At 48.0% G+C, this 143,863-nt stretch overlaps 2 protein-coding genes across 8 annotated transcripts; both read right to left on the bottom strand.

Moving 5' to 3' along the window:
* Nucleotides 1-28,785: 28,785 nt before the first annotated feature.
* On the bottom strand, nucleotides 28,786-125,575 carry SPSB1 (splA/ryanodine receptor domain and SOCS box containing 1). Of its 5 annotated transcripts, none has more exons than XM_032775489.2 (3): nucleotides 125,501-125,575; nucleotides 35,125-35,946; nucleotides 28,786-28,992 (listed from the first exon to the last, which is right to left on the bottom strand). In XM_032775489.2, exons 2-3 carry the CDS (start codon nucleotides 35,816-35,818, stop codon nucleotides 28,865-28,867), a joined length of 822 nt encoding a protein of 273 aa, XP_032631380.1. In that variant the 5' UTR covers nucleotides 35,819-35,946; nucleotides 125,501-125,575; the 3' UTR covers nucleotides 28,786-28,864. The 5 variants fall into 5 exon arrangements, with proteins under 5 accessions (XP_032631380.1, XP_032631378.1, XP_032631381.1 ...); XM_032775487.2 differs by lacking the exon at nucleotides 125,501-125,575 and adding an exon at nucleotides 98,890-98,981; XM_032775490.2 differs by lacking the exon at nucleotides 125,501-125,575 and adding an exon at nucleotides 84,417-84,788.
* H6PD (hexose-6-phosphate dehydrogenase/glucose 1-dehydrogenase) lies at nucleotides 112,195-135,663 on the bottom strand. Of its 3 annotated transcripts, XM_075060366.1 has the most exons (6): nucleotides 135,606-135,657; nucleotides 133,833-133,895; nucleotides 125,501-126,157; nucleotides 121,659-121,776; nucleotides 119,501-119,770; nucleotides 112,195-118,772 (listed from the first exon to the last, which is right to left on the bottom strand). In XM_075060366.1, the coding sequence occupies exons 3-6, from the start codon at nucleotides 126,125-126,127 to the stop codon at nucleotides 117,415-117,417; spliced, it is 2,373 nt and encodes a 790-aa protein (XP_074916467.1). In that variant the 5' UTR covers nucleotides 126,128-126,157; nucleotides 133,833-133,895; nucleotides 135,606-135,657; the 3' UTR covers nucleotides 112,195-117,414. The 3 variants fall into 3 exon arrangements, with proteins under 3 accessions (XP_074916467.1, XP_032631375.1, XP_032631376.1); XM_032775484.2 differs by lacking the exon at nucleotides 133,833-133,895 and having other exon boundaries at nucleotides 135,606-135,663; XM_032775485.2 differs by lacking the exons at nucleotides 133,833-133,895; nucleotides 135,606-135,657 and adding an exon at nucleotides 129,371-129,468.
* Nucleotides 135,664-143,863: the final 8,200 nt, after the last annotated feature.

The following is a 143,863-nucleotide window of genomic DNA, read 5'->3' as shown; positions in this document are numbered from 1 at the left end:
GCCCTTGAGGAAAGATATTAATTCTGATACTCTCCACCGGGCTGTATATCTCAGTGTTGCTGTGGGGAGCTGACCCAAAGTGGCAGCAGTGGTCTAATGGTTCAAATCTAGGATTGGGAGTCAGGGGACCTGTGTCCCCTTCCCAGTTTCACCACTGACTTGGTATGTGATCCTGGGAAAGTCATTTCTCTGCCCCATGCCTCAGTTTCTCTACCTGTAAGATTTATATTTATTTGTTGTCAGGTTCAGTCTACTCATGTTTGTAAAGTGCTTGGGGATGCTTGGGCAAAAGGCACTAGAACAGGGTGGAGTGGGGTTATTATTTAGCACATATTAGCCCCTCGAGGACCAGGTGGATTCCCCCTCCCTTCCCCAGGGCAGCCTCTCCGCCTCTCTGTCTTTTATTTAATCGTGGTGTAATCCTGATTAGTTACAGCCTGCTCTTGTTTCTCCACAAAGCCATGTGGGCAGCACCACTCGCGCGCCACTGTCTGCCTTAGCCCTCTGATGGTGAGCCAGAGCAGGAGGAATTAACCACTGAGCTGTCTGGCTGCATCTCCAACAGGAAGCTGTTCCGCTTACGGCCCAGACAGCAGGCTTCAAGGTGCCTGCAGGAGGATGTCATTGTCTCGACATGTGGGGTGGAGGAGGGGAGGCAGCTGCGCAGGGAAGAAGGGTGGGAGAAAGAAAGAGCACATAGCAAAAAAAAGGAGGGGAGGGGGAGAAGAAAGAACAGAGAATCCAGCCGTTGGCACTAGCAACTTCAGAAATGCTGAAATTAACCAGCCGAAAGGAGCAGGCAGGCTCAACCACCCCATTGACTGTAGTGGAGTCACCCCAGGGTTGTCCCATCAATGATCCACATTTTGTGACCCTCTGAAAACCAATGCCAGCTGCAGCAGAAGAGGTGTTGCTACATTCCCTGGGCTCAGGCTGGGGGACTGAGTGATAGATGTGTGGCAGGCAGGGGTAGGCTTGTCGGGGTGCCGTAACACATGCATCCACGTCTCCTGCTTCGCATCCAAGCTAGAAGCGTGATTCTCCACAGCCATGTGCTGGTACTTGCACAGGGTGAAGTGGGTGTAAAATGCCACTGTTGCTGTTAGGGGCTTGAGCCAAAGCCCAGTGAAGTCAATGGAGTCATGCCACTGACTTCAGGAAGTGTCAGCTGAGTTGGGAACTCTGATGTAGTCGCCTCTTTTGTAGTCATCTCTGCCCGAGAGCAAACAGCCACACAAGGTGCAAGGCAGGGGAGAATCAGGCCCACAGCTGTACGCTGAGCGTGTGCTCCCCTGCACACGTCCATGAGCAAGCGCAAGGGAGGGCTTTGGTTTGCCTTGTGCTTGCGAGCGACACGTATGGATGTGAGTGTGCATTACACGTGCCACACGTGGAAATCAAAGAGGGGGCTTCAAGGGAGGTAAGACTTGAGCGTGGACATACAGGGTACCTTCTGCTAGCCTGTCTAGGTGATGGTGAAGAAACGATTTGCTAATGAAACATGACATTTTCAACTTCTGAAGCCTGCTTAATCAGAATGAACTATTCCACTTTCAAGTGGTTTGCGCTGCAATGAGCAGTAATTAAGGGGATTTTCCAGGCCTGTTCCTCTGCTTTTCAAGCCAGGCTGACTTCTCTCCCTCTGATGTTTAGCTTGGGTGGCATTTGGCCACCAGCTGTGGGCAGGTAGCGCCTGTGTAGCCAGCAGCACATGGGCCTTTGCTATGCTGACTGAGATGAAGGGGGAGCTGCAGGAGGCTTTAATCTTTATGGTTCTCCCCCACACCTGTGTGATTTTCCCGGTGATTTATCCAAACCTACAGAAAAGCTCCTGGAGCAGATCCTGCTTTCAGTAACATCAGTATAAATACAGAGCGACTCTCTTGCAGCATTACAACACTGTGCCTGAGAGCAGAACTGGACTCTGGAGGTCTCTGGGGACTCTTGAGGTCCAAAATCCTCGTCAGCTGGATATACTGTGCTGAATCATGCGTGCGAGCACATTGTTTTGGGCATGGGGTTGACATTGTCCTTTCCTCCAGACAAGGGGCTGGGCTAGGCATGGTTTTCAAGGACCTTGTGACAAGCCAGTCTCACCTGTAGACCTCACATGGCCATCAAATCAAACCCAAATTGGAATCCAGGACTTGGCGGCCCAGCTAGGGTGCCACAGAGAGGTGTCATGTAGAAAACCTGCCATCTGGAGCAACCCTGGGATGCTTGGGAGAGAGGTGTATCTAAGCCTACCTCTATGACTCATTAGGATGCATTTGATTTCTGAACTGGAGGGTGCCAGGCTGGGGACAGAGAATGGTGCTCAATGAAAAGATGATGTGGGGAGAGGATTGGAACAAAGGAGAGGGGCCTACACGGCTGCTTCTGGCCATGAACAAGGCGAGTAGCCTACTGGGGTCTGAACTTCCCTACATACCAACCATTGGCCAGTCCTTTTCCCAATGAGGGCCCACAGCCAGAACTCTGGTGCCAAATCCATGCCCATACTCTGTGTCCCGGGCTGAGCTTTATGCCGCTGGTCCACAAAGAGAGAGCCAGACATGGCAGCATGGCCGATGGTTCACTCATGAAGGGGCACAGGTGCCACTGCACTCAAGTCCTGCCCCCGTGGCGCCTGTGCCTTGTGAATAATATCCCCACCCACAACGCCTACGAGCTCGGCACCAGCCCTGGACAAAGAGAAACAAGAGCTCAGCAGGTTTCTGAGAACGACTGGTGAAAGCCCCAGATCTGAGCTGGCTTTGACGGAGCTGAGCCCAACTGTTTTACATCGAAATAGAGATTTCTTCCACGCTCGACCTGTTTCCACTTACTGCAGGGCTGGGGCAGTCTGCAATTTCCCCATTGCAGCATGAAGGGAGAAGGGAGGGTCTGATTTGTGCTTTCACCTAGATCTGGGACTCTAACTATCTTCAGTCCCCCAACACCACAGACTTGGGCCTGCCACCTCCCACAGCCTTCTGACTTCACCTGGTACTGTGCGACTGTCAGGCAGTCATTCGAATAGGAGCCTGGGACTCAGACTTTCTGGGGGATACATCCCAGCCACTGACTCTGTGTGATTGTGGGGAGGTCACGGCCCCGCTCTGGGCCTCGTTTCCTCACCTGTGAAATGAGTATAGTGATTCTTTTGCACTTTCGTGACGTGCTTTGAGATGCTACATGTGCAAGAGATGAGATTAAGGCAGTGCTAATGGGATTTTCAGAAGGGCAAAGCACCCACAGCTCCCACTGGTGTGCAATGGGAGCTGGGCGTTCTCCGCACCTCCGAGAATCAGGCCATAAACTCACTGCAGGACTCCTCATCCACTGGATGGAAGTGGATACCAAGAAGAGCCCAAACCCAGCTGATCTGCATGAATTTATGTGAAGGCGACTGTATCCTGGCTGTACCTGTAACAGAGCAGCAGCCAGTCTCTTGGGTTTACAGAGACTGCCAGCAAAACATGCGACATTAAAGACTCAGTAAATGATGGAAGTAAAGGCCCCTGCAGCTGCTCCTCATTTCTGGAAGCAAAATCCATCACTGAACTTCTGGGCCACATGGACTCTTCACGGTTACCTTCACCAAACAACCCATGTCATCGGCTCTTCCTACATGGCCAGGATCTGCGTTCTCATCTGCAGCCCTCATCTGTTAGCGCAGCCTCCCTGGATCTCTGTCTCATCTGTCCTCATGACTTGACCATGCTCTTACATTATTCTCTGTCCTCACTCTGCCGTGACCCATTATTTCATTCCTGCTCAGCACCTTGGGGGGAAGCTGATGTGACAGGCTGGAGGACTCCAGGCAAAAAGGAAGTCACACCATAGTGCCCCTCTGCTGGGTTTTCTCCTTTCCATGTTACAAGCCAGCAATGATGCTGGGAATTTTCCAAGCCATGAAACACAAGGAGGGACAGCAATGACTGCGGTGGTGGGGAGCAGGGCAGGTCTTAATTGCAAACGAGGAGTAAAGCTTCTTACAGTGGTATCTTGGACCCTGATCCAAAGCCCACTGCAGCCAACAGAAAGTCTCCCAATTACTTCAGCAGGCTTTGGATCAGGCCCCCGATAAGCGGGAAAGGCTGTGTGGGGAGTATTTCTGCAGCCACACAGGACCGTTCAGTACCAGTCTGGTTCTGAATGATGCTACCCGCCCCCCAGTATGAGGTGCAGGAGCACCCATGTTTATGGAGTCCTCCTGTTTGGCCCAAGGCTCCCTCTGAACACACAGAAAATGAGAGAAGAAAAGCTTGAGAGAAAATACAGTGTAAATAGCAATGAAATGAAACGATGTGAAGCAAATCGAAATGGGCCAAAGCGATGATGTTCCAATGCAGATTTGAACTTCCTTGTATCTGAAAGCAGGGTCCATTCCAGCAAGCAAAAAGTCACACAGTTCTCACCCACAGCCGAAACGCCTCCAAGTCTGGGGACAATTCCGCGGAGCGCCCCAGCTCCAGCTGTAGGAAAATACACTTTTGTTTTGATGATCACAACTTGCAAAGCAGCTCGACTGAGCCACAGGAGTGAGACTCCCCAGTTTCCCCTAGACAGCAGACTGCGCTCGTGTGAACCCTCTCACTCTCTTGGGAGCGAGCGCAACAGCACGAAAGCAGCAGAGGAACAAAAGGAGCAAGGACAAGGCACCAGACTGGGAGTCAAGCAGTGCGGCCCTGCAGCTGACTTACTGGGTTACCGTGGGCACGTCACTTAGCAGCTCCGTGCCTCAGTTTCCCCTCTGAAAAATAGGTTTACTGGCATTTGTCTCCCACACAGGAGTGGAACTTGTTACTATTTGCCAAGTGTCTAGAAATCCTCCAAGGGATCTTGCTGAGTGGCATGAGTGCAAAGTATTCTGACCGAAACACTGACAAGCTGAGGAAATGAAAGAGTCACCCGCCGAGCTCAGCATCTCTCTAGAATCCCATCTGGCGAGGGCGAAGGCTTTGAAAGGGAGTTGAGAAGTGGGCCTATGCCAAACTGGCAGAGGGAGGGCTGAAGGAATCCAGCCTCTCCCCCGCTCGCCTGGTGCCTCACAAACGCAAGCGAGGCAGCAGCAGCAGCAGCGATCCTGCATGGTTGAATAACGTGGCTCCCTGTAGCCGATCCAACAAGAGCCCAGGCAGATCATAAAACAGCCTCTCACGTCCATGTGGTTTGCGCTGCTAGGAGACAAGGCACCAAACACAACCTCACGTGGGTCCAGTAAAACCTTATATCCCCTCAGACCCGGAGTTCAGCTGAAGAATTTGAATCACCTAATTAAAACCAAGCCAAGTTTGCAAAAAAAAACTCCTAACCCCAAAAGCCCCTCCCCACCCCTCTCGATGATTTCAATTACATTACAACTTGAAAGCTGCCTTCCTGGCTTCTCCCTGGGGGTTTCCTTGCAGAAGCTTTGCTGGCAGGGCTCAGCTGCTAAGAACATTTGAAGGCTAAAGTCACTTCCTTTGCCTGGTGCCCAAAAGGCAGGTGTAGCCCTTTCTCTGGCCTTCCCAGGGAGAAGAGTGAACAGAGAGCTCCTGGGAAATGCAAGGAGGCCTTGAAACAGTTGCTCTGGGTTTGACTGCCATGGGCTGTCATGGGGTTGTTGTTCTGCAAGGAGGAGGAGACATTGATCTCTCCTTTACAACCAGAGATGAGGTTGTTCATTTTATTTTGGTTCACTCTTTTTTTTTTTTTTTATGCAGCTAGACTAAGGGACACTGTGGCCAGGTGCTATGCCAGCTCCTCCTCCCCGTCACCTCTGGCTCACTCCCAGCCAGCAGCCCCCTGCTCTCCCAGTCCTGCATTCCCCCCCCACCCCAGCTCTGCCGATGCACCTCACTCCTCGCTAGCAGCACCCCAAGCTGCTTGGGCACAACATGCGAACTTGTCACCTGCAGCAGCCCTTCCTCTCCCAGGCATGCTACACTGCTCTGCTGACCCCCCCGCACCTCCCTTGGAATGCCCCCCCACTAACCCACGAGGCTCTCGTGAGCCAGACCACAAGACGTGTCAAGTGTCACGGTAGTTTTATGGTAGCCGGAGAAAACCGAGGCCAGATGAAAGCAGAACAACCCCAGCCAGAGTTCACTTCAGAGTCCCTGTGTCCAGCAGCAACTTCTCCATTTTCCAGCTTCCTAGGATTGTGTGTGTCTTGGGAAGTTCAGCGGATTAGACTCTCATCTGTTCATTTTCCCTTTGCAGCAGTCATTCAGACTGTTGGGCTGGGAGGTCACGGCCCAGCAAACCTGCCTGCTGCTCTGGCTCCCACACCCACTCTGCTGCAGGGTCAGAGTGAGGAGGTGCGAGGGGGTGAGGATGATTCGTGCAGCTTGTGTCTCCTTTTCAGCAAATCCAGATCCTGCCCATTCACTCCTTTCCCAGAAGCTGGCTAAGACAGGGACTGGCACAAAAGCAAACTGTCTGTGACTCAGCTCAGAGGTGCTGCCCTTCACCTCAGGATCTGATCTCAGAGCATGCTGCAAACATTCATTAAGCTTCAAGGCCACTCTCAGGTAGCTGAACATCCTCCTTCCCATTTCACAGAGGGGTAAACTGAGGCACAGAGCTTCTCCCAAGCTGCCAAAGCGAGTCAGTGGCAGAGCTGAGAACAGAAGGCAAGAATCCTGCATCCTCGTGTTCTCCCCCATCCCCCGCCGCCCTGTCCTAACCACCAGGCAATGCTGCCTGTCAAACCACCTATCTGAGATCAGTGTCTAGCCATCTGGTTTTGCAAAGTGCGTCACTGGATGTTTCCCATCGATCATGTTAGTCAGTGACCCAGCTCCCTGGTGAGAGTTCCTCACCTTGCCAGGCCTCCTCCATCCATCACACAGCAGGACCTCCCCATCTGGTGCTGAAGAACAGAACGGCCTGTAGCTAGGTAGCATGGAGTTGGTCCGGCCTGGCCTGCCTTGAGGGCAGTTAAGTACCAGGGAAGCATTAGAAGGGCCTTTCTTCAACTGCCTGACACCTCCTGGCTTCAGGTTTCTGGCCTGTGTGGGGCTGGCAGTGTGTGGGCCGAAGGGGCAGCGCTCTTGTGAGGTTTGGACACAATTTTGGTAGCTCACACCCTGTGATTTCTCCTGGCTGCTGTCCCACCTCTGTTTGATGTGCCAGTCAGAGTAGAAAAATATGAAGTGGCCCAGAACACTTCCTTGAGGAAGGCCTATTTTTACTGGGGAAGAGGGGGCAGTGCAAGGATTATTCACCCGTTTTGAGCTGCTTTGTTGTTTGAGCCGTCAGATGGATGCAGCCTGCTGGTTAATTGTGGTCCAGGCTCCCCTTGCGAGCCGCCTTAGAGTCCTCGCTTTGCCCTGTGCTAAATGGCTGATGCAATGGAAAGCAGCTGTAGGAGGGGAGTGTGCTGCCAGGACAGGCAGCTGGCAAAATAACTCGTCCTTCCCTCCCCTTTTTGCCCCTTACTCACATCAGGGGAGAGAGAAAGGAAAGTGTCCCTCTACCTCAAACGGCCGGGAGAAGCGAGCTGAGCCGCGGCTGGGTTTCCAGGAGGAGCTGCCAACCCACTTGTCCTCTTCAGGTCATGGAAGATGTGAGGGGGTGGGTGCTGCTTTAGCAGCTGCAGAGCTACTCTTGGATTGCTATAGCATAGCCAGGTGGAGCCTCCGTGACCCCTGGCACTGGTGTCCTGCCCCAAGAACAGTCGGTGCCAGCCGTCTGAAATGGTGACCCAACTCCCTGCCTGCGGCACTAGGGATGGCCAGCTGGGTGACATACCTCCCCGCTCACAACCCATGCCTATATTCAAAGCCATTGGTACAGTGGTACGATGCTGGTTACATCTCCCTGTGGCATGTCTAACACAGTCTATGATGCTGATGGTGCAGTGGCTACCCTACAGTACAGTATACCAGCGGGGTGCTTTGGCAGTATGTATGTCAGGGGAAGGTCAATACAGTACATCCCATGAACTGCTACGGCACCAATAAAGTGCATCAGTGTAGGGCTCTTATGACCCCAGGATAACACCACTACAGCTCCAAGATGGCATGCTGGCACGGTGCCCTGCCTGGGCCTCAGGCTGGCACATCAGTATAGCACTGCTGCAATACAGGCTGATACAACACAGACACTACAGTGATGTGCACAGGAGAAATACCTGGAGGGCAGGAGGCCAGCATAGTTCTGTGCCCTCCTAACATACTCCTTGCTCTGCATGAGCAGTGGAGCCTGAGTCAAATCCAAGGGCTGGAGAGGGGATCTTAGTCAGGGGCATATGCTGGAAGTGTGGTTCGGGGTTACAGTTTGTCTAAGTAGGCTGTGACGAATGTTCATTCCTAGTTGGTGTGTCACAGCCAAGCTTCCGGAGAAAGCAGCCAGTGGAACACAGAGACAGGTCCATGAAAGGGAGGGCCGTATCCGCTGCAGTCTGTACACTCGAGAGGATGCAGCTGTATCCTCCATGCCAGACCTGTGCCTGCATTTTCCTTCGTCAGTGCTAGAGTGAGCCCCCCACTCCCTTCCCCTCCCAGTGCAAGCTGAAGACTGACCTTTGCTAGCTGCCCCTGTGCCTGCCCTCTAGAAGGCACCAAGAAGGAGCAGGAAAGGGAATTAGACCTGTCCAGATTCGTGCAGCAGCCTTGCCTGCCAAGATCCTTCTGTCACCTCCAGTGGGATGCTGGGGCCTCCAGGTTTAAAGGGAGAGTTGTCACAGCCTCGCCTCCACCATCAGACCCAGGTAGAGTCTACCCATCCAGTCTTTTAGCACGATGAAAAGATCTCAGTAGGGCGCCAGTGTCATGGGGGGTCCCGCGGATACCAAGTGTGTCACTGAGCAGAGTGAGAGGAAAGAATAATCTCAGGGAGGGAGAAAAAAAAACAAACAAACCCAAGGACTTTCCCTGCCATGTGCTCAGAGGATGAAAGGGGAGGAAAGTCAATCGCTGAAGCTGTGGCTTTGCTCCAACCCATTGTTCTGAGGGAGACTCAGTCGCTGGGCTTTCAGCAGGTGCTACCCGGAAAGTCCCTCACTTCTCCCATTTCTCAGCTCTGGCTGCTAGTAGGAGTGGAGATATTCCAGACAGCTGTAACAGCGCCAGCTTCCTGGCTAGTTTTGCCTCACCTTCATAGAGGAAAATCAGCCAAGCCTTCCCGTTACCAGGAGAAGGACCATGCCTAGGACTGCATGGTGCTGATGGCGGAGCTCATGCAAAAGCCTGCCGAGGGGAATTCAGACTGTCTCTGATTTTTCTGGACATTCCATACCTGCTGTGGAACCCACCTACTGCATTGATGGACGCTGTCTTGGCCCACAGAAAGCTGCTGGGTGTTGGGCTATCAGCAAAGCCGGGCAGCCACCCTGACCCCCACAGTAAAAAATATCACCCATTAGAAACACAGCTCTCTTCCTCTCCTCCATTTCTGTCTACCACTGCCCACCATGGCACCTCCCGGAGAGGGGGCAGACAACTTCCTAATCTCAAGTGAGAAAACACTGTGGAACGGAGACTTTCTCCCCTGGCTTCTGGGTCAGCTCCCTGTGCATTGCTAAGGTAGGCAGGACAGAGTCCAAAGCTTCTCCTAAGAAACTAGGAGCCTTCATAGGTTCCCCTAAGTGATTGCAACAATAAACTATCCTTCAAGGTCTTACTGATGCCAGGGGCTATACTCAGAATCCATTCCAGCCCAACCCAGAGCTCTAGTTCAGGACTTCTACCTTCCCACTTGGACTGTAACCCAGGGGGAAGGAAGGTGAGAGACAGAGAGGCTGCTGAAAAAGGAGCATGACTCAGAGGTTACAGTGCTAGCCTAAGACTTGCCAGACCTGGGTTCACTGCCACAGACTTGATTTCAATGGAAATTAGGAGCCTGGGCCTCTTTGTGACTCAGTTTCCTATCTGTACAATGAGGTTAATAGCATTTCCCTCCCTCACAGGGGTGCTGCGAGATAAATGCATTACTGATTGTGAAGTGCTCAGATGCTATGGGCCGTATAAGTGTCTAAGAGACTGATGGGTGATTCTCTATCACATCCATTACTGCCCTACTGGTACAGCAGTTCTTGAAGGAGGAAATTTATGCTGAATAGGCTCCGTTGAGTGCAGATGGAATTTACCAGCCTTTTCCATAGAATGCATAATTCCAAATCCTTGAGACTCATGGAAGGGGCTCAGTGGGGGATCATATTAAATGGCTTAATGTGCAAGTGTTGTCCTATGGCTTAAAGTGCTCTCACTCAGGGGAGCGACATCAGGAAACCTCCCCCACACCCCACCCCGGTTGATTCAAGAGACCTTTTTGGCTCTCATTTGCCTTAGAACACCCAGAACCTACGGAGAATTCTGAAGGGAGAAGCAGACAACCGCAGGATAATTAAACTATTACGACAGTCTTGATCCTCTCAAGTAGACAGTTTTAAATACATTACCAATTCTCTCAACATGGCACATGCACAGTGCTGGGCTGCCACAGCAGTCTGGGTCTGGCTCTGGCTCATGTTGCTGTCTGCCTGTGCGTCACACCAGTATTCAGGGACACTGGTCAACAATGGGAAGGGGGCATTTTTCCATTGAAACTTTTTTTTTTTAAATGGAAAATTGGGTTTTTGACTAAAACATTTCAAGGAAAGTGCTTGGCTTTTTTGAAATGTGTTGCTAATTTTGACAAAATGTAACAAAAAATCGTGTTCTGCCCACAGGCTGAGAGCTGATGAAGAATGAGCGCCCCCATCTGCTTGAGAGCACAGCATTTTTAACTGGATGCCGTTCTGGCTCCAAGCGTGGTCTTTCAGCAAACTCCATCCACTGGAGTACGCAACAAATTCCATTACTTCAGTGCAAATTAACAAAGATGAGGGAGGTGTTCCCTCAGAACAGTCAGCTGGCTGTTGTATTTTCTCTTTAAAGAACCTCCTGGGTTTGAGGGCCTTGAGCTCTCTAGAAGAAATTGATGCTCCAGGGAAGAAATCTTTAGGAGACTAAGAATGAGGAATACGAAGAACCAAAACACATAAGCAAAATAAATAAGGTTGGACACAGCCTTTGTGCGCAGGGCTAGAAGAGACCAATAAAAGATGAATGGGATATTATAAAGCATAGGGTTCTTGGATGGGAACTTTGGCTATGAAATTTTACTTGAGTTATTACAGTCATGACTCAAGTTTTAGCTCCAAGTGAACTCCCAGTGCTTCCTCATGAAGGAGATCACAGACTGTACCCTGCTCTACTGCAGCCTATAACTCAAGAGACATCTGCTCCACCACACCTGCCTTCTACATGGCAAAGACTTTGGCACAAAACTCAGACCATTACATCATTAGCCATCTACAGCCTTGTTTTCTGACCCTATGACTCCAGACTAAGTCAACTGGAGCTTCAGCTGCTCAGCTCCTCTGGAAGTCAGACCCTCTTGTCTAATTAAGGTATTTCTAAGTGACCATCATCCTAGTATCTAACAGCTATGGAAGGAATGAGTTCTTGCCCAGTGAATCACTAACAGTAGACCATTGATAGCTCGAAGAGCTGGCTGGTCACATGGTGCTGGTTTCTCCTTTTGGTTTCCAGCAGCTAAGTCACTTAAGAGGCTACCAAGAATACATTAGATTCATAAACAGTTGCTGTATGTGACACAGGGAGGCAGGCCATGAGCAATCCACCTAATCATGAATGGGAGAGGAGGCACTCAAAAGACAACCTTGCTAAGATGCCATGGTCCACAGCATGAGAAAGTCTGAGAACCCCACATCTAATATTTGCAGTTGAGCTGTAGGAGTATGCATTGAATATTCCCTGTCAATGCTTGGGTTACCACCTGAGGTCATGTCTAGGTGCCTGGACTCCCCTCTAATGTTTCCTAACACATTCTCAGAAGCTGAGAAAGAAATTGCCTATTGCACTCTGAAAGTCACTATGCAGCGTTCCCCACCTTGCACTGGGCACTTGTGTTCTCTCTTGATTGTGTGTGTATGGGGTGGGAAGGGTTCCTCTAGGAATGCATCCTTTGATTTTCCCCAGGGAGTATTGGGGGCATGCCTCATATTCTGATTGGGTTTTGTGGGAGTCTGCTGATCCTTCATTGGTTCTTTGAGGTTCCTTCTAATTTTCTGACAGGATTCTAAGGACTCCTTTCCATTATCTTGCTTTGAGTTCCCTTTGACATTCTCCACTCATCTTCCCATTTGGAAACCACCATAAAGGAAAGCCACCAGTCCACTCCTGGAGGGCACAACTGTCACTGCCTCCACCAGGGATGACCCTTTCAATGAAGGTAGGAAGTTTCTATGAAAGCCATTTGGACAATGCAAGATGTCATCGATCAGCATAAACTGACTGCTTTGTTCACATAAAGATGAGTTCAGATGCATTAGGGGAGCTCTGTCTAGCAAGAAATAGACTGGATTCTGAATATCTACACACTCAATCCCATCTTTTTTGGAAAGTGAGGTTTCATTTTTTAAGATACCCAGGACCCATAAGAATTCTGGAGGCCAGCTGATAAGGGGTAGGCCTGTGGGGAAATACCGTTTATGTATAGCTAATCTACTTAAAATATCCTCCTGTTATGGTTACCACATCCACCCTCTACCCATTTGTTCCATCCACTTATTACCGCCTGTCATTAGGGCAGGAACAATCTCTTATGATATGATTGTACAGTTCCTAGCACACTACGTCCCTACTCCCTGCCTTGGGGGGTCTAGATTCTATTGTAATATGAACAATTATAGTACTTTAATTTGATTTATCATTCCCTTATTTCTGCAAATAGAAGGGATGGTTTCCTGTTCAGAAACGGGGAAGGGGAGCCAAGAAGTGAAAGGTACATGCAACTCCCCGCCTCCTCCTGCAACCACCACTTCAGCACACAGACTCACAGGGACACATCCTCTCACCCGCAGACTTCGCTGCAGAGATTCTAACAGACTATAAATCAGCCCCACTGTGAAGTAGCTGGAGAGTAATTAAAAAAAAACAAAACACTGAACAGCTGAGAGGGGTGTGTGTGTGTGAGAGAGAGAGAAGCAGCATACATCTCAGCAGATGGGTCTGCAAATTCTTCTGGGATGCTAGAGGAAACGTAAGAAACTGCACATTGAATTTAGCACAGTGGAGACACATGCGGTCCCTGATTTTTTGGAGTGTTGTAGTTTGTTAACATGCAGGCAGCATTTGAGTGGGAGCCATTACTAGAGAGGATGGCTCTGTGATAATATTTTCATATTGTGTTCTTCTACGGGTGAAGCTCTCGCCAACTCCAGGTCTTTGTTCCAAGCAACCCTCCTGTGGACTGTCAGCACTGCACTCTCCGAATCTGGAGTCCTGAGAACATGGGTTTTAGGACATTGGCTATGATCCTTTCTTTGCAGCACGACTGCCTTGCTGCACCAAAGCCCTGCCCGATCCCTCTGGGAAACACTGACCAAAGCTTGGAACATAAATGGAATTTCAGGCACCATTGGGGATCACCGCAAGTGCTGTCTGTCCTTAAAAATACATAGTGCAATGTGTTTAAAAAGCATCGGAATTTGCTCCTGTATAATACCCTAACACGGATTGGTGGCAATATCTGCTGTACAAGCTTCCATCTCATAGCCCTGCCAAATGCACCTCAACCTTCCCAGGTAGCATCCCCAGATATTTCAGTCCTGCATTCTTTGCTGCTGCATTTCAACCCCAGAGAGGCTGAACACGTATCCCAAAGCCAGTTGAGAACATACAAGTGTCTCCCCTCACAGATCATAGACTGAATGCATACATTGCCAACAGCCCATAGGTATACCTGTGGAAAGAATGTGATTGACATGGGCAATGCATGTCTGATTGGATTTGTAATCCAGTCCTTCAGCCCACAGTGCACTTGGGCGTCTGCAAAACAATCAGAGAAAGAGGTAGATCGCTGAGCTTTACAGATGTCCAAGTAGCCAGGTGCCATTCCCATTTTAAATGGCATAGAAAAAAGGAAAATCAGCAAGAGGACCCTAGACATATGAGAGATGATCTCTGCCCATGTAGAAGGAGCCTAGCCTAGTGGAGAAGAAAGTCAGGACTCCCAGGTTTTATTCTCCCTTCTAGTACTGACACACTTTTTGAGCATAGATAAGTCACTTAACATGTATGTGCCTCGGTTTCCCCAGAATTCTAACATATTTCTTATTGGGTGTCAGGTTTGCAAGCCAAGGTATTATGTTTAATGTGTGTGCAAAGTGCTCCTAGATTTTTCACTGAAAGGAGTTGTTCACTTGCTTATTAGTAGTTATCAGCATGAATAAAAGGGATACGGTTTAAGCGAGATACATAAAGGGACTGGAGAGGAAAGGCTGTTAAAAGGGTAGGAATACAGCATCCCTCCTTCCTGACTGGAGTTACTTGTGTATATCATACACAGCGTGTCATTCCCCACAAACAGCAGGTACCTTCTTAGAACTCTGCTGGTTCGATCCCACTGTAAGGCAAGCGAGCGTCAGCCTTTATTAAAGACTGGAAAGGGAAGATGCAGCACAGACAAAGACAATCCATTATTGTCCATATCCCAGACAGGCAGACGTTCCCAGAAAAGAAAGATAACCCACTGGCAAGGCCCAGCTGTGTAATTAGCACAAGGCCAGGCGACGTCCAAGCAGAAGGAATAGCCATCTCTTATTGATTAATAAGCTTTGGCTGCTTAAGATTTCCATCAGCCAACTTGGGGCAAATGAGTTCACTCAACCCGACGTAGCCAATGTTTGTACTGGACTGTTGGCCATCTTGTGCACTCACAGTGAGAAACAGACTGGGACTCCCTTGCCCCCACTGATGAGCAGTTGCACACGCAGGATTATTTGTGAGAGTAACCGCTCACCAAGGTGAGTGAGAGGTTCACAATCTGGCTGTGAGTTTGCACAGATTCCCTAACCCAGATTTAGCTGCCTTTCTCTAGGCAATTCCCTATAGCAAATGAGTCCCCTTCATTCCTGCTGTGATTACAATGAAGGTTACAGGGGCTACCCCAGGGATAATGGGAATCATTTATCCCCGTTTACCAAGCAAACAAGTTCCCAGGAATTCTGCAACTCCCTGGTGGCCCCTGCGCTCCTGGGAAGGGAAGCGCAGAGGAGTGAATAACTAAGCCCCTTTAGTCAGAAAAGGAGGTGGCAGCTGCTGGAAAGGGTCCAAACCACACTCCTACACGCCCTCTGCCTAGGAAGTTGTTCTTGGTACCAGTAGATTTCAGCTCCAGTGAAGTGTGTGTTAGCTGCCCTGGTTTCTTAGAACAGAGCTGGGAGCCAGAGTCTGCATGCCTTACAAGGATGATTACTGGCCCCTTGTGCAATTCTGTACTCCCCTTTAACTCAACGGCAGCCAGTGGCGTCTACTCTTCAACCAGCAGAACAGAAGAGGTATAGCTGAACTATCCAGCCCCACAGCCTCCAAACGTGGCAGCAATGGGACCAGCTGCCCTGGAGGCAGCATGGCAAGTTCATCTCTCATTTGTGTGGGCAGGTAGAAGACAATTCAATTCATGTCATCCCTTTCTTGCTCAAGTAGCTTCCCTTTCGCTAATGATCAACTAGTACAGTGGTATTGTCAAGAGAAGGCTGTAAACCTTTATGCATAACAAATGGGGAAGATCATGGAAGCAGGGTCCAAGGGACCTACAAGATGCATGGAATATACAAGAGTATTCTCAGTTGGGCATGACCAGATTTATTCTTGCATTAAATCTTGAGTTGGTCCTTGCATCATCTGTGCATGATCCTTGCGCTTTTGCTGGAATAGACAGTTGGACCATAGAGACTTTAGCAACAATCATAGCAAGTGGAAAAACAGGTCCACACATAAGGAATTGTATAGTGAAGAAAACACTGGGTGGAGAAGGCCCCTGCACCTCCTTCAATGCCCCAAAGAAGTTACCACTTTCATATAGGGCCCTGTTCCAGAGCAGGCTCTTCCACCACGACTGAAGGACTGGGATGCCTGAACTCCCTCACTCCATTGTAAGCTCAGGGAAAAATGGCTCCAGCTCTCACTCGTCTGCAGAACATACTGGAGTTCCAGCTGTGAAGATCTGCACAGAACGACTAAGTGCCTCTGCTCAGCCATAATGAAGAATCGAAGTAGCTAGAACCATTGTACCTCTGAAACCGTGTTAAGAGCTGACAGGAGGAATTGCACAGAGGAAACTGTTTCCAGCACAGAAGAAGTTTCACTGGTCCTACACAAAACCCAATGATATGGCATTCGTATCTATTGGCTCCTTATCTGCTAGTTATTGGTCTATCCACAGATTCAGAGTTTGCTCATGAAACCAACCACTCAACCCAGTGCCATCCCACTCATCTTCCATCCTGGTCGAAAAATGGCAAAGGAGGTAGGACCAACGCACTCTTTGTCTTCATACAATCAGCCCCTCCTGTATCCTTTTGTTTCTGGCTGACTCTGGCAAAAGAATGAAAAAAATCCCCGAAAAACCCAAGGCTTTTTATTTATGGTTGTGTCAGTGGGCTGCACTGTCTAGACAGCTGGTATTAGCATCTCAAGCCATCCTGGAATTTGAAATACCATTTATTTACCAGGAGAAATAAAAACTCTGAGATTAAACAGTTCATAAAAATAAATTGGGAACTGACACCAGGCCGGAGGAGACAAAAGGTAACGATGTCTAGGGTAGGCGTCTTCGTTTGTCTTGGCCACAGAGATGTTTTTACAGAAAACAAAACAAAACAAAAAAAAGTCAGCTTGGCTTCAGCAAAATGTCCTCTCTCTCTCCCCTCCCCACCTTCACTCAGCTGCTCTCAACATGTCCCCACAAGAAATCCTCAGTTCGTTCAATTGAAAAGGAAGAACGGACAGAAATAAGTGTCAGCCTTCTACAGGAAGCCTGGGGACCAGCAGTCACTCCGTGTTCATGTGGAGAAAGCGACTAGGGATGGCCGGCTTATAGTTACATGCAAAAAGAGGGGAGAACTGGAAGCAGGAATCCTCAACCTTCCTTCTCTGCTGTGGAGGTTACAGGGCAATCCATGCCTGCCCCATTTTGGAGTGGCACTTTTGCAGGACACTACACCTGCCTGCCCGTTTCCACTCCAGTTCACAGATTCCAGGAGGTTTCCAGTCACATAGCTTTTAAGATTCAGCATGGACAGAGCAAAATAAATTTCTGGATCCCACCATCTCCCCCTCCTTGAATGAGCAGCACACAGTCTCCCAGGGGAATATATAAAGAGAGTTTGATGGAGCCACCCCATAATTTTAACAACAGCTGCAAAACTTTAAAGAGGAAGCACATGAAAACATGAGACCTCCCCTCTTACAAAGAGCTACAGGCTCTGTGTTGAAGCTGAAAGTTCATATTAATATAAATGAATCATTAGGCCAAACACACAGCAGCTTGGCTGGAGAATTACTCCAGTTCTCCAAAGACAGGAAGATTTTAATAAGTAAAGGAGAGGCCACAGGACAGAATCACAGCGCCAGGGCTGGAACTAGCAGGGCTTTGTGCGGGTCAGATAGAGGCAAGAGTTAGTGTTCCAAAATTGAAGAGGGGGTAAAAATCAGAAAAAACGGATTGGGAAGATAAGGTAGGGGAACTTGGTGTAATTAATAAGTACCAAAGCCTTGAAGGTCTGGAAAGAAAGGAGAAACAACAATCTGTAACGGATCGAACCATGTGCCTGCTGCAAGCCATGTTAGTGGTATCCAAGGACAGCGAGAGCAGTAATAGCCTGTAGGTATTGATAAGCCTTGATAATATATAGGTTTGGAATCTAATGTGGATATTCTTAATGCATCTATCCCTGTGGTAACTGAGCACTCTGCTTCTGCATGCAGTGCACAGTACCTGAATGCTGGGTGATGAACGACACCCTGCAAGTGAAATCTGCAGCCTTCTGTTTTGAAGTACTCATTGATGGTTCTAACCTCAAAGGAAATTTGCCATTTAAGGCCAATACAGGCAGGGAGGCAGCACGCACCAGGGCACAGTAAATAGTTTCAATACATTTCAGTTCTATTCAGCAAAGTGACTCAAAATGAGCTTTATAAAGCCAACCACTCCAGCCATAGTTCAGAGCTTGAGAGGAAGGATGGCCTTGTGGTGTACTGGGACTTGGGCAATCTGAGTTTAATTCCCAACTCTGCTATAGACTCCATGACTGGCCCTGGCCAACCCACTTATTTCTTGGGCCTCATTTTCCACCTCTACCCTCCCTGCTGTGAATTGCAGGGGAAATGTAGGTGAGGTCACTTTCCGAGACCTGAAGAAGAGCTTTGTGAGACTAGAAAGTTTGTCTCTCTCACCAAGAAAAGTGAGTCCAATCAAATCATTTACTTCACCCACCATGTCTCTCTCCCCCTTGTCTACTTAGAATGTAAAATCTAGACCAGAGCTTCTCATTGCACTTTGATCCCCTTCTGACAACAAAAATTACTGCATGACCCTGGGAGGAGGGGGACTGAAGCCCGAGCCCTGGGCAGGGGGCAAAGACAAAGCCTGAGCTGCACCGTCCCACGTGGGGGGGCCAAAGCCAAATCCCAAAGGCTTCTGCCCCAGGTGGGGAGCCTGTAACCTGAGCCCCGCTGCCCAGGGATGAAGCTGTCAGGCTTTGGCTTCGGACCCTGGGCAGTGAGGCTTGGGCTTCGACCCCAGCCCCAGCAAGTCTAAGTCAGCCCTGGCGACCCCATTAAAATGAGGGCCGCAACCCACTTTGGGGTCCGGACTCATAGTCTGAGAATCACTGCTCTAAACTCTCTCTTACAACACATACGGACAGCACCTAGCACACCAGGGTCCTGGTCTCTTTGGAGCCCCTCAGTGTTAACCACAATTTTATACAGTAAATGCTCCTTACAGTCTTCTGGCTACGGCCACATGGCCAAAGCAGCACCCAACTCTGTAGAGTTCAGGCATTTTCAGCAAAGGGTGATTGGATCCTGGCTAGTGCCAGAAGGCCAGATTTGCTGGACCGAGGTTCTGATCCAGTATGGCCAAACCTATCTTACTATGGAAACACTGGTGAGTTCAGAGTCTGAATAGCCAAATTCTGAAGCACAGAGAGGAAAGGATGTTTTCTTTTCTGCTGGACAAAACATAACATTTCTGGCAGGCGCGAGCAGGGACTGAACACCGTGTCCACTTTGGCAATATGCCCAATTCCTGGACGGACACAAGTGTGTTTTTACATGCAACACAATTGCGTAATCCATCTCCCTTCACTCCCTCTGAAGGAACTTGGCAAAAAAGCATCCACAAGGCTTTGGAAATTAAGAGTAGCCTGGAGCATGTTGCATCTCACTCCATTCCTAGTGCTCCTCGGTGTGGCTGCAGAGCAAGCATCACACAAATAAACAAAGTCACCTTCAACACTGCATAGTCTGTAGGTTTGCTGCACCCAGATTGTAAGAGGATCAATCATCAAAGCCCAGTTTCTCCCTCTCATTACATCCAATGAAGCTACATACTAAAAATCCAAGGGTCATGACCTACCTACTCCAGACAGCACCAGTGAAGAACCTGGAAAACCTTGGTCTTAGTGTTGGGGTTCCCTGGCTTGCTAGCTTGTGTCCACACACACAGCCTTCTGTTCGGTGCACAGGGAAAGGCCTCACACAAACGAGAACACAATTAACTAGCTCTTATATGTACTCAACTCACCGTGGGTCCAGGGCCAGGCCATCTGAAATATACAGATTATGTTTGGAGTAACAGCCATTACTCCTCAACCTTGTCTGGCAGAGGGAACAGACCCTTTGAGGGCTTGGGAGGAGACATCCAAAGGAAACACCCCGGGGTTATTGATTCCATAGGCAGCACTCAGCCTCCAATGAACAGTGAGCCACTGCCCAGCATGGTGCTAGAGAATCCTATTGCCAGAGGTGCTTGCTTTGGAAGAAGAAATACAGCAGGACTCAGGTGCCTCACACAATCATTAGAAACCTCCTCTTTTTTGTAGGGAGCAGAAAAGGTAACCCGTGTCCTGGTCAAATGCCAGTCTAGGCCAGCATATTTTGCCAGCCTGTACTATGAACTGGATAGACTATTTGCTTGTGCGGGTCCTGAACTGCTGAATAGTAGTTACTGCCCAGGCAAGAGATGATGGCAAGAGGTTCAGGGGCAGATGAGATTCCTGGATGAACAGGCTCTATAACGAAGCACTTTGCAACCCTTCAGGATAACAAAGCATTTACTAGGAATTTATACAGCAACGCCACCCCCACTCAAGCCTATACCCCCCAGCTATTAGATACCCCAACGAACTCCTTCCTGAGTTATCACCATCTGTTGCCTGAACAGCTTGACCAAGAGGATGCCTTAAAAATCTCAATCCACATGTACTCTGGGGGGAAAAACAGTGGTGGGTGAGTGGGGAGAAGTACTGATTCTACATATTTTTAGAGGTACAGATTAAAGTCCCTCTAGGCAAGCATCAATGGACGCTCAGAGTCAAGACCTGCTGTCCAGTTACCCATCTATACTACACAAATGGACTTTCACTTCTGTTAGTTTCGTTTTCTTTCTAAGGCACTTGCACTGTCCCCCCTCCTCATCCTGTAATATTATCCCCATTTTACAGATGAGTTCCCCGAGGACGGAAGATGTTCTAGACCTCAGGCCAAGCTCACAGCTATTCAAGCAGAGTGGCTGCTCACGGCCAATTTCTTCACAATCAAAATGTTCAGCAGGAGTATGCTGATGTCAGCAAATCTTCTGACAGAAACCAGGCAGCATTCCTGCCGCATTGCCTACCTGGCAGGCTGCTGCAGAGCTGCGACCCTGGAAGCCCCAGTCGAGTTGGGGCCATCCAGACTTTCAAGCTCCCAGCTTCTTGGTCACCCCTCCAGGCAGACCACCAGGCAGCTCAAGGAGTCTCATCAATTTTGTTTAGAAAGAGTCAAAATGAAACATTTTGAATTTTCAAACTGGAAATTTCAGGCTGTCTCTGTTCCGCAGGAAATTCTGAAACCACAGTTTTGTTCCAATGCAGAATTATTATTTTTTCAACTCTCAGAATTTCCTGCCCACTGGGGATTCCAGGTTCCGACCAACCAATATTAAGTGCTAATCTATTTAAGGAAGTGTAGGCCCAGGCCAGGCTGTTCCCACATGACCCAGTTGCCTTTACAAATGGCTGTAAGCCACCTTAATATCTATGTGATACTGTAACACGTGAATGGAGGAACGTGGCTGAACTGGGTGAGTCCCAGTACCCTTGGAAATCAGAACAGCAAGTTAGGCAGTAAACGTGCATTACCGTAGGCTTGCGTGATGAGCTCTAGCTGGTATCTCTTCAATGGTATGTGCGTCTGTGGTTTGGGTGGGAAACAAGCATTTTGAGGCAGCAGAACAGAATGCACCAGGGCAGCTTGAACTCCAGCGGGAAGAGCATTGCTAAACAGTAAGCAAGTTGTAAACCACCAGTCAGACAAAACATCTGGCAGCTGCTTCAAATAGTTCTCTGTCTGAAGGGCGGACAAGCCTGCAACAGACTCATAAATCAAAACATTTGTGAGGACAGGGCCAGAGCCCCGTGGGGGCTTTGTGCAGCCCTAGGACGAGCCTTTCTCCCTTTGGCACCACTTTCTGGGCCAAGGAAGTTTTAAAAATAAAATAAGTAAATAAATCTCCAAATATTTCCCTCTCCAATCAAATTCAAGTCAGCCTTGGGCACGGGATCAAGATTATCAGTGTGGTATAGGATGGGAGAGCACACTAAGGGATCCTTTTCATTCCTAGCTTCAGAACAGCTTCACTCACTCAATAGAGAAGACCTGTTTGCACCCAAATTGGAACATTCACTGCAGCAACCAGCAGAGGAAGGCTGGCTGTGGTTAAGGCATGGGGCTGGGACTCAGGAGATTTGCAGTCAGTTCTCAGCTCTGTTTCTGGATGGCCTCTGTGACCTTGTGCAAGTCACTGAATCTCTGCCTCAGTTCCCCATCTACAACAAGGAAATAGGGTTACTCCCTTTGGGCCAAGACCCTAGTTAGGGTTGCTAACTTTCTAATTGCGCAAAACTGAACACTCTTGCCCTGTCCCCTTTCCCCGAGACCCCGTCCCCACTCACTCCATCTCCCACCCTCACTGGGCTGGGGAAGGGATTGGGGTACAGGAGGAGATGAGGACTCCGGCTGGGGGCACAGCCTCTGGTGTGGGGCCAGGAATGAGGGGTTTGGGGTGCAGAAGGGGGCTCCATGCTGTGGCCAAGGAGTTCAGAGTGTGGGAGGGGGCTCAGAGCTGGGGCACTGGGTTGGGGTGCAGCAGGGGCTGTGGGCTCTGGATGAGGGGTTTGGGATGCACTAGAGGGCTCAAGGCTGGGGCAGGGCTTTGGGGTGTGGGAGGAGGTACGGGGTGCAGGCTCTGGGTGGGAGTTTGGGTCTGGGAGGAGACTCAGTGCTGAGGCAGGGCACTGGGGTGCAGGAGGGGGTTCCAACCTGGTGCAGAGGGTTGGGGTGCAGGCTCCAGCTGGGCAGCACTTGCCACAGGTCAGGGCTGGCTTTATGACCTGCAGGGTCTGATTGGAATACTTGGTGGCAGGCTGGGGCTTTGGTAGTATTTTGGCCACGGGGCCCACTCCGGGTCTTCCATGGCACCGAAGGACCCTCCGCTGTCAAAATGCTGCTGAAGACCTCCAGAGCGGACCCCCCCGCCACTGCCAAAATGCTGCCAAAGACCCCCGGAGCGCAGCCCCCTTCAGTGTGGGGTCTGATTCCAGGGAATTGGTGGAATTGGCATAAATCCAGCCCTGCCATAGGTGGCTTCCGGTTGGTGGCGCAGCAGGGCTAAGGCACGCTCCCTGCCTGCCCTAGCTCTGTGCAGCTCCTGGAAGCAGCTAGCCTAGGTGGAGGAGCCATGGGGCTCTGCATGCTGCCTGCAGGCATCACTCCCATAGCTCCCACTGGCCATGGCTCATAGCCAATGGGAGCTGCAGAGCCAGCGCTCAGGGTGAGGTCAGCGCACGGAGACCCTGTGGTCACCCCTGTGTCTAGGAGCTTGATATACTGCGAGCTTTCTGCAATGTGGGGAGGCTGCATGGCAGAGTGGAAATGACACTGATGGGTACCCAGGCCTGGGCTGTATTCTCAACTCCACGCTGAATCACTATAACCTCGGGAAAACCACAACCCCTCTACACCTCCTTATGGATGAGACTTGAGCTTCCTTTCCTAAGTAGCTTGGATATTGACAGCTAAAGCCCTGTATCTGTGCCGATAGCTATTTTACCATAGCCACCACTGCAAAACACTCCCCATGACTTATAAGTTACTTCTAGGAGTTTCATCAGGATATCTCAGATTCTTTCAGAGATTGCCACAGGACAACTCTGGGGAAAGGAGCATCAGATACCTTGGATTGCATCACTGAGACAGCAAAACAGGATAGACTGCAGTAAAATGGGAAAGGATAGTTCAGTGCAGATGAACATGATTAGTCAGCAATAGAAGGGAGGTAAGTGATATTGGCCAAGAAGCCAGGATTGGCTTTAAAGGCCTCTATTCAAGTGGGACTTGTAATTTTCATGGTCTTCAGAAGTGGGAGCAGCCTTGGCTGCTGGCGGCCAGGACCCAAGCATATGCCACAGCAGGGGAAAGAGGGCTCCACTGATTCATTAGTATTTGCTAATCTGTGACATCATTTGTTGATTCCACTAGGTCCAGTCCACATCTCATGACTTCCTGCATGGTTGCTAAGGCGATGTACATAAACACTGCAAACTCCAGGCCCCGAGCAGGTCATTTATTTCAAATATTCCCAGCAGCTGGAACACGAGCCTGTTTGGGTGTCTGGAGCGGAGCATGAACAAATTTCTCAGTCTTTGGCACCGGCCCCAGGTTCTGTCCCCACAACCCCAGCCCATGGCTGTGCCCCTCCCCCTAGAGTTTATGGCTCACTAGAGCTCACATTCTGTAGAACATTCATGAGACAGGCTGCAAGGGAGGCAAGCTTTGCCCACATATGGTCAGAAATTAATATTTCTCTTCAAATCCCTGCTACCTGCAGCATGAGAAAGATGCAGAGATTCATTGCTACCATGTGTGCAGGCTGCTTTCACTTAGCATCATTTCATTAGCGCTTTCCTTTAAATATAAAGGGATGGCACTGAGGGTTCTCGCCCTTCCCCTCATTTATCTTGCATTTGCCCTCTGCCCAGGGCAGAAGCCATTTCTGGTGTACTGCAACCTTGAGTGGAGCTCAGTTTTACAGACCCCCTTCCCCAGGCTGGAGTTGTAAGGGGTCTTTTTCTCTCATGCCCACCCTGCCCAGTCTGGTAGCTATGGCACTGGTGTGCTTCCTCTCACAAGAGGGGCAAGGCTTGCCCCAGATTAGTACAGGTGCTCTCAATCCCAGCCCAGTAAGTTGCATACACACTAGTCTACCAGGGAAAACTGCAATATTAGCTAAGGTCACCCTGTAGCCATTATAGAATCCTACAAAGGACTAGGCAGAGCGACCACCACGGCATTGGTATTGCAAGATGCCACTTCTGGGACCATGGATCTACCTTCTTTAAACAGGGCCTTCTTTCCAAGGAGTGAAACCTCTCCCCAACGCCTATGTATTGTCATTTCAAGCAGTCACAGTGAGGGGTGGGCACTGATTATACCAACTGCATCCCCATTGGTGCTTTGAGTCAACATGGCACGGCTAGGACTGATGTAAGGTGCTAGGTTAAGAGCCCTGTAGCTGGAAGGCCTCAGTGTATTGTGTGGGCAGAAGCAATGTAAACATCCACCCAATGCCCCTTGCAAATGCTTCAGCCTTGAGTGGGAGGCCCTACCAGGCTTAAGAGGGTTATTCAGATTCCACCACCAAATTATATCTTTGGCCTCTCACAGCCAGCTACAATGACATCTGTACCAGACAGATCTAATGGGAAACCGTCTCAGTTCATCGCCACCAGGTCTGACCCAGGTAGGAGTCAACAGCCTAGAGGAAAGAGGCTCTGTACATCCCACTACAGATTCCAGAGCCATCAGTCCCCTGCATCAAGGGCACTGCTCTTCAGCTTTTCCACCCCATCCAAAAGATCCTCAGTTAAGTGAATGAGGAGAAACAGGAATCTCACTACTTCCATGTAACCCAAAAAGAGCCTGGCTGGAATAGGTCATGATCTCCTCTATTTAGCCAGTTCCCTTCTCTCGTTCCATTTCTTCCTCTCTGCCTCTCCAGATCCCCTCCACTTTTTCTTCGCAACTTTCAGGAACCCACTCAAGTAACCCAAGGGAAAAACAAATGTTCCCATATTTATACTGTATTGCCCATTATATTTTGTTCATATACACAGTGATTCTTTACCCTTACACTACAGCGTGAAGGCAGCACATTTTAAAGAGAGGCTAGCTAGCCATTGGAACAGAAGGAATGTGGTGGATTCTCAGTCACTTAAATTCCAAGTCAAGATAGCAGGTGTCTACATGATCATCTTTCCTCACCCAGAAGTTATGGGGTTGATACAGGAATCACTGGGTAAAACTCTCTGGCATGTGCTATGCAGGAAGCCAGCCTAGATTAGAGTCCCTTAAGGCCTTTTAAAAAAAAACAATAAAAAAAACAAAAAAAAACGCATCTATGAGTGAATCTGGTTCATTTTAAGGAACTGAGTACAGGGCCAGTAACAAGTCTTCCCTGCCAAAACTGCCATCTCATCTCAGAGATATTCGTTCCAGCCATATGTGCAGTAGAGATTTCCAGACATGACTGGCAGATGTAGGTCCCATAAGCCTTTGGAAGTTAATGAGGTTGTCTAAACACACTGGTTAGCGGAAGATCCCCAATGCTTCAAGGAAACAAAAGTGCTGCAATTCTCATACATCATATATATCCCCACTCTCTTGGCCTGCCTCCTGCAGCCTTCCTCACACTCACTATTCAGAAGTAAGTTACATGCAACAAGATGGCTGCAGGCTTGATCCCAAGTGTCAAACAATGGGGGAGACCTGAACTCAAATGGTACCTGCTCTTACAGGTGGAAACAGTGCAACACTACCACGATAACCACAAGCCACCAAAGGAAATGGTAGATTCTCTGACTCTTGGGAGTCTTCAATTCAAAGACTGGATGCCTTTCTGGAAGATCTGCTCGAGCCCAACACATTGTTGGTTTCAGTACAGGGGCAACAGGGTAAAACTTCTCTGGCTCATGATATGCAGGAAGTCAGACTAGGTGTTTAATGGTCCCTTCTGGGCTTACAATCTATTAAAAAAAGCTGAGCCATCTGAGGCTATAGTTGTCCATCATGTGCCTCTGCTAGGAAGTATGCAATGGATTGCAAGGAGCCCAGAGTCTGGAGAACAGGGTGAGGGGCTCCAATGGTCAGATGGAAAAAAAGTGTGGCACTGGGAGAATAGGGTCTGGCCCATCCTTTAGCTACAATAGGATACTCTGGCCTTTCACCGATAACACTTCAGATTCCTATCCACACAACCCTGCTCCCCAGTCACCTCTATGTCTCCTCCGACATGGCCAGGCATCTCACTTTCAGCAGGGGAGCACCACCACAAGACCATACCAGATAAGCTTGCATAAAAGCACAACTAGTAATGACAGCTCTGCATGTAAGAGGGGAGGAGGGAAGAAGCTTTTCAGTCTGAAGAATAAGGATGGGGGTTACAGCACTAGAGATCTGGGTTTAATTCTCAGCTCTGCAACAGACTTTTTGGGGAGCCTCAGAATGGGATCTGTAAAATGGGCATAATCCATGCTCTCATCTTTGCTTGTTCTATTCAGACTAGACTCTTTGGGGCAGGTCTCTTGGTCTGTATATGTACAGACCTGAGCACAACTGGCCTCTGATTTTGGCAGGTGCCCCCTAGGCACAAATAAAACAAGACTCCTGCTCTATATATTTAATAAACTTTATTTCTGTATTGGATTACTGAATATTATTTACAGCTGTAAAAGAGTAAGCAAAGATTTTAAAACTGTACAAAGCAATGCACTGGAGACAGCAGAGAGAGAGAGTGGAGACAAAGGGGTGGGGGCACTAAAAGCACACAAACAACAGGGCAGAAGGTGGCCACTTCCCAGGAGGCGTGGAATATGCTGGTCGAGTTGAAGGCAATCAAGCTAGGCTCTGTACATGCTGAATTCTGTTGTGCAACTTGGTACGTGTCCCACCCTGTAACAGAAGCTTGTACAAATCCCTACATAAAAATAATCATCCAGGTTACATAAAAAAAAAAGAAAGAAAAGGGGCACACTGCACCCCACCCAGTCTTGGCACCAATTCTGTGCTTTAAAAAATATACTATGCCAGTAGATTTTTTTTTAAAAAAGGTACCATACAGCAGCTGTTTAAAACAGGATTATACAACACCACAAATATATATTAAACATTTTCAACAAATAAACTCATTTGTACCTGTACAAAACAGAGCAAAAAACCCCCACACAAACAGTTATTCAAGACAAAAAAGAAATGTGCAAAATAACCCCAGAGAAGGCAGCTTAATAGCCTGCTATTTGGAGAGGCCAGGAGGGAGCAGCTCCTGTTGACAGTGGGGGACTGGGTCCTCTCTTTTTGGCTACTGAGGTGAGAATCTTTATTTAAAAAAAAAAAAAAAAAAAAAAGAAATCCTCGCACATCCCAAATAAAGTCTCAATGGTTCTTCTCCCCCTCTTGACTGTAATTCAGGCTAGTTCCCTTTGCTGTGCATGCACAGCATCAAAAGAGCCTCCCATTAAACTACTTTCCATCACATCACCCTCTAGACGTCTGGCCTGCTGACATACTGTAAGTCAGAACACACTGTTCACACCCTTCCTCCTGGGTCGTCCCTCTAGCCATTAGCAGGGATGAGAGAGAAGGTCATTCCTGCCAGAGAGCAAGGAGGAGATTATCTTGATGGACAAAGGCAGACTGAAAAGCTCTGCTTTGAAATACTCTAAGCAGCTTATCAAAGCAGAAGATTCCCCGGCAGATCCATTTCAGGGGCGCTAACATGGACTAGATTATGTATGACGCAGACATGGGAAAGGAGACGTCTGTGGTTGTAAAGGATCTGCAAATCGACAAATCAGTCTGGAGTGGCTGGCTCTCCATGGATGATATTGGATGCCAATGAGTCATGGCAGGGGAAAACTCACCGCCAACGGGCACCTGATCTAAAAGCTGCAGGTTAAAGTCAACACAAGGAAAAAGAGGGGGCAGATGCAGACATCAGAGGGGCTGCTTAAAGGATTGGTTTCCCCATCTATTGCAGGTCTTATCTGCCACTAGCGTCACAACCAGTGAAAAGGCAGACAGACAAGATGCAGGAAAAACGGAGTGAGGGATGGAGAGTGATGGTGAAAGAAACAAGATTCAATCTACATAAAGTAACAGGTAAGACAAGGTGAGACAGTATCGCAACATTGACATCAGCTACATAACCACCTTATCCAAGTTAAAAAAAAATAAAAAATTGTCCATGTGGTTTTTTTGGTGTCTTCACTTCCCATTGAAGTCTTTTACATCCTTGCTTGTCAGAAGGCCCCTCCCCATCTTGTGCCATTCCACATCTAGCACCTGCCATTTGAGTGTTGCCATTCTCAATGCTTCCCTTCCAAGCCTCATGTACTCTCCTTCAGCCGGCGTAAGAGGCAGAATTTACTCCTCGACTGCAGGTGTTCAAAGGATGCTCTATTGCTGTTTGCTAGGAGCTGGGAGGAAAGCAGCAAGAGATGTGGAGAGAGATTCTGGAAGGCTGTGTTTTGGGGGTTTTTTGGAAGCATGCAGGGATGTGATGTGAACTTCATCAGCAAAGGTCATCTTAGTTGTGAAACAAGGATACTTGAAAACGGGCATTTTAAGGGCATATTTGGTTTTGGCATTGGAGGAAGGTACTTAGGCTGAGGATGTCCAACACTAGTGATGATGGGGAGAGGCTGGCAGAACCACTGTCCAATGGGTCAGTGCCAAATCATTTGCCTCTGTTTCAGTTCTCACAGCGTCCTTCAACCTGTAGGTCATTGGTAGAGAAGGTAGCTCTTGAGGGAGGCCGGCAGTGGCAGCGTTTGGATCTCGCTCAGTCGATCCTTGCCCAGAGCCAACCGCACAGAACGCCGGCACAGGTCCATCAGAGGCAGTGGTTCGGCTGCAAGACAAAAAAGCCAGACGTTAACTCAGAACACGAGTCCAGTGCTGCGTTGTTAGTTACGGTAACAGACACTCAAAAGGAGGTTGAGAGAAACTGAGGCCCTGGCCTGTTCAGGAGCCCTTGACCACCCAGCACCCTCAGCAAGCGAGGCAGCAGTTTAGGTTACTATGCAGAGGATCCCAGTAGGCCACGAAGCTGTAAACTATCCGCAGCAAGCACTGAAGGTAATACATGCCCTAGAAATACCAACGGTAGAGTAGGAAAGGAGATGCTGGAATCCCCCTATAATAATTAGGGAGGTGTAGCAGCATTCAGTTAAAGTGGGAGATCCCACATTTTTAGACACCACAATGTGGGAACCTTTGTGAAAGCTGTTTAAAAACAAGACTGCATCTTGCAGTATGATTTTATTATTTCTAGGTACCCCAAAGCAATGTACTGTTCAGTATCCATGCAGCAGGTTTTATAGCCCTTAACAGTGAGAGCTTTATTTAGAGCTCACGCTGTCAGTTCTACTGGGGTGTCCTTCTATGCAGCCTTGGTGGACTGGGCAAGTTTCTTGTGCAAGCACGGCATCCCCCATGATGCAGCAGAGTTCCTATTCTGTTAACAGCTCCTGAAATCCAAGCGTCATGCGATTAAGGGTGCAGGTATTCTGGCTGCTAAAGCCAGTGCTTGCACTGAACACGCATCATTGATGTGAGTAGTAATTTCTCTTCTGCAGGCAACCCTGCCCACCTCCCCACCCACCCCCAAAAACCATCACTGCAGCAGATCTTTAGCCTGTTTCCCCTCCAGGGAGATTTTCCAATGAGGTATCTCAAGACCGCAGTCTCCATCAGAGGCTAATGGTAGCCACCTTGAGAAAAATCCAAAGCCTAACATGAAGAAGTCACCCCCAAAAGAATGAGTTAAGCTCACTTGCCTAGGTCAGGACTTCAGTGTCTGGGGGGCAGATGAGAACCAAGCCACCTACAGAATGTCCCCAGCAAACTAGGTTGCAACACCTGTATTTAAGGGGCAAGCCCACATCATACGCTCCAGAGAGTGCTCCCACTACTGGGGATAGAACTTTCAGTAGAACATGATCTGCAACTATGATTCTTGCAAAACGGCTTTAATAATACAGAAAGTAGGAAGCACAAGGGTTGCTGGCTTCACTAACCAGGATTAAGACCCACCCAATGTGGAAAAACTAGTAGTCAAAAGCCCAACTTCATTTTAGCTCCACAGTTACATTTTCAGGTTCGGTTTGACAGACTACGCCAGTACCCCAGCAATGAAGAGATGGGGAAATGTTTTTCAATATCAAACGATTGCATATGCACCTATGGCTCCATACACATCAATGCAGCAGGGAGCTGCTCTCTCTAGTTCTTAGGAAGGAGGAGGATCTACAAAAGCCAAGTTTTCAGCACAATGAGCCCAGAAAATCCAGGAGGTCGAGATTAAGATTTGATATTTTAGAGACAGACGATCCAAATTGCCATCTCCCTACTTCCCAGGTTACAATTCTGCAACCTAAGCAATTTCATAGCCCCAAAAAAGTAGGAGATGCAATTTAACTTGAGTGAGCTGCCATAACAGATTAAAATACAAATGAATATTTCCTGGGAATATTTCACTGCTCTCCACAGGAAAGACGCGTTTCTTGTGATCTGATGGGGCAGACAGCAGGAACCGAAGTTACAGCTGCACATAAGGAAAAGAATCTGAACTTTCCAGAGTTTTTCTTGATGAAGTTTTCCAAGCTCATTTGGATAGCACTAAATAAGGGTCAAGGTTTTTCAAAAGCAACTAGGCATGCCTCTGCTTTGGGCTGTCTCACTAGACACTTTAAGAGGTTCTGATTTATAAAAAAATGAAAAGCTCACCAGCATCTAAAAATCCAGGCTCCAGTTGGAACCCTCAAAATGAGGTCTTTGAAAATCTTGGCCAACAAGTGTCAGTTTTACAGGACCTGACTACAGATTCATGCCAACAGCGCTCGCTTCCTCTGGAACAAGCCAAATTAAGCTATCGACCCTGCTCATCCTGCTGCCACTGCCAACAGATGAGAGGCAAAGTTTTTAGTCCATTTTCTGACTAAGTGTCACTGCATTTGTGCTCCCTTCCAGGATCATTTCAGAAAAAAAAAACAAAAAACCAAAACCCTCTTGCATCTCTCCTCCAACACTTCCCACTCCATAAGAGTTTTAAGATCCATCCTTCCCTTCTGTCCAGAGCAACGACACCCTCATTCCGGTCTTCCCCACCCCACTTTTCAGATTATTGTAGCCATTGCTTCCACCTTTTAGCCTCCCAATGCTCATTGACAAAAAACTGTGGCAGAGTCTTCCTAACAGCTTGGGCAGAATCCCTTCTTAGATTCCAAGGCCAGATGGGACCACTGGGAGCATTTAGTCTGACCTCATGTGTAACACAGGCCAGAGAACTTCCCCAAAATAAGTCCCAGGGCATAGTTTTTAGAAAGACATCCAGTCTTGATTTCAAAATTCAGTGCCCTGCACGTCAGATCAAGTTCAAGATTCCAATCTTCCTTTCAAGGTTCTAAACATCTCTGCCCTGCACCCCCCTCCAGCCTCTCCACCTAGCCAGTGATGCCAGCCTTGTCCACCGATTGGTCTTTGCTCCTGCCACTAGGATCTACCCTTCTGTCCATACTAGGGCTTCCCTGCACCAACCCCGAAGGTCCCAATCCTCCTCTCGAGATGCAGCTCAGCTACAGTGCTGGTAAATCAGCTAATTAATGGCTACGTGTGAGGCATATGGGGACATGACTCTTTAGAAGTCATTTTAAAAGGCAAGGGTGCATACTATGCATTTGATTCTCTACTTCCCATTCCAGGCCCCACCTCAATGAACTTCATTTGTCCCTTCGCCTGTAAGCTCTTCAGGGCAAGGACTGCGTCTTTGTTTATACAGCATTCAGCACAACAGGGCCCTGACCCTCCTCCTTGGGTCCCTTGGCATCACTGCAATAGAAACAGGCCAATGCTGTGTCCTTCAAAGAAGCTTTGGATGCAAACTAATCCAGCTAAATCGCACTAACTACATTAGTTGTTTGCATGGATAACCCAAAAAAACAGTCCCATAAAGACCACCCAGCTCCACAGGAGCTAGGAGTTAGCTTATGTTGGCGGGTGAAAGAAACACCCAGAAGAACAAACCATGCTTGTACCTGAACCGCTGACCCAGAGAACGCAGCCACTGCTCGTGGACCAGGTTCATGAGCACGGTGTCATTAGACCCAGGATCTATCTGTGCCTGGTAGCTGGTGTCTGACCATTTCTGAATCCGATACCACTACCCACCATCAAGGCTGGGCTCCAGTAGCCCATATTGGGTATGACTCCCTTCTGTCTGAGTGGCAGGGCACCACTGCCAAGAGCGCTCTATTCAAATGCTTGATACCATGCCCTCCAGAGTTGGGCACCCTTCCAGACACGCTCCCAGCCAGCCTGTTTAGAGACAAGGAGGCTGGGAGGAAGTGGCTGCTGAGGGACCATCTGGTTTTAGTGGTAGTGTTAAGCTGCAGAAGGCAGCCTCTATGGAAAGCACTGACTGTGCGTTTTCAAGTTTCAGCACCAGCATCCCAAAGGGGCACCTAATCCATGGAGATAAGACATCCGACTTTTATCCACTGCCTTTCCCTACTTCACACATGCACTTGCCCTGTGCCTGGACCCTCAGAGCTAGTGCAATTGAAGGGCTCTTGCTCATTTATTAGCCAGTAAAGTAAATACAAACCATTCCCAGCCATTGCCTCTGGCTGGCTCCTTTCAGATACAGGAGACTTGATAGGGTGATTGGCCAAGACCACAGTGCAGACAAGAATCTGTGTTCCTGTGTCACAAAGCTCGGTTTAGGCCACCTCAAAGTTAGACCACTCTAGTCCCATCACTGTTTAGAAGGAGAGGGATACAGAATATTAGTGCTCCAATCCCTGCCTGTCTGCTCCTGGATTTAATTTGAAATGCCTGTTTTGCTTTACCTACTTCCACATGGTTTGGGACCTAGGTACCTATGAGACTAACCATGCCCAAAGGGCTGCTACGGCCATCAGGCTTAGCTGGAAAGGTCTCTCCAACCAATGGCACCTGGAAGTGAGGAGTAAGAGTTTTTGAGGAAGGGTCCTGGGCTGTGGAATTCTCCTCACTGATGTGCAAGGCAAAGCTCTTCCTTTGAGCCAAGCATTTGCTTGACATGTGTCACAGATAATAATGGGGGGGGGGAAACGGGGCTGTCATTAGGGAGATCTCGGTGACGGTGAACTGAAAGCGTAGAGTAAAGATACATGAGAGTTTGGATATGTTTAATCTGCAGCTGTCCCTGCAGTCATGTAAAAGCTCAGAGCTTGCTACATACCCAGCTGCACCATTGGCCAGGTTTGCTCAGAGCCCCGCTACACTAAATTTGAAAATCAAGCGACTGAATGGTACGTGTTTACAGCAGGGCAAATTAGGAGAAGGAGAAGTGAGACTTCTCTCTCTCTCTCTCTCTCTCTCTCTCTCACACACACACACGCCAAACGTTTCACTCCAATGCCTATGACTCAGCACTAGCTCTCTCTCAGGCCAGGAATACCTACTGCATGCCGATTGGTTGCCAGGTTTGGCTAGATAATAGAGCAGCAGAAACAAAGCTGGAAGATTCAGTCTCTGCAGTCCAACCTGGGTAGCAAAAACTAGGAGTTTTAATGCAGACGGGGGGAGGGGGGAAATCTCACTGTTCAAAAACATTGTCCCTTTTGGTTTGTACAGCTCCGAGCACAACAGAATACTGCTCCATGACCGGGGCTCCCAGGGGGACTACAATACAAACACCACCCTTTGCCTTAATTTAATAGCTACAGTAGCAAGGAGAGTCAAGTCTGCAGTATTAGGCACTTGCACTTCTTTCTACAGAAGTGAACTATCCTGCTTAAATAATTCATTCACTGCAGTTAATACTACACTCTATTCTGAACAGGCTCCATCATTGCACTGGGTGACCTATGCATGGCTATGAAGAGCAAGAATATTTACCCCCACATACAGGAAGAAAGTATTCGATAATGTCCTGCAACAATACAAGACAGATGCTACTCTGAGGCTCGGGGTGAACATGCTATCCCTTCCCATATTAAATCTGACAAATTTAAGTAGCAGCAAATCCAGATTAAGCCATTCCTCTGAATGGACTAAATCACATTCTGGTGCAATTGGGAACCTCTGTCCCAAAGAGACAGATAGGCTTTTTTTTTCAGGACCAGTTTGAACTTGGGAAGCTTGTACTAAGCTTGGTGACCAAATGCCATCCTGAGTTTACACTGAGCCCTCAGAACTACGAAGGTTTTCCTGGCCACAATACCCAACCCCACTCTGTTTAACAGTGTTCTTTAGCCTTGAAGGGAAAAGGACAGAAAGCTAGTTGCTGAAAGAGGTGGGGTTCCAGGCTACTGACTGCGCAGCTCCCTACACATGTGCCTGCAGAGCACGTTTAAAACTTGTTCTCCTGTATGAAGGGTACGTGGAGGAGAGGTCACCTTTCAGGGAAAGAGTGCTACAGACAAGCTACAGGATTCTGCCTCATCCATTGGCCTAAATCCATAGTAAGGCACTGGAGACTCTAGCAGTGGGGGGGGCGGGGGGTAGAAGAAGAAGGAGAACATCAGCTTTCCAGATAGACTTACTGCACATGGCTGGAGTCCCAGCAGTAGGTTTCCCTCTCTGCATAGCTGCCCAAAATCCACACTTTCCACCCTATACAGTCACCTAGTTACTTTCAAACTGCTTTCCTAATTTGAGGCACCATGTGCTGATGTGTAGCCAGACCTGTTGGGGTTACCCTGCTATAGGAACATAACCTGGCTGACTGGTACCTACACCAGATCCAGTTAGAAACAATACTGTTCTTTCCAAACACAGCCCATTAGCAGAGACTAATCTGGTGTAGAAACCCCATCCTCCCCCAAACCCTTTGCTGTCCTAACGGTCATTTCGGTTTGCATGGGCCACAGTTTTCACGTACATAGCTCACTAGCTATTGGGAAGGGAGTACGGATATGTGGTTTAATCTCTTTAGAGGGGCTAGGAAGGCATGCAGAGATCTGCACTTTCAGAACAAGCTGCAGAGGGTTATACTCACGATCAAGCCCGTTCAAGTAGCGCATCCGTATTTCGCAGTGCCCCCACACTGCACTTACAACTGGATACAGTTTTTTCCCTTTAAGTCCCCGAAAAGCAACGCCCATGTACTGCCCGTCTACGATGAAGCTCAGGGTCCCGTCATCCATGTCCAGGACCACCAGGAAAGAGTCCGGCACAATGAAAGTCTCATCTGGTTCTAAGAAGGCAGGGTAGGTTTTACTCGGCTGGTTCTTGCCATCATGGTACAGTCTGTTCCGCCCAAGGTCCCAGCCCCAGGATTCATGGTTATTTCCTATCAGGGTTGTGTACCCTACAGAATGCAAGGGCGCGTCTGCTGTAGCCACCCCTACCACGGCATGCGTGCCCCGCTGCCTCATGGCCCATGTGATCTGCCACACATGCAGTCCCCTCGTATATCCAACTTTGCCTCGGATGGCATCCGTGCTCTGAGCCACCGGATGCCGGTGAAATATGAGTTTGTCGTCCTCTTTCACAAAGACGTTCAGTGAGCGGTCATCGTTGTTCCACGAGTGCAGCAGCTGGATCTCGTAGGAGACCGGAGGCATATCCAGTAGCAAGTCCAGGCGTGTGGGCTTGCAGTAATCCAACCCCTGGAGCTCCTGCTTGAGTGGCCTGTATGCAGGGTCTCTCATATCCACAGTCTTTATCCCACCAGTGACCTTTTGACCCATCTTGTGCTTTGATTTCACGTATTTAGAGATTCCCAGGGCAAGCTCATCAATTACCCTCCCGCTGTCATTCAGCCCTGCAGAAGAGGTTGCTAGGAGACCTTATCAAGATGTGCACTGGTCAGTATTGCCTAATGGAAGGAAAGAAAAACAAGGAGAAGAGTTAAACATTAGCACACCACCTGTAAACGAGTCCCAGCACTCCAGTTGTCTGGGCAAACAGACCAAAGGTCACACCTGGAGCGGTGGGGGGTGGAGGAGGGCTGGCTCACATGCCCTGCACAGACAGAGACAGGACCACCGCTCACTGGAAAGTGCAGCGTGTTCTAGATGGAACCTTGAAAAGTTCTGTCTACACTGCAGGACTAGGTGTGACTGCAGCATACACTGACCTACCTGAGCTAGCTTTAATCTAGCAAGCGAGAACACCAAGAGCAGTGAAGCCACCCCAGCACAGAGGCTTAAGCCCATCTGGAACACTGGGTACTTACCCAGGCAGCTACCCGATGCCAAAGTCCTTGCTGCTGCAGCTTCACCACTACTGGGACTTGCACTAGCTGGATTAAAGCTCTCAGGTCGGTCTCCACACAATGCAATTTCACCAATAACTGCAGTGTGGACATATCGTAAGGGCTGGGAGTTTGCCAGGCAACTCATCCAGGCAAAGTTTAATAAGGAAGCTGGAAAAATTTAAGCACACCCAGCCTCCCACGAGCTGCAAGGAGGACACAAGTCTCCGTACTGTGATGTACGATGCATAGAGAAACGCAGACTTTGGCCCTTTGTGGGTGTCACTGAAAACACTAAAGCTTTGGTTTTCTCTTGGGTTACACAGACTGGACCATCCTCTTGTCCCTGGGCCATGCTAAAGCTTTTAGACACAGGACTTCTCTAATACGCTGCCTTCCCATAGGTCTCCCCTGCATTTAATCTCCAATCACTCCCGCTAAATATTCTATAGTATGCTGCATACACGGGCACAGGAGTTGCAGCTGGATATAAGGTACTGACAGAGATTAAGAAATTCCTTGATGGTCCTGAATCAGCGATTGAGTTGTAGCAGATACGGCTTTTAGCAAGCACAGCCTTGCTTCATCTCAGCCTCAACCTATACTCTCACAGATGCAAGCTGCACGAGACACCCCAGCCATTGCCAGGACCATCCACCTGTGTGTATCTTTCCAGACACTTATAAAGGCCCTGGAATTCCATTCCAACTGGACAACAGTCAAAGCAATCTCTACAGTTGCCCAGAAAGGAGCCAAAACACACAAAGCATTTAACATTCTGCAAAGAAAAATCCCTAAACAGCCCCAGGCAACTACTGCAGCTATTTGAGCCCTTGTAGCAAAGTGATTCCCAGAGGTACGTCCAAGTTCAGAGGGACTGAAGTTGCATTTAGAGCCTAGGAGTTGGCTTTCATCTTGCAGGGTGAGAGAGAGTGCTCTGGTGGGAGGACTGAGCTTGCTTATTCAGACTTGGTTACTGAAGCTTAAGGCAAGGTCCAGGGATTACTGCATATTCAGTATTTAGCTTGTTCTTAGTAGCACAAGCTTCCCCTATCCTGACCCCACATCTTATTTTGCAATAGACAAGACAGAACCAACCTCCAGACAGAGGCAGTTGCCACTAAATAATGAAGGTGGCTGAAATATTACTATAGGAGTAGTAAAGGGGCAGGCTGTGCTTCAGTGGGTCTCCCTTCAGGGTTTTATTTCCTCACCACTGCGCTCTCAGGGGGAACCTGAAGACTTGATCCAGATCTGTGAAGAGGTCTAGCACTTGCTGGGATATTACAGGGCTGGCTGGCAGAGCCTGATGTCTATGCTACCCTGCAGGAGTTTGGCACTTTGCGTCCCACTCGCTGGTTCAATAAGGGCTGAGAGCACAGCAGAGGAAGCACTCGCTCATGGGAGATGGGGAAGTGACTAGCATGGATTTCCCTGGAGTAGCTGTAGCTGGCCAAGGGTGCAGGATCCAGCCTTCCTTGGCTGCCTGTCGTAGGTGACAGGGCTCTCTGGGTGGGAGGGAATCCTCTGGGCTCTAAGCACCCTCTGGAGAAAAGATTACATAATGCAAACAAACACAGAGGCAAGGCTGGCTCGGTGATAGCTTTTCCTTCCTCAGCTCAGCACTGAAACTCAGCTCCTGAAAAAGCTTTAAACATGGCTACTTCCCAACAGCAATAAAGCTATTTCAGTGATCAAAAAAGGCAGAGGCTGGGCAGCAAGGGAAAGCCCCCGATGGCTACAGATGATTTGCTGAACAGTGGGCAGAATTAGAGAGCACACTCTCCACTGGGACAGGTCTGGAGAGGAATCTGTCCCCCAAACCCCCAGCACTTCCCTAGTCCGACCCCTCAATACTGCAAAGTACCTTGGAAGCGTCCAACTTTGCAGAGCTGAAGGAGCAGGCGAACAGGCTCGGCCCCAGCTTCAGGAGGCCCACATTCCAGCAACGCTTGGCAGCAGAGCTCCCATTGAGTTACTGGAATCCAGATAGTTACAAAAACCCTCCTTGTACGTTTCGTCTCAAATTCTCTGCATCACTGGGGCAGCTGCTCTTCCCAGGGAGACAGAAGCAGACTCCGAGTCCGGCGAGAGGAGCAGGATTCTTTGCACAGCTTAACAGTTTCCTTCCAAGCTTCAGACAGACTCATTTTGAGAGGCGCCTATCTGCTTAGAGACCAGCTACCTCCATACACCGCTCTGTGTCCACCCAAGCAAATCCGCTCTCACTCGGCTACACAAGCAACCCTCTGTTTATGAGCCGCCAGAGCAGGGGCAGCTATTAGGAAAATAAAAATATGGGAGGGGAAGGAACGAGCTTTCTAAGAAAAAAGTGTTATTTTAACGTTTCCTGGAGTGAGGCAATCACCCAGAATTCCTGCCAGCTAACAGTCACAACAGTTACTCATGACCAGGACCTCATCTAGCATGGGAAGAAAAAAAAAAAAAAAAAAAATCACAGTGCATGAATCAGATCTTGTATAAAAACATAAGGTTACCGGACATAAGTGGCAGGACTTCAGTTAGAGGCAGTCGGGGGAGGAAGGGCTGTACTGTGCTTCAACATCACCATGGACAGACTGATCAGCTTCCCCTAAGGTTTATGCTAATGAAGTTGTTGAGACTACTCTGCTATTTTAGGTGCCTGTGGTCCAGGGGTTGCTGCAGTTCTGTGGCTATTTGCATAGTGTGCTAAACCACGCACACTGTTTGTCAAGCTTTCTGAGACTAACCCTCAAAGTTCCATCTCTGAGAAATTAGCTCCACAGCTGGCACAGTACACTGGCCCTGAAGATCTTACACATTCTCTTCTACCTTTGACTGGTGAGCTGAATGTCAGATTCCTGGAGATGTGCTCCTAGGGAACAAACCACTCCCAAACTCCCAGTCAAGCCTGCCCTAGTTTATTAGACAACTATGGAAGAAAAAGCAGCTGCCTCTTAGAACTGTTTGTTTCCACCTTTAGATGCTCAACCCATTTTCTGCTATGGTTTTGCACAGGCCATATGCTTCACCATTTAAGAGACAGTGTCAATGAAACAACAAGACCTATCCTACATCTCAAGTACTATACTGGGCTCTCTTCAGGGACCTCTGCCCTACGGGGCAGAAGTGCGTTAGCAAACTCCAGTCTTGTACACCAGGGCTGGTAACACTGGTAATAAAGAACTTGAAATGGAGGATAATTGCTATAAGTGAGACATCATCCAGTGTTATCCACAGGGGCACGCGAAGACAAGCTAGGGAACTTGCAAGGACTGCTTAAATCACACTCCAGCATTTGCTGACTGGCTAAGCGGCTAAGCACAGAAGTCATCCAGTTGCAGAACAATTTTAATTTTTTTGTCTCTATGCTTCTCTTTAAATTATGTGCCTGATTCTCCCTGGGAATCTCATTTCACTTCACTTCAATAGGTGACAGCACTAAGTCTTGATTAATCTGCAGATATTTAGGTCTGTAATCTGCCTTCCTAGCACATCTAGGTATACTTCAATCACTTCTCTGCCAATGCAGTTGCCTTGTGCACTGGTGCACCTTGGTCACTCCTGTTCTCTCTCTGAGACGCACAGTAATCTAGTTTCACATGGGCTGAATGTGAGAGTCTGGTTTCGGTTCGGTTTTGGGTGGTGTTGGTGGCCTATGATATATAGGATGTCAGACGAGATGATCTGGTCATCTTTTGGGGCCTTCAACTCTACGATGAAGGATCAAAACACTGGCAGAAAAGGAGATGCAGAGATTTTCCTGAACACAATGGTTCACATGATAGCAACAGACAAGAAGCTACAGTCCAGTCTCCCAAACTGAGTGAGTATCTGATGCAGAAAATTTTGAAGCAAGACATGCATGAGAGTAGAGACGGGATCGGCAACCTTTCAGAAGTGGTGTGCCGAGTCTTCATTTATTCACTCTAATTTAAGGTTTCTCGTTCCAGTAATACATTTTAACGTTTTAGAAGGTCTCTTCCTATAAGTCTATAATATATAACTCAACTATTGTTGTATGTAAAGTAAATAAGGTTTCAAAATGTCTAGAAGTTTCATTTAAAATTCAATTAAAACGCAGAGCCCCTCGGACTGGTGGCCAGGACTCGGGCAGCATGAGTGCCACTGAAAATCAGCTCGTGCGCCGCCTTCGGCACACGTGCCATAAGTTGCCTACCCTGGAGTAGAGGGTACTTCTGTACTCTGCTAATGAGCAAACAATCCCCCGTTTCCCTGCTTCATCTGCCCAAGTGCCATCAAGACTAGATTCTAGTACTTGTTACCTACAGAACCTTTTCATACAATCCTTGTCTTTGACTTAACCTGCTGATGGAGGCTATTCCCAAGTGCAGTCTCTATTACTGCACCCATGCTCATCCGTAACAGTAGATAGGGTTTTCCCCTGCTTGAAGCCAAGTGGAGCTCAGAGAAAGGGTAGGCTTTGTGTACCTGTGACACCGAATTGAGCCAAGGATTCGGAGGACAGAATGAGAGCTCCAAATCAGAGCACTGTGGCTTGTGGGTTTAGGAATTATTGTAATGCAGCACAATATATACTTACTGCAACATTCCATTGTGCACCATGTGCCTGACAGAGCCACTGCCCCAGAAATGGGGTAGGGGTGTCGCAAGAGAGAAAGGAGCTTTCAGCTGGGAATGAAAGCTGATGCCCTTGGAAACTTGAAAGAACCTCGCCCACCTTGGGATGAGCACTAGTCACTGCATATCTTCATTACCTCTCTTTCCTGAGGCAAAGAACTAGGGAGCTAGCCAGGCCCAAGCAGCAAAGAACTAGATTCGACATTACAGCCAGGACACGAGAGAGAGAAAAAGGTTGGGTTGGGAAGGAACAGAAAGGAGCAGCGAGAACTGAACACAAGTAAGGGGCTTCTAGAGGGTCAGACTGGATAGTGTCCAAGTAACACAAGGAGATGCTACTTAACTTATGGCTCCAAGATTCATGCAGAATGTTGCCCCTTTACAGTCTGACAAGCTAAGGCAGAATCTATCAGCTCTGTTAGAGGGGTTGACAAACACCGTGCAAGCTCACATCTAGTTATAAACAGTTGAGGAGAGCCAGCTTTGGCATGGAATCAGATTACCCAAAGGCAGGGTTCATTCCTTACATCCGAACAGGATTTTAAAAGAGAAGTGCCTGCTTGCAAACTTAAGTCTAGCAGCCACCGTGGTGCTCTGCAAGCACAAAGCAGACCAGAACACGGTTCTGCTGTGCAAACGGCTTTGTGTCCCAAGGACTGGACTCCTATACTATTAGAGTGGTGGACTACCTATCTGGGAGTGCAGAGCTATGCATTAAGCCTCCCTACAGACAGCTCAGCATGAGACGCAGGCAGCCCTAGGAAAAAAAAAAAAAAAAAGGGTCAGAAGATGCCAAGCACTTAAAGCTACAAACCTTTCAACACAAAGATTTTCAGGTGTCTACAAAGGTGCCTATCACCATGGAATGTATGCACTGGAAGATCTCCATGGCTCATGCAGCCTGTGCTTGCTCGATTTCTGTATTTTTCTACCACCAACAACCCCGTTTGGCCCCCCAGTTTTAAAGCTCCATTTTGCTCCTGTACTATTCTGATTTAATATGTAACTTGACAGATTTAAGAGCTTTGGAGACTCACAGCAACAACATCCACTGCTATTTTCAGAGCATTAGCTCTTCCTTTAATTTAGCTGTTAGGAACCAGCCGGCAACATCCCATGATACACACACGCGTCAGGCTCCAAAACAAATGATGTTGGCAAGTGGGCACAAAGGCGATCATGATACATTTCTCCATCAAGGGCTTTCACACCAGAGAGGAGCAGGGACATTGTTTTGAGGCTGCTCAAGAACGGTTGCAGCAAAGGTGCAAATGGAAGTGGAGATGGAGAACAGGGTATCCCACCTAGAAAGCCTTCTCTGTCTTCCTGGTACCTTGTCTACCTTAGGCAGAAATGCTGCCTCAACAGCCAGTCTCAACCACTGAACACATCCAGACCATCTTCTCACCTCTCCACCGAAATAACTTGCGTTGTACTAAGAGTCGTGGTCATGCAAACGTTGATCCTCCGACATCCTCCTTTGCCCTCTCCCAAGGGATGCAGCCTTCCATTTGCATGTCGTTCTGTGCCATCTTCACTTCCCAGGACTGGTACACCTCCCCTAACCCAGCCCCATTATGTGACCACCCTCTAAGGCCCCCAACTTAAACTGCACTTCTTGCAAAGGACCTGCAAGCCTCACCCTCCCCATTGAAGCATTAACTAATGCAATGATTCATCGTCAAAATACTGCATGCAAGATGTTGAGAAGCCACGCTATGCCTCCCTGTTCATACACCCTCCCCCCAACATCACATCCAAACCCCGGCCTTGCTTTGGCCATCTAGACCCATCCACACTACAGAGAGTTCGAGTTTGAAAGCAACTGACCAACTGAGTTAGCTGACAACACTCACCACGATCTAATCCCGACGCTTCGCTAGCCATCAGCCCTGCGTCAGCCAACTCGACTGTTCATCATTTTGTCCCAACATAGCAATGTTCTGTAGTCTAGGCAAGACCCAAGACTCTGCTCCATTGCTTTTAATTTCTTTTGATTTGTTTAAAGCGCTCCCCCAGTGGGTCCGGAAGTTTCACAATAATTTATACAAGGGCTGAGAAAAAAAAGTCTAACTACTAAACTCCAGACAGGCTATGAGGAACCCCACAGATTCATAGACATGCCCCACCCACTCCATCTTTCAACCCACTGTGCTCTCCTGTCTTGAGCTTTGCCGTGTGCCAAAAAAATTAAATCTGGACCGTCTGAACAACCAGGAGGAGAAGTTCTCAGGAAGAGGGGTTCTCACCCAAGAGGTCCTCCCACCAGCTCTCCTTGCTCTGTCTAAAACCAGATGACTGCTCAAACTACAGTGCTGTCACACACACAGGTCGTTTCAGGTAGTCACATTCCAAACCACATGGGGATTTAAAAGGTCGAATCCTATGACAAACCCCATCCAGAAGCTAAGTGGGAGGCAGTGCAAGTCTGCAGGACATCAGCACAGGTGGGCTCTGCACAAAGCAGGGACTTGGTGCTGGGAGCTTTACAAAGGGGTACAGAGATGCTGCTGGTGCCATTACACCAATCTCACCTTGAACTGTGGTTATCAAGTTTGTGGTAAGTCCTGCCCGGAGCTCTCTGCACTCAAGAGGGTTAAAGCAAATATTAAAAGATGCATTAAGGAAAAAAAGCAGAACCTCTCTACTTGCACTGCGACAAGCAATGGTGCCAAACATGGAAGCAGCAGGAGGGGATGTTAAGACAGGAAAGCGCCTCCAGTTTGGACCGCTCCAATGCACTCATTGCATGGAGCAGAGCTGTGCTGTTGTCAGCTCAGACAAGAGAGACTGGAACTGAAAACGAACCAAGCACTGCAGAAAGGGAAAAGCTGAAGGCATCTCTAGCCAGCTATGACAGGTTTTGGACAACTGTAATTCAAAGCCACGCACAGCTGCTCTGGCCACGCTGAGCTGCAAAGCAATGGACACCACCTCTCAGGTCACCAGGCACAGAGTCCCCAACACGCTTTTCTCCATCCCCTGGCTTCCTGTGTAGGGTTTGCTCTATGGCTGTTGGTTTGAGGGAGAGTTTACTCTGGCTCGCTCTCTTCCCATAGTATTTACACAGAGTTTTTATGGGGGAGAGGTCAGGCATCTACAAAGCACTCAGAGCATGAGGAGAAAGTCCTGGCCCCACCCCAAAGAGCTTAAGATCTGGAGACACCATTCAGAGGCGCTGGGGAGAGGAGATGCTGTGCACAGCCCCTTCACCAAGCTTTTGAAAAGGAGAATGATTTAACTGCCTGGCATGAGCCTTGTCATCATTCTACCATTCTTGAACCCTGGCTTATGTCTTTTAAAAAAAGGAATCGCATTTTGCAAGTCCTTTTGGTTTGTTTTAGGGACTAAGTCAACACTGTCCCTCTTCCTACTTGTTACAGACCAGGAACTCATCGTGGCCAGTGGGCAGGGAACTGGACTGGCGTGTGGAGTCCTGGTTCTAGTCCCAGTTTTGCCCCCAATCTGTTCCTTGGACAATTGACACCCCCTCCATCACTCCTTTGTTTCGGCCAAGGCCTCATGGTGTCTGTGCAGCACCTAGCACAATGGAACCCTGATCTCAACCAGGGCCTTTAGAGGTGGATCTACACTGCAAACACACAGGTGTTTGATTGGCATGTAGACGTGCCAAAGTGCTACTTCAATCCAAAGTGACAATAATCCTTCCTTCTCCCAGCAGTCAGCACCATCCAGGAGCACAAAGCCTCTTACATTGGACTGAAAGCACAGCCGACTGTAGCAATGTTTTAACCAGACGGGAAAGCACACGGCTCAAGTTCCCCTGTGAAACTAGTGCAACTGAAATCTGCACAACAGTTAAGCTTTGATCTCAGCAGAAAGTTACCAGCACTGTGTTTCTATTCTCAGTCCACAAAGGGGATCAGAGGGCCATGTCAGGAGACACAGTCCTGCTACTCCCCCAGTGCATGGAGACCCCCTGCACTCAGAAACATCTCCGAAGTCCCAGCTCCTGCCACTAACAATTAATCAACACTTTGAAACAGCAAGCTCACCTACCTGCCAGAAGGAGCCATCGCCTGCTGCCCTGGAAGCTAGTCGGTGTGCAGCAAACGCTATCCAGCCCCAGAACAGGCTGCCTTGCCAGCTGCTAAGTAGCGCACAGAGACCACTGGATTAGTAACATGGTTTACGCTAGTTTTGAAGTGTTGCAAGTCAGCCCCAGCAGAAATGGGTAGGCACAATCATCACTGCCTGGCACCAGTTTTAGGCACTAGTTGCCGCCCCTCTTCAGTCTTGCTTCACAGACCACAAAAAGAAGTCGCTCAAAGGGGGCAACTTCCCCCAACCCCACCACTGGCAGAAGCAGCTTGACTAGGAAGGTTCAATTGCTGGAAGGGCTGATACGGTCCCTCTGCAGAAAGTGAAACTGCCTTCGCATGTGAGAGCAGGAGGAAAGCAATAAAGAGGGATGGCACATGTCCTGGCAGATAGATGGAGCAAGGAAATCCTCTTCCAGAACAGAGGTCCTAACAAGCAGCTGTATTCTACAGATCTGCAGGGGATGAACAAGCCTCTTTACAGCCTAACAGCAGTACTGGCAACCCACATTCCTAAGCCAAGCACCAGATTCTTCTGCAGAGTTGTGGGCCCTATGCCTACAGACTTCTGCAGCTAGATTCCAGTTCTTCTAGATGTTGAGTGAGAGATGGACCTGCCCTCATTCCTCTAAGAGAGAGGTCTTCACTACAGAGAGAAGGAGGGGTATCTTTTCAGAAAAAGGAGAAAGATCCATTTTATGGCACTGCTAGGACCCGGAGCAGTTTAAAAACCAGCTGTTTTACAAGATGGAGTTTTCTGAAAACCCCTGCTCAGGAGATGGCCTAAGAAGGGTTCTCCAAGCAGCAGCTTTGCAAAAGCGGTGCATTTTGGGTAGCATGTGAAATACACTGTTGGCATCTCACACACTGTGGTTCATCCTCAAACTGTTCGATTTTCAAAAACAACCATAGCAGGACTGCGAACTTGAATGAGCCAGTGCCTGGAATTAGCTAGGCCCACCCTTGATCCCACCAACGTCTTCATAAAACCATGTAATGGAGGAGTCAGGTATAGGAATCCAGTCTCTTGGTTAAGTTTCCACTCTCCTCCGACCCAATACAGTCATGAAGCTCTGCAGCTAGCAACAAGAACGTCTTGAAGCACCTCTACAACCAGGGAGGGGATGAATAACTCAGATTCCAAGGCCAGAAGAGACCACTGATCTAGTCTGACCTCCTGTACAACACAGGCCAGAGAACTTCCTCAAAATAATTCCTAGGGAATAGCTTCTAGGGGAAAAAAAAATCTAATCTAATCTAATCTTAAACCTCTAGTCAACAGATTCTGAAGCACTGTGGTCATCAGGGGAGTTCTGCACAGCAGCCAATAGCTGAGACACAAAGACATTTGCTTTGTTGAAGGTTTGTACTCAGGAAGACACGTCTAGAAGAAGGTGGTTTCCTGCTCCTGCCAGAGGTGGTCCCCTGGATTATAGGGGCCAGCTGCAAGTGGCAGTTAAAACCAAACTTCTGGATGCAATGTGCATATCAGCATTTGCTAGTGGTCTCAGAAAGGCCTGGTCATATCTTAAAGGATTTAAGGGGAATCTCGCATCACAAAGTTTAGCGGATGTGCCAAAAAGGTCACTAGATTATCTGCAGCTCTCAAGAAGACTCATAATCCTTGCCAGTGCCAGCTGCAAATCAAACAGCATGTACAGACACAGCATTTCCTCAAGGTTCTTAAAAATAGCCTGCTTAAGTGAAGGTAGATTCCAGCCATTCCCTCCCCACAGCAAGAAAATCTACACTAGAGGGATAGAAAAGTTTCCAACTGTACAATATTTGGCAGTGGTGGTCAACATCAGGCTTTTCAGAGGAAGGTGCTCTAATCCTTGCAATACCCTACTTATGAGGAAGTTTTTTTCTTAACTATCCCCCACCCGCATCAGTCAGTGGGTGGTTTCTGCCCTGAGTGTAGGAGATTATAAAAACTTGCATTTATAAAAACCACTTTGTTCAAGCCCTGAAGTTCAGCTACAGACAGCTGATGCAGTGTCACTGCTTTCAAGATCACAAGGGATAGTTTTCCCCCTCCCTCTGTCCCATTTAGGACAATATCCACTTGGGGCTTAAGCATCAAGGTTAGTGCTATAGATACTGCTGACATGTGGATGGGTTTATATCCTTTCAAATGCTGCCAGGGTCCTCTTGGCAGTGACACGGGATCCTGCTTCTTTCTATGTGAGTATGTACATTTCACAGCACCTTTACGGCAGTTGCTTCTCAAACGGGGTGCCAGGTGGGAGCACATTAGTTCTCTTTCCTCCTTTGATGGACCAGCATGAAATGGGCCAGTGCCGGAAGATAGGATTCCATGTTAATGGTTCTCCGGCAAATCAGCACTGGCTACCTGCAGCCAGATCAGAAAAGAGACACACTGTAGCTCCACCTGTAACTGGATTCTCTCTCTCTCTTTAAATAAGGATGGTTCACACACCCCTGCCTCTTACACTCTTGTCTCCGGTGCTGAGCCTAACCACTGTTCCTTCCCCATATCAAAAGTTTTTTTTGTTTTAAATAAAGTGATCACATCTGAGGAGACTTCAAGGGTGCGGCAGGCTTTGTTCTAAGTGCTGTACAGACACATCCCTCCAGAGACCACCAGAGGAAGCGTGGCTTAATGGATAGAAAGAGGTGGGTTTTCTATCCTGGGCTCCGATCTGCCGCGAGACCTTGGCCAAGTCACTTCTCCTCTGTGTGTCCGTTTCTCCTCCCATCATCTGTCTCATCTATTTGGCCCATGAGCTCTTTGGGGCAAAGACCATCTCACTGTGTCCAATTCCAAGCACAGTAAGAATCCCATTATGGTAGGTTGGGGGCGTCTCCAGGTGCCACCATGATAACCTTTGTGCCAGGTTCTCCCTCTCCTCCAATCTACCAAAGGGTTAAGTGTCTCCCAGCAGTGCCATCTGCACAGCCAGGAAGAGAAACCCCAGCGGAACCCCCAGCCCATTCCCCTCGAACACCGAGGCCCAGGGATAATCACCTCTGCAGAATGACTTCTGGGGAGCAAATTTAGCAGCTCTATATCCTAAGAGACACCTTTAATAGAGATAAGAAGGGAAATAAGGGCATGGGATATTTCAGCGAGTTCACCAGAGCTAGGTCACTGAGTAGGTTTGCACTTTAAGTAGCGGCAGGATCCAAGTTGGCCGAGACATGAACTATTAGAGACCATCTCCCCAGGATACTGCCCTGGCAGTTTAAGATCACAAACTACTACCACACTGCATCTGTGCCAGATTGCTCAGAAATTTAGCAAAAGCCCCTTCCCATGTCCCTAATTTGCAGCTGCAGCCCTGACCTTCCGCACAACTCTCCCCTCTGCTTCTCTTCAACATCCTGCGGATCCAAAGCATTTGGCTGCAGCCCACAGGCGAAATGCTGTTTTGATCAGCTGTGTCCGTGTGTCACAAGAATTGCCAGGTAGCCTTACAAGTCAGAGAGCTGGTCTAATGAGCTCTGTTTGCAGGTATACTTCATGGTGTCTAACCCACCTATGGTGCCACAAGCCAGACTGTCACATGTCTTGACGCCGACTGCCAGCGAGAGTTAATCCAGCCATCTGTCCACAGCTCTTTCTGAAGCTAGCAATGTGTACGGATGGATTGCAGACATACCTTGTTTTTATGCAAGGGTTGCAGACAGGCTATATCAGGGACATCACTGATGATGATGATCATCATATGTGGTGAGTTAGAATAAGAGCCATAGCTCTGAACTCTAGATAGATTCTTTTGGAGGAAATAGCACAAAGTTGTGCTCTGGCAGATACGGCACCATTGAGACGGCACCTGTACATTGCATTACGCCTGGATTTTCCTGCCTAGTATTTTTCCCCCTTGCTCCAAGGCAAGTCTGAGGCGGCAAAAAGACATGTGTCTGGAGCATCCCAGCAGTTACACATCAGAGAGGGAAGTCAGGAGATAGAGAGAGAGAGAGAACAATGTGTCCTTGCAGTAATTAGGCAATTATACAGAGAGTTATTCCTCTCCAAAGCCCTTTGCAAATGTTAGTCATCAGCCCTCCCATGCTGCAGTGTAAGTAATTCACCGATGAGGAAACAGTCACAGATTTAAGTGATTTGGCCAGCGCCACACAGTGTTGATTGCAACATTTGGTGGCATGGCAACTGATCCACGTTTTTAGGTGTAAAGGAGACACAACTGACTGTTTCAGAAAGTAGATTGGCTAGATCAAGCATCTGCCCCAGACAGGACAACAAGCCGTCAGAGTGCCTGAGCTGGCATCATTTGCCACAGTTGTCAAAAGGCAGGACTAGGGGTCAGAAGCTCCTGGTTCTGCGCCTCGTAGATGGATGGTTTTCTAAGCCAAGCTCTTTGTGGACATTTGTAACACCACAGAGCTGATGCAGCTGCTCGTCTCCTCAGCAGGAGCACCGAGGGTGCAGCATCCACTAGGACTGAGGTTCATTGGCAGAGCCACATGGAGAGAGGCTCACAGGTTGGATCAGCAGCCCCTCGTGCCCAAGTCCACAACCTGGGGATGGAAGTCGATGGAGTAAAACCTGGGCCCTTCAGAAGAAAGTCCTGTGCTCTGGGCCCCTGGTGTTTCAGAACCTCATGGTTATGGTGTCTTATACCCATACAATATTTCCAGTGCCCATACAGGGTCAGGATTCAAGAATCACTTGCCCGTCAGTATGGTGCAGGCGCAAAACCAGTGGGGAAGGGGAGGACTTCACCTCTTCTTAGTAATCTCTCCTCCTATCCCCACATACCTGCCCTATTCTGGAAGTCAACTTTTCTAGCACTGCCAGGACTTGAAAAGCTCGCACACGAGGACACCACCCTGCTCAGTAAGGGTTGTGCCAGGCTGGGCTTGCGTCACAGCTAGCAAAGATCCCAAAGCCACAGCTTAGCAGTGCTGGAAAGACTGGTTTGGGCAGTTGGGAGATTGTACTGAGAGGCACCAGCCATTCTGTCATTCAAGTTATTAACAGAGCCGTGTCTTGGGAGCCTCTCCCTGCGTTTACAAGCTAACCTCCACACTTCCGCTTCTGGGCACATGCTCGGCACGCAGGACACAAGTCTGGCTTTAAAGAGAGGCTTTTTAAAAAGTAAGGTGCTCAGGCAGGCTTCTGTCTCTACGGATGCTGCATTATGGTTCCTGTATCCTTAGACTGGACGCTCTTTGAGGTAGGGGTTCCTGTTTTGTATTTGCACTGCACCTTGCCCCATAGGCTCCTGATCCATGAGGTGCTCCTACAACCCCACAATAATAAATAAATAATAAAACATAATAATAACAACATCCTTTGCACAGCTGCCCCACCTCACAGCAGACAGTCATAGTCTAGGCCTGACCAAACTAAGAACTCACTGAGACCACTAGATTGATATCAATTGCATCATGTTTTTTTGACTACAGCTGACAGGTCTGAGACACACCCAGTTGGTGAGCTAAGTGGGTGAAAGACTGATCCTTTGGGGCCATGCCAAGTTTCCACTTCTGGGGTGGTGCACTCAAGCCATCAAGGAAGAGTTGACATGTTACTGGATTTACTGAAATTGCTAGTCTAGCTCAGAGCAGCTGTTCTGACTTGGAAAACTTCATGTGCCTGTGAATAAAGGAGCACTTAGCAGCAGGTGGGTAGGTTCCCTACAACTGACCCTCACCTCTGGCAGTTTGTCACTGTTTTCTTGTCACTGCCCTCCAGGAACACAGCCAGCTGGAAAGTACAGCATCTGAGAGAGCTTTCGGGGCTGCTCTTTTGCAAGACCCATAGGTTAAATTGGCAGGAGACAAACAGCAGGAGAGTGTGGGTGGAATAAGGAATCGGGCAGCCCTGTAGCAATGGAAAAATAGATAAGGAGGGCAGGGATGCTCCCCCTAAAATTAACACCAGTAACCTTTGCCATAGTTACTAGGCAGCAAGCTGACAGAGGCTCTCAGATTAGACCGAGTTCCAATGTGTTTAACTGTTCTGTGCCTGGCTTGGGAGCTTCCAAACAGCTGGTGTCCTCTAGACCCACCCCCCCACCAATTCCCCCCTGAGTAAGACTCGTCTAGCTGATTAACCACTTCCCACATCAGGTTTCTCTGAACCTAGGAGCTGTAATATCTGGATAAGCCGCATTTTAAGAAGGTATTTCCTCTGCTATTAAGCCACTATAAATTTTTAAATAAATAGATGTTTACCTTTGGAGCTATTTGCATTAAAGAAACACACCTAATCCTTAGCCAAACCAAGCTCCTCTTACACAGCCAGGGCTCCAGAGTCTAATTTATTCCTGCTTTACTTATTCATAGCCCATGCAGCAGTCCATACAGCCTGTGTGTTTATCTGCCTAAGTGACCTTCTTTAGTTCTGTGTCATTAGCTGGACAATCACATCAGTCTGAGACAGTGGGGAAGAGAAGGAAAACGAGTTCCCATCACTATCCAGAGTTTCTGTTCCCCTATCTGAAGCTCTTTTCTGCTGAGACAGTACTATGGGCCAACGAAACAAGCCATCAGGACCCTCGTTTTCGTAACAGCACTCTCCTTCCCTCTCGAAGCCCGTTAGCACTGAGTCACTGTGGTTTAATTGTAGCGGCAGCTGCACTGGTGGAAGGAATCCACCTTAAAGTTGTACAACAACAAAGTCTATCCCATCCTTCTCCAAGTGACAGTGGGGCAGACGGATGACTGCTTGAAAGCCCAGGAGATTGGGACAGGAGCAACGGTTTCACTGATTCTTCTTAGGTAGAACGAAGGGGCTGGGTTGATAGCAGGGACAATTACAGCACAACCAGCAGTGAAACTGAAGGCTCCCACATCCCAGCGTGCAAGCTTATCCTACCGCGGCAGGACTAGCCAGCAATACCAGGGGAGTTTAGTCTTCGTTCTGTTCAGTCCTTGGCCTGCCAACCAGTGTGGACGCCTTGGGTACGTCTAAACCGCAACAATAAAAATCCATGACACAGAGCCCAGTTCCACTGATTCATGCTCGCTGGGCTAAAGTTTGCAGTGTAGATGTTAGAGCTCAAACGCCAGCCCAAACCCGGAGACCCACCTCCCCAGCAGAATTTCAGAGCCTGGGCTCCAGCTGGAGCCTGAATATCCACACTGCAATATTTTTAGCCCTGCAAGACACATCTGCTGACCCTAGCCAGCCGCGGCCATCCTGCGGGTCTTACTGCAGTGGGGCTGTACCCTTCGTGACTAGAACTAGGCAGAAGTCACTCAGTCATTTTCATACAGACCTCTGAACAGCAGCTGGATGGCTACTCCTAGACACTACAAACCCCGGCCGGATCTGAACTAGTAACCAAGACACACAAGACTTTTCCAGTTACCAGGATCTTGTATGATGACTGGATAACTAGAAAGCACAGGTGGGTCTCCCCTTGTGCCTCAGCATTTTAGGAAATTTATTTTCTCCTTCCCTTACAGAAGGCCAAGCAAAGATGCATTCCACACTAGCACCCCAGCTACCATCATGCCCAAACAGCACAGTGACACGGTTCTGGTGAGTCATTAGCATGACCAAGACTAGAACCCAGGTCTCTCCTCTATTGCCTGCTGTAGCCACTAGATGACACTCTCCTAATAAGCAGTTCCAGGAGCCAGTGCAGATCTGAAAGACAGGCGTGCAGAACAAAGCCAAGAGCCCTTTCATGGTTAATGTCTCATTTTGCCTGTGTTACCATTTGTTTCAGGAACACAGCAATGTTGTCAGGGATTGAACAAGGCAGCCTAACACAGGACTGTCACTGGGATCAGAGGCCTATCTGTACTAGTCAGCCACTGCAAGGCTGAGAGGAAGAATCAAAGGCTGGAAAGGAGCGAGTCTGCTCATCTATACTGAACCAACGCCATACAGACAGGACACCTGAAAAGATGTTCTGTGCTGAGCTAGAAGCTGCCAAGGCCTCCTGTGTGTATGGGCGAGCTTGGGAGCAGAGACAAATTCCCTATGACCCAACGCCTTCACATTCTTTGGAGCATCCAGTTAAGCTTGGGGATCAGCTGCTCCCCTTAAGAGTTTGTTGCATTTGGCAGAAGTCCTTCGCATCCAAAGCCAGGGACAAATTTAGTTTCCGTTTAAAACGTTTCACGCAGCTGACGATACAGATGTGTGGGTCTTGCAGACAGGACCTAGAAAACCATAAACTCCCTAGTCACAGAAGTTGCAGCTGAACACATCTAGAATTACCAGTCAATTCCTAAATCTTAGCCTAGAGCTCCATCGATGGCGAGGAAGCACCACTAGCTAGTGCGCTGTTTCCTGAAACTGGGGTCGCTGTTGTGTAAGGAAGCCATTCCAGCAGCTTCCCATTGGCCCAGAGCAGCAACCGTGGCTAGAATCGGCCCGGACGCGTGGACGCAGCAGCGTAAACAACATGGCCCGGCCCGCCAGGGCTTTCCCTACACAAGTGGCACCCCAGTTGAGAAACACTGTGGCTAGGATCTGGAGAAGGGCAAATGCATCAGTAACACCCACCTCCACCCCAACAACTTTGAGCCCTAGTCAACATGAATACCAATTGCAGACACTGCCGTACTATGTCAATGCTAATAGTCCTGTCAGCAGCTGTTGAACAATGTCAGACGACTAGCCACTTCTGCTCACAATTGTGAACTCCGACGCCCAGGTGTCACTGAAATCGAAGCCCCCCAGACCCTTTACAGACCCACGGAAATTTTTGAAATGCTTTTCCTGATGTCCAGTTTTGGTGAGCTCAACCTAACCACTCTTCCTGTTGTTTGTCTGCACTGCTCAGTGACCCTGACACACAAGCTCCAGACTTGGAAAAGAGACAGGAGATATGGGATCCCTTGGCCTTTTTGGAGAGAGGCTATGCAGAGCGCAAAGCAGTTCATGTACCAGGGATGCCCTGGAATCATTGAATCTCTCCGTGAAACTTTGACGGAGATACTCTGACAATCCTTTCCCAGAGCTCCTAGGCTGGCATCCTATTTCTTCCTTGCAGTGAGGACACTTCCACGCCAGATGAGGATTTACTGCAATGTGTCTGCCGAAGTTAAGGTGTTAGCGCAACGGCACAGCCAGCTTTGGGATGCCAGCTGCAGCTGTGCTCATGTTACTTCAGGAGTGAAGATTCAACGGGACCACCACCACCAAAGGAGGGACGAGCCATATTCTGTGCCGTTCGCTAGAGTATGTTTCATGCAACTGAGCAATTCCCTCCAATGCCCTTCCCCCCCCCCCGCAGCCACACTCACCATGGCTGGAGCCGAGAGCTGACCATGCACAAGCACTCAGAAGTAGAAACACACCTCCTTGAAAACTGTAGGGAAGGGAGCTCTGAATCTTAAACTTTCACTTTCAGTTGTGCCTATACAGACAATGGTGCTTGTGTGTGTTTTATCTGTAGCTGCTGTTGCTGTTGTGGCCTTGAGGGTTTTAATTCCACATCTGCAGAACGCCTGAGCCAGATGAGGAGAAGGAAGAGGACAACATGTTCCGCGAGGTCCTGCAAACCAGTGCGGCATCAGACCAGTAACAGAGAGCCTGGACGATGAATATTGCAGACTGTATGGAGAAGGAAAGAGTGGACAGGAGAAAGGTCCAGAAGTTGAAGAGGGAAAGGCACCAGGACATAAATAGGGCTTCTTTAGCAGCAAACAGATGCTGCAGACTCTTGGGGAGCTACAGGTTCAGTCCCAGGCTTACCTCTCTTTTGCAGCCCATGGAGCACTCCAGTACAGCACCTTCCTACCCCTCCCCTGCCCTATCACTGCACATCGGGGGCATTAAGGACAACCACAACTTCACATACCCTCACCTGTGAGCAGGGGTGAAAGTAGCTTAAAGGACTTACCAGTATGCAGGCCCAGAGTCCTGAGCAGGGGGGCAGGGCCTCAATCAGAAGAGGTGGGGCCTTTAAAATCCCCAGGCCCTTTAAAATAAAATAATATAGAGATTTAAAGGGTCTGGGGCTCCGGCTATGATAGCCGCGGCTGGGAGCCCTGGGCCCTTTAAATCATCATCAGAGCCCCATGGTAGCAGTAGCTGTGGTGGTGGCCGGGAGCCCCAGGATTCAGGCTGCGATTTGAAGGGCCCTAGGCTCCAGCCACCGCTGCTACCCTGGGGCTCTGGCAGCAGGGCCCAGTACTCTGCTGTGGTAGTGGCAGCTGGAAGCCCCAGGTCCTTTAAATCACCACTGGAGCCCTGGGGCTCCTGGCCTCCACCACTACCCTGGGGAACCAGCAGTGGGGCTCTGGCAGTGATTTAAAGGGCCCAGGGCTCCGGCTGCTGCCGGGAGCCCCAGACCCTTTAAATCACCAGCCTGGGGAAGCTGCCCCCTGCTTGCCGGTACCCTGTACTGGCTTACTTTCACTACTATTTTAGCTACACATCCATCTACTGTGGCTCTAACAGGCAGAGTCAATGTTCTTTAAGCTCTGTTCCATGAATTTGTTAAGATTTTAATGCATTTGCTTGTAACTTGCACAGAATTTAAGTGGTTTTGTTACTCAATAACTATTATTTGGTAATTAGTTCATCTTTATTATTTCCCAACATTTGCTGCAGAACAGCTGGAGGGACTTGTGATTGTAACCGGACATAACTCATAGGATCAAGTATCAGAGGCGTAGCCATGTTAGTCTGTACCCACAAAAAACGAGGAGTCTGGTGGCACCTTAAAGACTAAAAGATTTATTTGGACATAAGCTTTTGTGGCTAAGAACCCACTTCTTCAGATGCATGGCGTGAAAATTACAGATGCAGGCATTATCATGGATGAAGAGAAGGGCGTTACCTTAGAAGTGGAGAACCAGTGTTGACAGGGCCAGTTCAGTCAGGGTGGATGTGGTTCACTCCCAATAATTGATGAGGAGGTGTCAATTCTAAGAGAGGGAAAATTGCTTTTGTAGTGAGCCGGCCACTCCCAGTCCATATTCACACCCAAATTAATGATGTTAAATTCGCAAATGAATCGTAGCTCTGCAGTTTCTCTTTGAAGTCTGTTTTTGAAGTCCATTTGTTTGCACTTGGAGAGGAAGATGAGGTCTGTGTATCTGAGTTTTTTGAGGAGGTTGATGGATTTCCACTCATAGGATCAGTTACAGTGTAATCATACACGTGAACCATTCACCACAAAATTCTTAAAAGGCCCCCCAGACAGAAGGCCAGATACAGCAGCGCCACGACAATGCATTACTATAGCTCACTGATCTAGGGCTCTTCCAAAGCCCCTCTGAGCTGTATAGGTCCATGCTGAGCTCTTGCCTGCCCTCGTACCTGGCCGTTCAAACTCAGCTGACAGCCGCTCCACCTTTGCCCTCCACCCCAGCAGCAAATTTCCCCTCCTTTGGTTCACAGATGTTATGAAGGACACAGCATGCTGCTAGAACCACTGCGATATTTTTCTCATTGAGATCCAATCTTGTGCCCCTTCCATCTCCCCAAAGGGGATTCAGTTCTTCTGCACCTGCTGAGCCAGTAGTTGACTATTTCCTTGGTGCTATTGAGGTGGCCAGGGTCTGCTTTCCTGAGCCAAGGAGTAAACAGTAGGCTGGGTCCCCCAGGATCCTACTGACATTTCAGCATTGCCAATGGCCATCTACTGGTTGGGAAAGGAAGTCCCTTCTTGTAGCTTTTGAGCAGTCTAGTGCTCTTAAAGACGTGAGCGTCATGCACTCTCTCTCACCAGCTATCGCTAATGTCAATGATGCATCCCCAGTGAGCCACCAGCACTTGCATCACTATAAACAAAATCCCTCCCTGTTCATGTACTCGATGGCAAGGTGTTCTGATGCCAAAATAGGGATGTGCTTGCAATCTCTCTCTCCACAGCAGTTTGGGAACCCCATTGCTGAAAATCCATCCATTATGTCCTGCACATTGCTGAGAGTCACAGTCCTGTTAGCAGGAGATGAGTAATGACCCCACACACTTGCGAGACAGTGGCCCCTCTCTGTGGATTTTCCAACTACAAAATCTTCCTTTGACTAGCAGCAATCTGGCATTACCACCACTCGCTTCTCCACTGTCAGTCCAGTTCTCATTCTGGTGTCCTTGTGTTGGAGGGCTGGGACGAGCTCGGCACACAGATCCAGGAACACGGCATTGTGCATCTGAAAGTCCTGCAGCCACTACTCGGCATCCCAAACCTGCATTATGATGTGATCCCACCAGGCAGTGCTCATTTTTTGGGCCCAGGAATAGCACCCCTCTTGCAGCTGCCCCGTGAATGCCACTGACCATCTTGAATGGATTCTCGTTCTGTCCCACAGCAATCTGACCTCCAGAAAATGGTCACTTTCCACGTGGCTCTTCTTGCATCTCTGTGAACACCAGAGGATTGCGTGTCCTGTGTTTGTAATGCTCTGGACAATAGGGCAGAGCTGTTCAGGCGCCACACTTTTGTCAGAGATAGTAAAAAATAGTCCCATATAAGGTTCATGGGTTAGTCAAAATAGACACGAAAAATCATAGGTGGAGAAAGCTGCATCATGGGAACTTGACTTCATCAGTCCCAGTCATCCCTTCATGACAAATTTCTGACCCACCAGGCAGTGTCAAAACTTCCCAAGTCAATGGGCTAGATGATGGCAAGTTGCATATTGGGATCACTACTTATGGTGCACTGCACTGTGCATCGAAACAAGCACCCCAGTGAGCAAGTGCACCCCAAGGCAAGGCTCCAAGCATGCACAAGCAGTATACTAAACCGACAGCTTTATGCTGATGTAACTTCCATCAGCAAAAGTTAGAGGTCAGACTTGAGGGCATGTCTACACCACGAAGGGATGTCAGAGACAGGACTATGGGGCTGCATCCAAATCTAAACCTCCGCCTATAGGGCGGGGACCTGCAGGAGAATCAAGTGACTGGATAGACAGCGGAATATTTTTGTGACCAGGCAAATACAACAAGCTCCTCAAAACTTTTGCCGTGACAGATGTATCCAAGTTCAGTCTTGGAAAACAGAAGGATAGAGGCAGTTTGCTCGGCCTACATGTTTTACCTTCAATTTTGTATTTTAGCTGGTGCAGTGTCCTTCTATAAATGCTGAAAAGAGTCACACTCATTCTCCATCACCTCACTTTCCTCCCAGGCATTCAAGACAATCCCACCTTACTCTCCATTAGGCTGCTTCATCCTCCCACCCCAGCTAGTATTGCATTCAGGGAAGCCACATCTTTAGCACTCAACTAACATTCCCGACAGAGCGTTTCCATTTTCCCCTCCTTGGGTGCTCTGCTTTGGCTGCAGACCAAAGAGCCTTCCACCGGCTTGTGCAAGCATCAGCATGACTGGAGCGGTGAACATGCACCTCTGCTTGCTAGTGCACAGCTGGCAGTGTCACCATTACAGCCCTTCGTCTCTTCTTGAGTTGGCTGAGAAATGGTTTGGTGCTTGGAGCAGCTGAGCAGGTTCAAGGTAGATGAGCTGCAAGTCTGTTCCAATAGGAGCTCCACACACAGGCAGACCATCTCGTCTGGATGGAAAATCCCTTACCATTTTCCAGTTGTTTTATCAATACTAAGGCTGCCAAACTGCAACCTCCTCCTTCCTCTTTTCATTTAAGCTGTGTTAGCCAGGTCACAAACACTATTAACCAAAGAGCAGAAATCCCCAACAATGAAGCATTATATTACTCAGCCTGTGCCCTCCTAAGGCTTTGTTGAGTCTGACATAGAGCTACAGTAAATGTTTCTACGTCGGTAAAGTCTCTGCCCAAGGGGAAGTTATGGCAAGGATGCTTGGGCCAGGTCTACACTAAAGTAAGGTCAGCCCACCTACGTCCCTCAGTGTGTGAAAAATCCACACCCCTGAGCAATGTAGTTAAGCCAACCTTATTCCTTAAAGACTTCTTCCATCAACTTAGCTGCTGCCTCTCGGACAGGTGGATTCCCTTTGCTGATGGGAGAACCCCTCCCGTGGCTCTAGTGAGTGTCTACACATGGATATGCTGCAGCAGCACAGCTGTAATGCTCAAGTGTAGACATAGCATTGGCAATGACACTCAGCTGTTTAGGAAGGCAGCACTCTCTGAAAACATTTGCCAACCAATTCCACTTGATCTACAGCAGGTGCCCCTCCACACTCCACCCACCCCCAACAAACATTCTGACCAGCTCTCCTGCAGTGAGGAGCTCAAAGGAAGTTTTGAGGAGCATAAAGGGGGTGTGTTTCCATTTATTGGCAGTCTGCGCCGACAGGGCCAATGAGCCACTGGACCACAAACACTGAATTCCTACCCACGCCTCTACAGGTCTGAAGAGAGCCAGACTAGGTCTGTACATGTTTGTGCAATCTTGCATCAATGATGCATTTTCTGAAGCTGAATAGAGGACATTACTCTGCAGGACTGGAAGGCAGAAGCAGCACCGTAAGCTAGTGGTGTTAGGATGCGGTGTTGCCTAGTCAGTAAGGCGCTGGAGTGGGATCAGGAGACTGGGTGTGAGTCCCAGCTCTGCCACTGCATTGCGCAGGGTGTGTGGGTGTGACTGTGGCAATTTCCTCCCTGTAAACCCCCATGCCCCATCTACAAAATGGGTATAGTGATATGACCTCCTTTGTGATCTATGGATCAAAGCATTGGATAAAAGCTAGGTATTATTAAATGAGATGAAGAACCTGGATCCAAGTTCCTCCCACCCCAACCCTGAGCAGTATCTCTTCTGAACAAGGACTAGATCCCTCCTCATAAGAGCAAGAGGTGTCTCTAGATAGATACAGAAGGGCCTGTGGTTGGAAGACTAATCAACTCCCTTCTGCTTGCCTCTTGAGGCTGGTGACACAGCACACTCGCTACAGCTGATCTGTTTTCTCCTTCCCAGCCCGCACTCCCAAAAGCCACACTTCAGATGCGAGTTACAGTTTCTCTTCTCCTTCCTTTCCAACCTTAAATTCCCTTAAGAGGCCAACACTGAACTTTTCTGGCTTCACCAGTCTCTGGTGTTTACACCTTACTACTTGCATTCAGTAAATGAATGCTCAGCTTTATGGAGTGAGATCTATGCCAAGTCTCTCCATCCTTGGCAGCCAACTGCCACTGTAGGTTTACACAGTACAGGGGCTGCTCTGGATTTGATCAGGTGTGAACACAAAAGGTGTACTGGTTTTAAGAACACCTTTGTTTAAACTAGTGGTTCTGTACTCTTGTTCTGAAAACGGGCTCAAGAGGATATAGCTAAAATTGGCTTGTTGCAAGCCTCACACAAAGTCAGTTGAGCTACGTATATTGTAAATAAATGCTCACGCAGATTTACAGCTGAACAACAAATAATCAACACCTTTTGTTATTCAAGTGCAAGTTTGAAGGTAGAACAATCACTTGGCTGAACCCAGCCACAGCAAGCCAATGCATTTATCACCCAGTCAGGACAGGGGGTTCTAGATTGAAATAAAAGAGTTCCTGCACACACAAATAGCATTAGGTTTCAGGAACTAGAAGAGAACCACTCTGTGTGAACAGTTAATGATTGCTCAATTACCTGCAGAATTTCAAAAAGCAGAATGCTTTATTAGCTCTGTGATGAGCAGCTGCATGAATTGAGAAAACGAGCTGTCAAGTCAGACACCAAGAATGTCATGTTAGGACAGAGCATCACTAGGATGCACTGAACACCTTCCGGGAGCTCTGCCTAGCAGATACTTCTGCGTGGCCTTCTAAAGGACATTGAAGCATGACACAGCACAAGATTGAGAGCGTGTTTGATAGGAAGGGGATAAGGTGATGCACAATACAATCCCCTTCTTAAATTCAACTTGCAGTCCACCCAGAAGACCAGATGGGCAGCACCTGACCCCTATACAAAACAGAATCCCATGAAGGTGTCTCCAAGCTGCTCCAACAGCAGTTTAAAGATGGAGGTTACTTGGGCTCTGCTCTTTCCCTGTGCATCTGACTTAACACGCTAGTCTCTCCCCTCTGTTGGGGATAGGTGGTAGCCTTCCAGTGGAAAGCCGCCAACTCGGTCAGCGAGACTGCGTGGGGGGGTAGGCAGCAATTCCATTCCAAGTACGGCCAAAATCCCCTCTCTGCAGCAATGGGCTAGCCCTTCCATACTGGGTTTCTTTCTCGCTGTGCCAGCACAGGTCACAGAGATTGAGAGCCTAACCCTTTTCTGGAGTCTTCTTGCTGCTATCACAATAAGCTAGTAATAGTGAATCCAAACAGGAGAGCTAGGATCTAATCTATGTAGTGCATTACCCAAGCACCTTGAGATTCCTGTATCTCTTCTTCTCCCCTGCTCTCCCCACCAATGAGGCAGGGAATACCTGCTGACACTGTATGGGATCTAGATCCAACCAGCCCAGGCCAGTTGCAGGCATTTAACTGCTGTACAGACAAACCCTCTGTGATCTCCAGGATGGGCCTAGTTAAAGATCTTTATTTGGATAGATTCTAAAAGAGACAGCTAGACTGGGAGCCCCACGCTAATTTCAGCCCCCAGGGACATAATGTAACAGCATGAGTATCAAGCCTAGAACTGCTTCCTCTCATTACAAAGAAATGTTTCTCACTTATTAGCAATGTTGATTTACTGAGTAAGACCAGACCGAGTCACGTGATACACAAGCCTGCAGAGTGCATTTCTGGAGGAATCAGGGGTGGCTCCAGGCACCAGCGCTCCAAGCGTGTGCCTGGGGCGGCAAGCCCCGGGGGGCACTCTGCCGGTCGCCGCTGGGGTGGCAGGCAGGGTGCCTCCTGCAGGCACACCTGCGGAGGGTCCGCTGGTCCCTTGGCTTTGGCGGACCCTCCGGGCTTGGGGTGGCAAAATGTCTAGAGCCACCCCTGGGAGGAATAAGGCTATTCAGCTCCAGGGACAAGGTTACTGGAAGAGTCAGAAGAACCTTCTGCCCAATCATATTAGTCTGTTGTTCATCTGTGATCCCAACTCCTTTTATACGACATGTCAATGAAGCCGCACTGAGTTTAAAACAAAAGACCACATCAAGAACTTAAAAGCTAAGCTTCTCACAACCAATGCAGCTGCCACTACAGTCCTAGACGGGAAGATATGTCAAGCTGTACTGGGGTTTTGTAATAGGGCCAAGTGTCCTTGGAGGAATGAAATTAGACTTTGCACCCATCTAACTGTGACCCAATAAACACTGGAACCTCATTTTGCTTGGAGAGGGACTAGTCCACTAACATCGCTACACCATTAAGTTCTCAAGCCGCTTCCACACAAAGATGCTTCTATATCTTTCCTTACTCTTTCTGCTGGAGTCTTCCCCGAAGTGGGAAAAAATCTTTGTCAGCAAAAGTAAGTGAAAGGCTCTGTACTGTTCTCTCCCCCACGCCCTGCCCCAAGCCACACAGTGCTGCATGCACTGAGATCAGTTAAAGCCCCCAGCATTCAGCCAGGCAGAAACAACCTCCTGATTCCAGGACACGAGGACTCAGGTGTGGGAAAGAGATGAAGGGAGGCATTGTGCAAATGTCTAGGAGACTCAATCTCACAACAGGCTAGTCCTGGAAGGAGAGAAGAGAAAGGACCCCACTGTCCGACAGTAAGGCAATCAGCACTACTAATAGGAATTAGCAAGACTAGTACTGGAGGCAATCATTATGAATCAACAAGGAATTTTATTTATTTGCAGCCAGTGTCTGAAGTACCACAAAGCCAGACAAAAACCAAGGAAAGTCCCTCGGTCAAATGGTCTGGATAGTTGAAATTTCAAGTTCCAACATCACCACCCTCAAACAAGTTGTCTGCCCACTGTTTTTGGGTACGTGGGAGGGGGAACCCAGGAAAGGTCTTTTCAGCTGCTTCCTTCTGGGAAACAAGCAACCAGTATCCCAGAACACAGCCTAGGCATGCAAGAGGTCAACATCTGGCATACTGCTGATGATACACTGTATAGCTGCCACTCCTCCTCCCTCCAGCCCCACAAATCTCTTGCTTCCAAAGCTTTTAGCTGTCCAGCAGAGAGGGTATGTCTTCACTGCATAAAACAGATGTTCCCTACCCCGGGGCAGGCAGCACTGAAGACAAGAGATGTTTGCTTTTCACTTTTTAACTCTAGCTGCTAGCAAGTCTATAGGGAGTCTGGTGTTGAACTCAAGCAGCCTCATCTTCACTATTTTAACCTGCATGTTCTTTATTTGGGTTGACAAACCCCCCCTTTTTGGGGGGTGGGGGGGAAGGGGACAACAGTGAAAACATGCACCTTGTGTGGTCAAAGCAAACTGCCTACAAATAAATCATAGGACAACTATCAATTGCTCCACAAGCTAAACACAGCAGCTTCCCCTTAAAAATACAGGCTGCCGCACTCCACTTTACAGAATCCCTAAGCCCAAAACAAACTCCACTTCCATTAAAACAGCCCTATAGCCCAAGTCAGCCTGCATGGGCCAGCTATGTGTTAATTGCAATGTAGACAACCCTTACAGCCCACTGAATTACAAACAGTGAATTTCACTTGTCCAGACACATGAGCTACTTAGATTGCTTGGGCAAAATTGCACTAAATAGGCCAGATGCAAATTGCGGAGAGCAAAGGTCTAAGGAGAAGAGTACATATACTCGTATTCCGAGTGGAGTTTCACCATATGCCAAAGTCAGACACACCAACTCCTAGCTTTTAAGGATCTCCTCTAGGGTGTTTGTCAGGATCACTTATCCCTCTGTAAGAAGGTACTGACAAAAAGTGGCCCAGGGGGAGGAGAAAGAGGGAGAATTAGCCTTGTGTCTTCCTTCTCTGATTCACAAGGGCCCAAAAGGATGTGAAATGTTTGCTTACACTAAACATTCGGCCCCTTCCTGCCCTGAAGACGGACAACAAACCCCACAAGACAGAACAGAGTTGAGTAACCAAGGGAGCGATTTTTAAAACAGCTTCTGTTCACGCCAGTACTTAACACAACCCCCCCTTTGCCAAGTGCTTATTAAGGAGTCACCACCCTTGCAGATGCAATTGAAGTGTGAGAGCTCACACCCCCAGGAGATCTTTCAAAGCCTGGGGAGACCACTCTCAATATTCCTGATGTTACTAATCTTACAAAAACATGGGCGTAGGGGTTGTTTTTAAAAAACGCTAAGACTTATGCAAAACAGTGAAATCTTCTAGACCAGCTAGGAGTTTTAGAGACCCACTTGTAGGAACTGGGAGATCAACCCTTAGGTAGCTTTTGGAAAAAAAGAGAAAAAAAAAAAAAAAAGAAAAAAAGGCACAAACTCCATTTTAAAAGCAAAAGCCTTTTACAAATCACCTTTAAAAAGTCTGATACCTGTTTCTGTTCATGAACCAGGACCCCAAGCTGAGGAAAACAGTCCTCACTTCTGGTCTGTGTCCTTAACTTATAACCAATACTGGTATATTGGTAAGGCTCAGTGATCAGCAAGGTTGGGTTGAGGAAGGGGTAGGGAAAGAGTGAAGAGCCACCCAGTGACACATTAAACACTAGCTTTTGATCCACTAGCAAGCCATGGCATGGGGTCAGGGAAGCAGAGGATGGAACCTAGCAAAAATTCCCAGTAGTAAGCATGCTGGACAGCATCCCCAGCTCTGTCCTGGGACTCAGAGCATTATCTCACCAATAAAAGGAAAAACATGTTCAAGTGTTAGGGCGCCTCAGGGTAACAACAAGCCTACCCATGCACATGGCACTTCAGCTTCATGCTTTATAAATCTCCACTCTGTAAAGACAGGGCCAGCCCTATTATGTAAGGAAGGACAAGTTAGACAAGTAACTTGCCCACAGCTGCAGAGGGAGTGAGCAACAGAGCCAGGACTAGACGCGAGGTGTTACCTTACACCTAGCCCCATGTTCAGCCCAAGCAAGGAAACTTAACAGGTCCACCAGATAAAATATACTCTTACCTGGCTTGCAGCTACAGATCACTTCACGGCCACAGTTAAAGGTCTTCTCAAGATTGAGGTTCATCTGCCTGGCTTCTTACCGCAGTTGTGCTAGGGAACAGCTCCAAGCTGAACCACACCAATGGCATCATACCAGTAGCATCATTTTCACACTACAGTCTATAATCAACTGGGAGGTGAACAAGTTGCAGAAACAGTCGATACAACATGTGATGTTCCTCAAACCAACTCTTCCCCTTCAACCCCTTATTTTCCAGCCTCCTGGCTCAAGCTCCACCTGCCCTTCAAAGAGGCCACATGCTGCAGAGCAGCCAGTGAAACAGCCAAGCAAAACAGACTGTGAGAGCCGAAATGTTGGCCCAAATGTGGTCCCAGTTGCTTTGTAGGGTCACGTTGGTTTTTAGGGAGGGGGCTGAACGACGCAGGGCTCACCTTGCTGTAAAAAAGGCATTACCACCAAAGTGGTCTGGATGGGGAGCTTTGAAAAACTCCCTTCTCCCCCCCCCACATGAAAGTCCTGTTAAATTTAGCTTTGCAACCAAAACAAAACAAAAGCAGCATCTGCTTGGAAGAGATGAACACAAGATAAAAGGTGTCCATGACAGAAAGCTGGCTGCAGCCTCATGTTTTCTTTTCAAGTTTGAGCTGGGAAAGAAACATAACAAGAGCTGTGGAAAAACCTTTTCCAAATCCAGCAACACAGCCGGAAGAGGCAATTATTCTTCCCCAATGGCATCAATAGCCAGGCAAGGTAAGAGGTTGAGACAGATCCAAACTTGCTGTCCCCTCTGGTGCCTATAGCTCCTCTGCCTGCTGGAATCTGCAGGGATTTTCCCAGCCCACCCCAAAAAAAGCAGTTTCCTAGGGATTTCCCTCAGCAAAAAGGAAATCGAGTTTCATATGATGGCAGGGCGCCTCCAGAATTCTTCTGGCATGGAAGGTTTGCAATCCTGCCAATAAGGAAAGGAAAAGCACTGGCATCTTTCCTCTGCCTAGAACGGACTGTTCTTAGAGGAGAGTGAAGTTAGGATCATCATAGGTTTGCTGGGACGTTATATAATACAGTATTCAGACACTGCTGAGGTCTCATCGTGGTCAAGCCCAACACTGCAGTATGAATAGACAAGGATTGCCCGGCTACAGATGCACAGTAACATAGCAGCTCCTCCCCCACTCCAGGGAGGGGCTACCATCCCTTACTCTGAGCATCCCAGCTGCTGGTACCCCCTTGGACACACAGTGCCCCTAGTATATAAAAGTTAATCCAGCACAACAGAGCTCATGAAATGTGGATTTGTGCTACCAGGGGCCCCCTGCTCGGGGCTGACTGAAAAAGCCAAGGTGCCTTAAGAATCCAGGATTTTACACACTTCAGGCTCTTGTGAAATGTGTTTAGTGGTCTCAGTCCAGCCTCCAAATGGACAAGCCTGCACCACTACATTGGTATGTTCACAGTATCCGGCAGTCAGAAACAAGGAGAAGAAGTTAAAAGACTACTGGGAGGAGGGACGGGTGATGTGATAGAGGTCTATAAAATCATGACTGAAGTGTTATTTACTCCTTCACATAACACAAGAACCAGGGGGTCACTCAATTAAGCTAATAGGCAGCAGGTTTAAAAACAAACACACTGTCAACCTGTGGAACTCGTTGCCAGGGGATGCTGAAGGCTGAAAGCATAATGAGATTTAAAAAAAAGTAAATTCATAGAGGATAGCCAAGAACAGCTGTTAGCCAAGATGATCAGGGATACAACTGCATGCTCTGGATGTCACAGAATATCAGGGTTGGAAGGGACCTCGGGAGGTCATCTAGTCCAACCCCTGCTCCAAGCAGGACCAAGCCCCAGACAGATATTTGCCCGTGATCCCTAAATGGCCCCCTCAAGGATTGAACTCACAGCCGCTTTGGGTTTAGCAGGCCAACGCTCAAACCCCTGAGCTATCCCTCTCGCTGAAGCTGGGACTGGATAACAGCGGATGGATCACTCGGTTGCCCTGTTCTGTTCAATACCTCTGAAGCATCCAGCACTGGTCACTGTCAGAAAATGGGATACTGGGCTAGCTGGACCAGTATGACTGTTCTTATGTTCAACTACGTGGCCAGCCTACTCTCAATCCACCTGCAGCATCTATTAAAAAGGTACATACGTGCTCCTCTCATTACCAGAGTCTGTCAAAGTCTACAAAGCATTTGAAAAATTACATACGTGGGAACCAAACAGGATTCATCCAGACGTGGCACAGACAAGTGCTAAGCAGCTCTGTCAACATTGAGATGACTGTCTGTCATCTCATAGGACACCAGCGCAAATACCACTGCCAGAACACAAAGAAGTGACAAGTTACTCCACAGCATCTCATGGGCTACAAACTAACTATTGAGTAAGAGGACATTCCTGAGAGAACTCAAGACTACTCAAAAGGCAGCTCAGATTACCAGCGTACAGGAACATACACAGAAACTCCCTCAGCTAAGCATGCTGGGCCGATACCTCTCTAGAGCTCATTGATCCTTCGTTAGTTAAAGAGGTGGTTGAACCCTGTGTTTACCAGAATGCTTCAGTCCAATTATTTTTAAATGGGAATATGGCAGGCCGTGCACACTCCTCAGTGAAGATTTCAGCTCTGCACTCCCATCCAGGCTCATTAGATAATACATGACTCCTTTCACCCTACCCGGAGAAGCTTATGAGATCGTAATCATGTTCGTTAAGTGCTTTAGGAGGGTTGGGCTACAGGAGTGATTCATTTGGATTCTTACATCACCTAGCATTGCAAAGGGCTTAAGATATCACACAGGTCACCGACAAGACAGCTAGATTTGTCCATTTGTTTAGGTGTTTTTTTAGCTTTCTCAGCTGAAGTTTTATGCAAAGCAGCTTGCATCAGAGGACACAAGCAGAGCTCAAATTTGAATGTACAAAAAACCTGAAGCTATTGATTCAACTGTGCTTCCCTTACGGTAGGTCTACACTAGAAACAGCTAGTGCGGCAACCACACCACTGTAGCGCTTCAACATAGACAGTCACTACAGCGACAGGAGGGGTCTTCCGTCTCTGTAGTAAATCCAGTCCTCCGGGGAGGCAGTAGCCAGGTTGATGGAAGAATTATTCTGTCAACCTAGCACTGTCTACATGGGGACTGAAGTCAGCTTAACTACATCGTGCAGAGTCAGATTTTTCATTCACCTGAGTGATGTAGCTGCATCCATCTAATTTTCTAACGTAGAGCAGCCCCGAGTCTTTACTCCTTCAACATAGCCCAGAGGGATCTGCTCTTCAGACAGCCCTACCTCACTGAGAGCGAATCTCTGAGGCCTGGACTACACCTAAAACTTAGATCCACCTAGTTATGTCACTCAGGGTCATGAAAAAGATTATCCCCCCAGAGAGATGTCACTCAGGACTTGTCTACACTTACTGGGGAATCAACGCATCGGTGGTCCATTTAGCTAGTCTAGTGAAGACCCAGCTAAATCCACCGGTGATCCTCTCCCATCAACGTCACGTAGTAGCTTAGATCCGCTTACCACGGAGTCCACATATAACTCAAATTGAGTAACTTAGACCTAATGTCCCCTGTAGTGTAGACAAAGCCTAAGCCAACCTCAGCCCAGCTGTACAGACTCTGCTAGCTCAACGGAAGAATTCTTCTATTGACCCACCTACTGGCTCTCAAGGGCGTGGATTTACTACAGCAACAGACAACCCCTCCCTGTGGCTGTTGAGTCTATGCTACAGCAGCACCGTGCCCATAGCACTTGTAGCATAGGGATACCTAAAGAGGAGAAAGACTATGGGCCTGATGCAGCTCCCACTGAGCTCAACAGCACAAGCTCTAGATATAGACTGTAAGACATCATAACAAGTATTTGCCTCTCCAAGCCCCTTCAAGTCAGCATGAAGCTGTGCCCAGCTTGTTAAATTACTTAAGGGAGTTCTAACAACTTAGGCTTCCCCACGTGGTGCATTTCCTATACCAGTTTACATAACAGAAGCACCACCCTAGGGCAGCAAACGTGACTTGCGTAGCTTGACTGCATTATTTGTTGCCATGTCAGTGCCAGGATATCAGTGTGACAATATAGTCCAGTAAAAAAAGACTCTCTCATCCACCAACTTCTGTTGGCAAGCGAGAGATGCCTGAAGAGCTCTGTGTGAGCTTGTCTTACACGAACAGAATGTGGACCAATAAAAGATAGTACCTCACCCCCATGTGTCTCTAACTTCCTCGGACTAACTCGATTATACCACCACAGCAGACAGACAACTTATGATAGACAGCCCTTTGCATAACCTCATGCATAGTCTTACATCAGCTGGTTAGAAGACAAATTGCATGCTAAGCACATAAGCAAATTCTTATAGCCTTCTTTTCCTTACAGGCTTTTGGGGGCGGGGGGGGGAAGAAGGGTCACAGTGGGAAGAATACCTGCCAGGAAGATTAAAGACCTAAAACCAGCCATATTTTTGACACTTGCCTAGAGTTAAAGGAAAGTTGTTCCAGCCAGTCTAGAGTAGTCAGAAGTGAGGTCCAATGAAGCTGTCAGGAAGAGAAGATGATTGTAGGAACTGGAGTTCGCTCACGCTGGATGTTTGAGCTTGTTTTTCCCCTGTAAATCTGAAGTGCAGATGAGGCTTCCTTGCTGATTTCCTGCACTGGAATGTATGCATGGTTGGTTGGGAAATTAAGACCAGAGTTTAATTAGCCTTGTAATACATTGACTGATGGTATAGATTTCTTTAGCTATCTGCCAAGACAGTCTCCAGCAACGAAGAAAGGCTGCTAGTACACACTGTCCACAGGGCAATTAGCAAACAAAACAAAACCCCAACCTTTGCCTACATAACTTCACGTACACCGCCCCTCCTTTGTTGAAAAGGAATTTTACTTCAATCGTCTAGAGTGAAAATGAGAAAACAGTTTCCCCAAAACACATGGTCAGATCTTTTTCATGCTGCACTGCAGAACTTTAAGAACCAGCCTGCCCCTACATTTTCACATTCCAAGTCTACTAACAATACCACAGGGTCCTGTGGTAACTGGTATTAGGAGGAAGCCTCAGAAACCGAGCACATACACACACGCACCCCACTCCCTCCCTGGGGCTCCCACGCAGACTAAACTGTGGGTTTCCTCTTAGAAAGGACAGAATTCCAGTACCTGTCATTAAGCTAGCTGCTTTATGCCACAACTGTTCCAACATGGATGTCTGAACCCTTTCCATCATTACCAGTGCGAAAAAGCTAGCCGAAGTGAGAAAGAAACGAGAGTCAAAGAGAGAGCAAGTACCAGAAACCAACCCCAAATTCTCTTACCTGGCATTTCACAGCTGCCAGTATTTCTTTTTTATTTTTTAAACAGTTCAAAGGCCAGGCAAAAAATATCCATAGTCAACCTGTCCTCTCATAGCCATCTTAAGCCCTCATAAAATCAACATACCCACTAAATAAACATTTAATTCAAATGTTTATATAGTCACTTACTTCCTGGTGAACCAAATCATTTGAAGTGGGCCATGGAAAGTTGATGACATCAGTGGAAAGTTTCCAATTAGGAGACCAAAGTTTAAACCATATTAAGGGCATTTCGGGCTCTTTAAAGAAAGTTGCGGACATGAAAACAGCAAAAAGAAACCTGCTATTAAGCAAAGAGTCATTTTTAAAACAGGTTTGAGTGGTAGCCGTTGTCAGTCTGTATCCGCAAAAAAACTATGAGATTCCCCGTGGCACCTAATGCCCAAATAAATTTGTTAGTCTCTAAGGTGCCACAACTCCTTGTTGTTTTTAAAACAAACTCCTAGAACCAAATGAAGAAGATAGACCAGGTCTTGTGTTCTTAGTCAGTGCTTATGTGAGTTGACTGAATGGAAACAGCACATGACCCAATGGACAAGCTAGGTCTTAGGGTCAGGCTTCTGTCTTTATTAAGACTGGCTGAGGGACTCAACAAGCCAAGCTGTTTCATCCATCTAAAGCACACTGAACATTGACCTGTTTTCAAGTTGCCATTGAGTTAGAAGCAGCCACTCTAGATCAAAAGGGTAGAGTCAGTCATTACAAGTCTCTTGCCAATCACACACACACTTCAGGAGCATTCTCCATCAGGACTTCTTACTAGGCTACCTCAGCTCTGCAGCACAATAGTTGGAATAGACAATTTTTCCCAGTTTTAGGAGTCTGGTATCTGGTCCCAGCCAGATCATGGGCTTGAGTACAGGGGAGTGGTTCGCTTCAACCCTTAAAGGAATTAACACTTTCCAAAGCAACGCAGACCAGTTTGCAGTAGAGTTCAGCAATCCTCAAGAAGCCACCATCAAAATAGGGGCTACTGGACAGAGAAGGGGCAGCTGCTGAGCCCTCAGATGTTAGCTGTGTCCAAGCAGAGACTCTAGTTTACCTCTTAAGTGTGTGGGGAAAACAGTATTATTTATAGTCTTTCTAAAAACTGAAGTTACACCAAGCTAAGTGTGAGTCTGGTGTTTGAGGTTTGGGGTGGGGGTGGGGGGACTTTTAGATTTGCTTACAAGCTACTTAGGACATGACTTGATAGATTTCCATCAACATGCCTCTTTCCAGCTAGATTCCTGCAAGGAATCAGTGCACTTTCAAGACATTTGTCCAACAGCCATCATTCAGATGTTGTCTCACTGGACTGAGGTTATTGCCTGCCAGCTTTTCAGTTCTAGTTGTAGCCCTCACAATTAAGAGCCCACAGGTAGATGCTAGTAAGAGACGCTGCAGGACTGGTTCTTTAAGACACTCATATGTTTAGAGCCAGACTCAGAACCACAGATGCAGAGTGAGCAGTCCTATGAGGGTGGGGGGAGACAACCTCAGTAAGCATACTCAACAGCTAGCAGAGAGGAATGGGGACATCCCGGCCAGCCTCCACACATACTGCTTCCCAAGCAAGCGCAGTGCTGGCCTGGAGCAGTGTCAATGCAGCACACCCCTTGCCAGAGAGATGCTTGTAGGCACTTAGGTTTCTGAACCAAACGTACCAGAGAGACTTGGAAAAAAGAGCCCCATGGGGGATAATTACAGACCGCATTTCTCCTCATACAACCAGCTGTCTCCAAGTCACACGCTCTACAACAGCCGCACTTACGGTGCTAAAACGTTTTTTGCTACTAACATCACACACAGAATGGGACACCTCCCCACATCCCGATTCCCAGCTATCACCATTACAGAGAAGGAACAGTTGCTTTTTGTAGTGCAGAATGATCACCTTTGCTTTTCAAATGTGACCAAGGTGCTATTGCCTAGAACGGGTCTTTAATCATCCTTACATCTGACAGGCGCACTCTCTCTCCTGTTAAGGCATCTGGCATCGGACACTGTCAGAATACAGGATAATGGGCTAGCTGGACAATTGGCCTGACTCAGTATGGCCATTCTTGCCCTTAAAGGGAATTCACAGCAGACAAGCTTGGAGTTATGGGCATTTTGGCTTCCTCGACCACGGACTACTGTTCCAGGAAGGAGGACTCCTGGGCGGAGATGGACTCCACCTGTCAAGGAAGGGGAAGAGCATTTTTGGACGTCGACTTGCTAACCTAGTGAGGAGGGCTTTAAACTAGGTTCGATGGGGGAGGGTGACCAAAGCCCAAAGGTAAGTCTCAAAGAGGGAAACCTGGAGGAAGGGATGGAACTTGGAGAATGGCGGGGTTTGTAATGGCAGGGAGAAAGAAGAGAAAGTAATTGGAACTGAAGGTGGGGGAATCAAATCATTGCTTAAGTGTCCTAATGAAGCCCTTATATCTGAGGTGTGTAGGAAAAGGGAACACCAGGAGACAATTCAAGGAGGAGGATGCAACAGGGGAAATAAGCAGCAGAAGAAAGTAGGGCAGTTGGCTGAATTTTTAAAGTGCCTGTATACAAATGCGAGGAGCCTGGGAAACAAGAAGGAAGAATTAGTAGTACTGGCACAGGACAGGAATTACGATGTTATTGGCATAACTGAGACATGGTGGATAGCTCGCATACCTGGAGCACTGCCATGGATGGGTATAAAGCTGTTCAGGAAGGATAGGCAGGGGCGAAGAGGGGGAGGAGTAGCGCTGTATGTAAACGAGCTGTATGAATGCTCAGAGCTCCACTACGAAACTGGAAATGAGCCAGTTGAAAGTCTTTGGGTTAAATTTAGAGGGGCATGTCACAAGGGATGTGTATATGTGGTGTCTCGGCTACAGACCACAGACAGAAAGAAGAGGTGGATGAGGCTTTTACAGACAACTAGCAGAAGTCTGTAGATCACAGGCCCTGGTTCTCATGGGAGACTTCAATATGCCTGATATCTGCTGGAGAGAAATACAGCAGTGCACAGGCAATCCAGGAAGTTTTTGGGAGATCGCTGAGGACAACTTCCTGGTACAAATGCTGGGGAACCAACGAGCGGCCCTTGCGCCTCTCGACTCCTGCTGCGCAAACAGAGAAGAGTGATCGGAAGTAAGGTGAACGCAACCTGGGCAGCAGTGATCATTGACATGGTAGAGTTCAGAACCCTGGTCAACGAGGAAGGAAGGAGAGAAGCAGAACGCAAAACTGGATTTCAGAAAAGCGGATTTCAGCTCTCCTTAGAGAAATGAATGGGCAGGATTCCCTGGGAAGCTGACTGAAGGGGATGGGTGTCCAGGAGAGCTGGCAGTTTTTTAAAGAAACCATGCTAAGAGCACAGGAAAATACCATACGATGTGCAGAAAGAACAGCAAGCGTAGAAAGTGCCCACATGGCTTAACAGGAACTAAGTGGGAGCTGAGCAAAAGAAGGAAGCTTACAAAAAATGGAAGCTTGGACAGATGACTGCGGGAGGCATATAAGACTTTATTGCTCGGGCCTGCAGGATAGAATCAGAAAGGCCAAAGGCAATTTGAGTTGAAACTAGCAAGGGATGTGAAGGATAATAGGAAGGGTTTTACAAGTATGTAAGCAACAAGAAGAGGCTAGGGATGTGTAGGTCACCTTACTCAATGAGGCAGGTATCCTAGTTGGTGGAAGATATGGAAAAGGCTGAAGTACTCAATTCCTTCTTCACTTCAGTCTTTACGGGCAGGATCGACTCCCAGACTACTACACGCGGGAACGCAGACAGGAGAGGGGAGAGCAGCCCATGTGATAGAGGATCAGGTTAGGGACTACTTAAAGACGTTAGAACATGCACAAGTCTATGGGACTGCATCCGAGAGTGCTGAGGGAGTTAGCTGATCGTGATTGCAGAGCCGTTGACCATTATCTTTGAAAATTCATGGCGAACAGGAGAGTCCCAGAGGACTGGAGAAAGCAAATATAGTACCTATCTTTAAGAAAAGGGAAAAAGGAAGATCAGGGACACTACAGACCAATCAGTCTCACCCTCCAGTCCCTGGAAAAATCATGGAGCAGGTGCGAAGGATCCATCCTGAAAACTTAGAGGAAAAGGTGATTCAGAGCAGTCAGCATGGATTCACCAAGGGTAAATCAGCCTGACCACCTGATTGCTTTCTATGATGAGATGACTGGACTTGTGGATCGGGGGCAAAGCTGATTGATGTATACCTTGACTTTAGGTAAGGCTTTTGACACAGTTGCCCCACAGCATTCTTCATCACAAAACTAAGGAAGTATGGTTGGAGGACTGGACTGTGAGTGGATAGAAAATTGGTTGAATCAACGGCTCAGCGGGTAGGTATCAATGCACACTCTCTAGTTGGCAACCAGTAACAAGTGGTGTGCCCCAGGGGTGTCTTAGGGCCCGTTCTATTCAATGTCTCTCATTAATGATCTGGATGATGGGATAGCTTGCACATTAAGTAAATTTTGCAGATGGATAACCAAGTTGGGAGTGGTGGACACGCTGGAGGGCAGGGATAGGATTCAGGGAGACTTAGACAAATTGGAGAAGTGGGCCACAAGAAACCTCATGAAGTTCAAACAAGGACAAGTGCAAAGTCCTGCACTTAGGACAGAAAACCCCATCGCACTGCTACAGGCTGGGGACTGTTTGGCTTAGTAGCAGTGCTGAAGAAAGGATCTTGGGGTTACGGTAGATGGAAAGTTGAACATGAGCCTACAGTGTGCTCAAAGGCTAATAGCATTACTGGGCTGTTATTGTAGGCAGCGTTGCCAGGCAGTTCACATGTGATATTCCCCTCTATTCGGCACTGGGTAGGGGCCGCATTCGATGGAGTTGTGGTCCAGTTTTGGGGCCCAGTCGTACAAACCTGGCGTCGAGACATATTTGGAGAGGTCTCAGGGAGGGCGACACGAAAATGTTGGGGGAATGGGACAGACATGACTTAGAAGAAGAGACTTGATAGGAACTGGTCTTATTTACCTGCACGAGAGTTAGACTAACGGGGGATTTGATATGCAACCTTCAACTACTTGAGGGATGCTCACAGGAGGGAGGGAGCGAGGCTGTTCTCAGTTGGTGACGTGAGGACAGGAAAGGAGCAATGGGTTTGAAGTTGCAGCTGCGGAGTCGGCTGGATATTGAAAACTTTCTGACTAGGAGAGTGGTGAAGTATTGGAATGGGTTACCTAGGGAGGTGATAGAATCTCCATCTTTAGAGCTATTTAAAGTCCGGCTAGACCGCACCCTGGCTGGGATTATTTAGGGAAAATGGTCCTGCCTTTAGCAGGGGGTTGGACTAGATGACCTCGTGAGGTCCCTTCCAACCTTTTGATTCTATGATTTTTGGCAATCAAGTCACTGCATTGTCATATGCAGATTTAGGGAATCCTTAAGAAAAGTGTGGTTTCATATCAGGGTGACCAGATAGCAAGTGTGAAAAATTGGGATGGAGGTGGGGGGGAATAGGAGCCTATATAAGAAAAAGCTCCAAACATTGGGACAGTCCCTATAAAATCAAAACATCTTGTCACCCTATTTCATGTACTGAAGTGTACTACAGTATTAGATCTCCTTCCTCCAGTGCAGGAGGAGTCCTGGATTAGCCTTATTGCCTTGATGTTGTAGTACAGAACACATATTTTAACAGGCAGAGAAATAGTGGCGAGAGCTTCGGGACCTGGAACAAAGTTTGGCTCCACTCATTAGAATTTAACATGAAAGGAAGGGGTGGCAGTGTGGTCTAGCAGATAGAAGCACCAGACTGGGACTCAGGAGACCTGACTTCTATTCCCAGTTTTGTCCCTGGCCTGCTGGGTGACCTTGGGCAAGTCACTTCGCACCCGGTGCCCCAGTTTCCCCATCTGTAAGATAAAAGAATAAGGCTCCTGACCACCTAAGCTGCTTACAGATCTACTGATGAAAAGCACTGTAAGACTCACAGTCACGATGACTCCAGGAACTACGTTTCCAAAGCAACACTGTATCAGCTTAGAGCAGAGGTGAATGATTAAGTACAGCTGGAAAAGTGCTTCCAAGAAGGGGGCTATATGAAAAAAGGTTCATCTGAAGTGGTAGCCTGAAAAATTACCAAGGGTCTTTTAACCACCCGAGACTGATTGTGTGCCAACAGCACAGTAATCTATAGCAAGTGGATCCTGAACTGAAGCTTTTAGTCCAGGATGGATTCACTCGAGGATTTCTGGAGAGTAGCAAATTGACAGTTGTCTAGTAAGTCTCAAGGTTGTGACTTGGGGCCTTTTTAGATGAGCACCTCCCTGTTCAGATGGATTTGCTTCAAGGGAAGCCAGAGCTCGGCTCAGACCTCTTTGCAAGAGGGGAGCCAGGCTAGAAGAATAGAAGCTCGGGGCAGCAGAGAACTCACAGCCCAGCCACCTCCTCAAAGAACAATCTTTCCCAATTGCCTGAACCCAAATCAGAACTAAGATACCCTGCTCCGAGTCAAGCAAAGAGCTCTCCGCTAATGCAAGTATTTAGAGATTTTTTTTGCCAAAGGGGGGTGACCCATTATGAAAGACAGGGTAACAGGTGCAAACCAGACGCTCCGAAGCGTCTGCCGCCCAAGCACAGAGCATCTGTGCCAAAGCAGAGCATGACGTACTCCTGGCCGACAGCTTTAGAAGGTCAGCGGCAGCATCATTCAGGAAGTTTGCTACTAACAGCAACAGAGGAGTAACCTCTGCAATGTCTTTTCTGTGCCTCAGCTGGGACACCTGTCTAATTTGGGCAGCCACTTTTAAGTGCTACACAAATAGCCCTATTACACAGTGGCTTTTCAGGAGACTGCCAAACTGCTCGCAGTCTGCAAAGATAAGCTGCTGTCAGTTCATCCCAGCATCAAACCCTCCACCACAGGAATACTGCTCTCACACAGAACACCCTGAAACCCCATCCCTCCAAAGCTTTGATCATGCCACACACAGATCCAAAGGCTGGCTAAGAAGATCTTCACCCCAGATAATTCTGTAGAGATGCACATGAGGTGGATTGGCCAACTTTTATATTAGCCTTACAGCCAAAATGGTTAATTTTAGCTGTCTGCAAAGCCATCTCTTTCACTGCTGACTGCCTGCCACCTGCTGGGCCATTTGCCTTGTCTGCTCAGGGCTCAGGAGAAAACCTTGGTTAGCAAATGGCTCAGCAGCACAATACTGGTATGTACAAGATTTCACCCAATTCTTTCATGGGTGGCCCAACCGTGCCAAGACAACAAGATTCCATGACACAAAGAATAGGACTTTAAAAAAAAAATGCTACTGCAGCACTGGAGGGGCCTTCCGCTGTTTGATTCTAGATGGTTGGGAGGACCCCAGGCAGCTAACAAACCAAGGGACTAGGGTCTTGTCTAGACTAGGATTCAAGGCATGATATTAGCATGTTAGCCAACATGCACCAACATGTTTGAGAAATCAGTATAGACATGGGACACTGCTTTTACACATGCTAAACTGGTCAAGTGAAGCCTAATGGGGAGCTTCAGATCCAACGTGACTGGCTTCACAAGCATATGTTGTCTTGTTCTACCTATCCTAGGTTCCTGAGACACATTGCCATGTGCCAATGTCACACCACAAATCCTAGTCTAGACAAGCCTTCACTTGCATCTGCTACGGCTTAGCGGCATTTGTCTTCCCCACCCCACCCCCATACCCTTGCACAATGAATATTGATAGGACTCAACTGGCTTGTAGCACTCTTTCCTATCGGGAACAGGACATTCCCTCAAATATCATGACCCCTTTGAGTGGTCCGCCCGGGAAACCACTTCTGCTTTAAGCTGTTTGAGAGCAGGGTGAAATCTTGAGTTCTGTGTTTGGCTCTTCTGTATTTGCCTGATCAGGGACACGAAAGAGTCAGAAGGATGTTGCTTATTTTCACGGAAGAAGTCTCTACGCCAGACACTTGGAGTCTACAGCATCATGACCCTGGAACACAAGTTCTATACTTATATATCCCATCAAGCTCACCTTCACTCCTCCCCTTCCAGGGGACCCACGGGACTTTGGCTTCAGCAGGGGCTCTCACTATGGCTGGCCACTTTCCCTCCCTGGCGTCCGACAAAGGAGTCCTTCCCCAATGGCAGCAATTATCTCAGCTAGTCTTCTGGGGGGGGTCCCAAGCTTGCACTCAACCTTAGTAACTACCAGGGCCGGCTGTAGCAATTTCACCGCCCCAAGCACAGTGGCACGTCACGGGGGACGCTCTGCCGCTTGCCGGTCCCGCGGCTCCGGTGGACCTGCCGCAGGTGTTTCTGCGGACTGTCCACTTGTCCGCGGCTCCGGTGGAGCTGCGCAGGCATATCTGCAAGAGGTCCACTGGAGCTGCGGGACCAGCGGACCGTCCGCAGCCACGCCTGCGGCAGGGTCCACTGGGGCCTGCTGCCATTCCAGCAACTGGCAGAGCCCCCTCACGGCGTGCCGCCCCAAGCACGCACTTGGCGCACTGTGGCCTGGAGCCAGCCCTGGTAACTACCTACTGTCAGTCCATTCCTACCCATCCAGGTAGCAGAACAGGGGGACCAGCGGGGCCATAGGCCCACTACTTTTACAGCCATAACGGGTAAGAAATGTGGGAGGGTCTCAGGGGGAAAGGCAGAGCAGTGGGGGCGGGGGCAGGGCCTGGTTTGGGAGCGGTGGCCCCTGCCACTTTGAAATTCCCCCCACCCCCTAGCAAGGGGTTAGAATCTTTTGACCATGTTCCCCAGTGCTATCAACAGTGAGCTGAAGAATTCCTCCTGGGAGTTACCTGGCTGCTAATGGAACATTACAGCTCACTTAGTCTGGGGTTGTCAGCCCTGCTCTGACTAGCCTTATATATCCCGTGTACCACTGATGCTTTTGTTCACAGCAATGTGAGTAGACTTGTCCTGCAGCTGTCCAGAGGTTCCTAGAAACCAGACAGTCATTGCCTGGTCTCCCAGTTCTGCTTATTCCTTGGCTGCTTGGCCAGGTTTTTATTTCTCGGCCTGGAATCTCACAAATCTACTTTGGGTGAACTTTTATTCAGGGATTAGGCTAGTCCAAAACATTAGAGCAGTCCCTCCCTAATCAACTCAGGTTGTGATTGGCCTGATCCTGACTAGCTAGGGAAAAATGAGTTCTCTTACAGGTAGGGTGACCAGACAGCAAGTGTGGAAAAACCAGGTCAGGTAGAAATGTTAAGGAAGTTAAACCAGGTCACGCTATTGAGCCCACCCCCACAAAAAGAAGAACCCTGGCCTCTTTAATGGGACGCTGTTCAACTACACCAGGCTGCTTCCACCACCGGCTCAACATTCCAAATGCATCTGCTCCACCTGGATTGGGCAGGGGCTGGGGCACTGGAACAAGTGGTATAGCAGCACCCCAGCTTAAAGTAATAATAGCGTGACTTCCATAATATGCAGGGTTTCCAGCGTTGCTCAATGGTTTTCAGCACTCCCAACATAAAAAAAAAAAAAACAACTCATTCCAGCATCCGTGGTCTGGGAGTTTAATCATCAGCTTGGAAACAACATTTAAATTCTGCCTGGCCCAACTCACCAATTCATCCTTCTTTTGGTAGGGACTGCAGATATAGTCCTGAGGCCTGACTGCTCTGTGCCCCTGCAGATTTTGCACAAGTTGTACAACCTGAGCTGAAGCTGCGCTACCATGAAGTCCTGGTAGGCCCTGGAATGGATGAGTTAGAAAGTTGGGATAAATAAACATTAAGTTGCATTGTTATAATTAAAAGACACCCTGATTTCTGTTGAAACAAAGCTTATTTTAAGCTTGGCTCAGCTAATTAGGAATCTCTTTCAACTAACCCAACAATGCCACTCAAGTCAGAGAAGAGTCCACGCAAAGGTTTGCAGCAGTTTAAATGTGTAAGTCTTTTTAAAGACAGATTTTAAACTAGAGCTGCTTTCTTGCGCAGAAAAGGGCTTGGCCTCATCCATCCCTGGCTTATGTTGGCTGCTGACAGTCTGTGGCTTGAGTTCTCTTTAAAACACAGCCATTCCTAGAAGGAATATTGTATAGTTACTGACCCGCTTTGTACATTTATAGCATTGAGGCCCCATTCGGGAATCTCCTCATGATAGATTCTTGACATGGCAACAAGCCACAGATCCAAAGAAAGCAACTCTGGCAACTATGCAGCTGCTGCAAAACTGAAGACTTCTCATCAAATTCCCTTCCCAGCCCTGGAGAGAAAGCCCTTGTTTGGTAACTCCATATTCTAGCACACCACCACCTTCTGCCCCAGTGCCCTCAGATAAGAAGCAGGCATGTTCATACATTTAGAAAAAAGAGTAAAACCCTATCTCCATCCCACGGTTATAAAAGTCCTAAGACAACTTAATATACTAGCAGTGCTACCACAGTGAGATGCCTGCTTCTGCAGTCTGATAGCAGAGCAACAATCTAAACCTCAGAGAATTTAAAAAAAGAAAAGATTTGTTTTATTGCCATTAAGAAGGTTGCAGAGAGCCCTGTTGACTTCTAACAACGTGCACGCAGATGGCAATTTCTGCATGAAGATTGGGAAAAGCATCTCATCTGAAGAGTTTCTTTGGTGCTCAATTTAATTAGTCCCAAGACTAAGTAAGCCTCACGTGTGAAAGATCTCTGAACAACACTGAAGCTGTGAGAAAATAGTGGGAAGAATTTTTTGGATGTGAGCTGGGAAAGAATTAGAGCCAGTAGCACACTGTGTTTTTCCTACATCTGTGAAGGGGAAGATATCCCATTTCTGAAGCTTGTTTATATTACAGTAACAGCCACAAACCCTCAAAAGCAACCGGGCCTCTCACTGCATTAAGCTCATAAGCAAGAGGGCTGTCCCTGTCCCAGAGAGCCTACAATTGAGAGCAGGTAGGGATGCACCACAGCAGAATAGCCGAAATGCACGAATATACTAAGGATGGCCTATACCATTCCAGCACAAGTCAGAAAGGAAAGCAGCCTGGCCCTGGTAGGGTCCACAGCTGAAAGCGGTCCTCGGATTATTTCCAGAGAGAACATACGAAGATTCCTTCTACGCCCAGGAAAGAAGAAGCTAGAGTGTAGAGGGATGCCATCCCCTCCCATTCAAAGCTATGTCGGTGTGTCCCAGGGAAGAGATGGGACACCAAAACAAAGTGCAGCACCAGATCAATCCATACTGTTCAATTCTCGGTGGAGACAAGCTGCATTTCCTTTAATCAACCGTTTCATTGGACGGTAACCTCATCACTGTTGCCAAATTCCTGCATGCATGGCAGCTGTTCATCAGCTTTTAAGGAAGCCCAGGTTAGAATGGCAGAAACTGTACACGAGATATATTTTAAAACCCTTTAGTATGCACGGAGCTCCGAGAGAGGGTGAGAAAACTTTTCCCAGAACAATTTCACTTGCTATTGATATGTTCCAATAAGAATGAACTGGTTTTTACGTTTTACATATACTGCTTACTTGTTGCATCTCACTCTGCTTATACGATGAAGAAGCTTCTTAACCAGTTTCACTTTCAGGTTATCATGCACCAGCACCAGCAGCCCAGGGTTTGCAGTGCTAGCCCTGTAGGGGAACGCATGCTTAAGTCCAGAGACAAAGCCTCGTTTTCACTTATTTTAAAAGTTAAGTAAATATTTCTAGCAGAATCCACTTTTATAGGGCAAAAGTACCTTAATTTTGGGCTTCGCCTGCCTAGCAGGGGCCCTTCTGTAGCATGCCCCAAAAGGCAGGGACTAGAGCTGTTGCAGAGCTGCTTTCCTTGGTTGTGTCCCTTGCAGTCAATCAGTCCCCTTGCAAACAAGACTAACTTCATGAAGTAAACCTAACAGAAATCTAGGCCTGAGTTTTGCAGGGTTGTGTGTGAAGGGATTCAAAACCTCAGCCTAAGGTGGCAAAGGAGTCCAAATCAAGGGAAGTCAATTGTTAAATCATTATGTAGTCAGAGGTGAAGGGGCCACAGGGGATGGATCACTTGATGATTACCTGTTCTGTTCATTCCCTCTGGGGCACCTGACATTGGCTGCTGTCAGTAGACAGGATACTGGGCTAGATGGTCTGACCCAGTATAGTTGTTCTTATATTCCAATAGTTCAGCCTTGAGATGTGCAAGGCATTGCACAATAAAGGCTAGCAAACCTAATATCCACTCTCCCACCTTGGTCAGTGCTCTCGAGGTCTTTCTAGCCCACTCCTTGAGCTCCACACTTTGTAATTCAACTAATATTAGGGCTTGGCAGAATTTTTTTTAAAAAAAATATAATTTTGATGGATTACAATGTTTATTTTTAAGTTCTATTTTTATCAAGGAAAGTTTTCACAGTTGCAGGAAGTTATGGGGTCATACTTCTCAAGAAGCATTTTGCTTACTTTGTCTACTTGTGAGTTTTAATTATCGATGGACTTTTTTCATTCGTTTGCGTGTAAACAGTGGAACCGATGTTCACTGACAGAAATCTAATCCTGCCAAGCCTTGTCATACTGTATTTGTCTGAGCCAGACTGCAAACATTTCAGCACAGGCGCTGGACATGCTGGCCTACGCGTATAAGTTTTCCTGGTATAATGATTTTGGTTACGGGGAATTTGTTTTAAAGCAAATATTTATCCTGCTAAAAGCCCTAGGATGGATGCAGTTATAACAGTACAAAGACAACTTATAAGTATAGCTTCTTCCACCTCCTGAGCCAGAAGAAGTTATTCCAGTACAAGCACTTACACTGGTATAAAACTGCTAGAGCTGTCCGAATAGCGGATTTTTCAGTTTCCAGGCAATTCCAGAAAACAGGAGGGGGAAATTGTTTGTGTCAAAACTTAAAACATTTTTTTCAACCCAAAACAAATTGTTGTTTGGACACAACTTTATGTGTAAGCCTTTAGATGTTTCCTTTAAGTCAAAGTTCATTTCGAATCGTTGACTTGTTTAAATGAAATGTTTTTATTTTATATTTTCTGACCAAAACAATTCAGCAGAAATGGCAGTTTGTGAAATGTTTTGGCGTTACCAAATCTGCATTTTTCTCCAAAAAAGGTTTGTCAGAAAGTGTTACCCTGCTCCAACGACTTCATCTGCAGTAGCGGTTTTGTTGCCCCATAGCAAAGCTTTCTAGTGTAATCAAGGCCCTTGATTCAATGCCATTTAAAAATCAGTCTTTTATAGTAAAGGACATAGTTTAGCCCCTACGGTCCGTTAGAGTTTTTAGTTTCCTCTAATGTGACAGGTATTGGTAATACGATTGTCATACTACAGTAACCTACTGCAGCTGCCTATGGTAAGGGTGGGAGAAAAGCATGTTGAACTATTGCCACTACACAGGTTTGAACAGATGCCAGCATCCAAATCATGCCCAAGAGGTATTCAGGAAGATCAGAGGCCTCTTTAAATTGAAAAAACACTAACATCCAGCAAGTAAAATAGTTGTTACTTTACAAGAAAATATTCACAGCCTTGTACAGACACAGGCAGATTCACACAGAACCTGTAGCCAGTTTACTGATTACTTATAATCGCATCAACTTTATCTTGCTTGGGGGAAAAGTTAGTTTCATGCATGATTTTCTCTATGCATGAAAATTTGTTTTTTCAACCAGCCAGCCATGCACAGGCCATAAAACAATCAGGAATACACAGAGCAAATGAAAAATGGCTTCTCTACGTTTTTATATTGGGCTTATGAATGAGATGTGTGCTTGGGTCGACAGTCAGTACAACGCCTGGATGTTTCCAAACAAACAAGAATAATGAAATTATTCAGAAAAACAAGAGCTTTTCCTTGCAAGTTTAGGATACCACTCTCTAAATAAAACACTAAGAAACTCAACTTGTGTGCCTATAACCCACTTTCCTATATTTTCACCCAGTTTTTAAAGTAACCTGCATGGACTTCAGTATCCCTTCCACATAATTTCCAGTTAGAAATAGTTCACTTCTAATTGCTAAAATGTTTGTCTCACACCCTGGCATTTTCACATACACCTCCACGAACAAGGTAGTTGTCCATATTACTGGTGTGAAAGTTACAAGCAGCCAGGTCTCCAGATATTGGACAATGGCAGAACTGTTCCAGTCGACATACTTAAAGCTTCCTCATGTTACACAACAACAAGCATTTGATGCCACTAGATTTTATGAGGCTAACAGAGGAAGAAAACCCATTAGTTGGGGGGATCAGAGTCACTTCTAAGCTCTGGAGGGATTCTAAGTTTTAAGAAGATAGATCATACATACGAGGTTGCCTTAGATGCTATTCCTCCAGGAGTAATGTGTTTGTAAGAAGCAAGGGGTGTCAGCCAGGAGTGCCCAGCCTGAAGGCACTGCTACTGATCTATCAGAATCACAATGACGGAATGGGGAAAAGGAGGAAGAACAAACCTTAAGGATAACAACAGCTCAACCATCCTCTGAAATCTGCGCCTTCTTTTAGATGAAGGGTAATGCGGAGTGTTCCAAGCTTTCTAATTAGAGGAGTAACAGTAACTCAGATGTTGAGTTTTGCAGTCTAGTTTAGGACTTCCGATTTTTCTTCCACTGGCCAATGGCTGGGGATTTAAAGTTCTGCTTTCCTCCCTTAAGATGAGTGTTGAACATCAGGAAGTGCAGGTCCAACAGAGCTGGTTAGATCCATGCAGACACCAAGCAAGTTTGCTGACACTTGAAAGCCACACTCACACCAGCTGACATTCTTCTCCCATCTCCCTTTCTAGTACAGCTATCAAGGGCTGACAGTGCAGTGGTTCTTCAACAGAGGTTGAAACTCAGTGCACTTGTGACCCAAGCAACATATAAGCCAGGATACCAGGAATTAAAAGCTACGTCAGGATTTATATGTTCTGTTTGTCGGTGTGTTTGCTTGAGGCATCAATCCCAGCTTCCTTTCAAAGGAAGTTTATTGTTAAGGCTTGCACTGAGTCAGATGGTTTCAAGTATTAAAAGAAACACATGTTTCAGTCTTCAAGACAGCTATTTTGCAGCTTAATAATGAGGCTGCCGCAGAAACTCACCAAGCTATGCTAATGACTCATGATCCACAGGGAAGGGGAGGGCTAGAAGGCAGGTGACATCCAAGAAAGCCTCTACCTCAAATGTCATTGCTTATCTCAATATTAGGAACGCATCCAAAAAAATTCCTTCCCACTCCTGACTTGCAATGAGCCAGCTTCCAGAAATGAGGGTGGAAAGGCTTCCGACACGCACCAGCAGTTCCAGGCAACATGCTGTAGCCACAGTGCCCAGCTGCTGCATTTTCAGAGTGTCAGGATTGATTCATTCCCTCCGCCCCCAGTCAAAATGAGTCCCCACATCATGAGAAATCTCCCACCAAAACCAAGCAATGTTGCTTCCTGCATAAGCCAGAAGGCAGCGCCATGCAAATCAGCACCATATGAACGTCAGTCCTCACAACAGCCCGGCTCAGCAGATTTCTCCTTCTGTAAAGACAGGGCTGACACATTGAGGGACCTGCTCAAGGCCACACAGCAAATCAGTGGTACAGCTGAGATTAGCCTACAATTCCTCCTGGCTCCCAGCCCTGTCCTCAATCCACTCAACTATGCTCCTTGGGGCAGGCTACTGCTGCCAGAATGCTACAAGCACCAGGTGGCCCAGAGAACCCTGGACCTAAAGCCCCATCTCAGGCACAGCAACATGCTGCGAATGTGATGATCACTGGAGAATGAGTGAGCATCCTTCTCGTCTGCCATTTTAGCAGCATCCCTGGCCTCACTCCACATACAGCCGTTCTCCCACCAACAAAACTCCTCTTATGAGCACGTGCTCCCCTTCCAAATCAACACCACAAAAGAAGCCAGTCTGCAGGCAACCTGATGGCGCAGGGGACGGATGGGGAGTTGTTCAGCATTTCACCTAAGTCATTGCTTTATACACAGATCGTTAGGGACAGAGTTGTTACTGTACTGTTACTATTCAGTGAGTTGGAGGGCAGGGGCCTCAGCCCAGCATACACCTCTAACACCAATCGGGCTTGTTCAAGAGAAGTCAAGGACATCAAAGTAGCCTTTGACCCCTAGAAATGATCCTTCCAGGTCAGAACTGAGGAAGCTCACGTTGCTGCAGATTGAATAATGCAGAAAATTGCATCATCAATCGAGCCCCTTTCAGCAGCATTAAAAACATAGATTTAACCCCCCTAATTTTCCACTTACTAGAACCCCTCCTAGCCCAGATCATACATCTCTGAAACAGCACTGTGAGCTGAACTCGCGTCTCTTCACTACTAGGGCACTCCTAAAGAGTTCAGGCTGGTGCCAGCCTCAACAACCCTCATTTGTTAACTGCAGTAGGATTTTCCTTGAGACTGCACCAGAGATGCATTAAAATTTTAGTTTCAAAGACTGCAAAATTGCTACGACTAGAGTGGGAGAAGCTAATTAGAGTGTCACTACTATGGAGACTGCCACCATGTAAACCTGTCACAATACAGAATAACTGCAACAGGCGTTTCATCAGAGACAGGAAAGCCTTAAGTTTAAACGGAGGTTAAGCCTGTGCACTGGTCAGACCAAAAACGATCACGTCTAGAAGTGCCACCAACTCCCTGTATCTCTCTTCAGGCAAGTCTCCGTTTCCCTCTATTCCAGTCAACTAAGCCGGACAACTAGGTGCAACTTGGGATCATCTTGATAGCGAACTTCTAAACTCCTTTGTATGCTAGACAGACAAATTCTTTGCTCTGCACAGCCCTACATTGGCCAGGAACGGTATCCGAGACATACAACATTGGAGCCATCAGTCATCCGCTGGAGTGTAGTTGGCAGGAGGAATTCGCTCTTAGATCTGGTCTACACTGAAGTTAAGTAGACAGAGCTACATCAGTCCAGGGGTAAAACACATCCCCCTGCCCTACAAGTGCCAGAGCTATCCAGACCTAAACCCCAGGGCCCAGAATGCTTCTGTCAACTTAGCTGCCTTCACTCAGGGAGGAGATGTTCCTGCCTGGAAAATCCCCTTCCATTGGCGCAGGCTGTGTCTACATTACTGCGTCTTGGTAGTGTAGACATACCTGGAATTACCTTGCATCACCTCTGCCAGTAAAATTATATAAGTGCATAATTGCATGTTAGCAAAGCAATATTATAAACGATTTCGGCACACGTGTACTATGCAGTGTAAACATACTAGATAAGACCGTGGGAAAACTTCCATCCTACTCAGCATGGATAATTAGTTTACTGGACCAAGCTACTTCTAAACACAGAAATGGAAGCCAGGACCTCCTGGCATTCTAATCCTGGCTGTGCCAACAGCCCCCGCAATACTCCAGGCACCTCAGTTAAGTCTGGAAACACACAAGTTTAACATCTGATGGATAGTTGCCTACCTCACAGGATTGTGTGAAGCGGTTTGCACAGAATCAGGATGGATACAAATCAATGATTTAAAAACAAAAAAAACCTATTTTTTTAATTTAAATTAGATTTTTTGATAAGTTTTTTCCTCAAAAGCATTTTATCTCAAGATAGTTTTAATTAAGATACATTATAGTTCAAATGGAATAGGGATTATAAATTCTATAGTACAAGACAATATATTCATGTAATGTTTATAAAAAGGTTGGTCAATGAGTTCCAATAGTTCGTGGATTAGGAACCCAATCTTATGGGCTTCTGTACAGATGATTTAGGTTAATCTTTCTATCTACCCAATGGGACTCAGTGCTCAGTCTAGAAGATACCATCAGAGATGCTTAGTTTTGCAGTTCTCAAACTGTGGATTTGTGTCTCCAATGATAACATGCTTGTTAACAGCAAAAATGTTGTTAAATAAACAAATATACAGAGGTGAGAAATAACAGACCTCAACCCTATTGTCCCTCTGCAAATGTGTGTACACGAAGTCAATCCCCTACCTCTTTCTAAAAGTGCAAAGTTTAAAAAAGGTTCAATGAATAGAAGATTGTTGGGGTGGAATAGATCTGGACAAGGAGAAGAAGTCTGGAGATAAATGTGAGAAGGGAGGGATAAGCAGTAGAAACAAAAGTGAAACTGTTTGAGCAGCATATTCCAGAAGGCTTGAGGTCATTCTGAGTGTAGCCTTGGTTGATTTGATATCTACCATACCATTCTCTCACTAGAAGGGAAAACTTGTGGCCTGCTGCCATTATAGAAGAGACCCAGTTGGGGAATATTTTAATGAAGTTCCTCTACCTGTGAAGAATATGTATGAAGGTTATAACAACCAAACAAGAATGCACTTTTATGTAGAAATCCATGACTAAATCGAGTCTTCCTGACTAGTGATTTAAATCAATTTGATTTCAAATCAGATCCACCCTGTACAGAATGCACGCACACGCAAGCTAACTATTTAACACTGCTGCTGCAGCTGTCAGACAAGGATCAAAATCATTTACAAACACTTTGTCACAACCCATCCTGTGAAGCAGATGCATCAACCCCTTTTTACAAACAGGGAAACAGAGGCAGAGATTAAGGGACATTCTCACGGTCACACACCGCGGCAGAAACATTCCCAGGAAAAGGAATCAGACATCCTGGTTCCTAGTCACACGCGCATAACACTGAAAAAATTAAGTAATTCCTTGGGTAGGTTTCCTCCTTTACATACCAGATGCAAAGCCACGTGTAGTGCAAAGCTGCATTCTTTGGATGCTAGTCATCATTTCAGACACCCTAGAGCTCTCCTCTCCTGCCTCTGCAGTTAGGCTATGAAAGAACAGAGCCACCTCAGTTACTGAGGGAAGGCACCACTTCCAGAACCCCTGGTCAGCACAGCAAGAGGCCTGCAGGCAAGGGGAGAGTTCAGACAAACATGCCATGTCACAGTTCAGGGCAACTGCACCTGTATTTCCCTCTCTATGGCCCAGCAAAGGAACCTGCTCTAGGTGAGGGCTGGGGAGCCAGGCACCTTTCTTGTCTCCGCTCCCACTCTCGACTAGCCTATTTCCAGGCTGCACAGTTCCCTGCCTACATTGCGAATCCCCAGCATTTCTGACTGTGCAGCAAGCCTGCTTGGCTTTCCTCCCTCGGAGGCTATAAACAGCATAACTGTCCACAGTTACCACACAGCCCTTTCTAAGTGTTATTCTTCATGTACCAGCATTAGACAAGACATATTAACAATAAAAACCTACCTGCAAGCTAATAGCTTACCAGAGATCACCCCTGACTCCAGCAGGGGCTCTGGGAGGTGAATCGTTCTTCAAAACACCAAACACTTCTGAGGTCATAAGCACAGAACCGCCTTGGCTCAGAACAAGAGTCACTCTTATCCAGTCTGAGCCTTTGATCTTGTCCACACATAAGGGGTGGTCAGCAGCCAATGGGTTTCTCCTCAGGGAGCAGGTTCCAGAGATAAAAAGTTACCTTCCCTGCCTCCCAAGTACTTCAAGCAAAGTGGGATACCTAGGATCTGTCTAGCCCATTGTTTCCCTGAGTCCTTTTAAGCTCATAACACTTCCCAAGGGTTTACACTGGCACATCTCCTAGAGAAGTTGCCCACAATCCTACAACAATACAAACATTTGCATTTTCAATACGAGTTCCTAAGACACTTAAACTTAATTCAATAAGGTTTGTTCATGATATTGCAAGGTGCGTCTCACAGGCGGAAGGTTGGTCAGACCAGGTTGAAATCTGCTTGGTTGAAAGGCTGACCTGATAAACTATTTGAGCTGGTTATATGGCTATACACTTAACCTCCATCTATTTGAGACTGTTGGACAAGCCAGAACTAGGGAAGGTAGGTTTAAAGCTAACCGGACTCAAGCAAAATGATGAAGTGTGTTTAGAAGAGCAAATTGCTGCCATATGCTTAAAGCTGAGGAGGAGTCAAGCAGCATTATTGTGACTAAGCAAGAGCTAGACGCTGGGAAAGAATGTGCATGTCATGAGTCAGTACAGCACTCTGAACAGCATCTCCCTCTTTTGCAGGAGTGGGGGTGTCAGAGACAGGAAGAGTGGCCTTGCACTTAAGGTAGGAGACAGGGACTGGGCCTGGAGAGATCTGGGCTGAATTCCCAGCTCTGCCACAAACTTCCTGTGTTAAGTCAGGCAAGTCACTTATTAAGACTTAGTTTCCCATCCGTAAAACAACTTCCCAACCACTCATATTTCTGAGGCAAGGCGGGGCCATGCAGATAGTCCCCTGACTATGGTACTCTCCCTCCCACATAGAATGGCTACACAAAATTTCTACCTATTAGTAACAACAGCTTATTTTTAATAACTTGCTCTAAACAGGACAGAGCTGGTTTGCAACCCTTTTTAGCACTCTTCACCCCCTCACAACCATGTCCAAGGTTCAGCAGAGAGCAAACAATTGCTTGTCCAACATGCACCAGAGTCCTCACGAACGGGATAATATACAGACCCACTGCATTTTGGTGGAGTTCCTTAGGCTGGCAGCTAGCTTGCTCCTGCTGAATGGACCTCCCACTGAAACATAGGCCTTGTCCTCGGTTTAACAGGCAAGTCCCTGTGTGTACACACACTTCAGTTTAGGGGTGGCTTATTTCAGCTTAAATAGATTCCTAACTGATTTAACCGAAGCCAAACTAAATGTGTCCACACAAGGATTTCCAAAAGATTTAAGTGAAACCAGAGAAGCATTCTTGTTAAAACAAAGTTTCAGTGATAAGATTGAGCAATATATAGAGAGAAGGGATCACATCTATCACCGCTTTTACTTCAGAGGTAAATGGCTCCCTGACCCTGGCAGCCTCCCACCAACCAGGCTATTTATAGCCGATGAGTGCTAAGTGAGCTGCTGAAGGCAGCAGTGTCCATTAAGCAGAGAGGACATCGATACCAGCATTGGCTGTTGCTGCTGAACCCGATAAAGGTTAAAAAATCCCAGAAGAATAGAGAACTGTCAGAGAATCACAGAAACACAAGCACCACCCAGGCCCTGGCTTACACACACACACACACACACACGCGCGCGATCAGACCAACAAAGACACATGAAATTCAACCATCTCTCTCCATTCAGTTTCAGATTCCAGAGAGCTATTGTTGCAAAATGCTATTATCCCTATTCAGTTATCAGCCAGCACCCACAAGGACGTTCCTTCCCCAGCACAGTTTGCTTGGGCTTTGCTTCTAACAAAGGCATCAAGCTATAAATTTTTCAGTGGCTCTAGCCCTGTGCCCCCCCACAGACTACTACTTCAAATGAAGATCTAGGCAAAACAAACCAAAAGGATGCAAGAAGCTCTTTGTGGGGGGAAGTGGGAATAATCGATCCATCAGGATAACTTGAAACTGGTAAATGAGTATGGCTCTTTCCATTAGCCTATAAATAAATGATTGCTAAGTAATCAAGCAGCTGTAACCTTGTCTGAAAGCCACACGTGACCAGCTCTGCTGGAAACAACTTCCTAAATCTTTAAGATCTTCGTAGAAGGAGAAGGGACTTATTCGCACTACTTTGTTGCCTGGTGGCTAGAAAGAGAAATGGTCAGTTTTTATCTTAGTATCCAGAGAACACAAGGACTGTTTATCAAAATGAAGTAAGGAAGTGGGTTCCAGGAGCCCTGTGTCAATCAGAATTATCCACGGTTTTGTCGACTCTTGTACTGCTTTAACTATATCAGTACAGTTCAAGCAGTACCCCAGCGTGGGCACAGTTAAAGTAACATAAAGGTGATTTATTCCAGTTAAGTTTACTCCCCCTTCTTGTGCCAGAATAAGTTATACCAATACAAGGCAGTTTTATACCAATATAGCTGTGCCCATGCTAGGAGTTGTACAGGTACAACTATTTTGGTCAAATGAAGGTCACACCACTAACCAAAATAGTTATGCTGGGAAAACTGAGTTTAGATCAGATCTTCACTTCTACCCATCCGCTCCCAGTAGAAGAGAAGCCCTCTGTCCTAAAGGATGCTTTAAACATAGGAGAATCTTCTTTCCTTCTCATCATGCCCCTCACATCTGGGAAAACCCTCTGGGTAGTTTCAGCACTTCAGAACCCACGCGTCAAGGAGGCTACAAGCCCCCCAAGTTAACACAATCCTACCTCTGCATCCAGATCTTTTGGAAGGCAGTTATCAAAATTCCCATTTTTATTACCATCACACACACGGGACAACTGCATAACATCTCCCAACCCCCACTTTCAGCTCCACCGCCACAGTTATTTAAGAAGATGTACCAAGGACAGCACCTATTGTCTTGAGGCTCCAGTGCCTCTTTCACATGGGCAAGGAACCTGGAAGCCCATCTGATCCTCATTCAGCTGAGAAAATTGTTTGTACTGTGACCACATGGTACAAAGCAGCCTCCTTCCAGCCAAGAAATGAGAGTTCACAATGTGGTTATATAGGGACAACGCAAGACACACCAATCTGGCAGGGGGAGGAGAGGAAGATCCTCCCAGGCCTATGCACTTAACCCAGTAGTGAGGAGATGCAAAGCTCACCAGGGCCTTATAATTAGCTCTGAGCTCTTCCCCCTCTTCATTTGGATTTGAAGAACGGCACCCGAGTATATAGCACAGTAACAGATAGGGCCATGTCAGAGGAATGTGACATGTGACCCAAAACCTAGATTAGGCATATAATAGCCAAATCCAGATGTTCCAGTTTCCTTCTTTGTATTTCACATAGTGTGAAAGCTTCCCAGCGTTTAATTCCCCTAAACTTGCCTTACTGCACATGCTACCTGCTGGATGGTCTTCTGATCTGATACCACGTAGCTATGCAGGACTTGCTGCTTTACCCTACCTTGGCTTTAAAAGCCACTAAGATTGGACTCTGAAAGAAGGGAGGGAGGCACTGGAGCAAGTTCTAACAGTGACTCAAGTTTCGCTTTCAGCCTTACAAGCATAGATTTGCTTGAGCATAGAAAAGAAACGTGCCAGGCTACATTCATGCATCTCTCCCCTGTAGGGTGACCGGATGTCCTGATTTTATAGGGATAGTCCTGATATTTGCAGCTGTCTTATATAGGCACCTATTACCCCCACCCCCGTCCCAATTTTTCATACTTGCTGCCTGGTTGCCCTACTCCCCGGTCACTGAAATGTGTTGGTTAACTTATGAGGAGAAGGGGGGGCTATTAAAATGGCCATTCATTTACACTAGTGTAAGATGTGCTCTAGAGGGCAAAGTGAGTTAGTCCCTACAAAAATAGAGATTAAGTTCCAAACAGAGGAGCAGCATGAAGAGGCTTAGCTGAAAACAAGCCACGAAACCTGAGGTTGTCTTCACTGCAAAAAAGCAAAAAAGAGTTTTCACATCAAGGTAGCTTGATGGAAGGCAGGGGGAGGGAGATTAAGTAGGGTTGACCTCAACTTGCCATAATCGAGGTAACAACTTGTGCCTTGTGTCCATTTGGGATTTTACATTGTTTGCTACCCTGATGCAAAATAAAAAAGCCACACTCACCCTTTCTGCAGTGAAAGCATAGCCTAAGAGGAAGGTATCAGCAGGAGGAAGTTGAAGCAGAGATTGTGCTAGGCCCTGAAAGTGAAGGACAGGAGCTCAAATCTGATGTGGTAAGGGGCCGGAAGCCAGTGCGGCAGATTGTTCAGTATTTTGAGCCTGGAACATCTGTACTGAGTCTGGCCGTGCGCCCACCCTGACTTTCTTACAAAGGGTTTTTGCTTTTAGCGATGGTATTTAGTGCCCATCTTGGTGTGGTTTGTACAATTATTTGTAAACTGAGAAAGTCAATAATGCCTAACTTGCACATTTCAAAGTGAGCCCAAGGTTCCTGGCTACTAGGAACCATCCCCTAATTGCACACTGGAACTAGGTGTTCTGCTGTTTTGATACTTAAAAAAATAGAAGTTTGTGGTCTTAAATATCCCATTACTGAAGTTCTCATCCAGCCTCAGCAGTGTTTTTTTTTTTCCCAACCCCAAGTGTTAAGACTTCCTGTTCTGTTTTTAACAGTTTTCTATTACATTTAATTCAATGACACACCATAATTTGTCCCTAAGAGACATCCTTCTATACACAAAAGTCTCCTTCAGTCACACAGCTGCCAAGATCTCCAGCAAGCCACTCAGCTCAGATAGGCGGGTCTCACCAATACAAAAAACTTATTAGCTACTTACTTTGGAAGACTATTCCCATATTCTCCCCGCCTCCCCTCCTCCCCAGTTAAAGACATGGTTTGACAGAGTAATGCTTCCTGTGGCATTAGTGGAACGGGCCAGTAGGCTTTAAGATAATTACAATCACTGGACAAAAGCTTGCCCTGGGTTGGTTTCCACTCCTGTTCTAAGGCTCTCAAACTGTCTCCAGACTTCGGACTGCATCTCAATAAAAATATAGTCTCTTGGACAGACCCAAGCAATAGTATGTGTCACTCCCCCGTTTGCCCATGTGCAGTAGCGTAACATCTTTGTGGTAACTCAGCAATTGCTGACATGGAAGAGCAACCTTAGGGAAGTAGTTTGCTGTCTAACACAATGTAGTAGCTGGAAGTGAGTCAGCAGCACGTTGACATGAGCCAACTCTGAAGACCAGCAGCAAGAACTCCGCAGACCACAGTTTGGAAGCCTCCGTTCTCAGACACTTATTCACTTTTTATATCCCATGAGCATTACCCTTGATTGAACAATCTCTTCAGGAGCTCATCATACAGCTGGTGTTTAATTAGTGCCCTGGCCCAGCACCCTACAGGAGCCATTAGTGAGAGAGATTAAATAACTCTCCCATTATTAATCTGCTCACGTGAAGAGCAGGGCTGCCCACTGGACAGATCTCCATCTTAGGTGATGTCTAGGTCAGGGAAATTTGCACCAAATCATTGCAAACTTCTCCTGTAGTTATTACACTGCTGTGACTTACCTCTTTGAACACCAGGTGTAAACTGCACAGTGCAGCATCTACATGAGGGCTTTGCACTGGCGTAGCTGTACTAAAAGAGCCTCACTGATGCACGCCCATTGGCACTGATCTCCCTCATCTAACCAAGCCCTCGAGGAATGGGAGCAACTTGCTCATCTCCTCCCCACCGCTGTCCCATTCTCTCAGGTGTGAGTAGTTGAGCCCTGCTTCAAAGGGAGAGACAAACAGGCTGGGTTAGAGTTCCAAGTCAGAACCTGCTTCCATCCTTACTAACTTCCAGCTGCTTGTGGAGTAAGTGCTGCTGGTGCAGGATGAGCGCAGGTAAGTACTGAGTACTCCAACCCCTCACCATATCAGCCAGCCAACCACATGAACCTAGACAGATACGCAATACCTTCCCCTCCCTGCCACCACACACAGAGGAAGAAGCTGTTGCTACCCTCTTTGTTGCAAATGTAGCCACCACGAATGAACAGCATCACATCAGCTGAAGAATCAGCTGCATCTTCAGCTACATTTACAAGATAAGCAAGACCTCCAGAGCAAGCAGCCCACATCTTTGCATGGGGCAGGAGACAATGGGGACCCTGTCCTTAGCAGTCATGCTTCATTTCACTTTTAAAAACCCATGGAAAAGTGTGACAAGAAGTACAATACGCTGCAGTGTTAGACCAGAGACCAGATAAAAGAAACGGAGAGAAAACTGTGAGTCTTGAAAGTTAAAAAGACTGTCAGTCATAATTACATCAAGTTGAATGCATGATTTACGGGATCTTTTCCTGAACACTTCTGGGGGAAATGTTGAACAATTCTACTCCCCTCTTCCCTCCCCCATGAACTATGAATCAAACACGAATATAATACAAATAAAGGTACCCTCAGGATCCCCTATAAATACCACTGAACTATGAAAATAAAATAAATAAAAACTTACTGGATTAAATGCAAGACTCCTTGAACTTGAAAATTACTCAGTTTATGCAGTGTTAGCTCCACAGCATGCAGCAGCTTACGTACAAATCCATCAGGCTAGGAATTCGGGCTAGGAATTCCAGTGTACTAACAGGCTCCACTACAAATCGAATGCCTTCATCAAGTCATAACCAGCCCATTTTAAAGTGCATCATTTATAGCTTAAGGGGGGGAGGGACTGAATATTAAATCAACTCCTTTTGTGTCCAGGATCCATGTGAAGCCACCTGACTCCACAGGAGGACAATATACCATTACAGCAAATTAGTTCCTGGAAAACCAGACCACAGCGTAGACACATCCAACATATGGGATCCAAAACACACACAAACTCCCAATCACATTATAATGCACTTCAGTGATCTCTGAAGAAACAGAGACAATGCACTAAGCTGCACCAGCACAATCCCCCTCCAGGGGAATACTCTGCTGTGAAACAGTTATCATTCCTATTGCCTCTGCAATACAAAAAAAGATGAATGGGCAGAAGGAGGGAGGAATAAATTACACCTTAATATATCAATCATCTTAGTTCTTGATAAAGCCAGAACAGCCAAGACACAACCAGACAGACTGACGGAGCAGTTTGGTGGATTTAGCATTTAAATGTCATCCTATCCAGGGGGAAAAGAGTCTTGCACGTATCAACATTTAAGTCCCTCTTGAAGGTGCCATTTACTTTTTGTAAGTAGTGGAATGGCTCCATCTTATTCTCAATGCATTTCATATCAACTGGCTCTGCTCACAGGGCTGTCCCTTCCCCACCCCTACCATTGTCATCCACGGTCTCATTCTACAGTCCCATGTACTCAGATCCCCAGTTGTACTGAATGGGAATTCTGCACATGGACTGCTCAGAGGATCAGGCCTTCAACTTGCAAGGTATAAATTAGAGAGACTAGGTGGGTGAGGCAATCTCCTTCTGTTGGTTAAAGAGACAAGCTTTCTAGCTCTAAAGAGCTCTTCTTCAGGCTGCTCTTTCCACAACAGAAGTGAATCCAACAAAAGGTTCTCTCTCTCTCATTTGTTTCTTTCATAGCCTGGGACCAACGTGGTTACAGCAATGCTGCAAATCTATAAATTACAGCAGTATTTCTTACAGAGCCTGCAGGTCACATTCTGAATGGATGAGGCAAAACAAAAAAGGTAAAAATACATGTATTTTTTTTAAAATCAACCCTTGCCCTCTCCTATCTGTCTCTGTCCTGTATCGCTGACAGGAGTAAAAAGCTCCATTCCCCCTCAGGAAGGTTGATTGTTGCCATTTTTACAATCACTTAGGGCTTGTCTATACTTGTAAGTAGCGTTTCAAGTGTAGACGACTACACCAGAAACAGTAGTGGGAAACCTCTCCCACAATTCTCCCATGTATCCAGCCCTGTCTACAGAGGGGCTTAGGTCAGTATAATTATGTCTCTCAGGGGTGTGGATTTTTCACACCCCCGAGACACAAGCTGTGCCAATGCAAGTTCCCAGTGTAGACCAGCCTTAAGTCTGACCCAAAAGGATGCTTTAGGCAGGACAAAAGATAGATTACAATGAACACCAGGTTTAGGTGCAGCTCATGACAAGTCAGGTTGTTCATTAGCCATTGGCTCAGTCAGGAAGCCACAAATGCCAAACGAACTAGGAAACCCCCGACGAAGAGCTCTGTGAAAGCTCAAACGCTTGTCTCTTTCACCCACAGAAGTTGGCCCAATATTACCTCACCTACCTCGTATCTCAAATTAACTGCATTTCATCTTCACTTGTCAAGAGTATTTTGCCATGGAAATGACAGACACCAGCTATTTAAAACTAAGCTGAAGTCATCTTATACTGCCAAGATGACCATGTTGTAAAAATAACCATGTTCATTAGACTTGCAGGGTGTGCTCCCAAGACCATTCAGAACAGCACTGTAAGGCACACACTTTACAAACAAACCTATCTCCTTAGTTAGTTTAACTCTCTGAATCGACCGTATCGGTGTTTGCCTTTCAAATTCACACACGGCTACAGCAGATGACCTCTGGCCATTAAACATTTCCTTGCATCCCAATCACTTGGGTTGTCTGATAAAGGAAATAAAGCATTTGACCAGGTCCCCGGCTGACAGCTCGGTGACAACTGGCACTTGCGATTGGCCCAGCTAATCTTAATTTATTTTCATATGAAAAGGACACCGCCAGTCACTTCTGCCCTAGGGTGAAGATACTATAACAGAGCAATTCAGATACAACAGCCTCTATAAGCGGCACAAACTAGGGCATAAAGCCAAAGCGTAGAGGATGCAGAGTTGTGTTTGTTTGGTTTTCGGGTGGTTTGTTTGTCTGGTTTTCGGGTGGTTTGTTTGTCTGGTTTTCGGGTGGTTTGTTTGTTTGTAGATTTCCATTGAGCTAGTTCAGTTACTAGAAGAAAAAAATTCTTTGCCATGAACTTGGGGGCGGGGGAAATCCTCACCCCAAGTAAAGTTTTCAACAGCCAGTGTTTGCACAGTGGCTGCATCTTAAAGGGGGGGTGGGGGGAAGAGGAATGAAATACTGACTGTTGGCCAGGAGAGGAGACTGAGCAGGAAAGTGAATTTACCCTCTCAGCAGACGCTCCAGCAGGTGAGAGCTCCCTCAAAGCGGGATGTTTTGGGGGAGGAGGAGAGGGAGGGGCCGGCACACAGGCGAGGTACTTGTCTCTACCCCTAGTGGGGACCGCTACATAGGAAACCGAAGCCTCAGAAGGTGGGAAGTGAGGACCGGTCCCTAGCCAAGTTTCCATTAACCCCTTCGCGCCGGAATACGAACCGCTTCGGAGCCGAGCGGCTCGACCCCGCCTTTCCCGAGATGGGCACGGGATGCCCACGTTACTCTCCTCCTCCCCCGGGACTCCCCATCCCGCCCGCTGCTTCAGGGGAGGCTCCTGCCCCAGCATCCGCCTGGCTGCAGCCGGGGCACCCGGCAGCCACCCTGCTCCCTGCCCGCCCCAGCCAGCGCCCTGCAGAGCAGCCTGCGGCTAGTCCCAGGGCCCGCCCGGAGCCGGGCGCTGCCGGCACCCGCCTGCACCCGGGGAAGCGGGAGAGGGCACGGCCGCCACCCCCCAAGCCCCAGCGCCGCTTCTTACCATGCGAGCCCTCCTCCCCGAGCAGCGCTGCTTCCTATCGCCCCGGGACGCGGCACCCGAGCATGGCAGCGGCCGAGGCCAGGCTCTCCCCGCTCCGCGCTCCTTCGGGGACGGGGGGCAGGTTTCTTCGGGGCTCCCCGTCCGCGTCCTCCCCAGGCCGGGCCGCTGGGATGCCGGGGGGCGAGGGGAAAACCAGCCCCACCCCTTGCACGCAAGCCCGGCTCCTCCTGCTACCGCCTTGCTGGCCCCCTGCAAACCCCGGCAGCGCGTGACTCCCCCCCGGACAATTTCAGGGCTGGAGCCGCACTCGCCGCGCTCCTCCTGGGCGCCAGAAGCGAAGAGCTGCGGCCGGCCGGATCACATGGGCCAAATAGCTCCCAGCTGCCGCTTGGCACCTCCCCGCTCCCAGCCCCTCCTCTCGGCGGGGAGGGGGGACCCGCTGCCGAGCTTGGGAGCAGGAAAAACCCTCTGCCCAAAGCCCGCTTTGCTGCTTCTGCCCTTTGCAGCAGAACTGGGTGTCCGGAGGTGAGAAAAGCCCCCAGCTGAAGAGATCAGGAAAAACTTTCTCACTCTCAGGCTCTGGACCAGGCCTCCAAGGGGCTGTGGAATCCCCTTCCTTGGGTGGTTTTCAGAACAGGTTGGACCAGCCACTGTCAGGGGTGGTCTAGGGCTAGGTTTCCTTGGTCCTGGCTCGATGCAGGGGGCTGGATGGTTTTCTCAAGGTCCTTTCCTCCAGCCCCACGTTCCTATGCTTCTGTGAGCCGGGGCTAGGAAGTGATGTAAATCCAGATTATTACCGGATTGTGATGGTGTCTAAAAGGCCATTGTGCCAGGCACCCTACTAACAGATCTGATGAGTTTGCAACCCAAAGCACTAGATCAGTGTTTCTCAAACTTGTATGGGTGACACAGCAAACCTCTGAGTGTGACCCCCCTCATACATTATAACACTTCTTTTGTATTTAACACCATTATAAATGCTGGAGGCAAAGCGGTGTTTGGGGGTAGAGGCTGACAGCTCGTGACCCCCCATGTAATAACCTCGCAACCCCTGAGGGGTCACAACCCCCAGTTTGAGAACCCCTGCGCTAGATCCTGTAAATACTTATGCACGGTGCTTAACTACACTACCCTGACTAGTTTCACTGATTTCTTTAGGACACCTCAGGTAGCAAAAGTTGAGCACATGCATAAGTGTTTGCAGGATGGGTGCTGCAGTGCATAGTGCCTGCCTCAAGCATTCACGGGCCACAAGTCAGGCCCCAAAAAATCAGGAAAATGGCTTAAAAATAATGAGATTTGAAAAATAATTATCGGTTCTTTTTATTGGCGTTCTCATATTTGACCCTTTAGGTTACACTCAGGACATGTTTTCAAGCTTTTCACTCTAGCCATGAAAGCTAGAAGCTTACCTAAAAAAAAAAAATGGCAGAGAGTCACACCTACTCACATGATTCCAAGAGTTGGGACTTTGAGAAAAATACCAAATAGGATGAGAGTTGGCAACACTGCAGGGTGAAAATTCTACTTGTCTAATTCCTTACCTATGTTACAAATAACACTTTAGGTTATTAATGCACAAAGCAAATATTATTATTATTTATACACTGTTTATTTTTATTTATTTGTGGACAAATAAACCCAATTCCGCTTTTGTTTGTGAACTGACTAGTAGTGGCAAACACTTTAGTGGAAGGTGTATTAAAAAAACAAAACAATTTAATTAAAAAAGAAACCATGAAAACAATTCTATCGGTTTTAGGTTATCCAAAAAGGAAATTGTGAGTCTCCTTTTAAGAGGTGCATTTTTAGTATTCCCAGGCAAAAGGTCTGTTGGTAACCATATCACTTAGGACTGTGAACTTACAAGTTCTCATAAATTAGGCAAGCTTGAACTTGATCAGGATTGAATGGAGCACCTCCAACGGCCACCTAGGTGGTGCAGGAAGTGGTATGATGGATGAATGATTCAGTAGGTGGCACTCTGCCAGCTAAATCAGGATTAAACCCGTGTCCCAGCCTGGTGCAGAAGGTGGTAGATTTTGAGTTGAGACATTCAAATCCAGTCCTGACCACCTGTGGTCATTAAAGATCCCATGACACTTTTCCCAAGAAAAGTCTTAGCTAAATTGAAAGGGCCTAATTCTCATCTATGCGCAGACACCTTTACACTGCAGAGCCTTTGTTTAACTAAGAATCATACTCAAGTTGTGTAACTGCGTTCTGCCTACCTAAATGCAGTTGAATTTAGAAAACTTTCTCTCCTGAAACCTGTCTCCTGTTAGTGTTGCTGTGCTCTTTTTAGTGATGACTGGAGTTCAGAAACGAGTAAGGGAATTCCTTTCTATGCACATCATAGGCTTGTCTTTGCTGCAACAAAGGAGGGGGTTTTCACAGTGGGAGAACTAACATTAGCTATCCCACTATAAAATCCTAGCGGAGACAAATCACTATAGCTTTTACTTCAAGGTAACTAAGTGAGTTTAGAAGTATAGTACATTTACATGAGATTAAGGTAGTTATTCTAGCTGTCTAGTAGCACCTGGAAATTTAAAGATAAAGCACAAAGTCCTTTAACACACTCCATTGCAGGAGAGAGAAGGGAGAAACAAATGTTAAAAATATATAGGTAGGTGGCATTTTCAAAACCACTTTGTATTGACCTGACTCTTCCCCCATTTAAGTCAGTGGAAGTTTTCCATTCATTTCCATGGCAGCACTGAGCCGGTTTGAAAATCTCACATGCATACTTTTTCCCCTGTGTACTTTTTATTTGAACAGGTGGTGGGTCAAGCCCTGCAGGTCCACACTCAGCTGAAGTCAGTGGGAATTTTGCCTGAAGAAGGAGTGAGTAGGGAGTGCAGGATTTTGCCCTGTGTAATAGCTCCAAGTTCAGCCAGGACTGCAGTGACAGCCCGCTGGGTAACTCCTTCTTTGTCTGGGCATAGATTCTTTGCAGCTGTTAAAAGTCTCTTATGGCTCTTGTCCTCCCCTACGTGCATAACACATCTCCATGAAGAAATTTCTGCTCAGAAAATCGCAGCATGGATACTAACACTCAGTATTGTTGCTATCTTTATTTGAGTATTTAAAAACACCAAAACCACTCTCAATCATTCTCATTTATACTGAGGCTTCTTTATACCATTCTGGCAGGGTAGATGTCACTAAATTACACATTACACCTACTTTAAGGCTCTTTTATACTATCAGAGAGATGTCAATGGGGTCTTAACGTAATGAGTATCTGACCCATGGAGGTTAACATAGGCTGAAATGGCCTTGTAACCCAGAAAGCTGTAATTGTGTCACCTACGGGGCACTGTTTAATTTGTTGCGCTTGTGAAAGATGTTGGATCAGGACTGAGGTCTTTGGTTGGCCCACAGAATAGGTACTGCAGGGGCAGCAGCAGTGCACGTTTCCCTGCAAACCTGACCTGGAGGTCTCAGAGGTGGCACTGAGCAGGTTTCTATTGGACTCTCCTGATGCTGCCACTGACAATGTCCGCTACGAGCCTACCATCTCATTTCACATAAGCCACCAAACAGCCATCAAGAGGTTAAAACCTACTACTGACCGGATCCAGGGTCACACAGAGGACCTAGAAGCAAATCTCCAAAGACCCCCTACCCATTGCTTGAGGTGTCAAGTTCCTATCTCACACAGAGCTTACAAAGAGCCAGTTGGATTTACTGATGCTTAACCGTAGGGGTTGGGAAAGTCCCTCTTTCACTGCATGTGCGTAGTGCCCCAGGGGAAGTCCAGCTGTGGCAACAGAGTACTGCAGCACCACAGGGGGAACCATGCCTCTGTGGGAACTGAAAAGCTCTTGCATGGAGATTCCGAAAGAGCCTTTAGCTACTGCTCCCATGCTGCCTTGGGAACTAGTGTGAGGTTTGCACCTCCTGCAGAGAAGGAGGCCAAGTCATTGGTGACTCCCAAAAATAAGAATTCTACAGGGAAGACACCACCCATCTGCCTGTGAACTCCATGGCTCAGTTAGCTGCTCTGCTAATATACGCACTGGGGATACCAGCTCCATGGAAGACTGGACAATGAAACGGAAGTAATAAGGTTTTAACTGGAAAAAAAAAAAAAAGATTAGACACTCACCATGAGAGCAAGGGAAAAGGCACTAAGCATTTGTTAGAAGATTCTCTTAATCTGTATGATGGACACTACTAGTCCTTTTGCCTGCTGGAGAGGAGGAGGAGGAAAAAAATCCCTACAGGAGCTGAAATTTAGTCTGGCTTCCTCCGTCAGCTGAGATGAGGGGATCTCAATCAACTAAGCCACTTGCCGGGGTGTGCAGCGCAAAACATATCAAAATGGCAGGAAGGATGTGTTAGTTCTAGTCTCTTTCTCTTGTAGGATGAGGTCAAGGCAGACCCACTAGAGAGGCCAACCTAGTACAAGCTACAAGGAAAAAAAACTTTCTTGATGTCCTGGGCCAAATCCATCCCTGGGGTGTACCTTGGATAACTTCAGGAGTGTTACAGTGGGGATGCATCTGGCCCGCAGTGTGCAGAGGTGGATTTCAGGATGCATAAGTGTCAAAATAGAGACAGCTAAGGAAATTATTCCACCCCACCTCTTCCTAACAGACTCTGCTTCTTGGCTGAAATTTTAAAAAGTGACTAGGAATTTTGGGTGCTCAACTGGAAACACCTTAAAAGGACCTGGTTTTCAGAGGGTAGGCACTCAGCGTTATGTGCATCTCAGGCTCCTTTAAGATGTCGAAAGTTGGACAGCCAAAATCACTAGTAACTTTTTTAAATGTAGGACCTTATCTGTAGAAGGCACTGTCATGCTTAGAGCAGGACAGGGAGTCAGCATGCCAGGATTGTCCACTGGTTTTCTGGTTTTCTGTGGGACCTTGGACAATTCATGCCTTTGTCACTTGGTCCAGATCCTCAAAGGTGGCTCTTTAGGTGCCTAACCCCCAATGGGTAGATATCCGCTTTATATCCACGGACCACGTTTGCAGCTCGCGGCTCAGATGCGGATTCAAATTTTGTATCCATGCAGGGCTCTACCAATGGGAGTTAGGCAGCTATATACCTTTGATGGTCGGGGCCACTGACATTAGGCTGTTGCAATGCATTCTACATGGGGCTAACCCTTACATCCATTCCAAAACTTAAATTGGTGCAATATGCACCCCCTCACTTACCTTGTGGCAAGCACATTACATCCCTGGTAAGTAAAGAAGTATTCTTTTTAAAGTGAGTGATTAAATGACTCGTCCAAGGTCAAATACAGTCTGCACCAGACTGCACATTGAGCACAGGTCTCAGGGCCTGGTCTGGCTCCTTAATAACCACAAAATCCTCCCCCTTGTCAGGCTGAAAGAGTACTTCCCAGAAAGACCAAAGATAAAGCAGTTGGCCCCAGCCTGGAAGGGAGAATGCTGCACCAGTTCACGTGCGAAATAGGACACTTTTCCATCAGGATTGTCTGAACCAGCAGGCAGAAAATAAGCCCCTACTCCGTGTGAGAACTTAGGGTTTCTTTCCCATAATAATCTACCATGCTGTCTTCAAGCTGACCCTTGTAAATGCCGCTTTATTAATTCTCACCTTCTTTCAAGACACCCTATTCTTAGTATCTGGCCTCTGAGCATGGATAGACTGGAAAAGAACACAGCAGTCAGATGAGGCCTCTTATTCTGTAGACAATATAGGCTAAATGTTCCTCTGATTTATACTGGTGCAACCACACTGAGCTCAAGAGGGCTTCGCTGATGTGATTAACAGGCTCTCTCACCCACTCCCATAGGGATGCAGGGGTCCTTCATTGACTCACCCTGTAACCAGGACTCAGAAGCCTGCCCAAAGCTGAGGGACAAATTCTGCTGACTCACAATGGCAGGTGCAGCTTGTTAACTTCAGCGATATAAGTAAGTTTGGGAGCAGCCCTCTAGGCATGGGTGGGTTTAGAGACAGAAACAAGGTGTCCTAGGATACTTGTTTTTTGAGTCCTGAGTAGAGTCAGGCCCCACAAAGGGGTTGAGTTACATGTCTTATACAAGCTTTATTTTCAGCAAGGTGGACAAGCCATGTTGTGCTACTGAGAAGAAAACCAAGTCCTGTGTCTTCAGCTCTTAAATCAAAGACAACCATACAGAGGGCTTTATCACTATCCCCTTGTGCCCTGTTATGCAAGTTTCCTTGTTCTGAGGGATTGTCTCACAACCTTGGACATCCTTTTGATGCAGTTCCTGGCATGTGAAGGTCTCCTGCTGTTTCTAACCAAAAGACACTCTTATCTCTGGATTAACGGCTGAGAATGCCCAGGGTGTTCCGTTCCAGGGGGTCTCAGCCAGACAGATATTAATGCACATGCAAGCTAAGCACCCTCGATCTGACCTGCTCTTTTTGCGTTCCCTTGGCTGTGATTTGCAGATTGCTGGAGAATTGTTACGCATGGGGTAGTGATAGAAACGTTCAGCTCTAGTATTTTGTTACAGATCAAGGAAGGGTAAAACTGCAGGGTAAGAGGAGCAGACAGATTGGAAGAAACACCAGGTTGCAAACAGTCAAAACACAGTTCTGGAACTTCTGGCCAGTCCATTCTGAAGATGGACACCTTCTCTGGGAGCAGTGGGGCCTTGAAACCTCTTGCCAGATGAGATTCCAGCTTCTACAGAGCAGTTTAATTTTGTCACATTTAACTCTCCTGCATCCTCAAGGACCACGAAGATACCGAGTTATTTGCTAGAATCACTAACATGCACATCCAACCAGCTCGTAAGAGAGGAGTGGGTTTTTTAATTTTGTGTTAAATCCCTCTACCTTTCAATTTTGAATGAAAAAAATGGAGGAAGGGGATAATTGACAAATTCCATTGCCCAGTGACTAAAACTGAATCTGCTTGAAGAGCTAGACTCTGCCTTGGCTGGGGAGTGGACCCAGTTGATTGAACAGGCCTTCTCCAGCTCTACCCACGGCCTAAGCCAAGATTTAAAAAAAAATATTAGTTCCTTCGGGAACCTCAATATTTGATTTTAGGCACCTTAAAAGGGCCTGGTTTTTAGAAAGTGCTGAGCACCTGCCTTCTGAGAATCAGGTCTCTTTAAGGTGTCTCATGTTGGGCTCCAAAAATCACTGATAAGGTTTCCACACTTGAGGCACAGCAAAACTGGCTGTGAGGTCAGGTCCCAACTTGCAGGGCTGGCCTGTGGGAGCAGAGCCATGCAGAGGATTCAGGGAGCCTGGAGCAAAGCAGGGGAGCTGCGGCGCTTGTACTCACCTGGCAGCGGTCCGGATCTTCGCCAGCATTTCGGCAGCGGGGAGCCCTTCAGTCACTTCACGTCTTCAGCAGCACTGAAGGGCCCCCCGTCACCGAAGACCTGGACCGCCACCTGGCCAGGGCTTGCAGAGCCCCACTTGCACCCCTCCCCCGCCCCGGTGGCCCTGTGTGGGAGGGGTTAGGTCCCAGGGCTGCAGGGAAGAGACTCAGCTCTCGAAAATTTGGAAAGATCTAGGACTGGGATTGGTCACCACTTCCCCATGAGCTGATGTATGACCACATGCATGCAGAGCAATACCCAGGGGCCAGCCAGGTAGTTGTGCACTCCCAGCTGCCAAGCGCCTAGCCTGTAGTTAAGATATTGCATGTGCATGGAGCAAAAAACCTGGCAAATGACATCTTCTGTCAACCAGCAAGTCCCTAAACCAGCAAGTCAAAACCCTGCCCAGTGGCCAACCCTATTACTCCTCACTTTTGAAAGCATTGGCCCAAAAGTTGCTACATGATTTATAGAGGTCCTTTTGCCCTGTAGGAGTTACTCCATCAGCAGGAGGCTGGGAGACTGTATCTAAAACAAATCCCAGCACTTTGCCTTTTGGCTCCTGGTTTAAAGAATCTGCAGCTGTGTAGCGTTTTTTAAAGGAGCTAGATCTCTCCTAGCCTACTGCTCCCTTTTGCCTGGGGACAGTTGTGGTGTTCCCAGGGGCGGCGAGGCTGAGCAGCTCCCGGAAGCATCTACGTGCTGCATGTGGGTATCTAGGGAGACAATGTGACAGGCGGAACAATGAGGGTCTGTACTGTACAGTGCTGGAGCCAGAGTAACCTAGTCCTCCGTGGAACAGAGGGAAAGAGACGTTATGAAAACAGCAGCATCCCCAGGAGGTAGAATTCCTGCCAAGCCTGCTCATAATGCAATCAGCAAGCCCTCCTCAGCTAGAGGATGGGTCATTCTGATAGGGAAGGAAGTAAAAATGAGGGCGTCAGGATGGTGAATCCCAGGGGAACTCCTGCAAGCCAAACATAATCCTTGCTCTTCTAAGTCAGCCAGCCTCCTGTGCGGCCCAGGTTCAGATCCCAACAGGGTCAACCCAGAACTTCAACCTTTACCAAGCAAATAAACGAAGCTCCATACAAGCTCTTTTCAAGCGAGACTTTAAATGCAGCCCCTGTCTACTCTGCACAGACACTAAAGCGCTTACGGCACTACTCAGAAGAGCTGGGATTTGCACGGATGTTCTGGACCACTGTTTCCTCTGGCCCACCCCGCTTGCACAGGGTGCCATATGGCCACTGGCTGCTTTGCACTGGTATGGGCCATCTAGAGCCTTAAAGCTCTTTGCACAAAAGATGCTCATCAAAGATGATTAAAATAATCTTTTATACAGGTATCCAGCCACTGAGAGTCCAGTTAAACTTGGGGTGCATAGGGGGCAGTCAGAACACCCCTTTCTGACCCCTCAATGGGTGTGCATTCCTGGGGCACCGGCCTAGATGCATAAGCTGCTCCAGAGAAGGGCCCCTTCACAAGCGCGCAGTTTTAATCATCACCGCTGCAATTGCAGTAACCTTAACAGCTAAGACAACTGTCCCTCCTGTATCCTCTGGGCATATAGTGCTGCGCTGGCCATTATTATATAGCACAATCACCAATCTGTGCACAGGAGGCGGATCCCACTGTCACAGCCTGCACACAGAGTCTTCTTGTTTGTGCACAGGGAGTCTGCATGAATGTGAAATAGAGAAAATATTTTCTGGTCTTACTGACCCAAAATGATGGCGCAAACACAGGAAGCCACAGAAAGTCAATGGTGCCCTTACAGGCTGCATGGGACCTGCCACAGAAGAGCAGCTACTAAAGCAAACGTGTCCCATTTTAGCTCGGAGGAGTTTATTTCTAGTAATCGTGCTTTCAGAGATGCACAGACAGCTGTGCTCTGCATCGCCTGTGAACAATGCACTGCAGCATTGGGCTGAGAAAATAACTGGCTCAGTGTCCTGCTCAGAGTTTGGAAAGAGCATCCCCTGCTGGTGAGATGCCTGACTCAAAAGCACATTTGGCTAGAGTGCCTAGAGAAAGGCTGCGGCTTCATCAGGCTTTGAAAAGCATCTGTAAAAAAGTCCCTCTGCAAGTCATAACACTGCAGCGTGTGGGCGGTTTGTTTAATAGACGGTCTGACCGTCATGTCATGAAGAAGCTGCACCTGCTCTCAGCAGCCAGGAAATACACAGGCAAGGCACTCAAAAGATCTTGCTTGCTGCACCACCCTTGATCCAGCACTTTACAAACCTTCACTAAGCCTTTCATAAATTGCCTCCCTTATGGGATGACGACAGCCCTTTTACAGAGTTAGGTGACTAGCCCTTCCTGAATCAATGGCAGTGCCCTGCCATCCTGGCCACCTTCCCTTGCTCTAACCAGGGGCGGCTCCAGGCCCCAGCACGCCAAGCGCGTGCTTGGAACAGCAAGCCGCAGGGGGGGCTCTGCTGTTCGCCGCAAGGGCGGCAGGCAGGCTCCCTTTGGCAGCTTGCCTGTGGAGGGTCCGCTGGTCCCGCGGCTTCGGTGGACCTCCCGCAGGCATGCCTGTGAAGGGTCCGCTAGTCCCGTGCCTGCGAGAGGTCCGCCAAAGTCGCGGGACCAGCGGACCCTGCGCAGGCAAGCCGCCAAAGGCAGCCTGCCTGCCTGCCGTGCTTGGGGCAGCAAAATGCCTAGAACCGCCCTGGCTCTAACCATTAGACAATATTCCCTCTTTGGAGCTGGGAACAGAACCAAGGAGTCCTGACTTCCTATTTCTCTGCTCTAGCAGACAACTCGTCACGTCAAGGAGATCAGTAAGGGGGCCTGGTTGGTTCCATTTCACCTCTTCCCCCTTGGCCAGCCAGCGGGCCAACTCACCAGCCAGTGCATGAAGCCCACTCAGTAGCCACTCAATTTTAATCCCTTTATTTCAGGCTTGGAATTTTATTTCTTGCAAATAAAAGTTTAACCTAAAAGTTTCCACCTCTCAACCACACCCTTTCCTCTGACTCAGGGTCTCCTGCAGGCACCAATCTCCAGCCCAGCTAGCTGACCCCAAAGGAGGGCCTTTTTACCTCCTTATCTCCCTGCCCTCAGGCTGCCCTTTATCCCAGCGGGGCTAGTTCTGAGCCACTCAGCTTTCACCCTGTGGCCCCAGGACTTATTCCCTTCCCCGAGGGAGGTGAGCTGAGTCTGGCAGAGTGAAGCAGCTGAACCCCCAAATCTCTCAATGAGCCAGCGCACGCCGTGACCCTCCCTTCAGCACACAGCTTCGTTCCAGCCCCTCTTGAACATACAGCATTTCCTGCTCCACTGCTTTGCTACAGTGTTCCCCAAAACGCATGTCCCCAATGTGCTTATTCACCTTGGTCTCTGCACCAGATGCCAACTCAGCAATGGTAAATGACTCTCCAACCCAGTGTCATTCACACGACACAGCTTGTTTTGTGTACGAGTAGATGCCTACAAAAAGAAGCCCCGATGAAGGAAAAATGAAGTGATGTCTGCACTGCACATTATAGGGACATATTTTCCAAGGAAATTTTCCCAAGAGCAGTTCGTCAAGGGGGAGCCAGTACGTCCCAACGGAAGGAGCATTGTAAGGGCACAGGCCTTCCCGCAGCAAAGCCTGGTGCTGCATTGCTACAGGATAACATGCCAGCTCTGCAGAGGTAGGACCTGGGCTGAACTGTATCCATTTAAAACACACACACCCAATTCCATCCACTGATTTGTTTAAGAATCTAAGGGATTCCTGAGAGGTGTCACTTTTTTTTCCTCTGTTCTGCATTTTCTCCTTCCCTTTTTATGAAACATCCATTTTCAATCGTACTGTTTTGGGGGAAAAATGAAATCAAACCATCACAAAGGAGAGGAGCCTGGAATTCCAGATCAGCGCAGGGCAAGCTTAGCGGTCGACTGTGGAGAAGCTAAGGCGACCATTAAAAAGACATTTATATCTGAAATGATTCAGATGCTACTAAGGGCAAGCATCTCAGAGTTTCAATCCTTTCCATCAGTACTGCCTCTGCGAATGGTGCGGGAGGAGAGGAGATCTGGTTTTGGTAAAACCCTGCAAGTATTTTTAAGCATCCACCTTCAGTGATATGCACTGAGCAAGAATTGCCTTTCCAAACAGGATTTAAAACGTTTGTGACCGAACCGGGACGCAACACCTTTCCCACGTGGCCGAGCTGTTACATATGTTTTCAATAATCAATTTGGATTTATTAACTTACACGTGTTTTGTTGAATCCTAATGTAATCGACTGCCATCTCCATTCAGCATGTGCGTGAGATGCTCATGTGTGACCCTAGTTATGGTTAGACATCAGTCCGGGAGACATCAAAGGGCTGTTAGGATGTGGTTATCCCCCCCACCTCAGCCAGTACAGCAATGTTCCTTTACTCCACATTTTCTCATGCTATGGGGCCAATTCTGGACCCTATTCTGACCCATACTTACTTCCCCATCAACATCTAGAGTCAGAAACTGAGCCGCAAGGGACCAGGGGAGAATTCCCCAAGTGCAGAAGCAGCATAAGGCATTTTGGCCCCTACAACAACCCAGAATCCAAGCAGCATGAAGTCATACTTGTCACCCATCCTCCTGGGGGACACAGCACAGAAGGTAGCTCTTCGTCAAGTTAGAAAGTTTCACTTCCTTCCATTTGGCGACTATACCACAGTCTAATGCAATGTGTGTTTCCGATGGTATAGCCTTCTTCTGGAAGAGGTCATTGGCTGCCATCAAGCAGGTCTTTGATCTGTAGACAATCACAGGCCTGGTTAAAGCTGATGGGTGTGCTGTGCACCATTCTTTCAGGCTAAATGTAAGGAGCAATTAAATGCATCTTTATGTAATGATAGCTGCAAACAAGAGGAAGCCACCACCCAAAACAATGGGCCTTGTTAAGTAAGCCATGTTGACTGAGGAGTTTCCCTGGGGCTGACTGAAAAATGCTGGCACTAGGGGATTGGTTGGCTCAGGTAAGTATCTGTATGTAACAGAGGCAGAAAACCGGCAAAGCCGTGGTGAGTGTGGCCTTCAAAAAGAAGTGAGAGACAGAGATGCTTTTGGGCACAGTACCTGATGGAAAAGCAGACTTGGATTTATGGAGCAAGGAAACAGCCTGCCGCTTTTTGTTTCTACTGTGTTCAGGGAAACGGAACTTTATGTACACTCTTTTTAAATGAGCAGGATTGCACTAAAGAAATGCCTGGTTTGTATAATCAGTTTCTCCTCCTAATTAAAACAACTTACCCCTCAACACTGACGAACTGCTGGGCCCAAAAGGGGTAACAGCATAAACTTCTATGTTTTGCCTCCCCATCCCCAAATGATGCAGTTTCTTATTCCTCCCTTCTCTCCCCCCCCCCCCACTAGGTTCTACACCTTTTTGTTTTGTTTAATGGAAAGAAAAATCTAACATATTAAAATGTATTTCATTTTTCAAGTGATGGCCCTTAACCAAGAAGGGGGCTGGTTCGAGGCAGTGGCCATTAGGAATACAGGGGAACAGAGAACACAGCCCCAGCATTGGAATTCTCTTATTCAGCAGACAGCATATTCTGTAGAAAACAGTCTGCAGATTTCATTTTAAAATTCAACTACAGAATCTTGACTCGCTGGAATCTAAGTTACTAAGCAACCCTATACTATGGTGATGGCTTCTACAGAAATGCATAGAATAAATCAATAGATCACTGGCAATTTTCCCCAAGCAGCATTCGGCTGATTCCAGGACATTACAGCCTATGTTTTCAAAGACTAGTGATTTTGGGAACCCAACCTGACACCTTAGAAAGGGCTTGATTTTTAGGAGGGTGGCTCAGTGCTTTCTAAAACCCTGGCCCTTTTAAAATGGCTCAGCTTAGGCAGGCAAAAATTGAGAGAGTCGAAATGAATACTCACACCAAAAATTCAGACCTATTCTCTTCAAACTCTTGTAAATATAGGCCTACTGTCTTTGTAAGAACCAGTGCCATTTAAATGCAGTCACCAAACAGAGGATAAACAAAAAGAACGAAAGGCAGCTTTAGGCCAAAAAACGGTTTTATTATTCAAAAATATATATTTGTTTTTTTAAAAATAAAATTTCCATCAATTCCCAAACATTTTATGGTTCATTATTAACAGGAAAAGAACTCTTTACAGCTTGATTTATAAAAGTTAAACCATGTGAGAAATGGCCCATTTCCAGTGTTAGATTTTTGTAAAAACATATATAAATGGTCACATCATTGCTTTGTATGGACACTGTTAAGAAATAGTTCTTTCTTTTAAAAAAAGCACTGTGACAATATGAATAATTGGCGGTGTGATAAAAGGACTGCAAAAAGTCACTCAGTGGTCTCCTCTTTGCAAGGATGTTTAACACACATTCACTCAGCAACATAACTGCACACAGCATTCCTAGCTCACTATTCACTGAAAATAAAAATCGATCAACAGTTTCTATTAATAGCTTTCCCAAAATGTAACTAGCACTCTGATTCCATGGCCTAGAATGAAGTAAATCTTTACCACACTGTCTTTTTCAGTGTCAAGACTTATTTTAGAGTTTCACGTTCGCTCCCCCTCATCCTGCTCCCCAAATCTCTTGCTGGTAAACTTTGGAGGTTTAAAAATATTTATCCCCACTGTTATTTTCCATTTGGCAAATACGAACAAAGGATTAAAGAGTTTAAAACAGATGTTTCGGAAAAGACATTGCCCTGAGAAATAATGAAAGATTTTCAGTGAAGAATAAAATATAGATATATTCCAGAGCGCAATTACTAACGAAGGATACACTTACATACAAAGTTTTATTGGAATTTTATAAAGGGAAACCTGAGGTTTTATTTACAATTTTGGGGTGCCCAACCTAAGATATCTTAAAGAAGTCCTGATTTTCAGAAAGAGCTGAGCACCCAACTTCTGAGAAATCAGGCCTCTTTGAGGTATCAAGTGGGGCATCTCAAAACCACTAGTCATTTTAAAAAATTTCAGCCAAATTATTCAAAAAAGAATCCAGCAAACACTCCACCTCTAAGCCACTCCTCCACTGTCACAACCTCTTCCGATCCGGAGAGAAATTCTGCTGATAGCCATTATATTTATTCTCCCCCCTCCCTTTTTTGTCTATTACGTTAAACCTGTTGCACCACACATGCCATTTGAATGAAGTTGATGGTAAAACAGCTAATTTTGTTTAACAAAGAAAAATGAAGCTTTGAATTTTCAGCTATCCCAGGCCTAACACCTCCTCCTCTACATGGCTGCTTCAGCCACGGGGTCACATTTTGGAATTAGCAGTGTTAGCAATCTGGCACTTCAAACCAGCAGAGAGCAGGGGGAATTGTGTTCTTGCAGGTCTGTGACAGGCTAGCAGCACCACCCTGAGCAGACAGCCGGAAGCAGTTAACCACTTTTCCATTAGGAGATTATGAGGAGGGGTAATTACTATGCAACTGGAATAACTGGCAGTAATTGGGAGGATCGGGGGTGGGGGGAGCTCAGACGCTGTATGGAAAGCCCCATCTGCTGCATACCTGTATCCTTTGTTTAGTTTGGGACTGAGGGACCATGGAAGCAGGCCAGAAAGTGAGGCACAATGGCTAGTTAAGGGAGCACCCCATGACAAGGTCCTATTGTAGGGGGTTTTGATGGGGGTAGCATTCTGTGTTTATGCTTTCAGAAGCTGGAGGATTTTCTGTCTGGAAAAAACAATGTAGCTGATGGTATGAGACACAATGCAGAAGAGGAAGACCAAAAACATTTTCTAATGCCAGTAAGCTACAGCAGCGTCCCTCCTAAAAGCAACCAACAGGGCTTCCCACTACACAGTGCTTTATGCTCACCCTTTGCTTTGAGGCTGATAGGTAGGCCCGCCTGTCATAATAATCCAGAGAGGAGGTAACTCCAATCCACACTCATATCTGATTAGACAGCCTTTGTCTCCTCAGGATCTGAGCCGATGATGTAGCTACACCAGTGCAACCTCCCTAACGTAGACAAGCCAAGCCAAGTGCAGCAGAGCAATTTATCCCACATTGATCAGAGGCACCAGTGCAAACCGCAGCTTGGTCTTTCTGCACTAGATGCTTGCACTGGTGCAACGACCTCAGTGGCAGAAATCAAAGCAGTCTGAAAGGAGAAAAGGCCTCAGCTCTGAATTTCACTGAGATCAGAACATGTCTCCCACCCTAGCCCTGGGTCTGAAAACAAGGGATTGGTTCTCAGAGCTTCCTCATTTTATTTCTATCCACAGCATTGAAAGAGGATTGCGTGTTACAATAAAAGCCATTCGGAATGACCAGGAGTGGGAACACAGGTGCACAGGAACTGCCAGACTGAAGGAGACCCAAGTCCCCACGTCGGACAACAGCCAGCATCCAATGCTTTGGAGGAAGGTGCAGGAGACCCCCTGCAGATGTGGGATAATATGACCCCCCACATTACATCTCATCCTGATCTCTAGTAGTCAGAGGCTGGTTTGACTCTGCAGAGGGGTTTTACATCCCTTCCAAGGTGTTTTTGGTATGAACTCTGCTAACGCTGGATATTCTCATTAGCCATATGCTTTCCCTCTTTGAAGCACCTTGACAACACCCCCTACCCCTGCAATAAATATATATATATACATTCACTGTAAGAGGGTTTGGAGTTCTGAAAAGTCCTACTCTGAAAAACAGGAAGAAATGTCCTGCAGCCCGTGTTACACTCTGAATCCTAGCTGCTGATTTTTGTGACTCATACGTTTTTCCTATTTGTTACTTCTGCTAGCCCCTCAGCCATGACAGTGAACCCAATTCCTTCCCAGCTTATGCATCATCAACATGGCTAGCGGTCTGACTGTGCCCTGACTGCCCTCTTTCACCAACATCCATGGAGTTCAGTGGGGTGCAAGTCAGGCAGAATTTGGCCCCAATATCCACCTCCCAGACCCCTGGATAGACTTTTCCTCCCTCCCCACTCCATCAGCATTTCACATCCATGTCGGTCATGAGGGCTGGCTCCTGAGAATCTTGCAAGCAGGACAGGAGCAGCCTCCCGTGGTTTCAGGCTCAAACAGTGCGATGCTTGGAAACTACACACAATTTATCACCACTAGGTTTGTTTGGTCATGGCGCCACCTTGTGTCAGATTCCAGCTTTTGCACTGAACTCCAGTTGCGTCTGTCAGTCGTCATCTGGACTTCAACAGGACCGGAGTGCTGGACAACTAATTCTTTCACTAGCTGCAAACATCAGAGAGTCAACAGCATCCCCAAAAGGTGGCTGCTAAAATCCCTCTGAAAACCATCACTTTCTTCCCTTCTCCAGTTCTACCGGTCAAGGATGTGCATTGCTGGGTGCGGATCAGACACCAGCAGCTGTGGATTTGCCAGGAACTGGTAGAATGTCCCTATTCTGGGTTCCTACAGCTCTGACTTGTACTCCTGGTCCTACAACGCTTGGGTGGATTTACGTCCCCCACCCTACCCAAGATCATGGAGCAGCTCAACATCTCCCAATGCAACTGGCCGGATCCGGGTTTCCTTATCTAAAAAAAGAACGTTCCTCTTGCACTCCACAGTAAATAGCCCACTGAAGCAGCCATAGCCTCACTAGAGTATATGGGGATAAGGCTTATATAAAGGACACATGGGCAAGGTGGAATTTAGGCAGTGGGGGAAAGAGAGTTCTAAAGATTCTTCCCCCTTTTTACTAAACAGGACTGCACCCCTCACTTTTGTGCAGTTGGTCTATGCTCTTCTGACCCCCCTCCAATGTTTTCAAAGGACGTGTCCTCCCTACGCGGTGATGGTGGACTGGCTAGAAAACACCCAGGAGACAGAAAACTCCCTCCTCTTCTTCAACAGCATGCCAGTGCCCTGGAGTAACAGCCCCAGTCGCAGCAGTATCCTTGCCATTAGCGCTGGGGTGTCAGGATCATTACTGCTGAAGACCATAGTACTCTATACAGCTGCCTCACGGGGAGATGTCATAAGCTGCTGAACAATGCCGCAGCTTGCCCATGAGAGCGGAGGAGGGCTCTTCCCAGGGAGTATAACAAAGGCACCTCAGGATATTTAAGGATACCCAATTCCATCTGCAGCTAACTCTGCCCTCCACCCCAATCCTCTGACAAGGGGAGCTTCATGCAACGGTAACATCACGCCACAGACAAACGCCATCTCCAGAATAACAGGAGCTGAGCCACGATGCTCTCAGCCCAGTCCCCAAAATCCTGAAAGCCTAAAAATCCCTTGCCTTTCCCATCTCCCTGGGGTGCTGGCTTCCCACTCAGGAAGAGCAGCAATTGCTACTGATAACTACACCTGTGCACCAGGACAATTTCTAAAGCCTCAGCACACAGCTCAGTGCCAGGGAGGGGGCGGCGTCGGTCACACAGGGGATGGTCCCTGGGTGTCTGCAGCTTCCAGGGCTGCATAAACACAGCCATGTAGGGAAGGGGACTGGTTGTTTCTCTTTGTTTGGGGGCGGGCGGGGGAAAGAGGGGGAGGAGGCAGAATCAATAACAGGGCCAGTGCAATTGACAAAGGTTAATATGAGACAAATCCCTGTGGATGGCACAAGACAAGCAGGAAAGGTCTGGAAAACTCCAGTGCCCAATGACTGTACCCAATCACGCCCTTACAAGCAAGGCCCCAGACCTGCCAATACACCAGAGCTCTAAAACAGGAACTGCAGCAGAAGCCATTAGACTAGGAGAGCTCCACAGAGGAAGAGGGGAAAACGGTCAGTATTTTGCTGAAGTAGAGGGTTGGCACATACGGGACTAGAGCACAATCTGAATGGGACTGTGATTGGGCCTCTGGCCACCATGAAAATGTTTCTGTCAGTCTGTCTGATCAGAGGTGAACATGAGCAGTCAGCTTCTCTCTGCGCCTCTCCTCTGAGAATTTGACGAGCTCTGCAGGCAATTAATCAGAGCTGTCTCGGATGGCTCCTGCGAGGTAGGTAAGTATTATTAACCCCATGGTGTGTGTGGGAAACTGAGGCACAGAGCAGCGATGTGACCTGCCCAAGGTCCTAGAAGCAGTCAGGGGCAGAGTCAGGAATACAATGCTGATCTCCGAGTGCTAAGCCGCCCCCCTTTCTAGGCTTAGATGACAGAGCCATTACAGCCAGTGGATCTTCACAAAGTTAGAGGGACGGTTCTGAGCAGGAGCTGTTATTGTAAACACAGGAGCCTGTGTGCAGTATTGGAAAATCCAGGCTCCAGGGGGGTAATGGGACAGGCATGAGGGGAGGGTAAACCAAAAGATCATCCAAGCAAAGCGTCATAATCCATGTACCACACCAGCTGGCCAGAGCTGGGGTTGACCCCTGAAATTGGCCACTTTCTGGGCTCCTGTCCCACTCTACTGATCTGGGTTGTAATTTCATGCTTCCCCTTCCCCATCACCAGCACAGCCACCTGCCTGGCTTTGTTGATGAGAGGCAGGCTGAGGCTCATCCTCTGGTGGGGTTTGACGGGGCTCTCCGTGAGCACCACCGTCTGGGCCCCTTCGAGGCCGCTGGATGAATGCGGGAAGAGCGAGGCCGTGTGCCCGTCGGAGCCCAGCCCCAGCAGCACAAAGTCCAAGCTGGCGTTGGTCACTAGCTCTGCGATCTCCTTGGCGTACAGCTCCGGTCCCCGGTCCTCCTCCACACACAGCCGCCGGTTCAGGTGCACCGGCATGGGGTGGATGTTGAGGTACGGCAACCGGACGTGCTGGAGGAGGTGGTCGTGCAAGCTGCGGAAGTTGGACTCTGGGTCAGCGAGAGGCACGCAGCGCTCGTCCACCAGCCACAAGTGGGTGTGTCTCCACGGGAAGCCATAGTGGTGAGTCGCCAGCTGCTGGAACAGGACGATAGGGCTCGAGCCGCCTGATAGGGCCAGGTGGAACTCGCCACAGCATGTCACAGCTTTGGCTGCCGCCGTCTCAATGTCCGTTGCCAACTGGGCAATCAGCTTCTCCGGCCAAGCTGAGACCAAGGGGCTTTGCCGAAACTTGGGCTGGATGGTTCTGTAGTCGCCCGGCATTTGCCCATCGGCGTGCAGCAGTTCCACCGGCTCCTCCAGCGTGAAGGACAGCTCCCTGCCCATCATTTCAAAGTCCAGGAGGTGCTGGTTCTCCAGGCCCCCCGGGTACAGGCGCGGGACCTGCTGGGTTAAGCTGTCCAGCAGTGGGGTCCAGAACTCCCAAGATGCCAGCAGATTCTCAGTGGTGATGAAGGAGTCCTTCCTGCCGTGGAAGATGCTGGAGATGAGGACAGAATAAGCCTCTCTCTCCTTCACCGGGCTGTACACGTAGTAATCCGACAGCGGGAGCCCGAAAAGGCGCAGCTGCGGGCGATCCACCACCTCCTTCCAGCTGCCTTCTGGCATGATGGGCTTGAAGAGGTTCCGGCTGATCAGCACGGCAGGACAGCTCAGCTCTCCATGCCCGATGTAGAAGATGATCTGCTTGGGTCCACATTGGCTCTGCCCCGCCTCCCTCAGGCTCTCGCGCTGGATGCAGTAGGCCCGGTTCTTGAAGAGGACACGGACGTAGCCTACCCGCTCGTCCAGGGCTTTGCCAGAGGTGAGGAGGAAGGGGACTCCCTCCCATCGCAGGCTGTCTAGCTGAATCAACACACCTGAAATGACACGGGAACCTCAGGTCCAAGCCCAAGCACCATTCTCCTTGCATGGATCCTGGCATCCTGAGCCTCCCTTGCACCACAATCAGCCTTTCCCATCACCCCACCAGGTCTCTGCTCTCCTGATCCCCAAGGATTTGTCTTGCTCCCTCCCAATTAGCCCACAACATTCCTCTGCTTGCCTAGCTACTCCTTAGGACAGCAGCTTCTCTGGATGAGCTGTCACATCACTCCCTAGCCAAGAATCAAAACACTCAGCACGTGCAGCATGGCCAGAGTTGGCCTTGTGATGAACTGAGGTCCACTGGCCCCAGAGAAACCACCCTCCGTTCTTACCTTTTGGAGACATGGAATGGCCCCCAGATAGTGAAGGAAGGGACCTAAGCCGCTACAGAATAAATTCCTAAAAATAACTGACATTTATAGTAATAATTCCACATGTGGCTTCACGAGCCAACAGACTCTTATAGATCCCTGGGTGGCTGGACCTCGGGCTCTTGAGGTCCTACAGGGACAGATGCCCTAGAAATAAACAAGGCAACTAGTGTCCCCGTGTAGCAGCCGTGGAAGCAGAGACAGAAGTTAAGTTATTGGCTCACAGTCACAGAGGAAGTGACAGAGCTGAGATTAGGATTCGACTGCTCCCTGTCGCCTAGTCCCATGCGTTGATCACACCCCACCTGCCTCAGCCACTATGCCCTATGACGTCCTGGGTCTTCCCCCACCTGCAAAGGTCGGCGTCATGCTGACGTAGTCCTGTGCCTTCTGCAGCTCCTCCCGCACCTGGCCGGTGTAGGCCTGGTATTGACCCAGCACCGCACTGGTGCTCTCCAGGCCCTGCAACGACTTGAAGGTCTGCAGCTTATGCCGGAGAACATCTTCAGTGCTGCTGATGTTGGCCGGCAGCTCCATGGCGAGATACAGCAAGACCTCGGTGAGGTGGTTCTGGAGGACGTCACGGATGACACCGTACTGCTCGTAGAAGCTGGTGCGGCCTGAGTGCGACGAGTAGGCGAGAGACGAGCAGTCAGAGCGGCAGGAAAAAGAATCCCCCCCTGCAGCCCCCAGCATGTGAAAGGAGCTTGAATATTGGTGCCCGAGGGAATGAAGGGACAGGCCTAGGGACGGAGCCATCTCTAGCCCCAGATTGGGTACAACATCAGCTGCCTCTGCAGGCATCTCAGCAACTCACTTCAGCTCTGCACACACTTCGCCCACTGCAGTGGGACCTCCCAGGAAAAGCTGCCGCAACTGATAAAAGATTCCCAAGAGACCGGTTGCCCTCACTGAAGCAGCAAGAGGGACCTCTGTTGGAGGAAGGAGCGGGAGAATGGGGGCTGGGCGGGGTTGGCGAGCTGGGTGAGCGGAAGGGCTAAAAGGAGGCAGCAAATCCTGTCTGTCCTCAGGCACCAGTCTAGACTTAAGCTAACCCTAATTACAGCCTTGCGTCGGGCTTCCTGAGCTCAGTGGGGGCGGGGCGGGGGCTTTGCCTGACCAGGCCGGCAGCACAGTCCATGTTCAGTCTGGGCCTGGGATCAGCGTCCAGACTACGTGCTGGGAAAGGAACGCAAGACATGCAGTGCCAGGCCTCTCTTTCACCCCAGCAACAGTGGCCACATCTCAAGGGGCAGGTAGGATGGCAGCAGAGCCCGAGGTCTCTTGCTGGAGTGTGAATCCACATCAAAGCCTTAACAGAGGGATTAGAAGAAACCCGATTACCCCTCGCAATTCTGCAGCAATGGACCAGGTCAACAAAGCAGCAGCTGTCTGCATTACACTGAGCCCCTTCCATCCACCACTCCACGCACAGTCCACTCCGAGCGGCTGAATTCTCCCCCTTACCATCAACGTAAGCCCTGCCCTTTCTGCAAGAGTCAGGGCTTTACCTGTTTCAGTACAGGATGTGCCTTGCCCTGGGCTGATTTCTTACTGGGGCCAGGAGGGAGAAGGGCGATGTCCTATTAAAGGCAGGTGATTCAAACCAAAGCCTCCTGTTAGCTGGTCGGGGCAGGCTAAGCGCTGAAGATCTCATCCCTGCCCTGGGCTTCCCCTTGGTTTGATAAAGTTTGTCTCCCTCTCTCTATCCAAGGGCACATTTGCTAACGCAATCAATGCTGCAGCCTCTCTGGAAGCCAGGCTGCAGGGAGACTGGGTGGGAGGTCACATGATCAATGACCAGGCTTTAATAGTTACCTTATATAACACTGTGTGTGTGGTGGCTAGGAGCAGGGGAGGGAGAAAAAGGGGAGCAGAGACCCCACAATCCAGATGTTGCAGAAATAAGGGTGCCTGGCGTCCCCACAACTGCTGCCGGTGGCAGCCCAACCCAGAGCGCTTTCCACTCAGCGCTGCAGTGTGGGGCTGTAACCCTGCAAGCAGAGATTGCAGCCGTGTCCCTTCAGCAACAGACCCACATTTCTCCCTCTCTGAGCAGCTGCTGAGTGAGATGCCCCTGTGCTGGGATGGATGAGCATGGCCTGGTGGGTGCGAGTAGCTCCCCTGGGCAAAAGCTGCAGCAGCTGAACCCTGATTTAAACTTTCACACCACAGCACCAAATGAGACCTGAACCTAGGCCAGGCCCTTTCCGAGTCCCTCTGCAGCAGAACTCAGGGTCTTTGGGCATCGATGTGAAAGGCTCCTGAACTCTGCAGCAAGAGGAAGGGGCAGGTTCCCCCTCCAGCTGAGGGAGCTAACAGCCATGACTGGGAATCAAATTTCTGCCTCTCAAGTGCCCATGCAGAGGGACACAGCTCAGCTACCCACCTGGCCTCCTTCTCATGCATTTGCAAATTCAGCCATAGGGGTCGCTCTCACACAGATACACTACAGCCACCTAGGTCCTGAGAAATTCCCCCTGACTAGCTCAGCCCAGGCTCCCTGACCTTTAGCATCCAGAGTCTCCTTCAGGACAATCTCTACTCTCTCCACATGGTGCCGGTTCCAGATCGGGTCCAGAAACCGTCGGTTCTGGTCTCGGAAAGGCAGGATGTGGGCCACAGCCTGCGAAGGAAGGAAGGGAGGGAGGGAGGGGAAGACCAGCGTTAAAAACAAAAATCCAAAGCCAGCAGCATTTCTAGAGTATCTCCCATCCCACTGCTCCATCCAGCACAGAAACGCAGCCCTGTCTGAGGTCTAGGGAGCACACGGCACGGGGAGGAAGAGGGGAAATCGGCACAAGAACCGCAGGGTAAAGCCCGACTCTTGCAGAAGATACCAGGGGGTCTCTAATGTCCACGTGGGACAGACACGAAAGGCCTCCGTGGACAAGGCAAACGTTTTACAGTGTCATTGGAAAGCGACTCACACACAAAACACAAGACACTCAGCCTCTCTCCCTCGGAAGGGCAAATGGCTGAGTTAGACCCCGCTAGGATTCCAAGCCGGGGTTCCAAGGAATTGAGGCAGATCAAAGGGGCCGCGTACATCACTGAGCCATCTGTTCTCACTTAGTGCAAAAAAAATTCCCGTAGAGATGCTCTCCCTGCAGTCAGACATGCACCCTTGTGACCGGACCATAGGGCCACAGATGGAATAAGGCTGTTTCGAAAAGGAGATGTCCCAGCACACTGAGGCCAGGGCAGTGCATCTACCTCACACACGTTCCCTTGAGGGGCCATGCAGCTGTTCAGACGCCACATCTGGACAGGGCAGCAGCATGTTCTCAGAGCCCTGTGTTCTGGGGTCAAAAGTGAAACTTCAGCTTGGCCCACTCCATGGCTACGGAAAGTGACATCTTGTCGGCTGGCTGAGGAAGGCCGGGTGGGAAGAGAAAGGTCACCTGAGGTCTTCAACAACCTGATCCACCACAGCCCTCAAATCACTTGTGGTCTAGTAGATCTGGGGCTGGGCTGGGGAGTCAAAGACCTGGGTTCTGTTCCTGGCTCTGACAATGGCCTGCTGGGTGACCCTGGGCCAGTCTCTTCTCCATCCGTAACATGTGGATAGCGACACTCACCTCTGTACATAGAGGACTGTGGTATCTCTAGCTGACCAGCCCTATCAGAACTAGATTTGCTGAAAACCCATGGAGGTCAAGAGGCACAAAGTCAGGAAAACTCCCGTATAAAGCTAACCATCACGTCTCTGGCGCAACCCAGCTGTTCCCACACCAGTGGTTCACAGGGATAACAGGTGCTGAGAAGTGGGACTGTGGGTGGATGGTGGATAATTTGGAGTTCCCTGGGAGAAGGCAGAAGAAACTGAGGACAAAGTGGGAAACATTAAAGCATTGCATCTTTGGACTGGTCCTCAAGTAGGATGTTAACACTGATCTCCCAGCTCAGGATGGATCCTGATCAGGTACCCCGCCCTACTTCATGTTTATAGTTCAAAAGATGGAGTAGCGGCACAATGGGCAACCAGAATGGTGATCCCCTCTTAGTTCCTTATTAGAAAGATCCCAGCAGATCCAACAGAGAACCTTATTCCATCCATCTACTGCTAGAGGAGTGCTACCAAGCCCCTGGGTACGCAGGATTGACAGGGAGAGAGAGAGATCTCCCAGTGTGGCAGATACAATCACCTGGATTGTGTGTTAGCTGCCTTCCCATTAGGGGACCTGACCCCAAGCTGGTCTGTACCAGTAATTTACCTGCTGGATCTGGCAATATCTGGTGCAGGGCAAGGGACAAACAAAGTCAAAAGCAGAGAGCATATAGGCCATAGACTAGGATCTCAGGGGGGTCGGGGTTAGGGAACAGTCCTAATTCTTAAGAGAATCAAGTGATGGACCCCTTTCCTGCCGTGACATCCTCTTCCAGTCCAGAGTAGGAGAAATGTGACTTCCTCTGCCGCAGGGCTACGTTCACTGCCTTTTACATCCCCTCCCCACTCTGTCCCTGCTGCAGTCACTCGCACAGATGCACCAGCCCCTGAAAAATTGGCTGATCATTTAAAAAAAAAAAAAAAAAAAAAAGCGACAGCACATCATATCAAATTAAAAGCCTCCTCTAGAAGCTGGTGCTAAGAGGCTGGGTCCGCGTGGAATGGAAGGGTTTGCTTACTCAGCAAAATACAAGCCCTGACCTTGTCTGGAAGACCAGATGGATTCTGCATCTCACACACACCCCCATATGTGGCCATCTCGCTAGGAGGAGGAGAACAACAAGCCTGACCCATATCACTTTGGCATGAAAAGGTCTGGCCTCTGCATTTTCCTTGGTGAGAGATGGGTTGGCAGTACAGGGGAAGAGTAATGGCCAGTTGCTGCAAGGTCACTCGGCTGCAGCCCAGAACAGTGGACAGGACACATTCTCTTTGGCAAGGGGAGGGTTTGAAACATGCTCTGAACTGCTCTGCCTGGGATCCCAAGGGGACATGGACCCCTTCAGACACCAGGGGAGGGGGCAGGATCCAGATATGCCCTAAGAGCAGTAAAAGAGCTCTAAGCGCTTCATAAACAGGGATCCATTTATCCTCCAGACCCCACTTGCAGGCAGGGACCATCCTCATTTGCAGATGGAGAAGCTAAGGCACAGAGAGGACAAGTCACAGCGTCTCTAGGAGGCAGAGCCTGGAAATGAAGCTAGGAGTCTGGACTCACAGTGGCTGTGCTGTAGCCACAAGGCCAACCTGCTTCCGTTATTAAGTAAAGGACAGGCAATCAAGACAAAAACTAGGAGCCCAGAGCACAAAACTCATTGATGGGGCTGAACCCTCTTGCTTGGAGGCAGAAAGGAAGAGAGAAGCTGCCTAAGGAGACCTGTAGCTATAAGCCTTTCAGGATTGGTTGGGGTGAGAGCAGGGGAGAAAACACAGACCTTGAGAACACACCTTCTGGTACTCTTGCACCTAATCCTTAATTGTTTGTATTGCCCTGATCTACAACAGATTCTCGACTCCTCAGGCACCTTGCCGCCTTCTGCATCTGCAAAGCGCCATGCACGCCTATGGCATTGTAGGGTAGTCCAGAGACATGCAGAGCGCAGACAGGCTGGCATTTGCTAAGAGGAAACGTGGGAGCAATGAAGCACCCACCAGTGTCTCCAAACTCCATAGGTCTGATGGGAATGGGACATCATGGCCTGCAAGTGACATCACACACACCTGACATGGCCCTCGCGCGACAGCTACAGTTCACAATATTATTGCACCAATCCTACATTTGTTAGATAAAAATTGTACAAGAGGACCCAGCCCGATTTTGAGTGGGAGGCTCGAGCTTCTGCTCACCATGTTTAAAATCCTGCGCACCCTCAGACTCAAAGGGAGGGTGGAAATATGCAGCTTGTGGCCTGCACCCCACCCACTCCCTGCCTTCCCTTTACCATCCAGGGCGCCCCAGCCAGTCTTAGTAAGGTTTATTTTGCTGATGTTGAATATAAGCCATGGATCCTTTCTGCAGCTGGGCAAAGACCAGTAGTATTAATAAGTGAGGAGAAGCCAATGTGGCCCTTGTTTCACATGACAGTCAGGTCAACAGGAACCAAGACAGCCTCGCTGGGTCACAGCTGGCTGTATATTAGTCTCCAGCCCTGCGCATCTTGGTGAAGGGGACAAGGTACTAGCCAAACCAACAGTGATAATAAGACTTAACAGGCTCCAGGTCACTTCACTGCTCCAGCAACCTAGGTGAGCAGCTCAGCAGGGCTGTGATTGGTGCACCTGGCAGCCTGCTGCCCACATTAAATTAAAGCCTGAAATTTAGGGCCCTCCCACCATCCAAGCTCCCACCCTGCCGAGACCTCATCCAGCATGGCAACAGAGCCATTCTGAGTCTGCTCACCTGTTTGCCAAGGTAGTGATCCACCCGGTACATCTCCTCTTCCCGGAAGAAAGTCCTCAGCTCGATGGCCAGCTGCTGGGCGGACTTGAGGTCATGGCCAAAAGGCTTCTCCAGCACCACCCGCAGCCAGGCTCCAGGGCGCGGCCTGCAGCTGCCATTGATGTGGCGGGCTATCTCTGCGTAGGCAAAGGGCGGTACCGAGAAGTAGAAGATCCTGCCGGCTTCCCCCAGTCCCTCCTGCTGGAGCAAGGTCTCAATCTCCCGGTTCAGGGCAGTGTAGTTCTCGGATGTCTTCAGCTGGTGATACCGACTCAGCTTGAGGAATTGGTCCTTGACCACAGCACACCTGTCGGGGGACACGTCTGACGGGCAGGCCAGATTCTTCAGCACCTCAAACATCAGCCTCTGCCCTGGCTCATGGGCCGTCAGTGCAGCCCCGTGGAAAGTGAAGCTGTGGCCACTGCTCACCTGGTCCAGATAGAGATGGAACAGCCCCTCCCACAAGTACTTCTTGGCCAGGTCCCCTGTGGCTCCCAGCAAGACCACTGAGACATGCCCTCGGGACTCCTTGGCCAATGATGGCAGGGCGCCTAAGAGAAAGATGGCACACAGGGCTGCCCTCAGCATCCTGGAGGAGGAGACAAGGACCCAGGGAACCTAGAGGATGGGAAAAGGGAAACATTAAGCTACATTAGCACAGAATATAATGCCACAAAACACAACCCTGGGTGCTGGTTCTTCCACAGCACTCAAGCCAGGAATTTTCACCAGGATTCCTCTCCACAAAAGTCTCTTTCCTGGTTTGCCACAGGGGGGAGTGATCTCAACTCTGTTGACACAGCCCTAATTAAAGCTGAAGTCCCAGATGCTGCATAAACCAGATGGCTTCTGTCAACAAGGAAGACCAGATCTCATGGGGTAGAGGGGATCAATGCCATCAGCACTGAGCAATAGGGTGAGCAGACCCGGCACTAGGCATAAGCTACCTGAACAATCGCTTAGGGCCCCAAGCAGCTCAAGGGAGCCCTCTATTCACTTTTTTAGTATGTGTTGTATGTGGGGGACCCCCACAATATCCCTGCTTAGGGCCCCCAATGGGCTAGCACTGTGTGTGTGTGTGGCTGGCTGCGCAGGACAATAAGGCTGCATTAGTGCAGGAAGCCTCGTCATCCTCCCCACCCCCCCCCGTTTGACAGAGTTTATGATTATTGCCAGCAAATATTTGCATTACAGGGCCCACATGCCCCTATCAGGAATGGGCTCTGGACAAACAAAGAACACAGCACCTGCCTTGGAGACCTTCCTGCTGTGTCAGCACTAACCCCTCCCTACATGGTGAGGTTTCTGAGTGGGAGTCGCTGGCTTTGAGCTGTGGAAATGAAATCCATTCTTATGCAAGTTTCAGTGTCTGCTGCAAACAAACGTGTGCGTCACTGCATGCAGGATGCTACTTCCTGCTTGGGGCTTTTCTTCCATTTTGGCACCAATTTGCATCAATATTGTCACAGCGCTTCAGAGACAGGCACCACAACCGGTAATCCCGGTTTTCTAGCTCTTCGGTTCACTTCCATAATACGCAGCCATAAGACCTCTATGTAACTATGTCCCCATGAATGGCACTGAATAAGGCTCCAATAAGCCAAAATGGACCAATCAGTCTGATGAAATAAGTCTGGTATATGTAGCTATGAATCAGTGATGCATTTTTTGTGTGTACTTGCACCTTTATATCTCTAAGCACTCTGCAGAGATCCCCCATTCTGTTCCCAGAGTTGCTACAGCCTATAACAGAAGAGATGCATACAGTCCGCTCTCCAAAATAAACTTAGCTTTTGTTCTTTCTTGCTTCTGTTTTCTTTATACAAAAATACAAGCAATTTTTTAGACAAAAGTACAGGTTTTGTTCTTTGCGCAAGGCGGTGACGTGGGAAACTAGGAGAGAGAACCCAGAAGGACAAGTTATGAAGACAGCACAACGATTGATTCATAATCTATTGCATCAGTTGTTATCTCACTCTGTTCACCTAGTTTCCTGGTGTTGTGCATTACTGGAGAGCAGCCACAATGATACCACAGTTGAGATAATCCAGGGCTTTCATGGCACTGCAAACAGCTAAGCCTTATCTACAACAGCAGGTTGTGTCGCTTTAACTACATCAGTTTAATTAAGCATGAGAACACCCCCAAGTGTGACCACAATCATATTGGTATAACAATGCTTCAGACCACTATAGTTACTCCTGTATTCTGTGCTCACAGTAGGTTATGTACTGGACTAACTACTTAGATAAAAACATCATCTCTCTAACTGACATAGTTACACCAGTACAAAACTGGTGTTTAGACCAGGCCTTAACGAGTGAGTTTCTCAAGTGTCTCAGTGAAATGCATTTGACACCACAGACCTCATTTGCTTTTTGTACATTCTGCATTTGGAGTAGTGTAACTAGTCATTTCACTTTCTGGCTCTCCTGCAGCAGCTGGTCAGGATAGATTTCTCCAGTGCATAGGCCTGGCAAAATATCATTTCAGAAATAAAAAAACAAACAAACAGGTGACAATATTTCCATTCACATTAGGGTTTGAAACAACCCGGTTTTCTTTTTAGAGCAAGACTACACCAGAGCTCTGCACTATCGTGCAGACAGCATCACTCCAGGGTATTTGGTTCATTCTCGTCAGATAGGAAACACCCATTCTCCACCAATACAGTAAATGATCCATAACGAAGGATGCAGGCTTTTTAAGCCTGTTTCCTCTGGTGTCAGTGACCCCAACGGTACCCATTCAGGCCATATAGGTCAAGTGTAAGGACCGGTCTTGTTCAGATTCTTGCATGAAATGGGAGTGGTGGGTATTTAGGATTTTTCTCCTGCTCCCCCAACAGCCTCATATCATCTGCCGCCAGCTTCCCCTGACCCCACTGCCTGCTCTGCTAATTCTGGGCTAGTTCACTTCTCCTCATCCCAAAACATCAGTGGGGGAGGGGGGGGGAGCTGGGTGCCAGCAAGGGGAGTGTGCCATGTTCTGTTTAACAACTACGTGGCCCCAACTGGCTCTGGCCACGTGGGTCAGGCAGATCAAGGCTTCTGATTACTGGACTGAGCGCTCCGAGCTGGTTTGAACTCCAGTTTCCAGAAGAGCGCTGAACACAGCTTGTCCTGGTTACACTTGCTGTTCAAACCACGTCCAGCACTGGCTCAGGTGCCCTTGTTGTCAACCCTGGGTATCTTTCAATGTAGACAAGGCTACCATGAAGGAGAGTCGGAGTGGGTAGGCCTGCATCTGAGGGGCGGAGAGAAGGGGAATGGCGTGAGGGACAGCTGGTAGGTTTGGAGGATAAAAGCAAAGGAAGAGAAACAAAACCCAAACTCCCCTCCGCCCCCGCATCCCTGTGCAATCTCCCCTCTCCTCCAGCTTCTGCCTGGAGCTTGGCAGCTCAATGAAATGTTTCTGGCACGGCATGCTGGGAATGGATGGAAAGTGGAGATGTAGCAGCACCCGGGAAACAAAGGCTTCTCCACAGGATCCCAGAATCCCTGGCTCCAGCAGACAGCTCCCCTCTCTCCCAACACACAGTGACCTATGCACCAACATCCTTTCCCTTCCTCCTCCCCAAACCCCACTTCAGGCCCTGGTTCTGGAACAAAGGATCTGTACTGCGATCCCCTGCAAGGCAGCAGGCTGAGCGAGTCCCACCCTCCTAGCACAGTTCTAATGAGTTTCCATACTAACGGGGTCCAAGGAAAAGTCCCCTCTTCAGCGCTAGTGTATTCACTAAATCAACACAGGGAGCCCCAGGAAATCCTCACCGCCCTATTGTGAATAAACATGATTAAAACGCACACTGGTCTCACCCAGCAGACTCACCCCAGTAACACAAGGACTTTGCAAAGACTGCAACGGTGAAAGTGCTCTGGAAACTGACTTCCTTCTGTTAACTTCTGACCACAGATCTTTCTTCTCCTGCAGCCAGAGACAGGCTATGCCAGCGCACTCAGGACTAGCAAACCGATCGATAGTTAGACAAACAAGAGGCCTCGTTAACGATAAGCCAGCTCAGCACTTTCTGGTAAAGGGGAGGAAACAGCAAACCTGAACCTCCCATTCCCAGCAGAGAAAAAATAAATGCTCCTGTATCTGTCTCTACCCAGCACCTCAAATTCATTGGTCCAACCAAGTTCCTTTTACATAGCGCTCCAGGAATGGGGGTGGGAAGGAGAGATTTTTTTTCCCCCAACATGGATTCTTGATCTTTTTTTTAAAAGAGTGAGAGGGGAACCAAGAAAAGTTAAAGCTAAATATTTGCATCTAGGCTAGCAGCAGCTGTGTGAAATACTGGCCCATGCAGGCAGTCCAACTTCCCAAGAATTTTCTCTGAAATATTCATCTGATTAGTTAAGACACTTGAGAATCATACCTCCCACTCGTAGTAAGATGCACTGGTAATGGCTTATAGTGAGCCCTCAGTGACAGCGATTTAAGAAAAGACTTCTCGAAGTCACAAAAACTGCGTGAAAAAAAGCATACATTTTAAGACACACACACACAAATAAAATAAATCAAGAGTTTGATACTGCTGTGATTCTGAATGCCCTTGATCAGAGCTGAATTTGCAGATTAGGAAAGATAGTGCAGAAAGATGGGGGAAAAGCACTAGTGTAGGTCTTGACAGACCTGAGTGCTTGCCCCAGCTTCACCACTGCCTCCTTACATGACCTTGGCCAAGTCATTTTGAGGTCTTGTCTATGCACAGTTAAGCCAATAAGAATGTGACCCTCGTGAGAGATGTCATTTTTCTAATGAAACAGTTCAATCAGTATCGCCCCTACCAGTTATATTGGTATAAAGGTGCCTTATGCTGGAATAATTCATTGCTTTTCCCAACAGGAATAGCTATAGCAGAAGGCACCTTTCCACCAGCATAACTGCATCCACACTGGGTGTTGTGCTGCTTTCTCTCTCTCAGTTAAGATAAAGCGCTACAACTCGCATTCATAAACAAGGCCTTAACCTCTCTGTGCTTCAGGTCCCCAGCCATAAATGGGAACAACACTTCCCTTCTCCCACCTTTTGTCTGTCTTGTCTATTTTGGCCCATCAGCTCTTTGGGGCAGGGACTGTCTCCTCTTACTGGCATGCACAGCACCTAGCGCGATGAGCACCTATATGCACAGGGGCCTCTCGGTGCCGCTGTACTGCTACTTACCGTGCTTTTCCCCAGCCCTGGCTGATTGGTGGGGTTTTCAGGTACACAGAGCAGCACAGAAGGCGTTTCTTTGACGTTTTTCAAACACAGGAAAGAACGCCCCCTGGCTGCAGAGGAAGAATGTCACACATTGGCTGAACACAGGTAGAGCAGCTCTAACCTGGCCTGCGTCGGCATTTAGCAAAGGGAAACAGGAGATAGCCTCAGCGTTTACCACAGTGTGGAACGCTCTCTCAGGAGACAATCTGGGATGAATTCTTTTTCTCCTGGGAGCTCCTACAAGATCTCTCTTCGCTCATCAATCTCTCCCCAGCCATCCACTGTAACTCTCCTACCCCCTCCTTCTTCATCATTGGCAACTTAACCTCTATGCAACCATCAAATTGCACTGACAACCACATAGTGCCTAAAGCATGGGACATAATCCCCTTCTCTACTTTATTACAGAGAGTGATTATTTTGCATGTGTACGTCATAGTTTTTCCTTCCATTATGGAAATAATAGAATAATATTATTGAATCTGGATCAGCAACTTCTATTTAACCCTAGAGTGCTTCAAATGTATTAAGATAGCACATAATTGAAATGCTCCTACCTTGTCGGGTGCAGGGGACTAGCCCCCTAGAACACAATATAGTGCATGACAGCTGAGGCAGAGTGAGCAAGGATTTCGGCTAAGGACCCTGGCACAGCCCTCAACTCTTATAATAAAAAGCCATGGAAACTTCTGTGATCTTAACTGCATACGGAGCATAAGGAGGGGGGCCAGGTTACCTGCCCGGCTACCCCCAATCTGAGTGGTGTTGCGACTCTGTGTACCATATCACAACACCACTCACTTAAATTTGGCCCACGTGGTCCTGTGTCATCCAGTTAGGGGCTGGGGTGCTGTGTACCCCGCTGTGCCCCCAGCTGTGTGGGAAATACTCCCACGTAAACTACAGGGCATCATTTATCTACTTCAACGCTGGAAAGATGAACCACCCCTATAGGGACTAGAATCTGTGATGCTACACAGTTTGGGCATCCCAACCCTGGGCATCCCAAAGCTAAGATAACCCTTCAGGAGTTTTCCCTGTATTAGACCAGTGGTTCTCGAGCAGGGGTACATGTAACCCTGGGGGTATGCAGAGGTCTTCCAAGGGGGTACATCAACTCATCTAGATATTTACCTAGTTTTACAACAGGCTGCATAAAACGCTCTAGCAAAGTCAGTACAAACTAAGACTGCATATAGACAATGACTTGTGTATACTGCTCTATATAATATACACTGAAAGGTAAGCACAATATTTATATTCCAATTGATTTATTTTATAATTACATGGTAAAAATGAGAAAGTCAGATTTTTTCAGTAAGTGCGCTATGACACTTCTGTATTTTTAGGTCTGATTTTGTAAGCAAGTGGTTTTTAAGTGAGGTGAAACTTGGGGGTACGCAAGACAAATCAGACTCCTGAAAGGGGTACAGTACTCCAGAAAGGTTGAGATCATTAGACAACTTGTATTGATGTAATTAAAACCAATTTAAAGTCAGTTTAGTCGCACTCATGCAAACCCCCTACTGTAGACACGTTTACTGGTTTTAAGTGCATCATACTGATTTAGCTCAATTTGGCAACTGAATTAAACTGGTGTGAGTATACTTTAAACCAGTTTTAAGTGTGTCTACAGAAGGGGCTTGCACCAGCGTAAGCAAGCTGATTTAGGTCACGTCTACACTCGCATTTATGTCGGCAAAACTTTTGTCGCTCAGGGATGTGAAAAAAACACCCTCCTGGGCGATAGAAATTTTGCCTGCAGAAATGCTTTGTCGGCAGGAGACGCTCTCCCGCAGACATCGCTTCCGCCTCTCGCAGAGATGGAGTAATTATGCCAACAGGAGAGTGCTCTCCCATCAACAGAGCGTGTCTCCACCAGATGCACTGCAGCTGTGCCAATATAGCATGGTAGCGTAGACTTGCCCTAAGCCAAGTGGACTCCTAGGGGATTCAATTACACAGTCTCACACATTTCCAGTCCAACTAAAAACTGATTACTCAATACTTCCAACTGCAAAACACCACCCTGCTGTGCCCAGAGCCAGCAGAATAAACCCAGTTCCCCTGGTTTACTGCTGTCATATCATATAACAAAAAGGACCCATGTAAAAATAAAACCAGATTCCTTCCCCATGTGCCCTACGGCTTAGCTATATGAGAAAGTTGCAACACTTTAACTTAAATCAATTTTAAATCGAGGTTAGTTAAACCCGTGCAGGCCCCTGTGCAGACATTCTTATTCTGTTTGAAGAGCAGCTTGTTTGGGTTTATCTGGGTAAATTCCCAAAACTTAAAAACCAAAATAATTGCTATCAAATGGGCATAAGGCAGCCCTGGTGCAAAAGTACAGTGCTCCCCCGCCCCCCCGCCACACACACACACACACACACACCCATTATAAGAAACACCCTGACAGCCACAAACCTGAAAATAATCAGCCCGATTAAAACGAATGGATTTTACAACATGGCCATAAAGGCTTGTCCTGCAATGACTCCATTCGGGCAATCCACTGAGGGTAATGCTGCCATGCATGGAAGCAGGAGTCCACCACACAACCAACTGCAGGATGAAGGCCTTAGACCCTACTGACCGGCAAACCAATTCCAAGGGCTTTCTCACCCTGGATGTCACTGCTCTCAGCAGTTCAGGACCCATACTGAGAGCATTCCACTTGGCCATAACCACTGTGATACACACATTCAGGCCCTCATCCTGCAATGATCTGTTAAACTATGGGTTGTCTTCAAGGTTAAGAGTCCAATGGGGTACCCAAGGGAGGCTGAGAGACTGTCTTAGGCCCCAGTTTTTCATTACAGATCCACTAGTGCAGACCCCTTCAAATTGAGGTGATTGTAGGATCAGGGCCAAATATGTTCTCCCAAACTCTCTGCCTCTGCTAACACAGTGCGACACCGATCACCCTAAAGTCTTTAGTGCTGAGCTCTTTAAGGGAGTAAGATTGATTCGGGTTGGTCTGGGAGAGCACTGCAGAGAAAAATCACCTATTAATCACTTTTACACACACACACACACACACACACACACACACACACTTTTCTGACCAAAGAAAAGCACTTACAGCCTTGGGAAAACAGCATCTACTATCATGACTGGCTAGAAGTCTCAATCACCCAACTCGCCGCTGTATGAAAAAATGACAAAATGATTACTGAGTAGCAGGTTTTCACTAGTGAATTAGCATTCAGTCCACCTCACAAAACATTCATCAGAGATACAGCACAACACAGCATGGCCTAATCCTTCTGTAAGTAAGGGCATAAATAAAACACAAAGGAAAGCGTCACCAAGACAGAGTGAGAATCAGGAAAAAAAAAAGTCACCCTTCAGCATGGGGAAGTATTAGAGATAGGTTGAATTGGCACCATCAGTTCCTGGAAAGGTCAGAGGTTTAATGCCCCAGATCCCATTAAGTACAGAAGGAGAGATTCATATTAGCACTTGATCCTTTCTATCAACTGTTCTGACAAAGCCGTGACCTCCAAGCCTCACACAAAGAAGACAGAGCTTAGGTCACCAGCCCCAGAAAACTGAATCACAGAATTTCTGGCGAGTAGGAGGAGCAGACTCGCATTTATAGAGGCCCCAATCAATATAGCATCTATTTCTCAATGACACAGAAGGCAAAACCTTGGCAATACAAAGGTTAGACAACATCTGAAGTGTGCGTTTCTTGCTACTCCGACCAGTGTGTCTAAGTGGAGATCTAAAATACTCCTCACCTGCCTTCCTCAGGGTGATTCCAACCCAGTAATTTATTTGTTAAACCCCTAAGCACCAAGGAGGCAGAAGATGAATTTCAGGGGAACGATGCACAGAGGTCACCAGTGTCATAACTGGCAATAACTAGCCAATGATATACCAAAAACAATAAAACAAACTAGAGAGTTACAGAGGCAGAGATGGGGAAGTACTTCCTTAGCTGAGATCTAAGGAAAAGTTACCTTAGAAGAGGGGCATTTCTTGTAACGTTAACCACATGCACAACCTACACATAAACAACTTGTCCAGTATCTGAGAGGTAACCGTGTGAGACTGTATCCACAAAAACAATGAGGAATCCAGTGGCACCTTAAAGACTAACAGATTTATTTGGGCATAAGCTTTCATGGGTGAAAAACCCACTTCTTTGGATGAAGTGAAAATTACATGCATCTGAAGAAGGTTTTTTACCCATGAAAGCTTATGCCCAAATAAATGTTAGTCTTTAAGGTGCCACCGGACTCCTTGTTGTTTTTATAAATTCAGTAACTTTGTTCCCTTGCCTCAACAAGGCACACCAAAACCCACACCTCCTAAATAAATCACTCCGCACACACACACACACACACACACAATCTCCCTATCTATAAACTACTGAGTGAGCTCCTCCCATCCCAGAATCCTCCACGGAACAGAAACCAAGTGCACTCTGCAAACTGACTTGTGCAAGAAGAAAGAGCCCTGGCCATGGTGCTTTCTTTACACACACAGCCCAAGCCAGGGGAGGGGAGGAACTTTCCCATATTCCTCCTTCCCCAAAAGCACTAGCTGACCCCTCGCCCTCTCCCCTAGGAGTGGGGCTCCCCCTAAATCCAAGTCTTAATTCCGCAAACCCGCAGACCATCAACTGACACGTGCTCTTGAGCACGGGCAGCCCAGACTGCCCCCGCTTGGCCGCACGGCACCCCATCCCCCTGGGTTCCCCACCCCCCAGCAGTGTGCAAGCTGGGCAGAGTGCACGGCGCTGCAGCTTGCTGTGCTCCCACCACACGGCTCACCCCACGCAGCAGCCAGACATGGCCCCCCCCCACAGGGCACAGGATATGCGCGAGCTCCCTCCTCCCGTACTTACCCCAGGGGCCAAACCACAAGAAAACCCTCCCTGGGCTGGGCCGGCTGCAGCTGCGGACTCTGCCTCCCGCACCGGCGCACAGGGCTCCGCTCCTCCTCTGCTAGTAAAGTCTATGGTTCACTCTGCACTGGCTCCCGCTATTGAGAGGCGGGAGGGGGCAGAAAGACTGGGTAAGTGGATTCTTAGGGATTCAGCGGCAAGGGTGGGTCTGGCCTCCAAACTAGGCAGCTCTAGTCTCAGAGGGGCCAGATGGCTTTTTTCCCCCCAAAGAGTTTAGCTCCCATCTGAGCACTTAAATGAAGCTGGCCAGACTTCCAAAAGTTCCCAGCAGCTGTGGAGCCCATGGGGCCTGTCAAGTTTTGAAACAAAGCTGTGGGTGCTTTCTCCCACGCTGCCCCACACATGCTTGGGAGAAGCTCCCTGTTAGCATCCCCAAAGCTATCTCATTTGCTGCTGTCAAATCCCTCCTCCAAACTCTCCTTTGCCATGTTGCCTTCAAAAAACTTGACAACTGTTGGATTGCTGGTGTGCTGAGATCACTGCCTGTCAGGCTGACCGTATGCCATGGTTTCCTTGTCCTCCATCTAGCTGTTGTCTCTTGTCTTAGTGGATAAGTTCCTTGGGGCAGGGACTATCTTTTTGTTCTGGGTTTGTCCAGCACCTAACACAGAGGGGTCCTGGACCATGATTCAGGCTCCTAGGCTCTGTGATAATACAAATAATAAATAATAATAATTAACTCTCTGGGAAATCTGGCCATGCATGCACTGGTCTCTACACAGTTCCGATGTTCAGTAACTTCCCATCCCCAAACAGTCGATTTTCTTCTCTTTATTTGCCGGTGGTTTACATTACCATTATGCTAAAAATGCTATGAGTGGCTGGCCAGGGCAGGGCTACTACCCAATAGTTAAAGGAGAGATCTAGTTTTGTTGGGAAGTGGGGACTCACTGGCTGCAGGATGCTCTCAGGGCTGAAAGCTACTGTCCATGTCCTGTGAGGCACTGTCACATGATGACTTTGCAAATCAACCTTGTGACCTTTGTACACAGATTGAGGATGCCTAGGACATGTGTTCTTGCATTATTTGCATTGCAGCATAACAGACAAATGCAACTTGATAATGTCACACCTTACCCTGTTTTGTTGCAATATACCACTATAATAGCTTATCCCATTGGTCAGACTCCAAAATGTGGCAACCTTTACAGCCTATGGCCCTGATCTCGGAAGGGGGCTCTACCCACATGCACAGGCTCCATTCACACAGAGCTTATTGCAGCATCAGGGCCCCATATGTAGCTCCCACCACCTCCCCATCTAACAGGGTGTGAAATTAACATGTGCATTACAAAAATCTGTAGTCACTTGAGACTTCCTAGTTGTCACTATGTTGCATACCATGACCACTCAGAAATACATGGCAATAGGAGGGATTGAACTCTGATCTTTCTGCTTTTAAAGAAAAAAACACTCAGTGAACCTCCATAAACCACCAGTACAATACAGCTAATAGTACATACTTGAGCAGTTCTAATTCTATCCAGAAAAGAGCAGTGAACTACATAGTAAGAACAAATACTTAGCATACCTATGCTGTGTTCCACCCAAGAAGCTCAAAGCACTTTACAAAAGTGGATCTATATTATAAAACCGTTTTACAGATGACAAAATAAAGGCACAACAACAGAACTCAGCTCTCCTGAGGGCCAGTCCTACACGCTCACCTCTACACTACACAGTTCCTTATGCTCTATTTGGTGGTATAGTTTCTTGTAATTTACCTTCCCTTTACTGGGTTCTCCCACAGAGAGTGAGCCAAAGTATGTCATGCAGGCTCTTGGGGCTTTTCAGCATCACTCAAAGACACCCTAATTCTTAATTGTAGAGAACACAGAGGACCCAGCAGCAAATGCTCCATCTTGATCTTCAGCACTGTGTGTTGGCAGAGCATTGGCCCTCCCCATCCAGCATCCTGTCTCCAGCTGTGGCCATCCTTGATGCTTCAGAGAAAGGGCTCACCTCCTCCCCGCCCCCAAGAATACCCATTTGTGCATCAAGGGAAAGACCTGCCTTCGTTTCAAGTATAGCTGAGTAGTTGTTCCCAGATGAGTCCTCAGTAACAGCTTGCAGCTCAGATGTTGTGTCACCTGGATGTGAGACATGGGACTGAGCATCAGAAAACCTGGGTTCTAGTGTCAGCTCTACCACTGACTTGCTGTGTGACCTTGGATAAGTTGCATAGGTCCAGATTCTGATACCTTTACTTCGTGGGCTGGCCCCTCCCTCCATGAGTTTCTCTATTGACATCTCTTGGACTAGCTGAGGAGTAACGGCACTCTCCAATATGAGTCAGGGTGTGAGAAAGTGGTGCTTGGCCTTTTGGGGACTTCATTTCTTTGTGTGTGAAATGGGGGTAATGATACATAGAAAGGCAAGGGTTGTTGAAAATAATGGACACTAGACAATAATTCCTGTATCTGAGTCCATTACAGCCCTAGTAACACTGAACATTGTGAGTTCCCCTCTTCAGGTAATTTTAGGGGTGCAGTTGAAATCTCATACTCCCTTTCTTTTAGAAATGGACACTTCTACATGCATGAGTGTGTGTGTGTAAACACGCACAAATTTCTGTCTTGAAATTTGGGGTCCAACCCTGTTCCCATTTAAAGTCGATGGGAGTTTTGTCATTGACATCAACGGGGAAGGACTGGGATGTTTCCTTCCAAAGAATGTTGATGCAGAGTTTTTCTTTACGGCTAATTTACTGGCATTGAGGTCTTTTTCTTTCTTTCTTTCTTTCTTTCTTTCTTTCAACCAACTGCACTGACATACTTATTATGGGGAGAAAACCCCAAATAAAGATTTACATAGATTCTACAAAGAGAGATTTTTTAAAAGCTCACATTTTGGCCTCAGTGTCCATTTAAATCAAGATTTTTATTATTCCATGTGGATAGTGCATCTTTGAATACCAGCTTCTACTTTCGTATTGATTTCTGATTGACTGATACAGGTTTAACAATCACAGTAGCTTTGTTTGTACTATCTGAGAAGTTTTGCTAATTATTTTGTTACAGACAATGGCATTATATCTAGGAAGCACCTTGAGGACAAAGCACAAAGCCAGCAGGTCAGTGATGTCCCCATTGTGATGGCGTGGTGCTGCAGGGAGCTGCATTGCACTGCATGTCACAACGCAGAGCTGGTGCAGAGTGCTGCACTTGGAAAAAGCTGAACTGCACGAATCCTGCTGAGGAAACTCAATGGCCTCTTCTGAACATGTGATAATCAAATGCAAAGAAACCTTACGTTAATGCAAGATTAAGGAGGAGAATCTAAAAATGCACCAAGGTCAGAAAATAATGAAGCTACAGTCCTCACACCAATGTTAACTGGGCCAAACTGCACAGCTGTGTTATTGTCACTGAGCTGTATTGCAGCAGTGCCTTAGTACAGGATTTTGGATCACAGTCCATGCTGTTAAATGCACACCTCAATGTCCTGCACACAAGCAATGTGGCTGAGCTATATCACGGTGGCGTGACAGTTCATTATTCTCCATCCTCTCTTGCGTTGTTATTCTCCATCTTATTCTGTGAACCAGAAGAGTTTGGTTATTCAGTGTGGGTGAAGTGACAACTATGTATATCCCTTACCTACCTCACAGGGTGGTGCTGTGAAGCACATTTCATGTTTGTGGGTGCTCTGAGATCCATAAGGAAGGCGATATTGCTATTACTATTGTAGTGTTTATCTTACAATAGCACCTAGAGGACCCACCTTGAGATCAGAGCCCCATGGAGCTTGGCGCTGTACGTGCACACACAATAAGAGACAGTCCTTACTCCAAAGAGCTTACCATCTAAATAGACAAGACAAACAAAGGGTGGTAGGAGTAGGAGAAGTGACTTGCCCAGGGTCACATGCCTGCTCAGCAGCAGAGCCTAGATTTCCTGAGTCCTAGCCCTAGGGCCTTAGCCACTGGACCAGCTTGTGTCTCTTCTTAAGTATGTTACACGAGAGCTATTGGGTGTCAGCCCAGTTCTCCATGGACAGGAGCACACATCACAAACTCATCAGTACATTTACCACTAGTCGGCACCTTCATTTGAAAGTGCAGCAGGAAGGCCATGGATCAAGAGTGTGAGCCTACAAAGTGCTCAGCCTCTCACAGTGCTGAGTGCCCTAGCCTCCCAGTGATGTTGCAGGCAGTCAGTACCTTGCTGGAATGGGACCTGAGTGAGCCATGAAGAATGAAATCCCCTCTGGCCTCTGTAGAACAATCCCTGGCATGGATTCAGGCACATGGATGGCACAGCCTGCGAGAAGCCTGCACTGCTAATTCCCTTGCTGTGTAGGGTGACCAGATGTCCTGATTTTATAGGGACAGTCCCGATTTTTGCTTCTTTTTCTTATTTAGGCTCCTATTACCCCCCACCCCCATCCCGATTTTTTACATTTGCTGTCTGGTCACCCTATTGCTGTACATGGAGAACTTCAGACTCACAAGGTGCCAAGCTAGCACTGTTCACAAATACTCGGTTCCACTGGAAAAAATTACAGATCTACCCATTAAATAAGGATCAGATAAAGGCACACGGACACTGGCCCAGCTACACCAGGCTGAGTTTAGCACTAGATACTTGGGCAAGCTTGGAGGTTTTACTGATTAACTTTCTCAACCTCCCTACTTTGGTGCATTGCATCCACCCTATAAATGATCCCAGGGATTTGGAGACGCACCGTGTATGTTGTTGCTTCCACTGAGCTGCTGGGAAAGCAGAACTGTACAGAAGCCAGGATTCTGGAGACCTGTTTGGGGTGTAGTTCAGTGTGGTACACTGCTGGCCCATGCATCTTCAGTCACTGGCCATTTAATACCCAGCTTTATAGCTGGTTGGTGCATTGGCTTTTTCATAACAAACTATACCGCCCCCCCGCAACCTTTGCATAACAAAAAATGACAAGATGGCATTGGAGGGTGGAAAAATTAAACCATTCAGACCTAAAACCAATTACCAAAGGGGAGTGCAATTATGATGAGAGATAGGGGAGTGATTTTCAAAAATTGTCTCTGATTTGGGAGCTGCAGGTGCTTAACAGCTCCGAAAACGTGGCCTAAAGTATTTCAAGTTGGGCACTCAAAACCGGAGGCACTCCTGATGGCTGTCTTCTTGGTCTCGACCCCCCCCCCGTGTCTCTGCATCTTCTGTAGATCAAGATAACAGCCACCTTCATAAAACGCTTTGGTGTCTATGGATGAAAAGTACTTAATGTCTTGCCTCAAACCTATCCCCCTGGCCCACCCACCCCCACTCTCTCTGCTTCTCGTTACACCAACATATTGCAGCTTGCCTTAATTAAGAGCCCATTCCTGCACCTGGCACCGCACAGCCAGCACTCTGCATTAAGCTCAGTGGGGCTCCACTGCAGGCCTAGGCTTTCGGCCTGGAAGCACATCAGAGTAGAGAAGGTCTCTGACTGTGGGTCCTGTTTGCCACTGCCTTGCACTTGGGTAGTTGTTTTGCACCACCGCCGAGTGGGTGTAAAATGGAATCCGTCTGAGCGGGTTGCAGTTCACACTCAGTTTTGCCCTTCTGTAAATGACTTCACAGGGTGCAGATCAGGAGTGAATTTGGGCCCTATACATTTGTGCAGCACTTCGGACAATGGGACTCAATCTGATGGGCCGATTTGGCCAGCTGCATTAGAAATCATACATTCTAACACAGGCATTTACTATTACGAGGGCGGCAGGGCGGGAGGGTCTTAGAATGTGCTGTGCTGAGTCCTTCCTGTCAGAGCTCCTGTTAACAGAGCCAGGTCACATAGTCACATGAAGTCCTCTTCATGCTAAATCTAAGAGGTCCCAGTGCATTCTGCAATAGCCTCAGCGCCACATGGTGGCGTCTGTAAGCACAGGGAACCAGACTGAGACTCAGACACCTGCCCAGATCTTCAAAGGTATGTAGCCTCCTAACTTCAGTGGAAGGAGCCTACATAGCTTTGAGGAGTTGGAACGATCCACAAGAGAAGCCTTGTGACTAGAAGTGAGTGCAGGATTTGGGTTTGTCTGATCAAGGACAGCTTGAAATAGAGCTTTCACCCAGCTGATATGAATTTTACTCCATGCCGTGTAATACATATATACACACCATGCCCTGGAGTAGCCCTGAACTAAAGCTAACCCACCATCTCCCAGTGCTGTGGAGGGACCTTGGACCCACAGCCACCAAGGGGGCAGCTAAATCATCTTTGCGATTCAAAGAGGCAAAGTGGATCTTCTCTTCCTTGGAAATGAGCGTCTCCGTGTCCATGTCTGAGACCCAAAAGAGAAAAAAGAGCCTTGCACAAAACGGCTCTGCGACTCATAGAAATCACACCCTATACTAGCGGTGCGGTGGGCTGAATCCAGCATGGATGAAGAAAAAAAGGAAGGTGGGGTGTGGCATAGCTTCCTTTCCTGTACCATTCCAATGGTTTTATCAATGGGCTACTCAATGACCCAGAAATCAAATATTCTGTCCAGATAACAAAAGGCCAGGCAGAGTCAAATGCACAAAGGGTAAAAATTCACCTTCAGGCCAGATTCTCAGAGGCTGTAAATCAGCACGGATGTCAATGGAGTGATGTTGATTTACACCAGCTCTGGGTCTGGAACCTTGCTTGGTACTGTCCTGCACTTCAGGAATAAAACACGGGGCAATCAGATGAGCAGAGTTGTTTTTTTTTCCTGAGGCAGAACCTCTCCCTGGTTCCCGGTGGAGTTCTACATTGACTGGGAGAAGACTGGGATTAGCAGCGTTCTTGAGCTTGGATGAGATCCCCCTTTATTCCTCTGCTGTCTTCTCTATTTGTTCCATTATCCATGTCAAGTCCTTTTTCTCCCCAGCTCCTGCTGGCCTGGGCACCAGTGCAGCTAGTAACTTTGGAACAAGTTCCAACCTGCCCCCCAAAGGTGGACTCAAGAGGGAGGGGAAAAGGGGCCCCCTAGTCTCTGCACAGGCCTGATTTGTTTTTGTTTTGCCAGAGGCCCCTCTCCAGGTGAGCCCATCCAGCAGGCAGTCAAATCGAGCCTTTACCTGGACAGAAAATGAGGAGGGGGAGGGGGAGGGGGGAGATGCTTCTTAGGTGCCTTCCTCTAGGATCAGCGTTCTTGCCATGACAGGGATTTCAATTCCTCCCTCCCGCCCCCCGCTTGCTTGTCAGAACAGCAGCTCGGGCCTCTCCCGGCCTCATTTCAGTGCAAGGACCCATCTGACACTCCTTATTGGAGGTCCCGGCTCCCACTAGCAGCAGCAGCAGCCTGCAACCAACTTTTGCAGCATCAGCCAGGACCCATCTCCGAGGCAGAGAGCAGCGCAAAGCGGATCTGCGGGGAGAGAGGTAACTTGCGGGGGGAATTCAGATCTTGGCTGGATTCAGTGGCGGTGGTTTTGCCTTCACACTCGTTAGCAATGATCCTTGTTAAAGGAGTGTTCATATTTCCTTCCCAAGGGTCGGGGTGGTTCATGCAATTTGCAGAAATTAATAAGAGTTGGGGATTTTTCCCCCTCCCGTAAACTTTCTAGGGGCGCTTGCTAATTAACTGCCCCCCGGTTAGTTCTTTCTTGCCTTGAGCTCTGGCTGGGGATCAATGCAGGGACGGGTCAGTCAGTGTCGTCCAGAAATGGATTATTTTGGATGTTAAAGCCCCGCTTTGTAGCATTGATAAAGACCGTTTGGCTGCTTGTCTGGGGCTTCCAGTTTGCAACATCTTTGCTGTTTAATTTTTCTGGGCGGAGGGGATGGATTGATTTTTTTATGCCCCTAGCCTCATGCAGTCCTGCTGCGGTCCCAGCTCCCTGGCAAACTGCAGACAGACCCTTGGCTGCAGGAAGAAGTGCATCCAAATGCATTGCCTTCCCACTCAGGCAGCAGCGTGAGGGTGTCTTGCCGGATCCCTCTGTACCCCATGTCCTCCCCCAGTCGCCCCCTTTGTCCCCCCTACCTGTGCGGGCGCTTACAGGTTGAGATGCAGGAGATTGAAGGAGAAATTGGACACTGCAGCTTTAAGAGTGCCGTAATGCGAAAGCTTTTCTCCTTCAAGTGATCTGCAGAGGAGCAGCAGCAGCTTCAGCCAGGGGATTTCCCCCTGCCTTGATGCTTTGCGCTCTCCACGGCTACCAGCCGGCAGAGGAGAGAGGAGCAATCAGGCCTTTGCACGATCAGCCTCAAGTTTCCTGACTTTTTTTTTTTTTTTTTTTTGGTAATTG

This window comes from Chelonoidis abingdonii, chromosome 23, assembly GCF_003597395.2.
Source record: "Chelonoidis abingdonii isolate Lonesome George chromosome 23, CheloAbing_2.0, whole genome shotgun sequence".
NCBI classification, from domain to species: Eukaryota; Metazoa; Chordata; order Testudines; family Testudinidae; genus Chelonoidis; species Chelonoidis abingdonii.
Note: the sequence above shows the minus strand (reverse complement) of the source record. Positions and strands in the feature narration are given on the sequence as shown.

Bases quoted from the DNA above. Each gene is read 5' to 3' on its own strand.
- SPSB1 (XM_032775489.2), bottom strand. From the start codon at position 35,818: ATGGGTCAAAAGGTCACTGGTGGGATAAAGACTGTGGATATGAGAGAC. The intron at 28,993-35,124 runs GTGAGTATAACC...TTTGTCTTGCAG, and splicing joins CTACTTGAACGGGCTTGATC to CCGAACCACTGCCTCTGATG.
- H6PD (XM_032775484.2), bottom strand. From the start codon at position 126,127: ATGCTGAGGGCAGCCCTGTGTGCCATCTTTCTCTTAGGCGCCCTGCCA. The intron at 121,777-125,500 runs GTGAGCAGACTC...CTTCCTTCGCAG, and splicing joins ATCACTACCTTGGCAAACAG to GCTGTGGCCCACATCCTGCC. The intron at 119,771-121,658 runs GTCAGGGAGCCT...CGTCGCACTCAG, and splicing joins GGAGACTCTGGATGCTAAAG to GCCGCACCAGCTTCTACGAG.